Source organism: Cryptomeria japonica, chromosome 7 (assembly GCF_030272615.1).
Source record: "Cryptomeria japonica chromosome 7, Sugi_1.0, whole genome shotgun sequence".
Classification (NCBI taxonomy): Eukaryota; Viridiplantae; Streptophyta; class Pinopsida; order Cupressales; family Cupressaceae; genus Cryptomeria; species Cryptomeria japonica.
In genome coordinates this window covers 835,592,374-835,736,552 of record NC_081411.1, presented here as the reverse complement: position 1 = coordinate 835,736,552, position 144,179 = coordinate 835,592,374, and the positions used below count along the sequence as shown (strand labels likewise).

Below are 144,179 nucleotides of genomic sequence, written 5' to 3'. Positions count from 1 at the left end.
AGATATCTACAAACATTGGGGGAGAAGATGTGAAGCGAAGAGATATCTTTGTATATTGCCATCAATGCCAAAGGGGGAGATTGTTGCCATTATGTGAACTGGTATGAGGACATGATGACATTGTATGTTATCATTGATGTCAATATGCTGAAGAGAGAATGGGTATATGTGAGAACCGGTATAACATTGTGAAGCGGTATGTTTGTTCAAGGTGAACCGGCATGTGGATATGGGAACTGGTACATGGAAGCTTTGTATGATTACTGGTTGGTAGCCTCAACTTCAGGGTTTCCGATTGAAGTGCTTCAAGCCTGTGTGACTCAACAGGTGACTTTGTGTGATGAGTTAGCATTTTAACAAAGAACGGATCGTGTTGCCAAATTAGCCTCGTGCAGGTGAAGGATCTTGCATGAAGGAGATTGTTCCTTTCTACCTCAAGAATGTGCGAAGTCTATAAATGGAAAAAATGCATGATGAGTTATCAGCCACCATGAAAGAGATGGAAAACGAATGATGGAGAACGTCTTGAGATCGATTCAAGACTATTGCATTTGATGCAATGTGCTCAACAGTCAGGATTGAACCGTTTGATTTGCTTAACCTAATAGGTTTAGGGTTTAGGGTTTATGCTACCGACCTATCTGTTTCCTATAAGGTTGATGTTGTGTTTCTTTTAGAGGTTGTTGGAAAAAGTTGTGTGTGTGTATCCAAGTGAAGAGATATGTGATTCTTGCTAGACCAGAGGAGAGAAGTGATACCTACAGAGTGTAAGTGCAGAAGGTGAAGAGGAGCTAAAGTGGATCTGCATTGGCATTGAGTGTTGTTACCAGATCTTTGTAATACCTGTTGATCTCTAACCACTTCAACAGTTGGGAAATCCCTTAACAGGGTAGCTTTAACCAGCTTATTATAAATCCTTTAACAGGGTCACTCAAAACCATTAAGTTCTTGAAATCCTCTAACAAGGTAACCTTTAACAGGGTTTAACCCTTAACCGAGTATTCTAGCCATCCCTTAACTAGGTGATCCCTAACAAGATTGGTTCCTAATAGAACCTATTGTATACATCTTTAACCAGATAAGGCTCCTAACAGAGTAGACTTCTAAAGAGTTCAAAAATAGCTTGTGGGTATTCATCCCCACCGTGGTTTTTCCCAGTTGGGTTTCCACGTGAAAAATATGTGCGTCATGTGTGGTGTTATTCATGTGATGGTTTAAGTGATTTGTGTCTGAAGGTAAATCATGTTGATCTAGGTGTTTATATATATATATGATGATAGATTACCCGTTCATGCACAAGGGTGAAATGGAAATGAAGTATTAGATTGTATGAAAAGAAAAGTGTCAACCGGTTTATGCTTGTCTCAGTTATTCTGGGTTTTGTTGGTTGTGCTCTGTTTAAGACTAGTGTTACTGTTTGTCTGCCAAAGCACAGTGTTTGCTGACAAACCGGTTTTAGGAATGTGTTTTTGTTTGTACTGATTCACCTCCCCCCCCTCTTAGTACCGGTTTGGTACTATTTGTTCATCATTGAGTTATCATTTTCTATCCCTCCTTTGGGTAGAATTACCTTGATGGTCCTCATGGGACCCAAGGCTTCTTCTTGTATATTTGTGCTAATTCCTGAATCAGATCTTGATGCAGGAGCATCCCTGGTTCATGGCAATCTTGCATCAACCAAAAATGTTTTCTTTCAGTTTTGTTTCTTGTTTTGGTAGTTTTAGCATTTCTTTATGTAGTTCTTTGCATTTGTTCATTGGATCTTGAAGAGCTAAATTTTGTTTTTGGACATGTTCATCTACCTTATCCTGAGTTTGTGAGACGTTTGGATCTTTTTCCGTCAAGCTATCACTTCCGGAATCTGAGACAGTTTTCTAGCTTAGAACACCGAAACCACTTGGACCTATATGCTATTGGCAAATCTTGCAGATCATTTTCATAGCTTATGGAGCTTCAGTTCATTTTTTCCAACATTCCTTGGCATGTGGATGACCTTCCCTTGGGTCTGCACTTAATTTTATGGATTTTATAAAAGGATCTCTTGGCGGAGGATGACCTTGTTGTTTTCACGTTACATCTTGTTCATCGGCATTTGTTTCAGCTTGGCCCGATGAAGATAATTCTTGATCATATAAATCAATCTAATTAAGCATGTAGAAGTCAGTTAGGAGAATATAGAAGAAGAATCATATGATTAGGAGGTCCGAAGTTGGCTCGCATTCTTGCTTGAGCCCATATATTGTAATTGATCATGCATGTAATCAAGTATGTGTGCCAAATCTTGTGAGACCGCATGTTAGCGACAGATTGTAATAGATTTTCATGATATAATACAATATTCTCTACATTTCCTCCATCACATTGTGTTGCTTCTATTGTGTTAACTCTTGTTGCACGGTCTAGTCTGTTCTCTTTGAGGACCCTCCCTGTCATGACTACACTAGATCTATTTCGGGTTAAACTAGGCATTCCTTGGGTGATTCCTATGGATGCGGTCCTTTCAGTGATTCATAAATGTCTTAAGTTTCCTCATGAGGGTTCAATGCATGTCATCCAGGATATTGGATATCGACCCCTGGTAACCCATGGGGATTTTTCACTAGATCATTTTTGGCCTGCTCTGGTGGGGCCCATGCTTCCCTATGGCAACCTGATGTATCATGCATATTATCAGTACAAGACAGGGGAGTTGGCCCTAAATCAGCTCAGCTTAGTTATTCATTGCCTCTTCCTGCATCGACTTCGACTCCATTTATTCTTGTGTTGGAGTGGGTAGTGCCTCATGTCCCCTCATCATCAGGGGTTGAGGTTAAGATTGTTTCTCTGAATAGACCATCCCATCGACCTAGGACTGCACAACCTCCAGTGGTGTCCTCCATTCTTGTGACTACATAGGTAATGCAGACAAGGAAAGGTACCTGTGCTATAAAATTTTGTGGCCCGCCCTCCCTTCGAGCTCCCGATCATGACCGAATTCCTTGACCCTCTCACTATGAGAAAGGGAGGGGTTCTTCTCATGTTTGTTAATCATTGCTTGCTCCTATTTCGCAACCTATGTCGACACCCTTTATTCCTCCCATTGCTCCTCGTGGAAGTGTAGTAGAGCATTGGTTGCTATGAATGCAGTGCTTATCTTGGATGCACCTCATGTTCCATTTCTTGGGATTTCTCCTATCCCTAACAAGGTTTCAGAGACCTTTCCCATGGAGCACGATGCTCCTGAGCCCTCTCAGGCTTCAGTTAGTGGCCCTCATCTCCATTGTAATCAACATTTGTGTGATCTTAAGTGCTAACGACAAGCCATGGCTTGAGAACATGATGTTGCTCTACAATCTACTTGTGCATCTACAACTCCTAGTGCTATCGCACTAGCTTCTGTTTCATCAGGTGCTCCTATTTCTGCATCGTCTTTGATTATACTCCCAGCTACTTTAGGGCCCATCGATGAACCTCCCCCTAAGTGGGTGTAGGTTTTCAATGCTCCTTCTTTAGATCCACCCCTCATCACCTCCTTGCTAGACATACCTCTATTGTCTCAACCAGTTTATATGTTGCATACGGAGGTGGTGTCTAGTGCAACTCTGTTTGCTCCCCCTATTTCCTAGTCATTCTTGCATCAGAGTTTTCTTGGTGTCCTTCACCCTGCTACAATTGATCACAGATCTATTGTTCCTACTAAACCCAAATGCAAGTTTGAGCAGGGCCTTGTCCCAGAGTTTTGGCGAAAAAATCCTCATAGGTATGTTCTTCATCCTTTTCTCTACATATTTTAGTGCCTACTATTTTTCTTATTTTTGTGTGTGTAGTTGAGAAGGCCTTGCCTTCTCCTAAGTTTGTCATTTCCCCTCTTTTGGAGGTTAATAGCCCTATTTATGTTTCATCATCTCTGAGTGAGTCACCTGCTTCCTCTATAGAGGCTTGCATGTTCGACTCCTTAGAGGACATCCTCACACAGTCTACGATCTTTTCATGATCATCGACCCTTACCTCCTTCGAGCTTGTGGACGTAGACATTGTTGATACTTAGTCCCTTGCCCTCATTGTTGGTGAGGTGCCTGGTGCTGCTCTTGTCATTGTCCTACTTCGATCTTGTCCCCCTTCCCCATATGATATAGATTGGGAGGAAGATGACCTGATCATTGAACACCTCTCGGGCCCTACTTTTCTTTATCTTGTAGCATAGCATGTGTCCATGATTGTGTTCCCCTATTCTTACTTTATATGTTTGTTCCCTCCTGGAGGACCTAGGTCACTCTATAGGTGCTTGGATATGGGAGGTTGATTCTATTTATCTATTATGCTCTCCTGGAGGACTCGAGTTACTCTGTAGGTGCTCAAATATGAGATATTTTTCTATTGTACATCTTATATTTGTCTCTCTACTTATATCTGTCATATCTTTCTTTTCAATGTTTAGGAACAATGTAAAGCATTGGGGGCATTTGTGGCCTTCTTCCGTGTTGACCTGAATCTTAGTTTTATCCTTGTATTTATGTACTCTTCTTCAAATCTAAGAACTTTGGCTCTATGATGATATACCCATCTCACAACTATGCTGCATATTTTTCTCACTACTATGGGTTCTAAAGTCAAACTATCAGATCCCCCTGTCCTCTTGAATTCATCATTGATGTTCTGGACATTTATGTGTCACCACCTAATGGTAAAATTCCACAAAAACATCTTTCTATGTTGACGTGCCACAACTGCTCTTCTCCTTAGAATAACATGTGTTCCATGCATATCATTCTAAGGAGGGGCCATCATATCTACATTTATGCATAGTCTGCATTTGTTTAGCCTCTTACATTTATGTTTCTCATTGATCACTTTTTCATGCTTGCCTAGGTGGGGGCCAAACCACTTGATCTTTTTCTTTATCATATTTTGCTTAGGTGGGAGCCAAACAACTTGTTCTTTTTCTTTATTGTGTTTGTCTAGGTGGGGCCCAAACCACTTGATCTTTTTTCCACCTAGAAGGGGGCCCAATCATTTGATTTATCTCCTTTTTTCATCTTTGTAGGAACCAATATACTACTTATCAAATCTATTTGTGATTGCCCAATCGCATGGCTATCTGGTGTATCGCTGCCCATGTCGGCAAAATCTCACCCTATTGTATGGTTATCCATACTGGCATACATCATTGCCCTATCCTATGGCTATCTATTATAACACACTAATTTGTTATCCATATTGACACATCTCATATCACGATGACTACTTATCTCTTATCTTTTTTGTAATAAAGGGCTTTCCTCTAAAGCGAGGTTCATTTCTGTATGTGGAGAAATTGGCCGACAAAAATGTAAAAGTCGAATTCAAAAGATCCACACACCAATGAGACTCTTGGTGCAAGTATAGGAACTATTTGAAATAGTTCAACTTCCCAAGGGGTGTCCCATTGTTCTCTATCTCACAAGATCCCTAAAGTCAATGTTTTTCTCTCAGATCACTAAGCAAAGTGACTTAGGAATGACAACTCCAAGAACAAGTGATGTTTGATTTATATGCATGAATGCATTCTAAGATGTATGATATTGAATCTATGATGATTAAGCTAGCATAAAGATGATGCTATGATAAAGTATTAGCAAATTATCATAGCAATGATATACTCGTCTAGCATGGATATTCTATGATATATTAAAATGCTTCTAAATGCTATTATGATGATGATTTCTCAAAGAGGCTAAAAATGCTTAGTAATTAGACTATAATGTAGATGCATGAAATATTATTGATTTTTGAAAATGAAGAAAGCGAGCTCTATTTATAGGGAAAATAGGGCAATGGATGGTCAAGATTGAATAATCTTAACAAGGGTCAGGATTGAAAGTTAATCAATCCATGTTCACAATTCTCACCAATGAAATGGTGACAATTGTCAATAAGAGGTTGCTTGAGAGGAGATGAAAGAAGCATTTAATGCTTGAGAACATATGAATGAAGGTTACCTTAGGAGGTAAGGTTATGGTTATGTTAGGTTTATCAAATGGATAAAGCTTTTACCCAAGGGGTAAACTCTTGTGCAAGTGTTAAAGGGATAACCAAGGTTAAAGCCATGAATGCTTGATGAAACCCTTGGGTTAGATGAGGGTTGAGTTAGAGAGAAAGTATCTAATCATTCAAGAAGGTTGAGTTAACCATTAATGGTTATGTAAGAGCCTTAAATGGTTTGGAAGACTTTGGAGGCTTTGAGAAGTGACTTCTCTTTGCTTAGGAATGTGACAATAATTAGGAGATGAATTAGGCTAAGTTGGAAGTGATTAGAAGAATCTAGAAGGGGTTTAGGAGGCAAATGGGAGATGTAGGAAAATGCAAGTGGAGGGAAAAGGATTTTAATTAAAATAAAATTACTTTATTTTAACAAAATAGGTGCAACTTGCATAAATACAAGTGGGGGATTTAAATAAATAAATTAGATTTATTTATTTGTAAGGATTAATTTAATTAAATGTAAATTTAATTAAAAAGGGAGAAAGGGGAATTAATTAAATAGAGTGATTTATTTAATTAAAGGCTATAAAATGTTTAGGTGAACTTAATTAAATAAATTGAGTAATCCATTTAATCAAATAGATGAATATGAAGAAATTAATTAAATAGAATTTAATTAATAGGAGGAATAGGGTTAAAATAAATATTAAATATTTGTTTAGGAAAGTGGATAGATTTATACTACATTTTGCCCCTCTTTGAAGTGACATGTGTGCACATGTTGATTCAAAGAAAATTTGCCAGAGATGTCAAAATTTGATCGATATGCCACAGATTTGGTGAACGATATTGATAATGCCCCCTCAGGAGATGAATCAAGGATTTAGTGAAAAATTGTCAAGTCGATGAGCGTATTTGAATAAATTTCAATATGAGAATATTGATTGCGTTGAATGCACATTATTGATTCATCTACCGAAAATGATGTTGATAAGGTTAAAAAAGAAAAAGTGAGAAAAATACATGCCCACTTATTAACCTTTCTTATTTTACCCTATTAAAAGGTAAAAAGTGATTTGGTAAAATCATTTTCATACTTGTCTCTTTGTCATTGTGACATTTGGAGCTCTGATGATGATGTCAATTCTATACTCCTCACATCGATTTGAGCATGTTAGGCGACACCAGAGACCCATCGTCTATGACCCACCAGTAAGTGGTCAAAATCCCTCTGTGTTTTTTATTGATTTTATTTATTTTGATCACATTTTTCAAATTTGGGTCGGATTTTGTCAGGTTAGTGTGTTAGGTAATTTTCCTAGCGCATACGATAGGAGTGTTAGCACGTAGCAAAAACCTAGGTGTTTTAGCGTCTGGGGACCACATTGTAGCACGGTTAGGGGGTAGATTAGTGTGTGGGATAGGTTTAGCATGTAGGGTTTTATTGCTAGCGCATTGATGAAAAAGGCTATCACATAGGTGGCAACGTAGCGCTTAGGAGCCCTGGTTTAGCACGTAGGGTCCAAAGTTGATGAAAAAGTGATTGTGAAGAATGTGTCATGAATTGAATAGATTAGATAGATGGCGTAGATGTTGATATGTGTATAGTGATTGTTCTATTATGGTTCCTGATCCAATGTGAGTCCTACTTTGTGATGATGTCCGATTTTGATATGATGGTGTAGGATGATCTAAGTCTAATGCGGTCGGTATGAATTGCTTTTGATATGGAGTGCCAAGTTAATTGATTTTTTATGTGGATACTGATTTTGATTTTGATATGGATCTTGATGTTACTTTTTGATATGAGTCTAATTTGATATCCGATATGAGTTCTAATTTGATTTCCGATATGAATTCTGATTTGATGCTTGCGATATGGATTTTGATGTTGCTTGTGATATGGATCTTTGATTGATTTCTCGAAATAGATCTTTGATGTTGCTTGTGATATGGATCTGTGATTGATTTATTGATATGGGTCAGTGATTCTCAATATGGGTCTTTGATTCTTGATATGGGTATTTGCTTGATTTCTCGATATGGATCTCTGATGTTGCTTGCGATATGGGTCTTTGCTTGATTTCTCAGATTGATGTGAATATGTTTATGATGTGTTCTTGAGATGCTTCATTGTTTCAAGTTGATTTTGCTTTGATTTGATATATTGGATGGATTTGGGAACTGATGATGGATACTTGTTGTTTTGCAGGTAGAGATTAGTGTGCTCCAGTCTCGAGAGCGATTTTTGAGGCCATGGACATTGATTCCATGTTTGTCACAGGATGATAGAGATATTATTGAGAGATGTGGATTGTTCTCCTTACTAGACATGCCTCGGTATATCATTAAATAGGGTTTATTGACAACATTGGCAGAGAGGTGGCACAGTGATATGAAAACCTTTCACTTGGCTACAGGCGAGATGACAGTTACACCAGAGGACTATTATCGAATTCTATGGATTCCTATAGTTGGGGCTCTGTTACCTTATGAGAAGACTAAAGAGAGTGGGATAGAGGTTCTCCACCGCATCTTCTAGGATGATCAGATTAGTGGGTATAAGATTTTGTGACAGGAGTTTTTGGATTTTGGTTACGCTCTGTTGCCATCAGTATTAGCAGGTTTCGTTGGTGGGTTTTTGTGTCCCGACCGTAGGTCGAAGGGACTAGTCGTTGGATGGGGATTGGCGTTGGAGGACATGGTGACGTAGGGACACAGGTTTGCATGTGGGTCCTGTATGTTAACCCATCTATACAAAGAGCTTCACTAGGTGGTATATCTAGGATATACTAGTTTATCTGCTAGGGTGACATTGTTATAGGTGCAGGCCTGGGAGCATATTCCCATGTTGAGACTAATTACAAATAGGGATAGGCCAGTTGGTCAGACTTATGCTTATGGGTATATAGGTGTGGTTGTCCAGCATAAGCTAGGCAAACTATAGCATTGGTGGAGGGCACTAGATGACATTGATACAGTCATTAGGAGACCGTATATGGATTGCGAGGTGTGGGTAGAGGATGGGCTAGAGATGCCCTATGTATATATGTCGAGGTATCTGATTGGGTGGACACCCTTTATTATTGACCGATTCTTGCATAGTCGTGTTTAGCGGCAATATGGTAGACAACAAGGGATGTCATAGGGAGCCTGTTTATATGCTCGTCGATGACAGGATGTGCTGAAGTGGGGACCTACTTTAGATAGCGTAGAGGTAGTTGAGGAGTATATGTCATTGGCAGGATAGATTTGGGATTATGGGGTTGGGGTTATGGATGCTGGGATGACAGAGGATTTTTTAGCCTACTTCGTGGCACATGTAGTGGCACATATATTTGATCTAGCAGAGCTTTTACCCTCTTTTGATGATGATGAGGATGAGCAGCCATAGAGGCGAGGGGGAGCCAAACGGAGAGATGAGGAGGGAGAGGAGGTAGGAGATGATGGAGGAGGTGGTGGAGGAGGAGGGAGAGGTGTTTTTGATAGAGGGAGATGGGGTGTAGATAGAGGAAGAGGAGTTGGAGATAGGGGAAGAGGAGGTGGAGGAGAAAGAGGAGGGAGGCTCATTCTTGGTGCTAGTGGGGTTGGTAGGGTAGGCACGGTGCTAGCGGTAGTGGGTGGTATAGAGGATGATAGGTGACCTTCCCAGAGGAGGAGATCTGATGTTCTACCTCCACCGGTGCCTCAGACAGGGACAAGTGTGGGTGGGACCATGACATAGGTACCTATATAGATTAGGGTGCCCACCCATCAACAAGATTCATAGATTAGAGTGCTACAAGTCTTGGTGCAGGAGTTGTAGGTATAGGTGCTAGCGTAGCAGAGTCAAATTATGTAGGTTATTGCAGAGTGGGATACAACGATAGAGCGTTGGGGTCGAGCAGAGGCCCTTGCTGACAGGTTGGAGAGAGCGACGGTTGGTGCCCCAGTTCGGGACATGCTAAGAGAGATACAATACTTAGCCAAGGAGGTTACGTATTACAAGCGTCTATATGAGGAGGTGGTCCCTCAAGATCACGAAGATCCTAGCTATGATGCAGTGGCATCTAGTCGATCTAGCCACACTCATACGAGGACAGAGAGAAGAGGCGTTACAGGGCGTGCTCGACATGATCCACCTGGTGGAGATCCAGGAGCTGGGACATCTATTGTTAGACCATTAGCCTTAGGAGATAGTCATACCTAAGAGAACTATCTCTATTGTTTTTTATCACTTTATTGTATTTTGATAGACATGATATCCCTTGTACATTTTGACCATTTTTTGAGATATATATATATATATATGGCACTGATTTCCACTGATCCATATGTGATGTGTTTATTGATGATGATAGATTTATGATATGCATTATGTTTTGATATGAGATTGATGTTTAGATAATAATGCTCTTGATTTTGATGATGATGTGAATGTCTGATTCAATATGAGTTAGAATGTGATGATGTATTGCAAATGATTACTTTGATTTATGAGATGTATCTTGAAAATGAGATGTATAATAATGATAATGATGTGAGATGTATCTTGAAAATGAGATATATAATAATGATAATGATGTGATACTAATGCAATATTAAGATGATATGCAACTAAATGCAATATTTAAGAATGATATGTAGCTAAATGCAAGATTTAAGAATGATATGTAGCTAAATGCAAGATTTAAGAATGATATGCAGCTAAATGCAAGCTTAAAATAATTTAATTTTGTCATTGTCTTCCTGTTTAATCAATTGTTTGTGCTTTGTTTTGTTTGTCATAGTTGAGATTTGATATGTTGAAAGTTAATACAAGCATCATGGTATAATTGAACCATAATGACCTGAGTATAACTTACATGGATTTTGATATTGCAAGGCGGCCCAAGCATCGAGGTATAATTGAACTAAGACAACCTGAGTGTTGCTTGTGTAAAATAGACAAGAGTTAACCATTTGCATGTGCAAAGTGGAAAATGTCTTCAATGATATGTTTCCAATCATGTCTCGAGACAAATTTGCATTGTATGAATGATACCTCATAGACAAAAAACCAAAGAAAAATATCAAATTCCTTCATCGCTTCTCTAGCTCAATGCATCCTTGAGTAGCTCAGGATTTCCAATGATTCAGAAATTAAGATGCAAAATAGTCACAACTTCATGCTAAAAATGTAATCAATTCATAATTCAAAAAATCATCCATCATGTGTGTGCTAAAGTTATAGTTGGATAATGGTCTTGTTTTCTATCCCGATGAGTAGTTTTTTACATTGTTTCCTTAGTATGTTGCGATCTTGGTTTGTTTTCCAAATGCTAAAGTGGGAGGAATATTGCCCCTAGTCATAGATATTTATCGATGTGGATATACACATTGATTACCAAGCCATGGTGGGATATGATTTAGATAAGTGTTTGTATATAATCAAGGACAATGACTACACTAAGTATGTCCAGGATAATGTTGCTTGAACAAGTGTGTTGGTGATGGCTTTTAGGTGGGACTAGATAGATCAAAGATATGAGTATTGATAGATAGAGGAGCTTCTCTCTCACAAATAGCACATGTTGCTAGGTTTTCACTACTTGTTTTTATTGTACTTTTTTTTTTTTTTTTGTATTTTTCTAATTTTTTTGAATTTTGTTTTTGCTTTTTCTAAGCATTGGACGACTCAAGTGTAGAATTTCTTCTGATGTATATTGTTGGTTGGTTCATCGAGCATGTCCCCTTCTGAAGTTGACAACTGATATGTGCCCGATTTGTAGGCTCATATGATGACAAAGGGACCCAACCAGTTAGGCTCAAACTTCCCCTTCTTTTCTTGATCTTGCTGATTTCTAGGATTTTCCTTTAGTACAAGATCATTGACTTTGAAAGCCCTTGGGATGACTTTGTGATTATATCTTATGCATATTCACTGCTGATATGCTTTGAGATGGTCATAGGCATGTTGTCATTTTTCATGAAGAAGCTCTAGTTCATGCAACCTGTTTACTCGATATTCCTCATCTGGTATGAGGCCCTTCAAAGATACTCGGAGAGATAGGATTTCTACCTCAAGAGGTAGAATTTCTTTTGAACCATACACCAATGAATATGGTGTAGCCCCTGTAGGTGTTCGAATACTAGTCCTGTATGCCCAAGGTGTCGGATTTAGTTGTACATGGTAATCCTTGCCCGCATCATTTATTGTTTTCTTGAGGATTTTCAGGATTATTTTATTCGATGCTTCTGCTTTACCATTCCCCTGTGGGTAGTATGATGTGGAGAAGCGATGTTGGATTTTAAATCATTCACATAGCTCTTGCACATCTTGATTCTTGAAAGGATGCCCATTGTTTGTGATGATGGAACTAGGAATATCATATATGCAAATGAGATAATTGAGAATGAATGAGGAGATCTGTTTTCCAGTTATAGTGGTCATCGGGACTGCTTCAATCTACTTGGTGATATACTTTGTTGCAGTGATAATGAACTTATGTCCATTTGAAGAAGGATGAATTTTCCCTACTAAATCAAGTCCCCATTGACAGAAAGGCCAAGATGTGGTGAATGACTGCAACTCCTGTGTTGGTGCATGGATAAGATTGTCGTGAATTTGACATTTAGGACATTTCTTTGCAAATTGACAGGACTCTCTCTCCATTGTCGGCCAGTAATATCCCATTCTTAGAAGTTTCTTGGCGAGAGAAGGACCACTTGGATGCGTACCATAGATACCCTCATGAACCTCATGTAAGGAAGAGTTAGATTCATTACGATCAAGGCATCGAAGAAGAGTACCATCTAGACCTCAACGGTAAATTGTGTCAGCGGTTAAGGTATAGCGAGCGGCTTGCCAAATGAAGCTATTTTTTTGGTTGTGAGATAGGTCGGGTGGAAGAGTATTGTTTTTGAGATAATTATAGATTTTCCCATATAGAGGTGAATCTAAACCGGTTAGGGAATAGATGACTTGGGATACGGGATTGTCATATGCTGGGGAAAACAATTGCTCTACCAGGAACTTGTAACAATTATGTTTATCTAGAATTTGCAGCAGTGAAGCGATAGTGGCCATTGCATCGGCAACTCTGTTGTCCAATCTTGGTATTTTCTCAAAGGTGATGTGTACAAAGTATTGTTTGAAATCATCTACCATTCTCTTATAAGGCATTAGCTTATCATCCTTTGTCTGATAGTCATTGTTGATATGATTGATAAATAATTCAAAATCCCCATAGAGTCTTAATTCTGTGATTCTCCATTCCATAATCATTTTGATTCCTGTTACCAGAGCTTCATATTCGATGATGTTGTTGGTGCATGGAAATATTAGTCTATAAGATCGTGGAATTGTGTGTCCTTCTGGAGTGATGAAAAGGATGTCAATACTCGATCCATGTTGTGTATAGGATCCATCAAAGTATAGGGTTCATTGCTTGGGTGTGATAGTGAGTACATCCATGTCTGGAAATTCCACCTGCAGTGGTTGTTGGTCTGGTAGTGGTGCTTCTGCCAGTTGATCTGCAATTACTTGTCCTTTGATAGCCCAACATTCTGTGTATTGGATATCAAACTCACTGAGAATCATGACCCACTTTGCCAATCGTCCTATAAGAGATGCTTTGCTGAGTAAATACTTGAGAGGATCAATTTTTGCTACCAGTTTGATTGTGTGGGCTAGCATATAATGGCGGAACTTTTGAGAGGCGAACACCATTGCTAAGAAATCCTTCTCAATGAATGTATAATTTCGCTCATATTCATTTAAAGTCCTGTTGATGTAATAAATAGATCGTTCTTTACATTCCAGATCTTCTTTCCTAGCAGTTCCCCCAATGATACTTATGTTGTTGATATATAGAGAATGAGTGGTTTGCCTGCTATCGGTGGTACCAAAACTGGCAGATTCATTAGATATTGTTTGAGCTGGTGAAATGATTCAGCACACTTGTCTTCTCATCTGAAAGGTATATTCTTATGAAGTAGATGATTGAATGGTAGACATTTATCTGCTAGTTGAGTTATGAATCGCCTGATGGATTGCAGTCATCCCTGCAGAGATCTGAGTTGGCTAATGTTTCTGGGAGGTGGTATTTCCATGATAGCCTGTACCTTTTCTAGATCTCCTTCGATGCCCTTTTCTGATATAATGTAGCCTAATAGTTTGCCTGATGTAACCCCGAAGACACACTTCTTAGGGTTTAGTCTAACCTTGAATTGCTCCAATCTTTGCAAGATTTTATCTAATATGTCTAGATTTTATGCTCGGGTGAATGGTTTAGCCAGTAAATCATCCATATAGTCCTCCATGAAGGTATGCATCATATCATGGAAGATTATCATCATGACTCTTTGATAAGTTGCCCCAGCATTTTTCAAGTCGAAAGGCATGACGTTCCAACCATACATTCCCCATGGAAAGGTGAACACAATTTTATCTTGATCCTCTAGAGCTATCTTGATTTGATTATAGCCAAAGAAACCATCCATTAATGATAAAATTGTGTGGCCTACTATTAGATCTACAATTACGTCATGCTTGGTAAAGGAAAGTCATCTTTTGGATATGCCTTGTTGACATATCTAAACTCTGTGCATATTCTGATGCTTCTATCAGATTTTGAAACTGGTACAATGCTTGAGATCCATTTAGCATAGTCTATAGGTCGGATGAATCTGACGTCTAATAACTTCTTTAGTTCTACTTTGACCAATAATGCCACATGCATATTCATCTTTCTTAATTTCTACTTGATCGACTTAGCTCCTGGAGTGATGGATAAGTGATGCATGATCAGGTTTGGATCTATTACGGGCATATCAGCATATGACCAAGCAAAATTGCTTTTCCTTGAAGAATTTGATAAAATCTGGTTGTTCCTCTTCTGTCAGTGATTCTGCTAGGTGTATGGTTTTGATTGCTACTTCAATACCGATGTTTATTGATCGAGTTGGATCAATCAATATGGGTGACCTTTCTTGATAATGTTCAGGAAGAGTGTCAAGTCTCCCATCTTTAGGTCCCTCAAAAAGGTTTTCACTTGCAGATGCATCCTTTATTTTTACTTTTTTGTGATCTAATACCGCCATTGACTGGCTTTCACTATTAGTTCCTTTGTTTATTTCATTTTTGCAACTAAGAGACTTGGCACTCCCTTGATTGCAGATATCATCATTTTGTTCACTGGTAGAGAATGTTTTTGGGTTGACTGAACATAGATACTGGACAATGGATTCATCATCTCGGAATATTGGTATATCATGGTGTTCGGGTTCTTCCTAGTCTATGAGATTAGGATATATGAGTGGTAAGGAGTCATTTGGTGGGTTGAGATCAGTCGTTGTAAGTGTCATGATAGTGGCAAGGTCTTTGATGGTATTATCATTGATGTAGCCTTGTTCGTATTGTCGCTGCTCATTCTCACTAGCCTTGTAGATATGTCATGGTCCAAATTCAAGTGGTCAAGATTTTGAGCCTTGTCCCTTTGAGAAAGGGATGTGTATGAGTGGATGGTATCTACCTCAATGTCTTCAATAACATCTAAACAACTACCCCGCTCATATTCATTATAATCGGTTTCAGAATTATTGTCCCAGATTATCTAGCTGCTTCTAACAGGTATGCTGTATGGTGAGAAAAGATCTCTGACAATTGATACCAATTTTGTAGCTTTTTTTAATTCAGAATTGGAGCCTGCTTGTACTCTTTGCATTTGTTCATACATTTTTTCTCTTCGATGAGTAGTAATTTCTTTGGGCGATGGATCTATCTCAGTTTGATCAGGTTCTTGCACACGATGCACTTTCTTATAAGAGGCTTCTTCCCTTTGAATGGCCAGTTCTTCTTGTCATTTCTCATTTTCTTGATGTTCTTTCTCTTTCCTTGTCATTTTTGTTGCTTGGTGTAGTTCTTCTTGCCATGAGTTTTCATTATATTTTTTCTTTGCTCTCCACTGAGGTTTTTGATGGTTATTTTGTTTGTACCTAGGTAGTATATGTTGTCCATACCCCAGTCTTGTTTTGTCTCTTGCAAATTGTGAAGGAGGTTGTAAGGTTCTATTATGCCTTCTTGGCACTTGCCAATAGGTCCTCTGGCATTGTATCCCATTTGTTGCATGATCTGGAACTCTTTTCCATATTGTTGTGTTGGTATTTCTACTTCTATGGCAAATGCTCTAACTTCTTCTTTGTCCTTATATAGCCAACTAAGGATGTCTTTCTCTTCTAATTCATTAGTCAGTGTGCTCAGATGGATAAATTTGCCATCAAACTTGGTGATGGGCTGTGTTGCTTGATGTGTTGACGCAAAAGGTTGTCCAGAAGATTTTGGTGACATAGGCAATTTTGATAGACATAGGGGTTCAAAAGAGTATTCCCCCATGCCTTGGTCCTTTATTTTCATCTTTTGCTTGAAGTCTATGGATAGAGACTTGAGTTCTTCTTGATGATGATTGGATGTTGAAGAAGCTTGGGCCTCCCTGTTATGTGGAACCAAGCTATCTTGAGTTGTCCCCATAGCATTGCAATGTTGAAAAGGGTTATTATCTATAGATATGGAAATTTCCTATCCATTGTATGGGAACTTGATACATTGATGGTATGTGGAAGGTATTGCTTGCATTTCATGGATCCATGGATGACCCAATAGTATATTGTATGTCAAGTCTATGCCCAAGACTTGACACATGGTGTCCTTTTGTATCGGACCTACCTGAATAGGCAGTATTACCATTCCTTTGGATGACCTCTCTTCATCATCATAGGCTTTGATGGTGATCTTCTTATTTGGATCAATAGACTGCTCAGAGAAGCCCAATGAACGGATAATCTTTAAAGTACAAATATTGAGACCATCTCCTCCATCTATTAATACTCTTTTTACCAGATGTTTATAGATTAAGATTTCGATATGGAGCAAGGTGTTATGCGGATGATTCAAGGAGACATCATCATGTTCGAAAAAGGATATGTTATGCGGCTCTGTAATATGAGCCACCATGGCTTGGAATTGATTAATGTCCAGATCATTTGGAATGTTTGTTTCGATAAGTGCTTGTTCCAAGATATCTTTGTTTTTTGGAAAGAGTTTGAGTAACTCAAGTATGGATATCTGAGTGGGAGTTCTCCGTAGTTGATCAACTAAATTATATTGAGGCTTGGGGAGAGTTGTGGATGTTGATGTGTTCCCTTTCAAGACATTTCTGCGCTCTGGTTGTCACATTTATCGATGCATGTTCTTGTTTGTCCTTGATTTTTATGACATTTACTTGATTGTCATATTTTGATATGTGATTGATGGTGTTCTCGTATATGTGATTTATATGAGCTCCTCTAGTATCGTTTAATGTTGAAGCTCCTCCCTTGTTGTAATTTGGAAGAGGATTTTTTAAGGATTCATAGTCACCATTCATTTTGTGACCATCAACTGTTAAATTGCCTCTATCGATCATGTATTGAACGATGTTTTTTAGCCATATACAATCATTAGTGTTATGTCCTTTGTTTCGATGAAAATAATAGAAGTACGAGTCATTCTACCAAGGTAGTTTGATCTTGGGTTCAAAGTTGTTTGTGCCTAGCAATGTGATGATCTTATTCGCCAAGAGTTCTCGAAACGTTGATTCTAAGATTTGTCCTAATGGTGTATAGATGCATCGATGTGGGAAAGTATTGGTCTTGCCTCTCTGGTTTGTGTTATTCCCTTGGTTAATGCTGTTGCCTTGGTTAATATTGTTGCCTTGGTTAATGTTGTTTCCTTGGTTAATGTTGTTGCCTTGATGATTTTTGTTGATGTTTGATGTTGAAGTTCCTTGATTAGTATTTTGCAAATAAGTGTTAGTGCCTTGATTAACACTTTTTTTATCTTTATTGGATGGTGGGTTACCTGATAAAGCCAATACTGGTTGTTTAGACTTCACATTGTTGGCATCAACTACCCTATCATTAACAATGTTTTTGTTCCTTGTCCAAAATCTAGATTTATCTAAAGTGTTGTTATTGTTTTGATTGTTAAAGGGGTTAGTGCTTGATGAATTAACACCTTCTTTGAAGAACTTCAATGTTCCTTTCTTGATGCAAGCTTCCTCCACTTGGATTCTATTTTCTATCAATTTGGCAAAAGACAATATGCATTGGAGTTTGAGTTGATAACTCATCTTACTATTTAGATTATTGATGAAGATTTCCATCTTTTCCTTCTCAGACACATCTCGAGGATATCTTGAAACCATGCATCTCAACAACTGAAGAAACACCATGAAGGTTTCATTGCCCTTTTTTTTTTGTGTTACACACATCCAACATGGTGATCGTGTATTGAATGTTTTAGGAGTATTGTGTTATGAATTTGTTTACCAACTCATCAAATGATTGGATGGGAGGTGTAAGTTTAGACAACCACTCCATTGTTTTCCCTCCCAAACTTCTTGGGAATAATCTCATTAAGTGTCATCATGAGAAAACTCTAAGCTTCTAGTACAAAATTCCTGAACGTGATCATGGGGATTACTTTTACCATCGTACTTGTCATACTTTGGTATATCTAAATTTGGGGGAAAAGGTACCATGTTCAATCTCCTATCAAAAGGATAAGGACAAATTTCATCCAAGGAGTATCATATTGTAGTTCCTTATTGCATGTCCTGCATTTGCCTTTGTAGTGTTTGGAGTTGTTGTGCAAGAGCAACTATGGGCACATTTTTCCTCTGAGGGAGAATTTCCCCCCATTCATTAAGATTTTCCTAATTGCGTGCATGGTCTTGCTCGTGGGTGTTGTCTTGTTCGTGAGTGTGATCTAGGTTGCGTATGTTTTCTAGATCATGTGTCTCTTCTTCTCTTCGTTGTTCTTGATAGGCATAATTTCTTGACCTTGTTCTTGAAATTCTCTCATCTACTTTCCTTAAGTTTTATGTATCAAAATATTTAGGAATATTGACACCTTTTCTAGTTAGCATGAGTAGATATTTTTCTTTGTCTGCTTTGATAAGTCTTTCCATGAGTTTCTGGAAAGATGAGTTTTCTTGACATTCTTGGAGAAGTTCTTTGGTGATTTTTGTTTCACCCATATTTGCATACTCATCAAAAGGATTGGACAATCTATGACCCATAGTTGATTCCGGTTGTGATTCCTTTTGTTTGTTTCTCTGGGATCGAGTGATAACGGGCATTAATATATTTCTACTATGATGAATTCTTCTTCTTCTATGGGAGTTCTTGGCGGAGTTGGTGGCTCAGGTCGAGCTTTGTTATAAGTGATAGGGAACTTTGGGAGCAAAGCGGGGTTAATCCTTCCTCCACAATTTAGGCATTGGTTGAATGTCGCTTTCTGAATGTAAGCCCTACTTCTCAAAGGCTCTTTGTAAAACTCGTTTGTTTTTCCTTCAATATACAATCACATGTGACATAAGAATGCACGATGTGATGCAAAGATTTGACAATTGATATAGAGAAATTTATTCCTTTTACCAAGTGTCTTAGAACTAGGTTGTCTCTTCTTCAACTTAGTTTTGTGATGAAGACTTGTTCTTCTCAAAATATGAGGAGTGGTCATACACGAATGATCAAAGGTTGATGTTGATGTTGATGTTGGATACTTTGTTTGAAAACTCAAGTTTTCTTTATCAAGTAGAGGTTTAAATTGATTCGCCTCCACGACAATGTGTGTCAAGTGATATGGATAAAGTTTCCCGATTTGGAAACTTGATTTGATAACTTAAGGATTAAATGAGGTATTTGTTTTGATAGGATCCACTAGATGGTGAAAATTTGATCACTGTTTTTGATACTCCCTAATTTTGTTGGATAAAGTCTGATCTCAAACTAGTTTAGTGATTTGAAAAACTCGTTCTAACAGTGCCTTGTTGATTTTGGAAATTTTCTCACTAATGATTGGATTTGAAGTTTTTATGCTGAGTTTACTAAAGGACCTAAAAGGGTATTTGAAGTTGTTGATAAAATTTTCTCAAAATGCCAGATTTTCTCTTTGTTTTTCCCTAATATTGATCATGCACTAAAATAGAGACCCGATGCACTAAAGATAGTTCCCAAAGCGCTACAAAATATTCACAATGCACTATGTTGCCTCTCTCATGCACTACTTAAGACTGTTTGATGATGAATTGGTTGGATGGGTTATGTGCTAATATGTCCTGATTACGCACTAATGTTTAATCTGAAAGCGCTATAATATACTTTGAATGCGCTAGGTTGATGTTTGTGTATACACATAAAAATGGCTATGAGAAATTAAATAAATATTTTATATTTATTTAATAATTATTCTTCTATTAAATAGTTAATTTGAAAAGATTAATTTATTTAATTCATTTTCAAGTCTTTCTATTAATTAATATTTTATTAATTAATTCATCTATCCTATTCCTCTAAAATAATTAAATATCTAATATTTAATTATCCTTTTAACCAAGTCAATTAAATATCTAATATTTAATTATCTTCTTCAAACAATTAAATATCTAATATTTAATAGTTATTCTCCTATCTTATAGTTTCAAATATTAAATTATTATTAAATTATTTAATCCCTTTTCCAACTCACCCTCCATATCCACTTCATCTTCCCTTTGCCAACTCATCAAACATGTGGCTAAGGAAATTAATATTTCTTAAATATTAATTTATCATTTATCTTCAACTTCCAAATTAATGAACATTGTGTACGTACACATATTTCATAACCATTTCCTATATTCTCTCCAACACCCCTACATCTTAGGAAGCACTTGATTCCACTTGTCCTATCATGCCTAAATCTTCTCCAACCATCCCTAGATTCCCTCAATCAGCAACCCAGTCAAGGTGAGATGAGTGACACTTGTCTTCTCCTTCCCCCTTTCTCTCAACCTTCACCTTTTCTCATAGCCATTCAAATCTATAGATCTAATCAAGACCATTGATCTAAGCCACATCATCTAATCCTCTCAAGGTCTATAAAATCAAGAGCTTCAATTGAGAGAGAGTTAGTCTTCAAATCAATCATATGCATCTGTGAGTTTTTGAAGCAAATAGAAAATAGTAATAGCAATAGCAAACATCATATAGCATCATAGCATAATCATTTTTAGCATAATCATGTAGTAATGCATATCATAATATTAGTTAACTACAAGTTATCAGTCAATTCTTCATATGTCATCTTGGAAGCTAACAGTGCATTGTCTGAGAGCACATCATCTGCAACCAGGAACAGTGGAGTTAGCACACAATGAGACATAAAGCATGAAGGTAATATTAATATTTTTATTTAATATATATTTCATGTGGTTTCATTGGTTGAATTTGGATTTCCTGTAGTATTTCCATTTGTATTTTGTGAAACTAACTTATTGCAGGTAACATTTCTAAGGATGAAATTCAAGTCGACACATTTTGGCGCTCACCGTGGGGCTCATAGACCTCGCATATACTTTTAAAAATCTTGCAAATAGTAAAATTAACGCATTTGTAATGCAGATTCACACATGTGTGAATTCTGATAGCGCTTTTGTTCCACAAGTTAGTGCATTTGCATCCTAGGTTAGTGCATTTGCCTTCTAGGTTAGCGCATTTGCACCATAGGTTAGCACATGAGCATTTTAGGTTAGCACTTTTGTCTTAAAGTCTGCGCATTTACATTACAGGTTCGTAGATTTGTGTCCTAGGTTAGCGCATTTGTCAAAGAAATCATGCTTTTGTATCCACAGAGCAGTGCTTTTGCAGCCTAAGTTAGCACTTTTGACCTACAGGTTAGCGCTTTTGAGCAAAAAGATAGCACGTGTTAAATTAGCACTTTTGTTTACAAACTAACAAAATTCCTTGCAGGTCTGAATGTCCAAGAACTCATATTTTTTAGACTACTAACATGCATGTGTAGGATGGTGTTTAAGGCAAATTTTATGCATTTCCTCATCTAATTAATTAAAATTCTTATTTTGGAAAGTAATATATCATATTTTGTTCATTTAATCTAACTAGGAGGGCAAATTGATAGCATGCAACTTGCATTTTAATATTTTCTCTAAAATAGTTGCACATAGAATTTTAAGAGGGCTAAAATAAACACCATGCTTGTTGGAGCAACATCTCCAAATAGGACTTAGCCAACAATTGCTTTGAAAAGGTTAAAAAAAAACACTCGTATTCTATGTCTCGAAAGTGGTAGGTATATGCTCTCCCCTTAATTGGGTGACCAAAAAGCCAAACCCACTCTTTTACGCTTTCTTTACTTTCAAGCATTTAAAATTATTTAAAGGGCTTGCCTTCCCAAGCTACCTTGAGGGGGCCAATGAGAGGGGAATGACCTAAAGTGGAAACGGGCTAATACCGAGTCATTCCATTCCACTATAAATAAATCGTGTTTGTGATGAAAGTCCCAAACAACATGTGTTGATAAGTTCATACCGACACTATGTTTCCCCATAAACCCTATGGAGCGTAACCTCTACAGGCTGGGAACCTTCTGTATTTATAGAGCTGAAAGTGTCGCATGTATAGCCACATGACTAGAAGCCTTTACTAAAAACCACTTGTACTAGTTGCCAAAATCCTTCTAGTTGTTGGTGCAAGAGGTCGAACCTCTAAAGCAGCTCACATACATACAATTCCTAGTAGAGATATAAAGTTTGGCATGGGGAGTTTTCATGGAAACTGGTGCTTGGATGCCCTGAAGAAGTGAGTGATGAGGGTGGAGCCAGTGGGGTCAAGCATCTAAATATCCACTTTGAATAGCGTAGCCTCGGGGGAAAACCCACGTGAGATTCAACAATTATTGTCTCGGCCTGCCATAGGAATTGTACTTGCTTGTGCATTTTGTTTATTAGATATTGTGTCTTCTATGTCTGTAACATGTAACGGCTGAAGTAAAAAATAGAAGGAGACATTTCCCTTATAGATTTGAAAAAATGTGGACTATACACCCGGATCTAGAAAGTAAGATTAAGGACTGGTGGTAGGTCAGTATTGAAGGCAATGCCATGTATAAAGTGGTCAAAAAGCTGAAGAATGTTAAAGATAATGTCAAGAAGTGGAATAAGGACTGCTTTGGGAACATCTTTACCTCAAAAGCATCGACCCTCTTAGAACTCAAGGAAATCCAGGATGAGATACCGCACAATGGTTATACCTATATGTCTAGAAACACTAAAGATGCTATTCTGATGAGATATCATGAAATAATAGCTAAAGAGGAAACCTACTGGAAATAAAGATCGAGAAATGTCTAGTTAAAGGAGGGGGATAGGAACACTAAATACTTCCATATGTCCACACTTAGACATAAGGCCATAAATAGAATTGTATAGATTAAAGTGAATGGCAGATGTGTTGAAGATAATGACTCCATGAGCAAGGCTGCAATTGATTTTTTCTCTAATCTACTTGCTAAGGATCAGAATCTGAATAAACAGGCCCAAAGGGAACTTTTGGACAGTATCCCTACCATTCTGGGGGAAGATCACAATGACCGTTTAACTGCCATTCCCTCCCATGATGAAATTTTGACAGCTGTTAAGTCCTTTGAGGGCAGCAAATCCCCAGGTCCGGATGGATTTCCCATGTTCTTCTTCCAAATGTACTGGCATATTATTGGAGATGATGTTACCAGAGCTGTGAAAGAGTTTTTTGGTGCTAGAAAACTTTTGAAAGAAGTTAATGGTACTTTTATAGCTCTTATACCCAAAAAGATGGGGGCTGATTCAATGGATCTTTTCAGACCTATAAGCTTATGCAACTCTCTCTACAAGATTATCTCTAAGGTCCTCACCTCTAGAATTCTCAAATTGCTTCCTTCCATTATATCACCTCAGCAAAGTGGTTTTGTCCCGGGAAGGCAAATTTTGGACTCTATCATCTTTGTTCATGAAAACATCCATTCTCTAGCCTTTTCTAAAAAAGAAGGTTTTTTTCTGAAACTTGACCTTTTTAAAGCCTATGATAGAGTGGATTGGGATTTTATGATGGATGTTCTTTCATCTTTTGGTTTTAATCCTAGGAGTGTTGGTCTTATCAGGCAACTTGTTTCTTCAGCTACTTTCTCTGTGTTAATGAATGGCTCCCCCTCTCCTTTCTTTAAAGCCTCAAGAGGTCTTAGGCAAGGGGACCCCCTATCCCCAATGATCTTTATCATCATGGTAGAATGTTTAGGGAGATGTATTGGAAAACTAGTTGAGAAAAGGGAGTTTTGTGATTTGAAACCTTCTTCGGCAGATCAAATATGCTCTCATCAGCAGTTTGTTGATGACTCTATAATAATGGGAAAAGCCACTGTGAAGGATGCTAGAAGACTAAAAAAGGCTTTGGATATCTGTGGAGAGGCTACTGGTCAACTTATAAACTGGTCTAAAAGCTTTGTTTATTTTATCAATACCCTGGAGAGAAGGAGGATTAAAATTAGTAACATTCTGGGTCGCCAAATTAGTAGCAGCCTGCCTCCTATTTGGAGCTCCCTTTAGGTCAAGATCCTCCGGACACCTTTTGGGGAGCCTTGGTGGATAAATTCCATAAAAAGTTGTCTGGATGGAAGGGAGCTCTACTTAGTCAAGAAGGTAAGGTTCAAATGCTAAAAACCAATCTTCAAAGTATCCCTCTCTATGCCATCAGTCTGTTCAGGATTCCTACTAAGTATGTTGAGGCCATTGAAAAAATACAGAGATCCTTTTTATGGATAGGGGTTGAGGAGAAGAAGAGAATGAACTTAATTGCTTGGGAGAAGGTCTGTAAGCCTATGAATAAAGGTAGTCTGGGCCTTAGAAGAATAAGAGACATAAATGAATCAAGGAGAGTGGAAAAAAATATGGGACAACAAATATAAAAGCCAATGTCCAAATCTTCAAAGTTTCCTCAAAGTGGAGATTATCTCAATTGGATCCAATATTTGGAAAAATATCTCTAGGACTAGAGACTTAATTATCAAAGGTACAAAATGGAAGTTAGGGAAAGGGAATCTTATTCAGTTCTGGGAGGATCCTTGGCTTATAGAGATCCCTTTAAATGAAAACCCTGAGTGGAACAGATATTAGAACCAATGCAAGGAAAGATTTGGAACCAAGGTGGAGGATTATTGGAAAGATGGATAGTGGATAGACTTATCTCAAGTGGATCAGTCTTTGGGTAGTTTGAACAAAGTCATGAACTCAATGGTGAGGATTGAAGAAGAAGACCAGTTAATTTGGAAACTCACTACTAGTGGTACTTTTACTGTGGCATCTCTTTATCATCAACAGTACAATAACATGGAAAGTCCTTGCTGGGCTAAAGCATGGGTGAAAGGCCTTACCCCCAAGATCAACATTTTCTTTTGGATAGCCCTCCAAGACAAAATTCTTACTACAAAGAATATAAGAAAAAGAGGTATCACCATACCAAGTTTCTATACACTCTGTAAGCAGAATTAGGAGACAATAAATCATATGCTCTTTCATTGGCCCTTTTCAGCTGATGTTTGGGGAAGTTGTCTGGATCAATTCAATATCAGTTGGAGCTTCCCCAACTCAATTCAGGAGATTTTCAAGTCATGGCATCATCCTTCAAAAACTAGAACCCCTACCTTGCTATGGAGAATTGCTTTACCACACATGTGCTGGGGTATATGGAAAGAGAGAAATGATAGGATTTTCAGAGAAAAGAATACCAAGGCTAACATTGTGTTTGAAAAAATAAGAAGAAGCATAGTGGAAAATATGAATATTATAGGTGGTATTGATAATCCTAATAGTAAGGAGGATCAATTTGTCTATAAAAAATGGAGATTAAAAGCTCAAGAGAGTATCCAGAGTAACCCTAGAGAGGGAGTGATATGGACAAGCCCACCTTGGGGATGGATGAAAATCAATTTTGATGGGGCCTCTAAGGGAAACCCGGGGGTTGTAGGATGTGGAGTGGTCCTAAGGGATGAATGGGGAATATGTAAAATCATAAAATGTATTCCTATAGGAAAATAGACCAACCATGTTGCTGAAGCCATGGCGGCTTATCATGGGATTATCCTTGCCAAAGAAGCCAAATGCACTAAAGTTCAGTGTGAAGGAGACTCCTTAAACATTATCAATTGTTTAAATATGAAATTCCCACCATCATGGTTGATTAGTAATGCCATTAAAGAAACAAGGAAAATCAGCAAAGAGTTTGAAATGTGTGTTTTTACACATATTTATAGGGAATCCAACTCTTGTGCCGAGTGGGCAGCCAACCTGGCTTGCCAATCGGGAGACATCATCACTAGTTATGGTGAAATGGAGATTGCAAGTGAAATGAAATCCTTGCTCAATCAGGACCGAAGCTATACAAGGTAACGTGATAATTTTAATCATTATTTCTAATGACCTTTCTGCCTTTTTCGATGCAGGGCTTGCTTGAAGATAATGAGCTATTAAATAGGTGTCATATCATCATTATTTGGCAAGGATTATGGGCGCTCTTACAAAATAACCACAGAAACCAGAGGAAAAGTTATCAAAACAAGAGAAGGCATTGCAAGGAAGGTACTAGAAAAATGGGAGGAAATAAGAAGAGATTTGAACCTGCATCCTTCTCTGAATGGAGAAAGAACGAAGAAGTCTAGAGTATCCTTCAGCAGGGGGGTCTCAATGTTTTCATGGAATGACTGAATGGGAAGGACCCCACAATTACCAGCTACTTCATCAAGAACTAGAAAAATGGAAAAGTTCCGATTGGATCACATATGAATGTAGATGAAGAGGTTATTGCTGAGGCCACAGGGATGACTACCGAGGGTATGAAATTTTACAGGGACAAAGGGATATCAGATAAAGTTGCAGACAAGTTTCCTGTTACGAATGGTGAGAGAAGAAAGATGATCAAAATTGACAACTCCTACCACTCCCCGAAGAGAATTTGTAGGCCATGGAGGTTTGTCTTATTTGCTTCTATTGAATATATTACCTTAGATGGTAGGTTTACCAGGGCTTATGGGCATCACTTCGCCCTTCTTAACCATTTCCGTCATGGTGAAAGGGTTAGCCTTCCCTATTACCTAGATTGTTTAATGGATCATACTATAAAGGAGATCCAGAAGGACCCTAAAGGCGAACATGCCCTCCACCAGGGGCTTATGGTCCTGGTTTATAAAATGCTAAAGGGGAAGTGCATTGAAAAGCCTATTAAAGGTAAAAATGCCAGAGATGAGACTACGGAAAGTAAGGATAGTGGTTTCAACTTTGATTCTGAGACCGAGGGAGAGTCGAAAGAAACTAGCAAAAAAGGGAGGATTAGGGCTAAGAAGAGGAGGATTATTGTGGAATCTGAAATGTCAGACTCTGAAACTGATTCCCTTGAGGAAAAACCTATTAAAAAGAGGAAAGGGAAAGCCTCTGGAAAGAAGGCTCAGAAAAAGAACACTAAAAAGGATAGCAATTCTGATCTCAATTATGTTCTGGTTGAGTCTAAGGAGGAGAATGATGATAATAAGAGGATTGATAGTCAGGACAAAGAAGGGGAGGGTAACCCGGTTAAGGATAATTTGGAAACCATGGAGACCATGAAAACCACTAGACTGTATAACAAGGAAAAAGGGGGTCAAAGTGACAGTGGTGACAAAGATACCATTAAGGCTTTCTATGAGACCATAACTACTTTGGTGAAGGATATTAATAGTTTTAAAACAAATACATAGGCCATGGCAAGAATTACAATTGGTGACAAGCCCTTGGCTGAGCATGTTAAAGAGTTAGTGGTCATTTTGCATAATGCGCAAGCTATTGAATGTATGATTGGAAAAATCTTAGCCACAGAGAAAAAGGTCAATGAGATGGGAGATAGAAAGGAAATGGACAACAAATTGAAAGATTTTGGTAGTAGAATTGACAAGCTGGAGCACAATGTCAAGCAACTTGCTGATCAAAATTTCCAAATCCTTAAATCTTTGGTGGACAACATGAACATCTTTATCAACAGGTATGAGAACAATGCAAAGAAGGATGGTGATAAAGAGCAGGTGAACAAGAAGGGTCATGAAAGGAGGACCAAAGCCAACACAAAGAATAAGGTCGACATCAAAGGTCGTGAGCAGGAGGATATGAAGACCTCAGCGAACAACATGAAACAAATGGTTGTTCACACTGAGGAGATCCTGAATAGTATTTAGTTCCAATTGTTGTCCTTGGTTCTATCTCTTAGCTGTCTTTTTCTTTCCTTTTGTTGTCTGTTATGAGTTTTATGTAATTATGTATTGATGTTTTAAGTTGTGCCCTTCCGGTGGGTTCATTTTGACTTTTTGAAGTGATCAGGCACTTTTTTATGCTTTTTTGTTCTTCTGGCTTGTAAATGGTTCGGGTACCTTTCAAATACCTATTTTTACTTAATCAAAACATGTTCCAAATGGTCAAAAATTGAAGAAAATTATCATCTACAAGAGACCAAAAATCCAACAAATTACTTAAAAAGTGTGATCAAAAGGGTAATACGAAAGCTTTCTAACACTTGAAACATTGGATCAAAAGCAAAGTGTCAAAAACATCGATATCAAAATAATTCTTGAAGTAGGTTTGTCTCTAAACCATCATGTATTTTCAAACTAGCTCAAACAACTAGGTCACTAATCCAACAGGTTATTCCCAAAAGGTTCTATAAACATCAACATTCAACAAGCTATTGATTCAAACATCTTAAGTGCAAAAAAATCAACATCCTTGTCAAGTTTCTCATCAAGATAATCAAATCCTCTATCACGAAGCTTGATCAATCTATACTAGGTTCCTAATCTTGGATATATCTTTCCTATTTTGAACCTAGGTTATATCAGAACTAGAATCACACCAACATTGGAATCAAACAAACTTGTGAATTGCCAAATGCTTATATGACTTTTAAGTATCACCCTAAGAAAAGAAAACCCAGTTATAAAGCTACTCAAAAAAGGATAAGATTCTTGTATATCAATCACAAGATCTTATTAAAACATAGGACATTCCTACACTATTTTCGTCACTACTTACATGGCTGCGATATAGAATTTAACGGTGAAATTTTGCAAAGATGTGCTTTTCAACAAAGAGACGCTTTATCACAACGAACAAACAATAGCGGTAAAATCAATAAAGCATATCTTCCTAAACCAATAATCACTTATTGACTTTGTCCATTGGAAATTTCAACAACTTGGAAATAAACACATGCCAGTTTGGACTAGAGCCCAACACGAACAACTTAGAAAACAACAACAAATGGAGGAAGAAGATACTCTTGTATTCCAAACTTTTGGATTTACCGTTGTTGATGAAGAAGCAGTCAATAGCACCATTAGAGACCTTGAGCAAGATTTCAAATTTGATAGGCTAATGGAAAAATTGTTGGCAAAAGAAAAAGAAAAATATCTCTTGATGTTGGCAAAATCTGGAGCTAAACTACTACAAGACTTTAACATAGAAAGCTTGAAACAAGATGTGGAGGCAAGTAACACCCAAAACACAGATGAGCCAAATAATGAAGATGTGAACAAAGAAAGCAATGAAGAAACAAGGAAAGAAAGGGATGACAAAAGAAAATAGCGTAGTGATAAGAGAACTCATGAAGAAACAAGGAAATACTATGTGGATAATCCATTGTCAAACCTTACTCAACAAATACAAACTCTACAACAACAGTTACAAGACATGCAAAATGGGACAAGCTCTAAGAAGTATTCATTAGAAGATATATGCCCATATCCTTTTGATAAAAATCTGAATATGATACCATTTCCACAACATTGCGAGATTCCTAAATATGACAAATACGATGCAAGATCTGATCCTCAAGATCACATTAGGGAGTTTTGTACTATGAGCATAGAATTTGTTCACGATGAAACTTACCTTATGTGTCTTTCTCCTAGGAGTTTAAATGGACAATCAATGGAGTGGTTTTCAAGATTACCATCTGAAATCAAATCCTTTGAAGAACTTGTGAATAGGTTTATTTCACAATACTCCTACAATATAAGGAATGAATAACAATGCTGGATCTCCGCAATGTTAAACAAAAGAATAGTGAATCCTTTATGATTTTCTTATAACGATGGAAATGCATGTTTAATAGGTATCCCTAAGATGTACCTGATCAAGAAAAAATGGACATATTCATTGATAATCTTATCAGTGAAATGAGTTATCGACTAAGGATGCAATGTCCTCCCTCTTTTGCCAAAATGATTGAGAATGATCTAAAAATAGAGAACGCAATGGTAAAGAAAGGAGAACTAAAACTTTACAATAATTCATACAACAACAACAACAATGACAAACCCAAGTTCTAGTCAAAGAATAGGAATGTCAACAATGAAGGGAATGACGATAATAACACTACAAGACAACAACAACCAATTTTTAATCTATCAAGTCAAAACCCAAGCAATAACAATCCAGAAAACAATAAAGCCAAGTCCTTTTTCTCCAATCCTCGGAGGAAATTCACAAACATTGGAGAATATTTAGAATCATCTCTAAAAACTCTGCTTGCCAACAAATTAATTATTTTACCAGAAGCAAGAAGTTATGAACCACTAGCCAAGCCAAATTGGTGGAATGACGATCATTTTTGCAATTACCATCGGAATAAAGGATACCTAACAAATGATTGCCAGAGATTGAAACACCTTATCCAAGATCTAATTGATAAAGGAACCATCACAGTGGATAGCCATAAGACAAATGAATCACACTTAGCTTTCAAATCTCCACTTCTGAACTATGATAAAGGTGAATCGTCCCAATTAAAAGATGACAAAGGAAAAGCCAAGGTAAATTACACTTATACATACAATGATGTGGTAAATGTGATAATTGTTAACGAAAATTCATCTTCAAAACCAATCAATGTTATCACGAGAAGCAAAGAAAAGGTTACCTTTCCAGGCATAGCAAAAGACCCAACACCCAATCCACAACAATACAATTTATTAGAGCAATTACAAATAATACATGCTCAAATATCAATTCTAGAACTTCTCAAGGTTTCACCTATACATAAAGAAATTTTGGACAAAGCTTTAGTGGAAACAACAGTTTCAAAAGATTTGGATGTAGATTAGTTCCAAAACATGGTAGGACACCTTATAGCTCCTCATTGCTTATCATTTTCTGAAAATGATGACGCATCCTTATAACATCCTCACAACGCTCCCTTACATGTTGAAGTCTCCATTAATAAAACTTGTGTTAAACGTGTACTCATAGATGGAGGAGTTGGCTTAAACATTTGTGCATTAAGTTTGATAAAAGCTTTGGATATTCAGAGAATGCAATAAACCCGAAAAAGAAAAAGGAACTGTTGTACTACCAATAAAAATAGGACCTGTGGAAAAGGATACATTATGTCAGGTTTTAGATTTGAACCTCTCTTACAACATTCTTCTAGGAAGACCATGGATTCACAAGATGCAAGCAGTTCCTTCTACATATCATCAATGTGTGAAATTTCCTCATGAAGGAAAAGAGATCACTATAATTGCAGATTCCAGTCAATATTGCAATAATTGGAAGCTCGCACAAGATACAAGAGTTCCACATAACATGGAATCAATATATCCTACCAAAGAAATTCAAGCAAAGTTATGGGAAACTTTTGAAGAAAATCTCAAGTTAAATGATGAAGGAATGGGAAAGTATTCTTTGGATAATTTTCCACTTTCCCCTAAATCATATGGTAAGCCTATAGATATTCAATCAAAGCCATCAAAAAGATCAAAACATATGTTTAAAGGAACATTTGTTAGCACTGGAACTCTTGAAGAAGAAAATGAAGACAAAGACATTCTTGGTTGGTTGTACAAGGATGAAGACAAAACTATAGCAATAGCAGCAAAAGTCAATATTCCCATAAAACAATATGACAAAGGATACGAAATCATGCAAAAGATGGAATATGGAGGGAAAGGACCAATTGGTAAGCAACATCAAGGTATTTCAGAACCTATTTGTCTGCACTCATAATCCACAGAAGATAATCCGAGCTGGGATATCTAAAGTCTAATCAAAAGCAACATAATCATCCACAGCAAAAGTGGAAAAAGAAATCAGTTTCTAAAGAAGAAAATTGGCAAGAGAAGCTACATCAAGCGGCCAAAACAATAACCAATAAACAAAAGAAGCAAGAAAAACATGAAAAGAAAGAAGAGGAGATTACCATCCAAGGTGAAGAAAAATCTTGTCAACAAGTTCTGAAAATAAAAACAAATGCAAAATCTGAACAAGATATTTTAAAAGCAGTAAAAATAGAGATGGCAAAAATCAGAGAACTTTTCGTACCATATGACATTCCAGTATGGTATAGTGGAGTAATCTTAGATCGGGATTCAGAGACAGATTCCAATGAGTATGAATGGGGTCCAGATGTCTTATTTGTTAGGAAACTCACAGATACTGAGAGGGGGGGGTGAATCAATATCTAACCGGTAATTAGAATTTCTCAACTTAAAACATGCAGAACATATTATAACAGTGTACTGGTATGCAAGAAATAATGAAATAAACAGAATTAAAAACATCCACATGAAAAGCACACCATGACACAAGGATTTAACGAGGAAACCGGGTGTGGGAAAAACCTCAGTGGGATTTGTGACCCATAATATCCACTTATTGGCCAATAAGAGAATATTGCTTACAAAAGGGGCCTACACATGCAGGAAGGCCAATTGCCTAGAGCTCACTGCTCAATGGGAAGTCTCACTGACTTACAATGTGGATTATACAAATCCAATATCTTGTACTGCTTTACAATAGCATCTATAATTCCTTATCCAGTACCAATTTCTGCTTTGTTCTTTACATAAAACCTTTAACCTATATTTTGCATAATAGGTCTACCTAATATCTTCCTTTTTCGCTTACATACCTTTCTTACTTACAAAAATGTCTACAATGATCTCTTTTATATATAAGAGTCATTTTACAACTTGCCAAGTCGGCTTACAAGGTTTTTACAATAATAAATAAAATGTAATATAACAAAAATCTTGTCGGCCTCTGTGCTGGTATGCTTCCTTTCTCTGTGTCGGTGTAGAGTGTGATCTGTTGATGCCGGTGAACTATCTTGCCGATGTAATGCCTTGTCAGTGCCATAGGATTGTAAGGTTGCCATCAATGACAAAACCTTCAATCACATACAATGTCTCATTGGAGTGTGCATATGCCAACAATCTCCCCCTTTGGCATTGATGGCAACACTCATGAGAAATTTCATAAGTGTATCCAAAAATGTGAAGTCCAAAATGTTACCAAAAATGTGTGCTCCCCCTGAGCATGTGATTCCTGTGATATTGAATTTTCTCATACCACTACTCCCCCTTTGGCATCAATGACAAAGGTTGTCAGGATGTCAATAGAGTTTGTAGTTTCAACCTTGTAACTAGGTAGTTACAATTTGAAATAGATCCGCCAAAATCAAGTTTATACTCTCCATAAACTTTTTACTGTCTCTTATTGTTGTCTCTGTTCTTTTAACTATACCAGTGAGGTGCTGCGAATGCTCTGCCGATGTTTTCTGTCCCTATATCAGTGCCTCAGATATTTCCTTCCGCAATGATGCTAGATAGTCCAATCTTGGACTCAATTTTAATCTCAGATGCTTTGCCTTATTCACTATTCTCTCCTTTTCTCTTTCTAATTTAAGTAACTCTTCCTTAAAATTTGTTATCCTTTTCTCAAAAGCTGATAATGTATCGGGTGAGTTAACAAAATTATCAACAAGTTTATTGATTTCATCTTGTATCTTGCTTATTTTCTTATCTATGTCTACTGTCAAAAAGTTTATCTTACAGGTGTCTTTGTATAGAGTTTTGTATTCCTTTAATAAGTTACACAGTTCTGGCAGAAGTGTGTCAAAATCCCTAGTATACTTCTTTATCTGATCTTAAAGAATTTTTGCTTTTCAATTTCTACTTTGTCCTTCAATGTTTCTTCCTTTATTTTCTCAATGTTCTTTGTGATATATTTACACAAAGTATCAAGTTGTCCTACAGAATATTTATTGTCTATATTACAGTTAGGAGCAATTACCTTCAAAATTGGGATTGTGTCATCTGTAGCTTTGTAAGCCTGTGAACTACAATCTGTTATCCTTTTGATTGAATCCAAAAGTACTTCAGTTATAATTGTTGGTTTGTGGCCTGCTGAGGAGGAACCAACATTCTGAATTCCATTGGTGGAAGAAGTAACCAAGCTTGTTGTGACCTCTCGTAGGTCTATTTGTGTTTGCATTTCTTTAAGCAATGGTTTGTATACTTCTCCAGTTGTCGGTGGCACTGTTTCCTCATGAACCTATTCTTGTTTCTGTTTTGGAGCCTGTTCATGTTGCTATTGCTTTTCTTGTTGCACTGTCTCAGTCTGAGCTTCTGCCTATTGGTCTTTGTTATCTATCGATTTCTCCTGTGTTTTAACAATTTGCTCAGTTATTGGTGGCTCACTAGCCATTTCAGTCTTACCAGTTGTATCTTTATCTACCACAATGTTGATCTTTTGTGTATCAACATCTACTGTGTATAAGACTTCAGGATTAGGATTGACATCCTCTACATCCATACTTTCAACTGTTGGTTGATATTTTGTAGTTGCTGTTACTGGTGATGTAAAAGAAGGTGGGGGTAAGTTGTCTTTTACCTTAATACTCAGAGGTCCACCAACCTTTCCTTTTCCTTTGTCTCTTTCTTTCTGATATACCTTTATTGGTTTGGGGTTCTGGTATTCTTCCTGTTTTTCTTTTTCAACTAGGAATATATCCCATGCATTTTCTATTTCTTCAGTAAACTCATTGACTCTTCCAACCATTAATGCAATGTGTCGGTGTGCAGTAGAGAATACTGACCGGTTGGCTTCAGCAATTAGATCATCAATTTCTTTAGGTGAGTTCACTGGGTACACAGCAAGTAGCTTTTCTATCTTGATTTTCTTGTCAAGTTCTATTACTGCTCGTCTCCTTGCTTCCAGTCTTTTGAATAGTTCATCTGGTACTTCATCTACAACTTCCATCAAAAATTTCTTATACATGTCCATATGCAATATAACACTATTTTCTACTTGTTCTTTTTCATCTGTTGTTAGAGTGTCATACAATTTCTCTATATTCTTCAATTTCCCTTCCTCTATAATTTCATCCAATAGTATATCAAGAGGAGCCAGGTTTTGTTTTTTTCTCTTCTTCTTCTTGGGTGTCAGTTTCTTCTTTGGTGTAGTCTTCTTAATGGGTGATCTTACTTCTTATTGCTTCTGTCTTATCCTCCTAGGTGAGGGTGTGGTTGCCGGTGAGGGATCTCTTTTCCTTACAACTCTTTTGAAAGTTGCAGGCATGTCACTCTCCGAAGAAGTGCCTACCGATGATAGATGAGTCTCAGGATGTAGAGTTCCTAGCTCATCCTCAATGATACCGGTTTGTTTTAACACATCTTCTTTAATAGCTTTTGCCTATCTAGAGCCTCTTCTCACAACTGCCTCAACCTTTTTCACTCTTTTCTTAGATTGTATTTGTTTTTCTATAGTCTTAGCACTACCAAATACTTCTTCTTTTGGTTTGTTTGGTGCTTCCAGAAGTGCTTTAGCATAAGTCTCAATTATGTGCTCATCTGTCTCATAGCCCATCTCTGTTACCCAGATTGTTCTTGGGATGACTGCTTCCATCCAGATTTCATCCTTTTTTATTACAAAACATATTTCATCCTTATATTTGTCAACAATCTTTTGTGATAATCTGATTCTCTTCTTCATTTTGGCCTTAAGTGCTTGAAAGAAATCATGGATATTGTTTTCCTTATCTTCTCCCATATTGTTGAATAATTTTGTTAGTTGTTTACCTACCGGTATATCAAATCCAAGTTCTTTGTAACCTATACCAGGAACTTGTTTGGTTATATGTAGCATCAAACATACTAGCAGATTCCCAAACCTAAAAGTTCCTTTCTTATCCTTCTTAATCTTGCCTAGGTTGTCAATTAACTCATCCTTCAACCACTCACATATATCAATTTTTGCATTATCTGTGATCATGTCATAAGCACTTTTAATGCATAAACTTGAAACTGAATTGAGTCTATTTGCATGAGTTGCCTTATACCCTAATATCATGTTGATAAACCTTACATTGATGTCAGTTACATCATTGACTCTTAGGGACCTTTTATCAGATGTAGCACCAGTTAGCTTAGTAACTAGGTCATTGGAGACCTTCTTAGTTTTGTCTGGCCTTTTACCGGTGGTCGGTAACCCTGTGACAACTTTCACAGCTTCCTTGGTGATTTTGTGAATTGCATCTAACCAGAAAAATTCACCATGTACCCTGCTTAAGACTATCCTAATCACATCCTTGGGAAATTTAGGAATGCAGAGGATTTCTGTAAATCCTAGGGTTTCAATGATTTTATGTTCCAATTTCACATTTCCAGAATTATCACATATGACAGTTTTATACATAGTTTTGATCTCTTCATCTCCAAATTCCTCTATGTTGTAGTGAATGTAAATTTTGGGGTCTTCAGCATAAACAACTCCTTTTGGTGTTTGTGAGAAAGCGCCTATATTGTCATCTTTCTTTGCTACTTTGGGAACTAGTTGAAATATGAGCCTAGGGCATTTTATGACCTCGACTACAGTAGGGTTTGCTATATATTTAAGTTCAGAGGTGGATGCCATGATGATAAATACCTTTTTCTATCTTGGATGGATTGATTGCTTAAAGTGCTTCGCCTCTTTGCTTGAAATTCCTTATCTCTACAAATTTCACGCTCTACGAATGTTTGAAATCACGGTGAAATGAAATGGAGCCAAAACCACAAATTTATAGTGCTAATTTGTCATCTACCACATTAAATGCATGCCGGTTAAGTATTCACTTAACATTGTCTACCGGTAATGAAGTAGTTTCCAACTTCTCATCTCTAACCAAGGGAATAATAGCACATGTGTCATTAGATCACCAAACCCTCAAGGAAACTTTCTTCAATTTGATGAAGAACTTCCTACCGGTGGAGCATCACTTTGTCCTGCCGGTGAAGCATCACTTTGTCCTGTCGGTGAATCATTGACTGGTTCTACCGGTGGAGGAGTATTCCCAATATTTAGATCAGCTTTTCTAATCCATTGTTTTGAGAATTCTTGCTTAACCTCTTCAACTTTTTCTTTACCTTTCAAGCTAGAACTTTTGTTGTCTACCGATGATCCTTTACTTCTACAAAATTTTGCAATATGCCCAATCTTGTTACATGCATAACAAGTCACATTAATCTTCTAAATAGATTTCCCATAACCTATGCTAGTTTGTGTTCTACATTTATTAGATAAATGTCCAAATCTTCCACAAACATAACATCTCACATTCATTCTGCAATTTTTAGAATTGTGACCAACTTTGTTGCATTTTGAACATTGACCGGTGGGTGTGTTGATATTCTGATAATTTCTAGATCTACATTCATTTTCTCTATGACCATACTTATTACAGTTAAAGCATTTTCCATTGAATTTATAAGCATTAGGTTGCCTTACCAGTTTGTTGTGATCCTGTGTGTTTACAGCACTAGAGCTTTCACCAACTTCAAAGCCAATTCCAGAAGTGTCACCTTTAGGTTTTTGATTCTTCAGAAAGTTACCAAGTTCCTCTGAGCTTTTCTTGAATTTTTCTTTATGCTAATTTGCAATTTCTAGTTCTCTTTCTAAGACTTCTTTCTATCTCATCAATTCATTGGAGTCATTCTAAGTGTGCATCAAATATGTCTTTAATAAATCATTTTCATAGCTAAGTCTTGTATTCTCATTTGTTGCATCACTTAGTCTTCTGGTCAATTCTTCTTCATTCTTCTTCCTATCTTCAATCTCTTTACAAAATCTCATAGTCATATCCTGCATCTCATTCTTTGTAGTTATGTTCTCCAGTTTTAGCTTACTTAACATACCATTGAGTGATTCCTTTTCATCATTCTCATTTTGCTTCTTTTCACAAAGTTCTCTTCTCTTATTTCTTGCAATAGTAAGATTCTCTTGAAGTCCCTGAATGATATCTTGAGGTGCTTTTAGATCATCTTCTAGTTTGATATTTTTTAATTTTTCTATGTCATAGTCTAAGAGAGCTACTTCAAGTTGCTTCATCAGATTTTCCATCTTTACCGATGTCAAGATCTTCCTCAAGTTGTCAGGCTTCTAAAAATAGAGGACCAAGCTCTATTACCAATTGTTAGGAAACTCATAGATACTGAGAGGGGGGGGGTGAATCAGTATCTAACCGATAATTAGAATTTCTCAACTTAAAACATGCAAAACATATTATAACAGTGTACCGGTATGCAAGAAATAATGAAATAAATAGAATTAAAAACATCCACATGAAAAGCACACCATGACACAAGGATTTAACGAGGAAACCTGGTGTGGGAAAAACCTCAGTGGGATTTCTGGCCCACAATATCCACTTACTGGTCAATAAGAGAATATTACTTACAAAAGGGGCCTACACATGTAGGAAGGCCAATTGCCTAGAGCTCACTACTCAATGGGAAGTCTCACTGACTTACAATGTGGATTATACAAATCCAATATCTTGTACTGCTTTACAATAGCATCTATAATGCCTTATCTAGTACCGGTTTCTGCTCTGCTCTTTACATAAAACCTTTAACCTATATTTCGCATAATAGGTCTACCTAATATCTTCCTTTTTCGCTTACATACCTTGCTTACTTACAAAAATGCCCACAATGATCTCTTTCATATATAAGAGTCATTTTACAACTTGCCAAGTCGGCTTACAAGGTTTTTACAATAATAAACAAAATGTAATATAACAAAAATCATGTTGGCCTCTATGTCGGTATGCTTCCTTTCTCTGTGCCGGTGTAGAGTGTGATCTGTTGATGCCGGTGAACTATCTTGCCGATGTAATGCATTGTCGGTGTAATGCCTTGCCAGTGCCATAGGATTGTAAGGTTGCCATCAATGACAAAACCTTCAATCACATACAATGTCTCATTGGAGTGTGCATATGCCAACATTATTTACTACTTCAAGTAAAGAACACAATGAAGACCAAGCAACTATCACGAAAGAAGATTTGTCTATTGCAAAACAAAAGATAAAGTTAGAAAGAAGACAAGAGAAACTCAGAATTCAGAGAAAAGAGGTGTATGCAAAAAGAAAAGGGAATGACAAAGACAGAGAAGTAATGCCACAAGAAGCACAAACAAAGATCAGATATGGCAGAACCATAGAAGAATTAAGAGATAGTCAAGTTGGATTGACTATTAGTCCAGAAGAAGTTGAGTTTGAAAGGAGACAAAATCTATTAGAAGAATCATCTTTATCATGTGCACAAGTATGTCAACTTCTAAATGCAAATGAGGGCAATCAAGAAGGAATTTGTAGTATTAAAGATGTGTGTATTGATATAATCCATTCATTTAAGGGACAAATGTCAGTTGAAGAACCACTTGAGTGTGAACTACACAATGCTAATATTGATTTTGTCTTTGGAAATGCTTGAGACGGACCATTCTCAAAAACATTTAATCTATGACAATACCTATTCTATGCCAAGCTATGAGCATTATGTCATGAATGTTGAAACACCTAATGATAACAATGATTATGATTTACCCCTTCTTCATCCCGAACTAATTGTGTAGATAGAAATTTGGAAATCATCAAAGCAAATAGCAAATTAGACTAGCTCAATCACGAAAACTCAATTGCAATGATAAGAAAACCTACAAACATTCAATAGAGATATGAAAATAAAACATTCAATTCAAACACAAACCATCACAAATGCGAATGTCTCCTCCATAATTCTCCATTGTCCTTCTTTCTCCTTCAAATTGTTTGTTTGTGGATCTCACCTACAAGTGCATAAGCATGAGATGAAAGCAAGATTGACAAGACAACATAAGGATACTAGAAGCGTGATTGATTGATCGGTCAGGGGAATGATTGAAGAAATTCATCCAATTTATAGATAAATTGGAGAAAAGACAAGATTAGCATGAAATTGATTCGAATGGAAATTCAAATCAAGAATAGCAAAATTATGACAAGTGTATGACAAATTGCTATGCAAGGATTATGACAATTTATGACAATTTATGGCAAATTGCTATGCAAGGATTATGACAAGAATTTGAAATAGAAATAGACATTTAGGAATTTAAGAGAAATTAGAAAATTAGGTTAGAAATGATGACTTGGAAATTAGGAAATTGATGAAAATTAGGTAAATTAATTAATAATTTTTCATTCATTAATTAATTTACAAAAAGAGGAGGAATTAATTAGCCAATTAAATAAATATTTAATTGTGACAAGAAGACTTAGGATAAATAAATAAATTATTAATCCTAGAGGGAAAATGACAAACAAGATTAAATGAATAAAACCCTAAAAGATGAATTAGAAATGCAAGGACGATAATTAGGTCTTGACAAAAGATAATTGATATCGATTTGATTTGATCATGATTCTGACTAACAAAGGACCAATGCTAATAAATGATTTGATTGATAAATGTGCCAATTGATGAGGAACAATAACTAATTGATCCAAATTGACATGATTGAGAAGGACGACGATTGATGACAAATCGATCGCAAAATGACAAGATTGAAAATGACAACAATCGATGACAAATTGATCGCAAAATGACAAGATTGAAAATGACAACGATTGATGACAAATCGATCGCAAAATGACAAGATTGAAAATGACAACGATTGATGAGAAATCGATCACAAAATGACAAGATTGATGACAACGATCGATGAGAAATTGATCGTAAAATGACAAGATTGATGACAAATGGATCGCAAAATGACAAGATTGACCAGAGGACAAAACCCTAATTCTATCATCGATTAGGATTGACGATGTCCAAAATGAAATCGAATTGACAATGTCAAAATATGCTAAATGAGCATGCACATTGATGCGATAGGATAAGATTGACCAAAATCATGACTGAAGATTGCTATCGACAAGACCAAATTCGAAAGTGAGACAAATGAAGAATGCAAAAGAAGGACTCGATGCTCGCAAATGATAAAGACCAAGTGCGCAACATAGGAGAAATGTTAATGCGATGCAAAAAACCCTAAAATAAGGCAATGCGCAAATGTTAAAGTATGACTTCGCAAGCGTTGACCATTTTTAGACGTCTACATTTTGCCCCTCTTTGAGACAATGCGATTCTAAGCGTTGTTTCAAAGAACAATAATGAAAAATGCCCCAAACAATAACGATGACATATGCATGCCCCCTCAAGGAATTGGCCGGAAACATCCAAAAAAGAGGCCAAGTGATCGATAAGAATGACAGAAGATGATAGGTTCGAATGGATCAAACAGACTGCCAAGACTGATAGAAGAAATGTTAGTAAGAAGAAATTAGACAGAGGACAGTTAGAGATGAAGGAAAACTTGCTTTCACAAATGCACATAAGTAGGTGAGAACCTTTATTTATTGTAGCAAAGCGGATGAAGAGAATCATGGCATTGAAGGCCAAAGTTGAAACGCAACCCCTTTTGCAAAATACAGACACATTGCACACAAGGAATGAGTGAAGCATCCTAGGGTGCATACATCAAGGGTCAAGGTATGTGCAGCATTCACAAAGCGAACGTACTTATCACAGACACCCAATGATATAGTTGCCCCAGTTTGTGACAAACATTCCATAAACAGCAAACACAACAAAGAAAAGAAAAAGGACCATGAACCATCTCGGTCACTCTAAATCACTCAGTGACATCATCGAGCAACATAGGAACATGATCAAATATAAATCAATAAATGATAAGACTCGCTAATTCCAACAAGTCAAACAAACATCTTGATCTTCATGGTCAAAAGTTGAAAGTGTTGATAGGACGATCATGCTATCTGGTTTCAGGACAAGCGGCACCCCGTCTAAGATAGGACACAATCTAGTTTCGAGCATACCACACCCTATATAAGACAAATGATATTGATGTTGATTGATTGATATGACAATTTTAATCAATTTGAATGTCTGGTTTGATTGAAAAGTTCATCTGTTAACACATGATCTCAGTAAAGCGCAGTGTGTGATTGCGTGTCATTGGAGGTATGCTCAGCGATCTGTCTATGCACAAAGGGGATATTTTTGTTTTGTTTTTCGAGTTTTTACAATTTTTTTTGTTCATTTTTTCAGGACTTTATTTGATTTTTAGGGATTTTTTCAGGACATTATTTGATTTTTTTGGGATTTTTTTAAGGACATTTTTCAATTTTTATTATTTTTTCAGGACATTTTTCAATTTTTATTATTTTTTTCAGGACATTGTTCAATTTTTATGATTTTTCCCCTAGTGTCTAGCAAGGCAAGGAATATGATAGGTGAATAAATAGGCTTTCTGAAATGATGGTGGATAGAGGGAAGACAAAGGCCTTTTATTATGGAGACAATACGGATGCAATTTTCAAGGGCTATGGCGTGATGGGACAAGAGACTGGATATGACAATGTAAAGCAGTGACATGGCATGAGGGACATGTCAAGAGGTTTTTGAAACCATGTTTAAATTTTGCATCCTTATGTCAGATCAAGATCAAGGAATGAAACAGAGTGTATGGATAGTGATAAGATATGGATAGGATAAGCAAGACCAAGAATGGATAAGGGACATGGACAGAAGGTCAAGGTAGGCTAAGGGATAGTGGCAGAAAGTTGCAATAAGACAGGGAATATGGATGAAAGGTTACAATAAGCAAATGGATAAAGACCAAAAGCTATGATGGACTAAAAGCTGCAAACAAGATACATGATGCTCATGAAGATCCTCAGCCTTGTCAAGATCAAAGGTGGAAAGAGGAAATGGACATGAGGGACAATAGGATAATGGAGGAGTATGACATGGTATGATAGGATAATGAAGGGCAATAGGATATGAAGGAGGAAACCTACCCCCAAGTGTGGTGTGCAAGAAGTTCATAAATTATGCATGACGCCTGTTTGCCAGGTTTTCATCACAGTACTTTCCCAAGGCACTTGTTTGCCAGGTTTTCACCAGTGGACGAATTATTTTTGCTTTACTTTTTTCTTTTGTCTTTTTTTTTTTCACTTTTTGTATTATTTTGACTTTTTCAATAGAAGATGGACACATGATAGGGGATGGAAGAAGGACTCAAACATCTTTTTGTTTGGATAGTAGCCTTGAAAAAAATGGACCATGACCTTTAAAAGTATGCTCAAAGACGTTGGTAGGATAAGGACATGGAAAATAAGATGAAACTAAGGCAAGGATTTATGCAAAGGATGGGATCAAAGGGATCGAAGGATGGAAAATATGCATTGGATAATGGATAGGGTATTGGAAGAATTGGGCTTCAGTGGATGGAAATGTAGGCAAGATCAACATTGGCACACACCTTGAGGGGTGATGGACTGGTGGAGGAAGAGTGGGTTTTGGATATGGAGATTTTGATGAAGGAATAGCTATGGATTTTGGGACATAAGGGCCCAAAATGGATGAAGAAGGTGATGGAGGAACAGACTTAGAAAGTTTGGATGGAAGAATAGCAATTTTAGATGCCAATTTTGATGTTTCTTTAGACTTTTGTGCTTCAAGGAGCCGCTTAGGGGTCCACATGGTTTTTGATTTTTCATGCTTTTGTGGTTCCTTGGAGTGCATTGCTTGCATAAGGGATTTAGGAACCCATATATATTTTGACTTTTGTTTTTGAGCAATGGGCCTTTGTGGCCTTTTGGATATATTTTTTTCTTTATAGATCATATTGTTCTTTGTTTTGACATGTCGATTCTATTGGACATGTTGTTCCTTGAATACATGTTGATTGCTAGACTTATGACGTTTATACTTGGCATCCAAATTGCTTGGAGGGGGAAAGGAATGCATGGATGGATATGAATGAAATGGACTTCTTTTGGATTGATGAAATTTACTCAAGGATGTGTACCTTTGCTGACCTTGCGTAGAGGACGAAGGGATATAAGGACCTAAGATGGATGGAAGGTATGAAGGGGAAGGGATATGTTTGGATTTTGAAGGGATGTTGGATTTAGTAGGGGTACCAACTTCTTGAGAGTGAGTTGTGTAGGCATGACCCTTAAGATCTTCTTTGATATGGAGGGGTTCTTGCTTATGGAGATCTACTCCTTTGCCTTTATGAATATCTTGACTTGTAGGATACTCTTTTCTTTGGGAAGAAGACACGAGTCCATTATGAGGTGGATATGATATGAGAGAAATAATGAGATCTTGAAGTGGATCGGATTGCACCAAAGTGGAAGAACCCATTATGCATGTCGAGGGTTCATGAACATCTTGCACTGACACGTTAGAATCATGAGGGGGATTAGGATCATGAGGGGGGCTAGGATTGTGTCGTGGACATGGTTCAATGATAGGCTCTTCAAGAGATGGAATGGGAGAAATAATGGGATCATCAAAAGAAATGTGATCTTGGAGTGTATATGGAGCATTAAGACAAGGAGATGGAGGAACAAAAGGATCTTGTGGAGGATTTAAAGGAATAATTTGATCTTGACAAGGAGGAAGATCATTGGAATCCTCTTTAAAGTTGCTTTGCTCTTGACTTTCAATGGGACCATCGGAAAGGATGGAAGGGATATCTTGATCTTGCTTGGGAGGTGGAATGTCAATGGGATTTGAAAGGACATTTTTTTCATGAAATGGAATGGGATCGTTTGGGATTGGATGAACTGGGATATCTTGATCTTGCTCGGGGAATGGAGTGTCAATAGGGCTTTGGATAGGATGGACAAGAATATGGGAATCATCATGAGTGTCTGGGAATATGGGGTCCTGGTCAACAATTGGATGGGATGATAAGGTTTCGAGATCTTGATCTTGATCTGTTTTAAGACACGTTTCTTCATGCTCTAAATTATCCTCTTGACATGGGGTTGGACTTTGGATATGCATGGGGGATTCTGACAAGGGATCAATGTTTTGACATGAAGGAAATGCACTTTGAACATTTGTAAGATCAGACATTCCAGTCATAAATCTTTCTTGCATCTTAGATTTGGATCCACTTTTAGGTATTTGAGGAATCACTTCTTGTTGAGGGACACCTGTCATCAACATTTGTGTGGCCATCATTTGATCTAGTGTTAAAGGTGTTGCATTAAACAATGGATTGTTTATTGTTTCGAATGTTGACTTTTGAGGAATAGTCACTGTCAACATTTTTGAAGCACGTTTACTCATCAAGGTGTGTCGAGTTTTTTGTTGCACATTTTCTTCATTTGGATGTGGAGAGAAACTTAACAGCTCACCGCCTTGTTGTTTTTGCACATTGATTTGCTCACTTGAGGAGACCACATTACTCATCATGTCAAGATATTTTTGTGGGAACATCTTAAAGACCTTGTTCAAGAATTTATCCATCTTTTTCGTCAACTTTGGATCTTTAAGGAACATATCAACATCATCGAAAGCATCGGAATCTGATGAAGAATCTGGTAAAATACTTGGATTTGTTTCTTGTTGAATGCCTTGATCTGAACCAAATCCTTGTGAAAGATTTTGTTCCTCATATAATGTTTGAGTTTGAATGTCATGTTGCAGGTTCGGTTGATTCCAATCAAAAGGTGCATTTCCTCTTGGTGTTGGTGGAACACTTCCATGTCCTGGTTTCATGGGTACAAACACTGGTTCATATAATGGAGGTAGTCCAAGTTGAACCATTCCATAGGGCAGTAATGATGTGCTTGACGAACCTTCAATTTGTACTGTTTGACTAGTTTGAAACTATGAGTTTGATATGTTGTCAATAGGTTGATACGTTGGTTCGCCCATCTTCTTAGATTTTGACCTTATTTCAATAGGCATGTCACTTATGCAAATGCAATATTTTTGGAATTTTTCAAGGATAATGTATGATATGCAACTAAATGCAAACTAAATAGATGAAAATGCAATCTATGGCAAGAGTGCAACCTATGCTTTTGTTCTTTTTTCAAGATTTTGACAAACTCATGAATGCAATTCTAAAAATGAGACCCTTAGGAAATTGAAATGATGTCTAGACCTCAAAGGAAAAAAGGACCAAGTGACAAAAGGACAAAATGACAATGTCTCCCCTATATGCTTGGATACTAAGCTAGGTTTGACCAAATGACATTGATGACAAAAAGACAAAAGTTTGATAAGGTCCAGACTTCCTAACAATGACTTCGGGTTTATCAAAGATTTGCATTACTCAAGTATGACAAAACCTAGTTTGGACACTATATGCAAAGGGACAATTACTATGCAAATGACCCTAATATGATATGATAATGACCTAAGCTTAATGAAGAGACCTAGGGTATGCAAATGTGACCTAATGTTATGAGGACAAGGATGCAAATGCAAATGTATGACAATGTCAACCTAAGACAAAACCTAAGGTTGAATTATGAAATGGTATTACTCTAATGCAAGAGGACACATGCAAATGGATGACCCTTATTGATATGCAAAGGAGTATGACCTAGGTGAAACCTAACCTTGGTACTTGATAATGAATTTGCAAAATGAAAACCTAGGATGAACCTAATGTTGGACATGCAATATGACACCTAAGTGAGGACCTAATAATGACATGCAAGGGAACACCTAAATGAGAACCTAATAAGGACATGCAAATGGACACCTAAATGAAATGGACCAAGTGGAATGCAAGAATGATGCTCTAAGCCTTAAGTATGGACAATGGAGGACCTAAATCTAAGTGACATGAATGTTGAGACAAGATTTTGAAAAATGTTTGACAACCATGTTTGAAGGTGTTCTGAACTTTGTTGAATGAAATACTCTTGTGTTTAACCTTGTTTTGAATCAATTTGTCTTGTTTTTGAAATGAGACACAACTCAACTTTTGACAAGCAAAGAAGACAAGATATTTTAACTTAGACTCAAGACAATCATGCTCATTCACACATTTCTTATGGTAGGTAAGGATAGTAGGTACTTGAGAGGTAGACTCGTTATGAGATTCAAGGAGAATACATAGATGCTTGACCCCATGGGCTCCCCTCCACGACACTCACTTCTCAGGGCAACCAAGCATCAGTCCCCATGGAAATCTCCCCATGGCAAACTTAGTATCTCTTCCAAGTATCCAAACTCCTTCTCAAGCAACTAGAAGGATTTTTGGCCTCTAAATACAAGGTGTTTAATAAGGATTTCTGTTAAGCGTTACTCCTTGGTGTCACACAAGCGTGATTGAGACATAAGCCCACCAATATACCAAACAAATGTAGTCATGCAAGCATGATTTAGACCGTGAGGCCCTACTTAGATGCTAATATGAGAAAGAGTCCAAGGGTCATCACTTCCCAAGTAACTACAACTCCCATGTAACCCTTCCTTCAAAGCTTTCGCCCATCAAGTATTTATTTATAGTGAGTTAGAATGCCAAGGTACTCTAGTTGTGCTCACTTTGGGTCATTCCCCTCTCACGATTGTCACTTGCTTGCAAAAGAAAGCAAATGGTCGAGAAGGCAGGCCCTCTAAAGGTAACAAACAATCCAAGACATGAGAATGGTATCGAAGATCTGGATTTTTGATCACCCTAAGAAGGATGAGAGCATACTCTCCTACTCTAATGCCAAACTTGACAAGCAAAGTGAACACATATTCATTCCATCCTACTTAGAAAACATACTAGGTGCCTAATTATGAATCACAAACACAAAGTTTGGTTGGAATATAAGGCAACCTGCAAAATCACTAAGTTAGAAATGTGATTTGTTTGGTCTTTGACTAGCGAACCTGCATAAGATTTGTTAGTAGTTTCATTTTTGTCTTCGCCATGCGTAATGCCAAGGTGTTGCACAGAGAATTAGTACCAAGGAAAAACCAGAATACAAGAACAGAATGCAAAGAAAAGTAATTTGCAAGTAAAAACACTGATTTTCACCTCTGTTTTTGGCCTTACACAAGTGCAGAATGTCTTGACACAGGCGCAGAATGCATTGACATAGGCGCAAATCCCTTTGACATAGGCGCAAAATGCATTGACACAGGTGCAAATCCCTTTGACATAGGCACAGAATGCATTGACACAGGCGCAGATCCCTTTGACACAAGTGCAGATCCCTCCTACACAGGCGCAAAAGTGCCTAGAAAGCCCTGAATTGCCCTATTTCTTGGGTTTTTCAACTGCACATAAGCTCAAAAGGCACTCAAAACATGGTTAAATGGTTAGTTTCACGTCGGGTTCACCAATTAATGTAGATAGGAATTTGGAAACCATCAAAGCAAATAGCAAATTAGACTAGCTTAATCACGAAAACTCAATTGCAATGATAAGAAAACCTACAAACATTCAATAGAGATATGAAAATAAAACATTCAATTCAAACACAAACCATCACAAATGCGAATGTCTCCTCCATAATTCTCCATTGTCCTTCTTTCTCCTTCAAATTGTTTGTTTGTGGATCTCACCTACAAGTGCATAAGCATGAGATGAAAGCAAGATTGACAAGACAACATAAGGATACTAGAAGCGTGAATGATTGATTGGTTAGGGGAATGATTGAAGAAATTCATCCAATTTATAGATAAATTGGAGAAAAGACAAGATTAGCATGAAATTGATTCGAATGGAAATTCAAATCAAGAATAGCAAAATTATGACAAGTGTATGACAAATTGCTATGCAAGGATTATGACAATTTATGACAATTTATGACAAATTGCTATGCAAGGATTATGACAAGAATTTGAAATAGAAATAGGCATTTAGGAATTTAAGAGAAATTAGAAAATTAGGTTAGAAATGATGACTTGGAAATTAGGAAATTGATGAAAATTAGGTAAATTAATTAATAATTTTTCATTCATTAATTAATTTACAAAAAGAGGAGGAATTAATTAGCCAATTAAATAAATATTTAATTGTGACAAGAAGACTTAGGATAAATAAATAAATTATTAATCCTAGAGGGAAAATGACAAACAAGATTAAATGAATAAAACCCTAAAAGATGAATTAGAAATGCAAGGACGACAATTAGGTCTTGACAAAAGATAATTGATATCGATTTGATTTGATCATGATTCTGACTGACAAAGGACCAATGCTGATAAATGATTTGATTGATAAGTGTGCCAATTGACGAGGAACAATAACTAATTGATCCAAATTGACATGATTGAGAAGGACGACGATCGATGACAAATCGATCGCAAAATGACAAGATTGAAAATGACAACAATCGATGACAAATCGATCGCAAAATGACAAGATTGAAAATGACAATGATCGATGACAAATCAATCGCAAAATGACAAGATTGAAAATGATCGATGAGAAATCGATTGCAAAATGACAAGATTGATGACAACGATCGATGAGAAATCGATCGCAAAATGACAAGATTGATGACAAATTGATCGCAAAATGACAAGATTGACCAGAGGACAAAACCCTAATTCTATCATCGATTAGGATTGACAATGTCCAAAATGAAATCGAATTGACGATGTCAAAATATGCTAAATGAGCATGCACATTGATGCGACAAGATAAGATCGACCAAAATCATGACTGAAGATTGCTATCAACAAGACCAAATTCGAAAGCAAGACAAATAAGAATGCAGAAGAAGGACTCGATGCTCGCAAATGATAAAGACCAAGTGCGCAACATAGGAGAAATGTTAATGCGACGCAAAAAACCCTAAAATAAGGCAATGCGCAAATTTAAAAGTATGACTCCGCAAGCGTTGACCATTTTTAGACGTCTATAAATTGATTGGGATAATTTATACAACCCCGAACAGAATGTCTTTTCTAATGATCATGACTTAGGCATGTACCTTAACGTTATTAAACCCATCCATCCTAAGATATCTTCCATTGTAGAATCAAGTGATGTTTCTCACAGTCAGGAAAATGCCAAACTTTCTAGTCGCAAAAGCGAAATAAAACAAGGAAAGAAACCTATTGTTGAAAACCATTTCATGGCAACATTAGATCAATCAAAAGAGAAAAAAAGGACGTATCTGATGGTGAAAACCTCTTTGAGGTGCTAGAAGATGGAAATTTTGACATTCTTGTTGCATATTTTCAAGAGAGATCTACTATCCTGATAGAACCAACAAAAGTAGTAAACATTGGTACATCAAAGGATCCTAAAATTCTTCATTTTGCTGCCTCATTGTCAGAAAAAGAAAGGAAAGAATACATGGAATTCTTTAAGCAAAGGCAAATGAATTTTGCTTGGTCTTATGCAGATATGCTAGGACTTAATCCATATCTTATTATGCATCATCTTAATGTGGATTTAAAAGCAAAACCCGTCAAATAGAAGCTAAGAAAGATGCATCCACACATTGCTCTTCTTGTAAAAACCAAGCTAAAGAAACTATTAGAAGTGGGTTTTATAAGACCTGTTGCTTATCCAGAATGAGTTTCAATTATTGTACTAGTATCAAAACTAGATAAAAGCATAAGGGTTTGTACAAATTTCAGAGATCTAAATAAAGCATGTCCAAAAGATGACTTCCTGCTACCAAACATTGATATAATAGTGGACTTATCAATAGGACATGAGGTGTTTTCATTAATGGATGGCTTCTCGAGATATAATCAAATAAGAATTGCACCTGAAGATCAAGAGAAGACAACTTTTACCTGTGCATGGGGAACATATTGCTAGAATGTTAAGCCATTTGGGCTTAAGAATGCAAGAGCGACTTATCAAAGGGCTATGACGATAATTTTCCATGATATGATGCATACATTTATGGAAGATTATGTCGATGACATACTTGCAAAATCTCACACAAGAAAAGAACATTTGAACATTTTAAGAAAGATTTTTGATAGGTTGGAAAGATATCAATTGAGATTAAATCCAAAGAAATGTGCATTTGGGGTAACCTCTAGAAATCTCCTTGGGTACATTATATTAGCTCGTGGCATTGAAGTAGATCCTAAAAAAGTCAAAGCTATCATTGAGATGGAGTCACCTAAGAACATAAGTCAATTGCGATCTTTACAAGGAAGATTGCAATCAATTAGGAGATTTGTTTCTCAGTTGGCTGATAGATGTCTTCCATTTACCCATCTTCTACATAAAAATGTTCCATTCAAATGGGATCTAAAATGTGAAGAAGCTTTCTTTCAAATAAAAGAATATCTTATGAGTCCTCTAGTACTGATATCACCAACCAAAGGGAAACCATTGTTACTCTATGTCTCCGCAACAAGTGTATCATTAGGTGCTCTCCTAGCTCAACATGATGATGAAGGAAAAGAAAGAGCAGTTTATTATATCAGTAGAACACTTGTTGGCTATGAGTTAAATTATTCCTCAATCGAAAAGATATGTCTAGCAGTTGTATTTGCAACTCAAAAGATGCGACATTATATGTTGATTCATTCTATAAAACTAATAGCAAAGATAGATCCTCTCAAATATCTGTTGAGCAAGTCAACATTGACAGGGAGACTAGCCAAATGGGTCATGATACTGAGTGAATTTGACATAGAATATATTGACTGGAAAGCTATCAAGGGACAAGTCATCGCTGGTCAATTGGCTAATGCACCTTTACAAAATGACATGCCTTTGTACATTGAATTTCCTGATGCAGATATCTTGACAGTAAGTACAAACTTTTGGGAATTGTACTTTGATGGTTCTTATACCCAATATGGATTAGGCGCAAGAATCTTTTTCATCACACCTCAAGGACACACAATTCCAAAATCATATAGACTGTGGTTTCCATGCACCAATAATATTGCAGAGTATGAAGCATTCGCTATAAGGCTTAAAATGGCCATTGAGTGGAATGTCAAAGAACTCCATGTCTATGGTGATTCACAACTTATCATTAATCAAATAAATGATGAATATCAAACAAAGGATGATAAGCTTATGCCATACAAACTGCTAGTGGAGGAGTTTAAAGGACACTTTAAAGAAATCACATTCACCCAGATTCCCAGAAATGAGAATAAAGCAGCAGATGCAATGGCTACAATAGCATCTCTCTTGCAAAATAAGGAGAATCAACAGCGTTAAGAATTTCTCTTGGAAGATATCTTAACCCCTACCATTTAATCCCATCATACCTATCGAATTTTCCATATATCAGGAACCAGTCAATCCTTATACGGTCAAACCTACCAATGTTTGAAAGATCATATCCTTCCTCTCAAATTATCTCGTAATCAAAGATGAAATTTTATTCGTTAGTCCTCTCGCTATACTATTATTGTTGATATCCTATATAGGCGTGGTCTAGATGGTACTTTGTTGAGATGTCTTGAAAAAGACGAATTTGAGAGAGTTCTTAATGACATTCATGCAGGTATTTGTGGGACACACTCAAGTGGTTTAACATTGGCTAAGAAACTTCTTCGTATGGGTTACTTTTGGCCTACTATAGAAAGAGATTCATTCACGTATGCTAGAAAATGTAAACAATGTCAGATCCATGGAAATCTCATTCATGCGCCAACACAAGAGTTATATCCTATGATAGGATCATGGCCATTTTCACAATGGGGCCTTGATTTGGTAGGAAATATCAATCCCTCATCTTCTAATGGACATAAGTTTATTCTGATTGTTACTGAATATTTTACTAAGTGGATTGAAGTAGTGTCTTTAACAACAGTGATGGGAAAGCAAATATCATCATTCATTTTGAATTATATAATCTGTCGCTATGGAGTTCCTATGACCATTATCACTGATAATGGAAGACCATTCAAAAATCAAGATGTGAAACAACTATGTGAATAGTTTCATATCCAACATAGGTTCTCTACTCCATATTATCCATAAGGTAATGGTCAAGCTAAGGCATCAAACAAAACTATCTTGAAATATTGAAGAAAACAGTCAATGAAGCTGGAAAGGACTGGCACATTCAGCTAAATCCTACTCTTTGGGCATACTGAACTAGCATCCGCACTCCAACAGGGGCAACTCCATATTGTTTGGTCTATGGATCAGAAGCTATATGACCTATAGAAGTAGAGATACCTTCTCTACAAGTATCCTTGCATGGTCTTATACCAGAAGAAGAACAACAAGTCTCTCGACTCCAGGAACTAGAACTGATTCAGGAACATCGCCACAATGCAACAGAACATTTGAAAGTATACCAACAAAGAATGGAAAGAAGCTATAACCATAGAGTCAAGCCACGTATTTTCCAGATTGGAGATATAGTTCTAAGGGAGAATCCAGGAAATCAACAAGACTGGGAAAAGAAAGGAAAATTTGAACCAAATTGGCTAGGACCTTTTGTCATAGTAGCAACATATGGATCAGGAGCATACAAGTTATCTACTCCTGAAGGTGATTGGTTTGATGAACCTATCAATTCTATCCATCTCAAGAAATTATATGCTTGAGATATAAAGTCCTGAAAAAAATCAACAAAAAGGGTATAAAGTCTTGAAAAAATAATCAATAAAAAGCATATAAAATCCAAAAAATGCAATAAATTTAGATGGTGAAAACCTGGTAAACAGGCACTATCTAAAAAGTAAGTTCCTCCATCTATGAGATTGCTTTGTGCACCTATTCTACTCCATCTTATCACATCTATCACTTCCATCATATCCTAGCTTATCCATTCCATCTTTTGCATCCATTGCTCTGAACCATTTAGCAAGAAATATGCAGCTTACCAACAATTATCACTCTTTGACATACTTGTCATAGTCACTATCTTAAAAATCAATCAGTCTACATTTGTATCTCGCCATGGTTTGGATCTTGATCAATTCATACATTCATAATAATTTTTGTTTCCGCTGGGGGCAAAATCCTAATTCCTTTTGCTAAGGTGATCTTTTGAATATTTGAACATCCCAAAACATTCGGAAAACTTAGAAAAAAAACCAAAAACACCTAGGATTTTGAAACAGATAACGAGCAACAAAGCAATGAAGATCAAGACATTTCATCAACAACTAAATCATGAAACTCAAAAACCGAAGAATCAATCAGTAAGTAATAAAGGATTATCAAAGATCATTCATCAAGATGATAATATCAGTTAATGACCATAAGAACATGCGAATGACATACAAGATTCAGTGTTTATATCTTGATTTTATTGCTAATCATGTACTCTATGCAACTCAAGGATGTCCATGACTAGAGAAGCTATGATGGGGCATGATTATTTTCTTTGATTGTTGTCTGTGGTTTATCTCTTACTATGGTATGTACTTGTCTTAGGATATGATCAGCAAAAGATCAAGGAGGATGTTCCAAGACATACATGAAAGGAGATAATCCTTGTCTATTTTGCAAGCAATACTCAGGTTAGCTTGATCCATTATATCAAGTTGCTTGTATTAACTTGCTATATCAAAATCCATGTAAGGAATACTCAGGTCATCTTGAATCATTATGTCAAGTTGCTTGTATTTTCTTACAACATTTAAAGCTCAATGATGAAATCAAGCATTGTTACAAGAACGCATATGAAGAATGGCAGTACAATTTTTAGTTAGTTCATTATTCAGTTGCATTATAAGCATTCATTTGTCAGTTGCATTATAAGCATATCATTTCATTAACAGATCAATGGTCATAAATAAAGATTGAGTATACTTGGACAAACAAAAACAATTTGCATTTAATCATTATAGGTGCATTCATTTTAGAATCATTTTAATCATCATCCATTTTCATTTAGTTGTATATAAAACATTTGCATTAGTTTGCATTAGTTTGCATTCAATTCAGTGCATTGCATTAATCATGTAGTATCAATATTGTTTGCATTATCATTTCATTTAAGATCATTTAGTTGCATCTTTGCACTTAGATTCATAATCATTATAAACATTACATATAGAAATACAAAAACATTTCATATAGATCATTTGCATCGTCATCAAAAGCAAATCAATCAATCATTTGCATTCCATATAGATCATTACATTTGCATCGTTTAAGATAGTAATCATTTTCATTTGCATCCAAGATCATCAAAATCAAAAATCAAAACAAAAACATATAATCATTTCATCCATATCATCATCACATAGAATAACATCATAAAGAAACATCATCCATATAATCACTACATCCATATAGTTAAAGAATCATCATCAAATAAAAGTATCATCCATATAAATCATCATCATCATATAGAATCCATGTCTGCATATAGATCATCATAAAAACAATAAAAGTCCAAGTATAAAATGATATCAAATAAATAATACAAGTGCCTCAAATCAAGTCATGGCTATCCTGTAACACTACCACCTGACTCTGTTTGTCTTTGTGGTTGTGGGTGCGAAGATCCTCTAGATGCCTGTCTCCAATGATCACCACTCCTCTGAGGAGGTCCCATGACCCCACCACTGCTAGTGTCCATCAGCACAATAGTATGATAACTACCTGCTCTTTGGCTCTTTGTAACTGCCTCCTCATATCGTCATCGCCAGTGGGAAGTCTCCTTCTCGACCCGAACTAATGCTCTAACAGTGTCAGCCGAGAGAGTTCCTGATCCAACCTACTGAATGTGATCAAGAAGGCTCTAAGTATCATGTTGTCTCCTAATAGCTCTATCCCTCTCATTCATAAGAGTCTGCACCTGTGCTCAAAGCTGATCAATCTGTGCTCTTAGACTGTCAATGGTATCCTGCTCTGGCACATCATGCTCTGGTGCATCCTTCTCTGGTATATCACGCACTGGTGCATCCTGCTCTGGCAAATCCTATTGTGGTGCATGAACCCCAATCCTCTCCTCACCAACAACATGTCCAACTGCTGGAATCTCAGTCCGAGTAACTCTCTGAACCCGTCGTCTAATAAGAGGAACATGATCCTTAGGATCCTCATCATCTCCACCGTGAGCTGCAATAACCCTAGGGTCTGGCTGAATCTGTCCAAAATCAATGCCTCTCCTGCAACCCCCATCCAGTCCAGTTACCCTACCTCCTCCTGTCAATGGCAACCCTCTCGGTGATCTCATACCTGCCCTGCCATGCTCTCTCCCAATCCATCCACTATACCTCCCACCCATAGGACGTGGTCTCCCAATCGTGCCAATCGGTCCAAACGGTCCTCCACAAACTCTCAGTCGGCCTCTCCTCCGTCCAGGTCTCCTACCACCACCACCTCCATCCCCACCCTCATCTCCACCTCCCCTAGCCTCATGAGAAGCTCTGAGCTCTCATCTCCGTCTCCGTCTCCTAGAAACTGGATCATCTGAGTCATCATCCTCATCTCCTAAGATGGGAGGAGGATCTACTGGATCAGTAATGCGAGGAAATGGATGAGCTAATATGTACTGAGCATAATCTGCAGTAACCTCAGGATCAAGAATGTGCAATCTCATATCATAAGCCACTCTCGGAGTAGCAAGAAACTCTGCACGAGCAATCTCAAATGATAAAGAAGGTCCCCAATCTCGCCTATCTTTGTACCACCGAGCATATATCGTCACACCAGGAGGCATAGGTTGGATGATACCAAACTGTCTCAAAATGTGACCAATCAACTGTCGCTCAACAATATAAGGTGTCCGACCAATGAGATATCTACTCTGCATGATAAATGGTAATGTTTGTGCATCATCCATCCATGGCTCACAATCAACATATGGTCTCCAAGTAATGCTATTCAATGAATCAAGCACCCAATGCCAATACTCCATCTTACCCAGCTTATGCTGAGTAAGGATACATGCATAGAAATACACATATGGCTGCCTCTCTCCACGAACTCTGTGATGGATGGGCTGAGTAATAGCAATGTACTCCCAACACCAGATCTGCAATAAAGTGCATCCTGTAGACAAACTAGCACTCTCATCATACACTACCTAATGAAGATCATGATATAAATGTGTCAGCATGCAAACACCCCAAGCATATCGAGTACGATGTTGCATCCTACTCAGGAGAATCTCACCCCATCCAACCGAAAAACCTCATGATCACCTATCAGGACATATAAATCCTCCAATCAGACCAACAAGAATAATGGGAAGAGCCTCGTAATACATCACCATATCAACCCATCGAATCTCTCCTCTATCAATGCTATCATCAGCAAACACGATTATGCAAGCCTCTGTACCAACACAATCCTGAAAATCATACTGCACTATCTTGCCAATCACTAGGATGTGCGGAATCCTATAGACATCCTCAAGAGTCACACTAATCTCACTCGTAGGTAGGTGGAAAGTGTTATGCTTGATGTGTCATCTCTCGGCTAACGCCGTCAACAATCCTCTATTATGCGTAATCTCAGGCATATACAACAAATGGCGTAAACCACATGCATCTATATGTCTAATCTCAGCCTGTGTCAACTCTGGCACTAAATGACGTATTGCTGGTAATTTCTCCTGACACTAGAGAACATCAAGTTTCTCCTATTTATCAAGAGAAATCAATCAATCATCAAATCATCATCTATCTATCAAATCAAATTGAAGAAATCTATGCTATCTATCTATCAAATCAAACTGAAGCAATCTATGTTATCTATCTATCAAATCAAACTAAAGCAATCTATGCTATCTATCTATCAAATCAAATTTAAGTAACTTACACTGTCAAATTATTTTAAAACCTGTCAATCATGGTTTTTAATCAATCACTGAGTTCACTCAAAACTCTGCTACGCTCTTACATCAGAAACTAAATTGGTTTCTTAGAGCTACTCACACAATCAAGCTAATCAAAGCAATCCATCAATCACGCAATCAAAACAATCCTATCAATCAATCCAGCAATCAAAGCTATCTATCAATCTATCAATCACGTAATCACTCAATCAAGTCCCTATTTCATCATCAATGCATATCAAACATGTTAAATCTAATCATCAAAATGATTTTTAGCCTTTGCACTTATCAAAAAATATCAAATTTGAGCAAAAGCGCTATCCTATTAAGCATTTGCACTCTAAATCTAAATGCATTTGTGCTAAACTAGTGCATATGCGTTATCTTTTTGAACAAATGCGCTAAATCTATAGGCATATGCACAAGCCCATGCAAAAGTGCTACCTTATTGAGCAAAAGCACTAACAAACTAATCATTTGTGTAATCCTATGCAAAAGCACTAACATCCTTAACATATGCGCTAACAAAAAGACCATTTGTGCTAAAACATGCAAATGCGTTAATCCTAATTGCATATGCACTAAAACAAATTACAAATGCGCTAACCTAACGCCGAAAAAATTCAAAAAAAAATTCAAAATTCAAAAACGCGCTAAAAATATGAAAATTTGCACAAAAAGTTGAAAATAAAGCTTGGGATAAGATACATACCGGATACCCATGCTCAATAGGTTGGTGATATCGCCGAACACGCTCAAAACGATGGTTCTCCACGAGAATCACCATTTCGCCACCTCAGCAAGAATATTTTCTCCACAAGTTGACAAGGATAACAATGGATTACAATTAGCCTTGGTTAATTTTATATTTACTATTTGAAGAGTAATTAATTTCAATGGGGCAATTTAATTTTTTTTTTACAAATGAATTTAATTGACTAAATTTTTTATCAAATATCATGAGATCAATCGTTCAAACCAATTTTTTCAACAATTTCATGATTAATCTCCTGAGGGAGCACATAATCAGGGTTTTCATCTTCATCGGGCGCATTATCAAGACTTGATTTAATCTTTGAAACAATGTTGTCTCGACATCATTTCAAAGAGGGGCAAAATGTATACACATAAAAATGGCCATGAGCAATTAAATAAATATTTTATATTTATTTAATAATTATTCTTCTATTAAATAGTTAATTTGAAAAGATTAATTTATTTAATTCATTTTCATGTCTTTCTATTAATTAATATTTTATTAATTAATTCATCTATCCTATTCCTCTAAAATAATTAAATATCTAATATTTATTTATCCTTTTAACCAAGTTAATTAAATATCTAATATTTAATTATCTTCTCCAAACAATTAAATATCTAATATTTAATAGTTATTCTCCTATCCTATAGTTTCAAATATTAAATTATTATTAAATTATTTAATCCCTTTTCCAACTCACCCTCCATCTCCACTTCATCTTCCCTTTGCCAACTCATCAAACATGTGGCTAAGGAAATTAATATTTCTTAAATATTAATTTATCATTTATCTTCAACTTCCAAATTAATGAATATTGTGTACGTACACATATTTCATAACCATTTCCTATATTCTCTCCAACACCCCTACATCTTAGGAAGGACTTGAGTCCACTTGTCCTATCATGCCTAAATCTTCTCCAACCATCCCTAGATTCCCTGAGTCAGCAACCTAGTCAAGGTGAGATTAGTGACACTTGTCTTCTCCTTCCCCCTTTCTCTCAACCTTCACCTTTTCTCACAACCATTCAAATCTGCAGATCTGATCAGGACCGTTGATCTAAGCCACGTCATCTAATTCTCTCAAGGTCTATAAAATCAAAAGCTTAAATTGAGAGAGAGTTAGTCTTCAAATCAATCATATGCATCTGTGAGTTTTTGAAGCAAATAGCAAATAGCAAATAGTAATAGCAATAGAAATTATCATATAGCATCATAGCATAATCATGTAGTATTGCATATCATAATATCAGTTAACTACAAGTTATCTGTCCATTCTTCATATGCCATCTTGGAAGCTAACAGTGCATTGTCTGAGAGCACACCATCTGCAACCAGGAACAATGGAGTTAAGACACAATGAGACATAAATCATGAAGGTAATATTAATGTTTTTATTTCATATATATTTCATGTGGTTTCATTGGTTGAATTTGGATTTCCTGTAGTATTTCCATTTGTATTTTGTGAAACTAACTTATTGCAGGTAATATTTTTGAGGATGAAATTCAAGTCGACACAGTTTGAATGCATTATAATGATGCTGATAAGCACTACCATAAATTTCACCAGTATGATACTGATTGTGTGCTAAGTTTAGTGATGAAATCATTATGTTTTAGTGCAAATGAGCTATTGAATGTTTGCTACGCCCTAGGATGTTGCTCCTATGCGCTAATTGTTTTGATTTCTTTGTTTTGCTATGTTGAAAAATAACACTTGTGATTTTGATGGATGATTTTCTGAAACTGACTTGAAAACATGACATATAGAAGAAATAACAATTTTATCTATGCTAAACAAGTAGTGTATGTTCTTTTGAGGATGTGTTCAAATCCCCAATGTTTTCGCCGGTTTGGATAACAATAAGATAGACCAAGCAAACTCTTTATTCAAGGGTCATCAACAATATCATAACCCACTGGTCTCGATACTCCGTTAGCTCAAACGGTCTTGTCACCTCCTAGGGGGCGCCCATTTTTTTGCCTTTTACCAGAAATTAACTCAAAGTGAATTGCTTCACAATTGAGTAGTTATCTTGGGAGATATATGGTGAATGATCTTGGGGGCAGATTCTTCCCCACCCTTGCACTATGATATTGCCAATGTTTGGCAGCTGACTCAGCTCAAAGTTTCTAATGCTAAGGTTCTTAATCAGGCTTATGTTCGGTCTTTAGTGATAAAATCCCTTGGGAGGCTTCCCAACCTTTGGAACAAAGGATTTACGTATCTTAAAGATACTGGGGGAAGACTAATCACTGAGGAAAACCGTTGAAGGGGACTTTCGTCAACCTCCACTTTTGATTATAGTGGGTTGGAACACTTGGAGATAAAGTTGTTTCCCACTTAGGTCATTCCCCTCTCATCGACCATTAATGGCGCCCTAAGGGCAACTCGAGAGGGCAAGCCTTGTAAAGGTTTTAAGTGCTTAAAGTAAAATAAAGCATAAGAGTGGTTTGGCTTTTTGGTCACCCAATTAAGGGGAGAGCATATACCTTCCACTTTCGAGAGTGTTTTGGCTTTTTGGTCACCCAATTAAGGGGAGAGCATATACCTTCCACTTTCGAGACAAGGCAAACAATATTATTTTTAGCCTTCAAGACAATGATTTGCTAAAGTCTATTTGGAGATGTTGCTCCAACAAGCATGGTGTTCTTTTTAGCTTTTCATAGCAAAATGTGTGTTTCAAAACCTTGAAAAACAAACTTGGTCAACAAAGTAAATCATGAATTTGGTCAACAAAATGAAAATCGTGCAATCAATCCTCAATGAAGCTCCTTTTGCCTTGTACAAAAACAATGAAAGTGAGATTCTTTTTAACCTTGCCAAATAAAGGTTTGTTTGTAGTTCTTTTTAACCTTTTTACAAAAAATGAAAGTGAGGTTTTGTTTTAAGGACCAAAGGAGTGATGAGGTTCTTTTTAACTTAACACCAAAAGAGAATGGGATCCTTTTTAACTTTGCAAAAAAAGTTTGTTTGTAGTTCTTTTTAACCTTTTTGCAAAAATGAAAGTGAGGTTTTGTTTTAAGCACCAAAGGAGTAATGAAGTTCTTTTTAACCAACAGGAAATGAACTCTTTTTAAACTAACTTGGAAAAGCTAGAAATAAAAATAATCAAATGCCTAAATATAACTCCTCCCATCAACAATCAATGATTAGTAACCTGCAACAAATAAAGGTTAGTGAAAAATTAAGGCCCTAGGTGAGCTTATACAAGCCTAACTTTCACTTATGTTACAAATTATTCCTTCTTTTTGCCAAAGTCACGTGCTGGAATTCTGCACAGATTCGCTACAGAAAGGTACAAATGCGCTAAGGAATGACTCCTACGTGCTACACTGATTATTGAATGCGCTACACTGATATCCTGATGCGCAAGAAATAAATTGAAAGTGTTATGCACTAACAGTAAGCTCCAAAGCGCTAAAAAAGGTTCCTATACGCTAAATAGTGCGATGAACGCACTACTGTTTACCACAGATGCGCTAAAGAAAGTTCTCGATGCACTAAAACAGTATTCCAGTGTGCTTGTAATCTTTGTCCTACACCAAAAATGATGTGATTTGTGGGGATGAGCCCCACAGTGGGCGCCAGAAATGTATGTGGGGAAATTGGGTGACAAAAATGTAAAAGTCAGATTCAAAAGACCCACACACCAATGAGACTCTTGGTGAAAATATAGGAACTATCTGAAATAGTTCAACTTCCCAAGGGGTGTCCCATTGTTCTCTATCTCACATGATCCCTAAAGTCAATGTTTTGCTCTCAGATCACTGAGCAAAGTGACTTAGGAATGATAACTCCAAGAACGAGTGATGTTTGATTTATATGCATGAATGCATTCTAAGATGTATGATATTGAATCTATGATGATTAAGCTAACATAAAGATGATGATATGATAAAGGATTAGCAAATTATCTTAGCAATGATATACTAGTCTAGCATGGATATTCTATGATATATTAAAATGCTTCTAAATGCTATTATGATGTTTTTTCAAAGAGAGGCTAAAAATGCTTAGTAGTTAGACTATAATGTAGATGCATGAAAGATTATTGTTTTTTGAAAATGAAGAAAGAGAGCTCTATTTATAGGGAAAACAGGGCAATGGATGGTCAAGATTGAATAATCTTAACAAGGGCTAGGTTAATCAATCCATGTTCACAATTCTCACCAATAAAATGGTGACAATTGTCAACAAGAGGTTGCTTGAGAGGAGATGAAAGAAGTATTTAATGCTTGAGAAGACATGAAGGTTACCTTAGGAGGTAAGGTTATGGTTAGGTCAGGTTTATCCAGTGGATAAAGCTTTTACCCAAGGGGTAAACTCTTGTGCAAGGGTTAAAGGGATAACCAAGGTTAAAGCCATGAATGCTTGATGAGACCCTTGGGTAGATGAGAAATGAGTTAGAGAGAAAGTCTCTAATCATGCAAGAAGGTTGAGTTAACCATTAATGGTTATATAAGAGCCTTAAATGGTTTGGAAGACTTTGGAGGCTTTGAGAAGTGACTTCTCTTTGATTAGGAATGTGACAATAATTAGGAGATGAATTAGGCTAAGTTGGAAGTGATTAGAAGAATCTAGAAGGGGTTTAGGAGGCAAGTGGGAGATGTAGGAAAATGCAAGTGGAGGGAAAAGGATTTTAATTAAAATAAAATTACTTTATTTCAACAAAATAAGTGCAACTTGCATAAGTACAAGTGGGGGATTTAAATAAATAAATTAGATTTATTTATTTGTAAGGATCAATTTAATTAAATGTAAATTTAATTAAAAAGGGAGAAAGGAGAATTAATTAAATAGAGTGATTTATTTAATTAAAGGCTAGAAAAGGTTTAGGCGAACTTAATTAAATAAATTGAGTAATTCATTTAATCAAATAGATGAATATGAAGAAATTAATTAAATAGAATTTAATTAATAGGAGGAATAGGGTTAAAATAAATATTAAATATTTATTTAGGAAAGTGATCAGATTTATACATCTACAGTTTCTATTATGCTATCTTATCTATTATCCATATTGATCTATCCTTTATATCTTTTCATCTGACATGTTAGTCTATAGCTAGCATGTTTGCGATGTATCGATTAGCAATATCTATTTCAAGCTTCAACTTCATCTCGCTAGGGGCAACCTCGTCTGATCAACAAAATTTTGCCTCCTTGTCAAGGCTCTTTTCTTTATCTTCCTCTACTTTAGCTTCGCATCTCTCAGCAAAGACATGCTCGCTACAGTGGGGGTAGAATGTAATATCAAAAATCACACCTTGTACAATTCAACGCAACAAGTGACACCTTCCTCCACGTCATCGGAGGTCATGTGTTGTCGTTTTTGTCTTCTTATCCACCTGGATCGCTTTGTCAACTCTAGATTCAAATATTACCAACTGCCGACTTTTCATCCTCATGACCCTAGCACGACGCAGAGATGTCCACGCAATGCACTAGCGTCCCACAAATCTGACAATTCACAAGTGGTTGTTTGAGCGTTACGCTTGTGCCTAGAAGGAATCGTAACGCCCCTGCATGTGCCCACTGACCTCGGTTTTCCTTCCAGAGCCTATATCTCTCCCATTTGGAGGCATTTTGGGGGATTCTTGGCATTTTTGATCATTTTCTTGTAGGTTGAAGCTTTTGGGTGATTTTCTTGTGTAGTATTCACAAGTTTTCTATTCAATTCCTGCCATTACTGCCACCTTTGGAGAGCTCTTGGAATTCAACTTCATTCGTTTGAGTGAAGGTTCTTTGAGTGTTGAAGGGGAGTTCATCTTTATCCCTTTTTATTTCAACATCTATAGTTTCCATCTAGTTTCTCAATTTCTAATCTATTTTGTTTCCATCCTTATCATTTTATCTTTCCATCGTTGCTATTATATGGGTTGTCCATGGTGGTGGAAACACCAAAATGGGGGTCTGACAAAGGTAGACTCCAAAACACAACCCCCACATTTTCCCTTTCTCATTTGTGTGTAGGTTTGTAGTGGTGAGAAAGATATCATCTTGCAAGAGGCTTCAATTGTGGACTGGTTGTGAGTTTCCATTATAATTTATTACTTAGTGCTATCATTTCATATTCTGTGCCACTAGATTAGTTTTGTCATTTTCTGAACTTATTATTCAATAATATAGTGGCATTTATGACTTTTTGTACAATCTTTGTACCTCGTCCATACAGGATGACAATGCGTTGCACTAGTGTCCTAGATCTGTGTGTTCGTCCTCGAGACAAAGACTTAACAAAGTCGTCTGTGAGTTTCATTTGCAATCTGTTAGTTTAGTTTCACATTTTTCATCCCCTGGCTCACCCTTAGCGCCATTTTAAGTGAGGTAGCGGCGAATAGGTTTGTTATCTAGGATTTATCATCTTAGAGGTAACAAATTTCCTCCTCTACAATTGATTTAGTAGGATAAGGTTAAGGTTAATTAAAAGGTGATGGATAAAGGTGAAGGTTAAATTTAATTAAATAAATATAAATTTCTTTAATTAAGGGTGAGGGATAAAGATAAAGGATTAATTAAAATAAATAAATATTTATTTAATTGATTAGAATGGGATAAAAGGTCAAGTGTGGTTGAGAATGGACAGATTTAGGTGTCTATAGAAAGAAACAATCATTCATCCATTGTGCAATCTTTGATTTTGTCCAAATCTATTAATTTTTTATAATTGTATTACTTGCTTTTTGATATACTGAAGCTGGTCTATGACATTGACAATCATCTTCGATAAATATTGTAGTTGCGAGAAAAGAAAAACAATTTGTAAAAAGATGTTAGAGTAATAAAGCCAAAGAATTATAGTTACCTAATAACAGTTGTTAGAGAACACAATAGAGCATCTAGTTATCCAAATATGACTTTAAATGACTTGTCTTACTGAGTCAACAATCACATTATTATGCAAATCAAGACCCAAAATAGCTTTTTTCTGATTTAGCTCATGGTAAAAAACAACACAAATTTTTAAGGACTGACTCAAAAACTACACAGTTGAACCTTGATCGCAATATCATAGTTTGACTTGCTGTGGAAAATACCTCATACTTAACCCATTATTTGTTTACAAATGGGCAATCCCAAAATATATGCTTTATGTTTTCCACAATTAAGGACATCTCATTGATTGAATCATGATACACTTCCACCTATCCTCAATGAAATACATAATATATACACAAACTTAAACAAACAAAAACATATATACACAAAATTAATTATTTTAAGATTTTTAAGTGTCCTATTGTCCACACAGTCATGGAGTGTAAGTTACATATTCATTCCATAAGCTTCGAGTGCATCCACACCTCCCTTACAACAATTATTTTTAAGTATCCCATTTTATATAAGACAAAATAAATAAATAAATACATCCTTATCCTATTGGAGCATAGCTGATTATATGCACATAAATAAATTTTAGTGGAATTTGACAGCCACCCCTACCTGTCATATGATTTTTTTTTACGGTTGATCATTTCAATGTCTTTCATTTGACGTTTTAAGAAAAATAATTGTCCAAAAGAATTAATTTGAGAATAATTTAATACAAATTCTTTTATAATAAATATCAAAATCTTAAATTTGATCTATTCTGACAAGTTTCTAAATTCACATTTAAGACATTCTTATTAAAAATATTAAAAAAATAAATTGACTAAGTTTCTAAATTCATATAAGAAAATATAAACTACTCTAAATATTCATATTAAAATATTTAAAAAATTAAAAACAATTATATCATATATTTTAAGACAAGTTTCTAAATTCAAGACAATCTTATTAATATACTTATAAAAATAAAATTGACTAAATTTCTAAATTCATATAAGAATAGATAGTATTCTAAAAATTCATCTTTATTTTATATTTTTAAACTTAGAAACAACTATATTAGACCATTTCAAAATATTCTAAATAAATTTATATTTTTTAATAAACAATCTAAAATAATATATATCAATATTATGAATTATAATACTATATAATATATTACCTATTATAAATTTTTTCAATTTATTAATAATTTAAAATGTTGACTTTAAAAAAAACATGTCAAAACTGTCATATAGACTATCAAATTCCATGCCTGATTCCATGTATTTATAGATTACCTCCATCTTATAAGATACAAAAGGTCTTTTCGTCTATCAAATTTCATGCTTGATTCCATGTATTTATAGATTACCTCCATCTTATAAGATACAAAAGGTCTTTTCGTCTATCAAATTCCATACCTGATTCCATGTATTTATAGATTACCTCCATCTTATAGGGTACAAAAGATCTTTTCGTTTAAATTTTAAAAACTCTGAAATTTAAATAAAAATTCCACTAGTACAGTCTTACATATATAAACAGAATTTAATAAGTTTTGAGTGAGCTCGGTCAAACTGTTCAGGTAAGTGAGAAAGACTACATTAATTTTTATTTATTAATCAAAATTTAAAATAATAATATTGCAAAGAAAATAAATAACAGCCCAAAAAGAACGGCGAAGGAAAGGAATTAGATTTTGGAATTTTATGTTATTATTATTATATTCTCGATGGCTCATCAATTGAGAACTGGCGCCCAAAGCTTAAGGTGTCCTCATTCAAGACTGGTATTATACAACTAGATTCTAATTTTTGTTTTATTGATCAATAATATTATTATACAGAAAATAAATAACAGTCCTAAAAGGACTGCAAAGGAAAGGAACTGGATTCTGGAATTTTATATTATTATTATATTCCCTGATGGCTCATCAACTGGGAACTGGCGCCCAAGGCTTAAGATGTCTCCAGCCAAAACTTGTAATACATAGGTGCAGCTATTTAATCAGGAAATTTAGTGGGAATTCCACATATTTCAGTTGGTCACTATTAGAAAACTAGAGAGAGGCTCAGTCAAGTTATGGGGGCCTCTCAAGTGGGTTGCTCTCCAAGCGGAAGACGGGAAACATGCTCTGTAAAACCTGAGAATTTCATGACTTTTGCTAGGTTTTCGATTCCCATGTTCTCCCCACAGGACCAGATTGTACATGATATAATAGTTTCAGCTCTCACAGCTTCGATAGTCCTGGTTTGCCTCAGGTTCTGGGATGAAATGGCCAAACGAAATGTTTTTGATCAGGTATTGATGCATATCCCTTTGAAATCATTGTATTATTTCCCGTCCTTGTTTTTGTTTTTGTGGGTACATGGGAATCACATCTGTTATCTTCTATCAGCAAAGGCAATCTTATGAGCTCTACACTGGTCAGACCTGAGCACTATACAAAACGGAATGTCAATTGGGATTGTCTTTTTAGTATTTCACACTTTCAATGAATGAAGACAAATTTGGGTGTCCACAGGGGATAATGTGTAAAGGTCTGATTTCCTTTTCTTGTTGGCGAGCACTGTTAATACGTTTTTAATTGATCCTTCACATCACACCATGAAAGACCTTAAGCGAACTGTCCTTCAAATGTGAGCTCTTCGTTACTGATGCTGAAAGGAAGCATGGACTGTCATGTCATGCTTGAAGGTGCTCAACCTGCTTAGAAAAAGGCTCAGGATTATCTCAATGCAAGAAATCACTATAAATACAAACCAAGCGTTTGAAATCTGTTATCAAATGTAAGGAAAACAGCATAATTAGATTAGAGGGGTAACCTTTTGAATAAGCTTTTGTCATGGATATAATATGACAAAACGTATCCTCACACCATCATTTGTGTTCTCTCTCTCATCCTCCATGCTTTACCCTATTCTAAAGTAACAATATAAATAATTCTATTGGCCATATTATATTACACTTGATTCTGCTTATCGAGCTTAAAGGTTATTTCTTATTGGTTAGTCTTGTTAGTTTAGCTTTGGAATCACTTGAAATCAGAAAATAGCAAATATGCCTAACTTAACATTAGCATCTAAGTTCAAACAACATGGTGGGTAAATGACCACACCGACACCTGCCCTATCTGATTTGGTTTGAACTGTAAGTACATCGTCTAAGCTTGAATAGTCTTGTGTTATTAAGGGGTGTTGTAATAACTTACAAGTTCTGAAGCTACGTATTAGCGAACCCATCAATTATTGAAGGGACCTCCTTCCTACGCTCAATTTGATTTGAGATTTGAGAGCATTGATGAAGCTTGTATGGTCTGTGTTAGGAATGAGCATTTTTAGAACTCTATAGGTTTTTAAACTGTGGTGAATAGGCACATTAATTATCAAGTAATGAACTTCTTTCCAATGGTCAAATATTTGTTAGCTGGAAAGCTCAATAAATCTTCCAGCTTTGAACCAGGGTCATTGTGGTGATAGATGCTCTGCCTCACCAGTAGATCACAGCTCGTTAGATATCAACCATATGTTTGTTAAATGATGAATCTATTTGACGTAGTATATCAGATGAAAACCTTTGCCTTCATAATTTCTATATGTAATGTTAGGTCATGGGTAGCCCACCTGGTGATTGTTTATTTAGAGGTTGGGAATGGGGTAAGGGTTTGAAAATAATATCATATACAAAACCCTACTATTTCAGCCACCCATAAATCCTACACTAATAGCTTTTGCATATGCTTCTCTGCATAAATCCTTGTAGTACGATGAACTTTATGATCACCTCCCATCCGCCGATTGCTACCTCATTGTTTTTTTCATAAACCTCCAAGCAAAGCTAACTATATTGGAACTCATCATTACTCATTTTCTTCTCCAAGAGCTTTTTACTTCCTCTCTTGGAGAAGCTGCAAATTTAACATGTGTGACATCATGGCTGCTTGATTTATATTCCTTGAAAATCATACCAACTTGGCTGGTTTAAAAGATCTTTGTCTCTCTTAATCTATATTTTCTTGTTGCTAATTTGTGCCTTAGAAACCATTTTCGTTGCAAAATGCCTTATCTGTCTAATCTTGTGGTTTGAGAAATTTTTCAATTTTCATTGAATTTCATTTTTTTTTAGTGAATCATTATGAGTCATAACAAGTTGTTTGTTTATGAGTCATCATGAGGATCTGTGGGGCTGCGTTTTGGGAGCTGGATAAGACTGGATTTATAGCGTGGCTCTCTATACTTCTTATTGATGTCGTTCATTGTCTTTGGTTGGCCTCTGTCTGTTGCTCCTGGAGGGAGCATGTCATCCGCTTTGAGACTTACTAGGCTGTTTGTTTGCTTAGATGTGTTTTATCAAGACCTGGTAGATTCTCTTGGTAGATTGTGTTAGCTCTTGTTTTCTTCTTAGTCAGCTGGTTATGTCTCTGCTGCTGGTTGGATTTTCTGGACTGGTAATCCTCTGTTGATGTTCCGGTTTGCTTCAGTGCAGGGGGGTCCTCACTGATTTTTTATGTTTCATCTTTGTTGTTTCTTGTTTGTTTGGGATCAGGGCTCTCTCCCTGCTTATCTAATACAAACAAATTGTTTGTATCATGTGGCGCTTAGTTTATTTTTTGCTAGTAAACCTGGGTGAGACACCCGATGGCTGCAAAAATGGCACCAAATTAGAGGATTCTCATAACAGTGAGTTCACCCAATAAAAATAAATAAATCAACTTAACCATCCAGCTATTATAATCCAAAATGATCCATTTGTTTACTTACAGCTACTATTAATGGTGCACAATCTACACACACCCAGATCAGATTTACTGGTTTAAAGGGCAAGGGCAAATTACATGGGCCCCTTCCAAAAATTAGATAACAATTAACATCAGGCAAAGAGGGGGCTGGTGAAAGTTACAAAGGCTCCGTTGTAGCCACATCAACCTTCTTGCATTTCATACATTTTTTTGCTTTTGGTATGGACAGCACTTCTACTAGTTCTTCACATCAAACAAAAATATCAATGTGTGCATTCATGCTTCAATAGGCTCGACACTAGGGAACCAAGTTTCCTAAAATGGGCATACTCAGACATTATCAGGTACACAGGCCAAAATGAGTGCTAAATCTAGCATGAAATTGTGAGCGACAACAATTTACAACCTACAAGATCAATGCTTAGGGTTTTCCTGATTAAACCTTCAATCATTTTCAGGCACTTGCCAGAATAATATTCAAAGGGTAGGTTGTAAAGTCTTACCATATCCAGCCCTCTGTAGACTTGGTTTGTGTTGGATGAAAGTTCAGTATCCACTTCTATAGATATAGATTAGAGTTGCTAAACATCCACATTTCTTCCTTCAGAATGTCAAGTCTTTCTCTGCTTTTGATTCTAACATGTAACAACAAAGAAACTTTTGGTCCGAAGGAAATTTACCATCAGATCTCCTACCTAATGATCCCTGATCCATTTGTTGATTGTCTGCCTCGACAAACCGTTTTTACCAATTCCATGACATCTTTGTGAGTGATAGCAGACACATATATTACTTCTTCCTGGACGTTTTCGCCACTTTCACCTTGATCTCCCTCTTTACTCTAATTTTGTTGTTTGTTTTAAGAGATAAGAAACGTATTAAATTAGATTATACATAATAAAAATCAATTTTTAAAATAAAAAAATCTCTATCATAACTCTAATTGATACAATTTCAAATTATTTAACATAAATTTTAATATCATACAACAGATATATACTTATGAATAAAAATATATAAATATAAATAAACCACAGTACATTTTTTTTCCAATATTGAACAAAGCAATTTTACAAATAATATATGCTACTAAAAGGTAGCAGGAAAAAGCATAGACAATCTAATCAAAATTACATAGAAGTCATTAGAAGGTTCAAAGAAGACTATTCATCCACTGTAACGATCTTTGATTTTGTCCAAATCCATTAATTCTTTGAAATTGTATTACTTGCTTTTTGATTAGCTGAAGGTGGTTTATAGAATTGATATCCATCTTTGATGAAGACTGCAATTGCAAGAGAAGAAAAGCAATTTGTAAAAAGATGTCAGAATAATAAAGCTCAAAAATCACAGTTACCTGATAACAGTTGTTAGAGAACACAATAGAGCATCTAGTCATCCAAATATGCCTTAAAATTACTTGTCTTACTGAACCAACACATTATCATACAAATCAAGACCCAAAAATAACAGGAAAGTTTCCCAAGACATCGGTCCATTGTTTTCCACATCTGGACAAAAAGGACATCTCACTAACTGAAACCATGATACGCTTGAATCTATCCCCAACATAATACAAAATATACACACAAACTTAACCTAACAAAAACAAATATACGCAAACTTATTTTTAATTTTAAAATTTAATTATTTTTATTTGTCCCAGCGTCCACATAATCACGGTGTGTAAGTCACCATATTCATTCCACAAGCTTCGAGTGCATCCACACCGTCCCGTACAACAATTATTTTTAAGTTTATTCCATTTTATATGAGACAAAAAAAGCATCAATCCTTATCTACATAAATAAACAACAAAATTTTAGTTTTAACTTTGATTTAATGCATTCCACGTATCTATAGATAACCTCCATCTTATAGGGGACATAAGGTCTTTCCGTTTAAATGAGATTTTTTTTAAAACTCTCTATGAAATTCAAATTCTGACGGAAAAATTCCATTAGTACAGTCAATACATATATAAACAGGATTTAAGAAGTTTTGAGTGAGCTCGGATAAAATGATTCTCGAATTTTGTATTATTATATTCCTGATGGCTAATTAACTGGGAACTGGCATCCAAGGCTTAAGGTGTCTCCAGCCAAAACTTGTAATACATAGGTATAGCTATTTAATCAGGAAATTTAGTAGGAATTCCACATATTTCAGTGGGTTACTACTAGAAAACTAGAGAGAGGCTCAATCTAGTTATGGGGCCCTCTCAAGTGGGTTGCTCTCAAAGCAGAGGGGGACGGGAAACATGCTCTGTAAAACCTGAGAATTACATGACTTTTGCTAGGTTTTCCATTCCCATGTTCTCCCCACAGGACCAGATTGTACATGATATAATAGTTTCAGCTCTTACAGCTTCTATAGTCCTGGTTTGCCTCAGGTTCTGGGATGAAATGGCCAAACGAAATGTTTTTGATCAGGTATTGATGCATATCCCTTTGAAATCATTATATTTCGTGCCGTCCTTGTTTTTGTTTTTGTGGGTAAATGGGAATCACATCTGTTATTTTCTATTAGCAAAGGCCATCGTATGAGCTCTACACTGGTCAGACCTGAACACTATTCTAAACAGAATGTCAATTGGGATTGTCTTTTTAGTATTTCACTGTTTAAAAGAACGAAGACAAATTTGGGTGTCCACAGGGGATACCGTGTAAAGGTATGATTTCTTTTTTCTGTTGGCTAGCACTGTTAATACGTTTTTAATTGATCCTTCATATCACACAATGAAAGACCTTAATCGAACTGTCCTTCAAATGTGAACTCTTCGTTACCGCTATTGAAAGGAAGCATGGACTGTCACGTCATGCTTGAAGGTGCTCAACCTGCTTAGAAAAAGGCTTAGGATTATATTTGATGCAAGAAATCACTATAAATACAAACCAAGAGTTTGAAATTTGTACTCAAATGTAGGAAAACAGTATAATTAGATTACAGGGGTAACCTCTTGAATAAGCTCTTGTCATGGATATAATTATTATAATATGATAAAATGTATCCTCACACCATCATTTGCGCTCTCTCTCACATCCTCCATGCTTTACCCTATTCTAAACTAACGATAGAAATCATTCTATTGGCCATATTATATTAACACTTGATTCTGATTAGCAAAGCTTAAAAGTTATTTCTTATTGGTTGGTCTTGTTAGTTTAGCTTTGTAATTACTCGAAATCCGAAAATAGCAAATATGCCTAAATTAACATTAGTACCCAAGTTCAAACAACATGGTAGGTAAATGACTCTACAAGTTCTGAAATCACGGATTAGCAAACCCATCAATTATAGAAGGGACCTCCTTCCTACGCTCAATTTGATTTGAGATTTGAGTTTATTGATGAAGCTTGAGTGGTCTGTGTTAGGAATGAGCATTTTTAGAACTCTACAGGTTTTTAAGCTGTGGTGAATAGGCACATTAATTATCAAGTAATTAACTTCTTTCAAATGGTTTGATATTTGTTAGCTGGAATGCTAAATAAATCTTCCAGCTTTGAACCAGGATTGTTGTGGTGATAGATGCCCTGCCTCACCAGTAGATCACAGCTCGTTAGATATCAACCATTTATTTGTGGAATCTATTTGACGTAGTATAACTGTATATTGGATGAAAAACTCTGCCTTCATCAATTTATATGTAATGGTAGGTCATCAGTAGCCCACCTGCTGATTGTTCCCTCTTTTAGAGGTTGAGAATGGGGTAAGGGTTTGAAAAGAATATCATGTACAAAATCCTACTATTCCATCTTACACCCATAAATCCTACACTAATAGCTTTTGCATATGCTTCTCTTCATAAATCCTTGTAGTACGATGAACTTAACGATCATCTCCCACCTGCTGATTGCTACCTCATATTTTTTTTTCGTAAACCTCCAAGCAAAGCTAACTCTATTTGAACTCATAATTACTCATTTTCTTCTCCAAGAGCTTTTTACTTCCTCTCTTGGACAAGTTGCAAATTTAACATGTGTGACGTCATGGCTGCTTGATTTATGTTCCTCTAAAATCATTCCAACTTCGCACCTAGACCTCAAGAAAACTCAATTATGATGCTTGACTTCAAATTTTTTTGGCAACTTTTGTTACAACCCCTTTTCATTTACAGATCTATTGACTAGTTTGCAACTACGTTTGAGATTCTAGAACTATTGGTAAGCAGCAAAGAGTATATATGGAAATTAAATTTGAAAATGCTAGAATTTGTAATTTTTAACAAGTATACTGAACTAATCTGTAACTTAGTCTAGGATTTTGGCAAATCTGGTAACTAAAAAGAAGTCTAGATTTGAGTTAAACTTGTAAAGTCTATAATATGTGATCTTCGTCTGGATAAATTGCTAAGGTTGAATTGATTGTGAATATATATTCTCCGCTGGTGTGGTTATTTCAAAATTCACTTCCGCTCACTAGCAATGGTTGCAGCAACAGTTCGATGCACAAAACCTAAAATTACTGGAAATGCGTTTTTTAACATTTGGTATCATTATTACCAAAGTACAGTCACTGGATGGGTTGGATATCTTTTCAAATTAGCTTGTGGAAAATATAGAGTTTGGCATAAGTGGTTGTTTTAACTTTTAGACAATGGTACATACAATACTTTGTCCGTCAACCTAACATTTGGACTTCTATTTAAGACCTTCCTTGTGACTTGTCTAGTTCCATCTATATTGTGGGTACACATATTACATGAATTCTGTTTTGTAGGTGTACTGGGTCAGTTAAATTTGCTAAGTTCCATATCTGATAAAAGAGCAGGTCACTTAATGGATTTCAATTTAGAATGTGCCCTTATTTTATTTGGTTTGAGGTCCACTGCCTCCAATATTGATAAGTTCTGTCTGATAAAACTTAAAAGGTAAGGTCAAGGTCACCCAATAGCTTTCATGTTTAGAATGCACCCTTGTTATATTTGTTTCAGGGCTACCACCTCCATCTTTGATTCTACTCTTTTCTAAAAAAATTCTTGACGTGATAAATTCACCAATTACTGTTAAATGATTATGCACTTATTCCAGTCATAGTTCTTGCTTTCTCATTATCCTAAGCTGCCGATTTGGGTATCGGAACTGAAACCGGTATGGACAACAGTGATACTCATAATTGCCAAAAAATAGAATATCGATATTTAATATTCATATTCTTCTTCATCAGAAGCATCAAGGTCAACATCAACATTTGGTTTAATTTCATTTGAACCATAATCAATTGGATTGCCACTCCCACTAGCTGTGTCAAGTGCAGAAGTTCGTTCAATTTCATTTTTTCAAACATTTGACAAAATGCCAAATCATTAACAATACAAGGAAAGTGATTTTACAGAAGTTAAAACATAAACAAACAGCTGCTATATATGCATAATGTAAATTAACTGAAATCAATCTCATCAATGTTGATATAAAGCTTACTAACCCTGTGTTCACAGGTACAGCTCACAAATAAAATTGAAATGATATTTAATTGCTTGCTTGCTGGCATATTGTGATACAAAATACTGTCACAAAGTTATGAAGAATGAAACTTCATGTATGAAACTATGCTTGGGTGCAGCCCTTGGTACTTCCTGAGTCCTCGGGTTCGCTGTGGGTCCCTCACAACCCACAGCGAACCCAGGCACCCAGGAAGAACCCAAGCCGTACCTAGGGCTGTACCCATACCAGGACCCAGGCTTTACCAGCAGTACCTGGTACCACAGTCATTATCCCACAACCTTCTTTCTCTAGTGTTTCTGGAATTAGCAGTAGACTATTTTATATCTTTCAATGCTAATATGGATTCTTTGTGAATACTAGATTGCCAAAGCTAGTTTAAAAGATCTTTGTATTGTCTTTCTTAATCTACCTTTCTTGTTGCTATATTGTGCCTTAGAACCATTTTCGTTGCAAAATGCCTTATCTGTCTAATCTTGTGGTTTGAGATATTTTTCAATTTCATTTAATTTTTCATATTTTTTAGTGACTCATTATGAGTCATAACAAGTTGTTTGGATCACGTGGGGCTTAGTTTATTTTTGCTAGTAAACCTGGGTGAGACACCCGATGGCTGCAAAAATGGCACCAAATTACAGTATTCTTATAACAGTGAGTTCAACAATTAAAAATAAATAAATCAACTTAACCGTCTAGCTATTATAATCCAAAATGATCAATTTGTTTACTTATAGTTACTATTAATGGTGCACAATCTACACATACCCAGATCAGATTTACTGGTTTCAAGGGCAAGGACAAATTACTTGAGCCCCTCCTAAAAGTTAGATAACAATTAACATCGGGCAAAGAGGGGGCTTGGGAAAATTATGAAGGCTCCGTTGTAGCCACATCAACATTCTTGTATTTCATACATCGTTTTGCTTTAGCCATGGGCAGCACTTCTACTAGTTCTTCACATGAAACAAAAATATCATTGTGTGCATTCAAAGAGAGATTGACATGTACAATGGCTATTTCTTTGATCCCGTGATGGCTTTTGGCCTGGTCCTCTTTGATGATGTGAAAGTGCTCAAGATAATTGTTGAAATAAATCTCTCTGTGATCAAATAATAGCTTAAAGACTAGGTGGCGTCCAAGACATTCTTTCTTCCTCTAGATTGGCCTAGGTCCAAAAGAAGCTGAGTCATGGTTTCATGTATACTGACACAAGACATACATCCATCTCCATAGCAAGCTCCTACATTCTCATCACCCAAATACATAATTCTGAGTTGGAGATCTTATCTAGAAAAGCTGCAAAATACCTTGCAACCTTGGCTGTATCAATTCGTGTGTCATCTATAATGTCCCTGTTTTCAAACTAGCATCATGAAGAAGACCTGTAGCCTATTCCCATTTCCCATAGGCTAAAGGATTGTGCAAGGGAAATGAATATTAATATTATTTTAAGTTAGGCACAATCACTTTTATCATTGGGGCAACCTAAATAATATTATTTTAATGAATTAAAAATTGTATTAAACACTTAACTGTTTAAAAGTATTTTAAAATACTTGGAGGGGATTTTGTCCAAGGGCCCAGAATGAAAAAGTGTAAAAAAGGCACCTAGCTCATTTGATCATTAAGATTTCATAAGGCATTTTTTATTGTGAGTTTGGTATTCAAATTTTGCATCCTAAGGACAAAAACCCTTGGCCGTATCTCTACAGTCCAAGAGAATGAACACTCTCATGCTCGTCTCAAGAGGTTAGGACGAAAACCCTTGCCTCTTGCATTGGCAATTCCATATCAGGGGTTGCATGGTGGACTGAATGGGGTTTATTGTGCATGATTTCAGAATCGGTGATAAAGCATTTGCAAGAAAATTTCAATTCAGTAATTTTTAGAGTAGTTATCAATATTGAGCTCCATTTTTGGAGTGAGCTACTTCATTGTAGATTGTGTGGGGCATTGGCACATCATACTAATTTTGGAGGCAAACAAGGCAAATTTCAGGTGATTTAGGTAACATCTGATCTAAATTTATTATTCACTGTGTGATTTTAAGGGTTTTCCATATAATATTCTCTGTGTCAGCATTACAGCTAGTTTCAGTTGGTTGTTTCATGTTCATAAAAATACAAATAAATTCATTAAAAGAAATCTACATTATGTACATTTCACTATCTTTCAAATCATTGGCTTCAACGATCAAAGCCCCACTCTTCGCACCTCCCCTTGCCCTTCCCAAAGCCCATGGTCGACATCATAGAAGACTGTCTACACTCTTTGTAAGCTTCGATCAAAAGAATGCAGGCTACAGTCCCACAACACAAACTGCCCAAGGGGCTAGACATTCCTATTTCAAGTAAATAACTTTCTACTAATCCACAGGCACAGGCGAAGATTCATTGTGAATGCACATATACAGCCATCATGTCTGTACATGCCAGACACCTTAACTAAATGCTGCACCCTATAATCATAAATGTGAAGGATCTACACTCCACCACCAAGGATACCTCATGGCATACTCATCATTAAACTTTAATCCTTCTTCAATACACACTGCCATTAGAAAAGCTAATGTAAATCCTAGTAATGCTAGCTGCCCTTACCAGTTTTGTGCCCTTTAGCAGGTTGGGGCTTAATTTTTACTTTATTCACATTAAAACTTGGGTAATTCCTGGCATGGCTAAATTTCAAGTCTCTATGGCATCCTTTAGTTACAATATACTCAATATTACAAAATCTGCAACATAGGCTTGGTGGTTGTTTAGGGATGGTTCATTCTCACATATCTCACAAAGAACAAGAACAAGAATGGTTATAACTTGTATAAGATGTATAAGATTGTCACGAAGATACATCTACTGAAGCATTAGGTTATCTAGAGGTGTTCAACATTTCCTTACTAATTTCCATAAGCAGAAGCATCCTTGTGGAACAAGTTATATATCCAATCAAATTTTCCGTCTTCCCTGCTTGAATCACCAATGCCATGTGGTCTCAGGACAATTGGCTTCGTCAACCAGTCCATATGGTGATAATTTTCACGTATCCAAGTGACAACTCAATTCAGAAACCTTCTGTGCACAGCTGATCTCAACCATGCCATCTTCTATGTTGTGCCATAGCCCTGCCACATCATGATATATGCTTATCACTTTTGGATGAAGCACTTGTTTGATTGCTCATTGGATTCTTAAAACAAGTTGGTTTGTCTTCTCTTACAGGACTCTTCCTGTGGAATTGAGGGATTTTTGTACCATGAATTTTTTCTGCATTATGGTGTAACTATTTGAGTTGTATTCAGCTTTTCCCACAGCACTCTTCTTATGGCAGGGCAGAGTAGGCTTTCAGCCTACTACCTGGTGGCATAGCCTTTGTGTATGCAGCTCACTCTTGTGTATATGGAGTCCACGCATATTCCTTGAGGTACACTTATGGATTGGAATACCAGGGACACATGCACATCCCTTGGTGCCCATAGAGTTTTGTGTTGCATATTGACTCAATGCTCATCTCAGGTATCAAACAGTTGTTTACATGAAACTGTAATATAATGTAGTCATCTCATAGACAAGCTATATGTTAGTACACACTCACAATTACACTACCTTACCTTTTTTTGTGTACCATTTTCCAATATTCTTCCCTCAATTCATTGAGTGGCCATTTTTCAGTTACCTTTGTACTCCAATTGTTACTATGATTTTTCCAATTATTAGTATTACGCATCTAATCACATTAATTTGAAGTTTTGTCCTCTAATTAACTCCTGAAATCCAAATCATTCATATATAACTCCACCCTTTGTCATTCAATTATTGGTACAAGAGGTACTTTAGAAGTCCCTAGCAGGTAGGTCATCACTCTATCATCTAGGTGCACAATTCTGCAGATACATTTGACAGTTGTGGAAATTATTTGGCTGTTAAATGCACTCATCACAACTTCTCACCTTTAAGTAACATCAGTACTGAGGCCAGTGATAATATATATTTGCCTCATCCAACAAATTTGTCAGAGCAGTCAGCAGTGGGATGGATCTCTCCACCTTAGTTGCCAGAAATGCGACGGTCTACAGTCGTTTCGCATTTCAACGTGAGAAACGGGTTTCTGGTTTCTAACGGCCGTTTCCTGCAGGTGTTTTGTATTGTTTTCGATTCCCTCTTTCACTTTATGAAGTACCATTTATTATAAGTGTAGTAAAATAATTATTATTAACAGATTTGACAATAAAGTAATTGTTTTTAACAGATTTGACAGTAAAGTAATTGTTTTTTTATTCATTTAACATTGACAGATTGATTTTTTTTGGCATGTGAAATCGCATGTTTCATGGCTTAACTTTGGATTAACCAGTAGATGTAAATTATAGTTTTCTAAGTCATGTTAGTTACATTAAATATATAATTTTAACTAACATTAATTGTTTATCTTCCACTAGTTTTTCAGAATATCAAAGTAAATTTGATTATATTTAGTTTTTATCATTAATTTAGATTTGATTATATATATAACTTGCATGTTTATATATATATATATATATATTTTTATACGCAACCTTAAATATTCCGTTTCTTGTCATGTTGCCGTTGCGGTTGCGTTTCTCGTTTCTCGTTTCTGGTAACTTAGCTCTCCACATCATCCAACACAGCTATAACAGGGCTTCATACACTCCATAGGTCACCCTTTGAGGTCTGTTAATCCATATTAATTTTTGCTGCCCTTTTAGACCCATAGAAGTAAAAGGGGCAGGACAATGCTACATACAGGTTTTGTAGAGCTCTCGGTACAGGTGTATACCAAAGTCGAGGATGGTGCACATCAGACTTGGGCAAAATATACAGTTCTACATGACAGTCATGCAGTCCAATCTCGCTACTAGTGAGTCTTGCTATGTTTGTGTCAACAGAGGTTCAAGAACCTCGTAAACTAAAGCCTATTAGTTATGACCCATTTAAAGATATCAACAGAGGTTCAAGAACCTCATAAACTAAAGCCTATTAGTTATGACCCATTCAAAGGCCTATTGGCCATTAGTCCAAACATGTTGTGCTTAGAACTTTTTTGTTCAATTTAGCAATCATTTTATGTTAAACACCAACAACTTCAAATTATACAAACCACTGCAATTAGAAGAAGAGTTACTGGTAATCCATCCTCAAAATGCACTTCTGAATGTCCAAACTCCCTTCTTAGAAGACACACAACTTGATACCACTATTAGGGCCATATGTGACAGTCTACAACATTAATGTACCAGAAAAACTAGCTTTCTTTCGCAAACTAAATGGATCTCCCAAGACATCTTTGAGAAGTAGTTTCTACAGCTATAACAAAAAGTGCACACAATTCCTTCTAAAAAGAGAGAAAACGATGAACAAATCAATGTTCTTTCATGCTCATCGTGGATTGCAGATCATGTAGTACTTTAGTGCCTAGGTAATATGTAACTGCCACTTCGACGCTATGACTGTTGTAACTACTATATCAGATTCCTTTCAGTGATGAAATGGAGAAGATAAATAGAAGAGGACATAGCATTATAAAGAAGCTCAGCTCCTCTCTTGTATGATATTTTGGGCTGGATAGTTTCATTTTCTAATTATTTTGCCTGGTTGTTGCATCTTACTTTTTCTTATTTCAAGTTTCAACATTTCATGTTATAGTTTGGTGTCAATAGAATTGTATTTTCATTCCCCCTTCTTTACACTGAAAAATGTATGATTAAAGCATATAACATGTCAATAACAACGATAACCCTGGAACATAGATTTTAGCAGGAAGACATCCATTGCTCCTTAGAAAAGCTTTTATGTGGGTAATCTAGAAGACCTCTGGTAAACAGATGTTAAGAAAACAGGGCAGATAGAAGAACATAAAACACCTGTTACAAATAAACACAACACACAGAATTCCATATAAACACAACGAATTACATGGTTCACCAAAAAAAATGGTTGAATCAACAGGAAAAGTAGAGTATTAATCTATTTATTGATTGCAGCAATTATAGAGAAGCTTTTCATCCTTAGATAAATGTTTCAAGCCCCAAATTTATGCAAAAACTCGTCAGTGCAGACGAAGAGACCAAAACAAGGAAGATGAAAAGTTTTAATGACTTGATATTGGGCTGTCTGCTGGAAGTTGAAAGGATCAGGCTTCACAACTGAACAATCTCCCACATGAAGTCCAATCCATGCTGTGAATAGTCATTCTAAGAGATGTCACCCACTTTTCTAGGCTTATTGTCACATGTTTATTAAATTAAGAGAAGCTTTGCAGAATTCTAGATTCACTTTTGAAACAACCTAAGTAAATGCATCTGCAAAATTCAGGCTAGTATGGATTTTCTCCAACTTTAGCTTACTCTGTTCAAGGACACTTTGAATAAAGTGATATCAAAGCTCTGTGTTTTTTTTGTGAATGAAAAGTTGGACTTTTTGCCAAATGAATTGCACTTTTGCTGTTATCATACAAAATGAAGTCTTGTTGTCTACTACCTGTTGATGTGTATTTTGTACACGACCAAACATAGAATAAAATACCTAGAGGTATTTTATCCTCTCTTGAATAAAGTCTTTGAATGCTGAAGATGTCGCGAAAGGATCAATTGGGATGACTTCAAGGTTCTTTTTGTAGGATCTCTACGTGTGGATAAGCACCAGTGGTCGTTGTATATGCTGTTTCTTTAAGGGGCCTTACGTACTTTCAGAGAAAGCTTGTCCGTGTTTCTTTCCAAATGCAGGAACAGGATTTTTCTAACACCAACAGATTTTCAAAAAATGTCAAAAGATAAGGGTTTCAAAGAAGGAATACTAATCCTAAGAATGACTCAATGAGGACTAGACTTGATAAGATTTTACCAATTTCAGTTTCGCCAAGAAATTACAACTTTACTGGAATTGATGCGATTTTCTAAGGGGATTCAATATCTTTCAAATCATCAAGGATATAGATACTATCATAGAGATACACATCAATACTTCCAAGAATGATTGAATTCTTAATCACTATCAATGTTTCCAATTGATCACACAAGGCGTCCTTACAATCAGTAAGAAGCTAGTGGTTTGGAATATGAATCTTATCAAAGGTCAAGCACAACAATTCGCCCTTCAAACTTAAAATCTAAATGCTATTTCGACTGAGAGTGATTCAAGAAGATAAACAATCATGAAGATAACCACAAGTATTGCAATAAAACACCATAACTTCAATATTTTATTGATCTCATAGCCAAATGGACAACAATTGTTCAAAATTCTTTCTTCACTACTCGACCTTGCTACAACAATAACTTTCTAACTTTCTTCTCTCTAAGCTCTCTCTTTTTCAAACTTTTCTAACCCTTTAAAATGAAATGAGTGAGGGCATTGTTGTGACGTTTTCACACATCGCCCCATTGCAAATGGGGACCCATGTTTTTTTGCTCATTTTGTTCGTTTTCGCTTTGCTTTTTCTAGGGTTTTGTTAGTTTGTTAGTTGTCTGGATTTAGGGTCAAGCCTTAGGGTTTTAATTACCGTCTTTTCGGACCAGAATCCAGTCGGTTTTGAGAGCTTTTTGAGTTTCCTTTTCTAGAATGCAAATTTTGAATGAAATGAATTCGCCAGAATGGTCTAATTTTCAATTGGAATGTTGAGGCAGAGCTTAAATTTGTCTAAGTGTTGAAGATGAAATGTGAATTTTTGTCCAATTGAATATTTTTGACCAAATTTTGACTTTTTTGAATTTTGATCCTAGGCATTTCAAATGATTTGTTTTCGCCTTGTGAAGTGATAAAATGTGTAAAATCATGATATTTTGGCCTGTAGGAGCAAAATCGCTCCTGTCCCTCAGTGAAGGACAGGAGCTCAATCTCAAATATCTCATCATTCTTGCAGAGTCCAGACAAATTTTACGTTTGAAGTGATGGAGAACGGCGAGATCTTTCCATTGAATATAAATTGAAGATTTTCATGAGCACAGAAATGCCTCCAGGAGGAAAATCGCTCCTGTCCCTCAGTGAAGGACCGGAGCTACAATTCAAATTTCGTCTTGTCCTTGCAAGATTTTGAAAGTTTAATGATTTGAGGACGTCCGAAGGAAGATACTTTGCCAAATGAATATAATTTGATATGCAAAAACGAAGGAGAATGACCTATATTGACCATATCGCTCCTGTCCCTCTCCAAGGGACCAGGGCGAGGTACCTTGTAGCTCTCGTCCCTCTCCCAGGGACCAGAGCGATTTCCTTCATTATGCAAAATCCAGACAAAGGTCAAGGCAAGTTTACGTTCAAAAACAAGGAAAAACATGAGATAAATGCGTTGAATATAAATTGAAGATTTTTGGGACGTCCATAACAGTGCTAATTGCCTAAATCGCTCCTGTCCCTCAGTGAAGGACCGGAGCTACAAATCCAATTTTGCTTTGTCCTTGCAAGATTTTAACATCTTGACGATGTGAGAAGGTCCAAAGAGGTACATTTTATCAAATGAATATAACTTGAAGTGCTGTCGGGGAGATCAACAGGGTAGCAAATCCGGCTTGAGTGAGGTCCTGATCCTGAAATTTGGCTAAGTCTGGAATGCCCTGATCCTGAATTTGACTAAGTCTGGAAACTGAAAAAAACCTCCAAAAACTAGATTTTGCAATATAACTCCTGGAGGTCTGAAACCACTCTCAAACATCCTGAAAGTATATATGGAATATAACTTAAAGTATAAGAAAGAAGAAACATAGAAGGAAATGTCACTTATACTTAAATGTTATATTCCATTAAAATTGTCCTGATCGAGAGTGCGAAAAGTCAAATTTCGCTCGTGTCCTTCTCCAAGGGTCCAGAGCGAAATGCGCTCCTGTCCCTCTCCAAGGGACCAAGGCGAATCGCTCGTGTCCCTCACCAAGGGACCAGAGCGAAAATGCTTAGTTGAGCCATTCCTGACCTTGTTTGGACGAATCGAGACATCAAAGGCATGGTGAAGGACGAAATGAGCATGATAGAGCATCCAGACTTGATCAAAAAACAATGAAATGATGAAGTTTTGCCTAGAGGGTCAAATTCGCTCCTGTCCCTCACTGAAGGACCAGAGCGAAGTTCTTCATAAGGTACGATCTGGGCAAAGATCAAGCAAATTTTATGTTCGAAGGCAAGAAAGGAGGTCAATCGAACCCGTTGAAGACAAATTGAAGATTATCAAACGTCAACAAAGGACCAAAATGCTTAAGTTCGCTCCTGTCCCTCAGGAAGGGACCAGAGCGAGTTTTGTTGTAGATGATTTTCTCGCCAAATTTCAACCGATCTCAAGGCATGAATGAATGAAAGGAGGCATTGCGAATCCGTTGAATGTAATTTTCGAAGGTGATGAAGTGAAATGAGGCCCACAAGAGCAAAATCGCTCCTGTCCCTCAGTCAGGGACCAGGGCGATGAGGTACGTATCTTCCCACTTTTTCATTTTTGGGCGCTAAACAAACATTTTTTAAATTTATTTAAATGCTGGAAAAAAAATCGATATTTAATTAAAAGCATTTAAATAGCGCATGGTATGTATTTATTAATTATTTTTTGCCTTTGTAAAAATCGAAATTTATTAATTAAAAATAAAGGCATTTAATAATTAATTATTAATTTAATAAAAATCAAAAGGGAGCGCTTGGGTTTATTTTGTCAAGGTCGGCCTTTATTATTTATTTAAAAAATCGTTTTAATTGCTATATTTTGCAAAAAGTCGGCCTAAGGTCAATATGAAGGTGAGCGCCTATAAAGGAAGGTGTTTATTTCATTTTCACATCATCATTTATCATCTCTCATATGCAACTTGGAGAAGGCAAAAGAGGAGCGAATTCAATCAAAGGTGGTGCGAAACTACTATCCAAAGGAGAGGCGAACTTGAAGTTTCCATTTGAGCGAAGTTGCCTAGGACGTCAAAGACATATCAAAGATGGCGAAATTGCTAACTTGAAGAGGAAATCACGTCCAAGACTTGAAGGGTGGCGAAGTTGATAAGAGGAACGTTCTTTTGAAGATCACATCAAGACTATCGAATTTCAAATTTTGCCTAGGCGAATTCCTTTATTTTGCATTCTAGAGTTAAGCTCTCAAAGAGGTATGACGATATGGATTTATTGTTTTAATTTCGAACGTTGATCGTCATTTCCTTAATTTTGGATTTTGAAATTTTGTTTTTCCTTAGCTCAGTCTTTTTTAGGAAATGATTAATAAAGGACTTATCATTAAGTTTCCTAAAAAATTGCTCTCTAATTTATGTTATGTATTGCAAAATCATGTTACTAATTTTGAAATGTTGTGTAGGCGTCAAATGGAGGTCTCTTCAAGGAAAATCAAGCCGGATCAAGGACGGTCTTCGCCAGGGCGGTCTTCGCCAGGACGATCAAGCCAAGACAAGGGCGACCTCTTCCAATCCAGCGTTCCAAGGCGAGGTACATCATCTTCCTGCACATCAAGGACGCAAGGAGTTAGAACAAGGGCTCGTTGAAGAAGCAAAATAGATCCAGAGGAATTAATTAAAGCAAGTTTCTCAACAATATCAAGATGAATATCCACCAAGTTCCAAGTGTCAAATGAGGTGGCGTCCTAGTCATCATTTCTCCAATCAGTGAAGTCCATCTCAGCATGTCCAGATTCAATGTACTTAACTCATGGAAGGTGGCACAAACTCCGATGTACCTACCCCGGCTATCCATTGGTCGATTTTTCTAAAAGGGACATGTGTCCAAGCAATACAATTTTATCATTGGTCAAGCATTAAATGTTATGTAATGGTTGTAACAAACCCTAATTAGGGTTTTCATTGTAAAATCTTGGCCATTGATCTTGAATTGATCTAAGCCATCAAATTGTATTGTGGGCACTATATAAGCCCAGGCATTTCATTTTGTAAAGAGGAATTTTAGATAAGATGATTAGAGAGAGTTGTAAATAGTTGGAAGAGTTAGAATATAGTTGATAGAATAGCAATTAGAGTAGAATAGGAGGACAAGGCAAGAAATTGTTGCCATTGATTGTAAACAAACTCCATTTTCATTGAAGTAATGGTGAAATATGTCGTTTTCTTGCAATTTGCATGGTTTCTTGTTGAGTCTTCAATCTTAGATGGTAGATGATTAGATGAATGGAGGAAATGTGATTGATTAATGGTGGAATTCGTACATCCATACTACTAGCAGTTTGTTGATTGCAGACTTGCCTTGCGTAGTCAACTGGATCATTCAGCCTAAGCTCAATTTCAATTTGTTGCCTCTTCATTGATATGCATCAACTTGGATGGTATCTATGCCTGCGGTGATGATTTGAACATCATAAAGCTTCCCTAGAAGATCGCACTAGCCTTGCGTAGATGTTCCATTGATGTCAAAACAAGACCTAGTTAGAATTTCATCAAAAATCAAATCATTGCTCCTACATTCTTAGTATTAGGATTAGATCCTCTTTTCGCCCTTATCCTTTTTCCATTTTTTTTAATCTAAGTTAGTAAGAGCCTGTGTCCAGCAAAGCAGATCGGAAGTTCAATGTAAGTCCCCTTGTGATTCCAGCAAATCACATCATACCACTGGAGCTTGTCCACACGTGGAGACCCCACTAAAAGAACCTTGGAGTCTACCTAACTGATCCTTTACGCGAATCTTCAGCAGTTAGAGACTATTTTCTCAAGAGAGGATAAGATGCCTTTAGGTATTTTATTCTGTGTATGATTGTGTACAAAATACACGTCAACAGGCATATATAGCATCCTCAGATACAATGAACGACTTGGATCAATTCAAGATCAATGGCCAAGATTTCACAATGAAACCCTAATTAGGGTTTGTTACAACAAACTTAATTCCGACCAATGAAATAATTGCATTATTTGGACACATGTCTTCTTTGGAATATTCAACCAATGGATAGCCGGGGTAGGTACATTGAAGTTAGTGCCATCTTTGATGAGTCAGGTACATTGAATCTGGACATGTTGAGGTGGACCAACCAGAATGGAGGAGTGATGATCGGGATGCCACCTTGTCCAACACTTGGTTGATGCTCAATTTGGTGATGCCTTCCTTCAAATGCTGGATTGGAAGATAGATGGAGAAGGTTGTCCTTAATGATGTTGGACTGGAGAAGGCCGTCTTTGATTACTTGATCTTCTTTGACGAGGGTCTGCCAAGTAGTTGATCCTCCGGCTTTGGGGGTTGCCATTTGATGTCTACACAAAAGATTACAATTAGTCTTTGAGCATCATACCTTAAAGCATAGAATTTAAGACCTTTCAAGGGAATAATTCAAAACATCAATTTGAAAATGACATGATAAATCAAGAATTCTAAATTTTCAAATTAATTATGAATGGAAATTAGATTTTCAAGACTTAGACTTTAAAAAATTTCTATGAAGATCAAAACAAGTCTTGAATAAGAACTTCAAACAAGATTCTTCATACCTTCCTCTTGAATGCTTAACCATGAACCTTGGAAAATGGAAGAAAGAAGATCAGATTTTGCTAGACAAAAATTGAATTTCTAGCCCTCCTTGGATGAATTATGTCTTGATTAACCTTCAAAAGAACTTCACCTTCACTAACCTCCAACACTTAGCAAAAATTCGCCTCCAATCTGCTAGAATTCGCTCCTCTAATCTGCTCCTCAAATTCGCATAAGAAGGAATGAATGAATGATTTGAATCCACCACAAAGCATCTCCCTTAAATAGGGCGCTCACCCTAATCCTCATGAGGCCGACTTAGGTTTTTAGTAATAAAATAAGGTAAAATCCCACGTAAAAGGAGGCCGACTTGCTTGTAAAAGCAAATAAATGTATTTTAAGCGCTCTCCTTTTATTTTTTAAATTTCAAAATTAATTTCAAGGCCCCCAAGGTGGATTTTATATTTGCTTTAAGGCCTTAAAAATTAATTAATTCAATTATAAAGGCCTCAAATTATGTGAACTTAATTTAACCTCCCAAATGTCTTGAATTTGGCAAATTTGGTGAAAATTTAGGAATATGGAGGTTTGATTGAGGCTTAATGAAATTTCCTTCCTCCTTAAGTTTTGAAATATTCCAAGTGATGAAGGTCTAGATTCACTTCAAGACTTGTTTGAACCCCTTATCCACGCTTGTTCTCTTGATGAAATTGAAATTTTCTCAATCTATATTTGCAAATTTCCATGTCTTTGTCTATACAATCTCTAAACTTAATCAATCAAGGTTGAATGATAGGTTTTTTGATGATTTCGCCCTGGACCCTCTGGAAGGGTCAGGAGCGATTTTTCCAATTAGGTCCTGAATATCTCATTTCTTGATTCCAAAATCTCTTGGAAGTTGAGCTCATGTTTTCTTTGACCTAATCAAAGTCTTGCATTTCGAATTTTTATCATTTTTCATGATGAAATTAGGTGAAAATGTGAATTTCGCCCTGGACCCTCTCGAAGGGTCAAGAGCGATTTTTACATTTTAGGCCAAAATTCACCTTAGTTTGATCATTAAACTCCTCCAAGGCAATCTCCAGGGTTCATTTCTCTCCATCACTGGGTTAGCTCATCAAAACTTTGAAGGAAATATTGCATTTTTGGGAATTTCGCTCTGGACCCTCTAGAAGGGTCAGGTGCGAAATTCTCTCCTGAGCTCAAAATTCTCATTTTTGAAGGTCCAAAACCTCTTCAAGGCATTCCAAATAGGTTCTTTCATTGTAGTCCAGGCTTAGTCTCACTCAAATTTGGAAGAAAAAGGTGACTTTTAGTGTTTTTCGCCCTGAACCCTCTGGAAGGGTTAGGAGCGATTTTTCTTCTCTGACCTAGAATCATCAAATTTTGAAACAAACATCTACTCACCAGTGGTCTCAAAGGCCTTTTCTACCTTGTTCTAGTCTTGCCTTAGCACAAACTTGAAAGGAACATGTTGGTTTTAGGATTTTTGCCGTGGACCCTTTGGAAGGGTCAGGAGCGATTTTTAGGTTTTAGGACAATTCCTTCGTCCTTTCAACTTCAAATCATTTCCAAGGCATAGAACATCATGCCTTACTCCTCTTTGAGTCCTAAAAACCAAAGTCTTATCTTGAACTGCAAGGAAAATAGGAGGATTTGGAAATTTCGCCCTGGACCCTCTGGAAGGGTCAGGAGCGAATTTCCCTCTTGGCTTCAAAATTTGCATTCTTAGCATTCCAATTCTACTTCAAGGCATTCTTAGGATGATTTCCTGCAACCTCAATTCACTCCCAGGGGTAACTCTTTCTATGTTTGACCTTATCCCATACTTGGCTTAGCAAAATTTGATATCAAAAGGTGATTTTGAGGAAATTTGCTCTGGACCCTCTGGAAGGGTCAGGAGCGAAAATTACAATCTTGACCAAAAATCTTCATTTTTTCACCTTAAAACTTCTTTGCCAAGTGGGATTTCATGTTTCATCATGCTAGGATTAAGGTTTCATATTGAAGAAAGGCTAAAAATGTGTTTATGAGGAATTTCGCTCTGGACCCTTTGGAAGGGTCAGGAGCAAAATTGGAAGGGTCAGGAGCGATTTTTAGGTTTTAGGCCTATTCCATCATCAGTTCAAGTTGAATTCACCTCTCAAAGGAATAAAACACTACTCCTCTCTCATCCAAACCATAAAAACCAAAGAGTGACTTGATTTTGCAAGAAAAATAGGTGATTGAGGAATTTTCGCCCTGGACCCTCTGGAAGGGTCAGGAGCGAAAATTCTCCTTTTGGGCAAAATCCTTCACTTTCCAAGTTAAAACATCTTCAGGAGACAAAAGCAAGTTATTCTCGTTTCATTCATGCCCAAAACTTGACCTTCTTCACTGCATAATAAGAGCTTTTGGGAATTTCGCTCTAGACCCTTTGGAAGGGTCAGGAGCGAAATCTCCATTCCAGGCCAAATTGCTCAGTCTTTAAGTTTCAAACCACCCCACAATGCAAAGTTAGATCATTTTCTAGGCTAGGAACAGGATTGCAAGTCTATCCAAGGCAAAAAATAGTGTTTAGGATGAAATTCGCTCTGGACCCTTTGGAAGGGTCATGAGCGAAAATCCTCTTTCAGGCATTATCTTGCTCTTCAAAAAACAATCAAATCCCTCTCCAGGCAAGAACATATCAATTCACCTCCAAACATGCCCTAGAAAGCATCATTCAGTCAAAAATGAGAAGAAAAGGAGGTCTATAAGGATTTTCGCCCTGGACCCTCTGGAAGGGTTAGGAGTGATTTTGACATTTCTAGGCTAGATGTAACCTTGATTCGCTTCATCCTCCATCAAACTTAATCAAACCACCTCCTTTTCTTCACTGGCTCTGCTCAACTGACTTAGACAAGGAAACAAACAGGATCCTGACAAGAAAAACCCTCTTTCAATCTAGACCTGACCTGAGACCTATTCTCTCTGCTCCTTGATCTAACCAACTTGACTCTCCTGAAAGGCATGCTTCATTCTGGCAATCTTGAGGCTTCAGGAAGACGACTAACAACCTCCCTAAACAAGACCCTAAAACGAGCTTCCAAGGTTTAGCCCTAATCTAGCCAGCCTAGGCAGACCACTCACTCACTCAAAACCCTAAAAGCAGAGAGAAAAAACAAGCAAAGAGAAAGCAAAACCTAAGGCAAAAAGAGGGGGTCCCCATTCTCTTGGGGCGATGTGTGAAATGGTCACAACACTACCCAATTCAGATTATAACCACCATAACCATAACATCTCCTTAATTGCTTCTATGATTGCAATATATTCTGCTTCTATAGAGGGAAGAGCTAACACCTACAACCTAGAAATCCAGCTTATCGCTGCCCCTACAAATGTGAACACATACCTTTTAGTAGATTGTCTTTTATCCAAGTCAACAAGCATGTCTAAGTCAACAGGTCCTTGTAGTTGTGCTTCTTCTCCTTTAAACCTCAATACATGTTTTGATGTATTCTTTAGGTATCTCAATATCCATTTTATAGTCTACCAATGAGTTTGTCCTAGATTACTCGCAAAACTATTGACTACACCCATTTCCCGAGCAATGTCAAATCTTCTGCAGTCCATTGCATATAAAGGCTCCCAACAACAAAGGAGTAAGGCACCCGTTCCATGTATTCTTTTCCTTCTTGTGTCTTACGACACATACCAAAAGATAATTTGAATTGATCAGCTAGAGGTGTGCTCAACCTTAGAATCCTTCATGCTAAACCTATTCATTACCTTTTCAATATATTTCTGTTGTGACAATTTTATTTCCTTCTTCATAATTTTCTTTGCAGCAGCCAAATCCTTCATTGAAAACTTCTTTTGTTTGTCATATATGTAGTGATCGAATAACTCCAAATCCACCAATTTCTAACCTAGAAGCTAATTCTTCTTGTGCAAGATCTCATGACCTTTCTTGTTCATGTGACCAAGCCTTTTATGCCAAAGTTTTGTTACATCATTTGCAACTACCATTGTGTTGATGTGTCTTTTGTACACAACCAGACATAGAATAAAATACCTAAAGGTACCTTATCCTCTCTTGAACAAAGTTTCCTGACTGCTAAAGATATCGCCGAAGGATCAGTCGGAGTAACTCCAAGGTTCTAATATGTAGGTTCTCTACGTGTGGATAAGCTCTTTGAGGTACGATGTGATTTTGCTGGAATCACAAGGGGACTGACATTCGACTGCCTAAACGTCTGATTTGTTGGAACTTGAATCCTATCTGCTAGCTGGAAGATAAAGAAATGGCAAAAGATACAGGGTTTGGAGAATTTAATCTAAGACCTAGAATGCAAGAAGATGGATGAATGACTAGGTGGAGTTCTACTGGGTTGGGTCTCACCATCAGGTTGAACAATTCAACACCAACTCAATGCGATCTTCTAAGGGATATTTCAAATATGTCCAAGTCATACACCATTAGATACTGATCACCATTCAAAATAATGCGTTGTTAGGGTTTCAAGCAGATCTGAAGCAAATATGAACTAACAATTATATGCAGATTTAAATACAAAAGATAAAGAAATAAAACAAGACACAAATAACACAAAGATTTAACGTGGTTCACCGAGAATGGGTTATGTCCACCATACACAACCGTCCAATCTTTCTTATTATCCAGCAAAAATAGTACATCAACCTTACAATGCCTTAAGCATCCCAGCCGCTTATAACATGCGTTTTTAGAGCAACAAACAAAGTTGGCCTTTTTAGGGTTTTATTACAATGTTGGTTTTCATCAACAAAAAAAAACGGCAAATTTTTTTTTCAGTCGCCACATATCAACATGTGTGAACAACAAAGGTGTTATAACTTGGGATTAAGCTCGTTCTATGCCAGTTGACCACACAAGGCGCTCTTACAATCAACAAGATGCTAGTGGTTTGGACTAGGTGGACTCCACGCGAGTGCATTCAACAATTTTTCTCCATTCAATCTAATTATCTACCATCTAAAATTGAAGATTCAACAAGAAACCATGCAAATTGCAAGAAATAACACATTTCACCTTAACTCCAATGAAAATGGAGTTCATTTACAATTTAGGCAACATTTTCTTGCCTTCTCCTCCTAATCTACTCTATTTGCTATTAATCATTAGCTATTCTAACCTCTATGAACTAACTATTAACCTTTACAAATGATGAGCCAAGGCTTTATATAGGGAGCCTTTTACAAACAGACGACTTTGATTGATTTAGAATCAATGACTAGGATTACAAGATAAAAACCCTAATTAAGGTTTGTTACAACAAACTTCCTCTAGCCAATGAGAAAATTACATTCCAGGAGTGAGGACCAATAAGAAGCAAGGGTAGGTGCCTCGAAGTTTGTGTCGCCTTCAGTAAATTAGGTACATTGAATCTGGTCATGCTGAGGTGGACCAATCCGATTGGAGGAGTGATGAATGGGATGCCACCTTGTCTAACACTTGTAACTTGGTTGATGTTGAATTTGATGACTATCTGCTTCTTCAACGGGCCCTTGCACTGACCTTATTTGATTCTCCTCTGTCTTTAACGTGATGGATGGGTGGTGTACCTTTCCTTGAAATGCTGGCAACGCCTTTCATTGTCATCTTGTGGTTCCTTAGTGTGGCGAAGTGAAGGTTCTAGAGGTAGCTGGCAATTCCTTGAACACCTTGAGTCTTCCCTTTTGCCTGTGGAACGTCCTTGACGAAGATGGACTGGAATTGGTCGTCCTTGATGATGCTGGACTGGAAGAGGTCGTCCTTGTCCTGGCCTAGTTTCCTCCATTTGCAAAATAAACCAAAAGGTGATTAAGTACATATGACATGTTCATTTCAACAAAGCATTTCCACCTTAAATCATCAACAAGAAGACTATTAAAATGAAGCTTGCTCAAGATTGTCCCCAGGGACAGGCCCTATAAGAATTTCGCCTTGGACCCTTTAGAAGGGTCAGGAGTGAAATTTGCGTTTTAGGACAAATTCCATCATGTCTTTACTTCAAAATGCCTTCCAAGGCAAGCATACGCTATCCTTCTCCTCACAAATTTTGGAGAAAAGGATGGTTTTAGGGTTTTTCGCTCTGGACCCTTTGGAAGGGTCAGGAGCGAAAAATCTTGTTTTGAGCTTATTCCTCCATCTTTTTCAACTTGAATCAACCTCAAAAGGCAAGAAAACACTCATCCAAGCTATAAAAACACAAAGTGTGACTTGTCTTGCAAGAAAAGTAGATGATTTTAGAAATTTCGCTTTGGACTCTTTGGAAGGGTCAGGAGCGAAAATCTTGGTTTTGCTCAATTCTTTCAAATTCATGGATCAGTAGCAACTTGAAGTCATTCCTAAGGACCCCTCCCATTTCAATTCACTTTAATTTGCAATTGCCTTGGCATAAAATTGGGAAAAAAGATGGTCTTAGTGAAATCTTGCCCTTGACCCTTTGGAAGGGTCAGGAGCGAATTTCCATTTCTAGGACAAAATCTCCACCTTTCATCACTTTCAAACATTCCCAAAGGCAAAAACATGTCCATTCTTCCTTTCAACATGCCTTGGATATTAAAATTTGATCAATCAAGGAAGAAAATGAGGGCTAGGTGGATTTTCGCTCTGGACCCTTTGGAAGGGTCAGGAGCGAAAATCATGTTCTAGGCTTGATTGCTCATTTTTCCAACTTCAATCTTCTCTGGGAGGCAAATATAGATCATTCTCCACCTAACGAACAAGGTTTGAAGCCTAAACAAGGGAGCAAATGAGGTTTATAATGAATTTCGCTCTAGACCCTTTGGAAGGGTCAGGAGCGAAAATCTCACTCTGGGCAAAATCTTCATCTTTCAAAGCGTCCAACTCCCTCTCAAGGCAAGAACATACCAATTCATCCTCCAACATGCCAACGCCTAGCCAAAACAAGGAAGAAAATAAGAGCTACAAGGCTTTTCGCTCTGGACCCTTTGGAAGGGTCAGGAGAGAAAATCATGTTTTGAGCTTGATTCTTGATTTTTCCAACTCCAATCCTCTTTGGGAGGCAAACATAGATCATTCTTCTTGCATCTCCACCAAGATCCAGACTTTGGTTAAGGGAAAAATGAGTGTTCTCAAGAATTTCGCTCTAGACCCTTTGAAAGGGTCAGGAGCGAAATTCAATTTTTAGGCTAAAATCCTCCATTTCCTCCACCTCTAATCATTCCCTTAGGCAAAAAACATGTCAAACACTTCCATACATGCCTTGGAGACCAACACTTAGCCAAAATTAGGAAGGAAATGAGGGTTATGAGGATTTTCGCTCTGGACCCTTTGGAAGGGTCAGGAGCGAAAATCTTGATTTATCCAATTCTCTCTCAAACTTGATCAATTTCAAGATCCTTTCAAACTGCATTCATCATTTTAGGCAAGATAGAAGGTCAAATGGAAGATTTCACTCTCGACCCTTTGGAAGGGTTAGGAGCGAAATTTCCATTCTAGGTTGATTTTCACCATTTTGTAGTCTTAAACCTTCTCTCCAAGGCAAACATGCAAACATGCATCCAAGTCTCCTCAACTATGTCTTAGAAGTTACAAATTTGGTCATGCTAAAGAGCAAAATAGAGGAAATATGAATTTCGCTTTGGACCCTTTGGAAGGGTCAGGAGCGAAATTCTCATTTTAGGCTCATTTCTTGATTCCCTTCTCCTTTCCTTGGTTTGGACATAACTTGTTAGGCCTCCTTTGATCTCTATCAAGCTCACCTTGGCATCCATTTGGAGACTTTGTGAAGAAAAATAGGGTTTATATGAATTTTGCTTTGGACCCTTTGTAAGGGTCAGGAGCGAAATTCACCTTAGGCTATGATCCTGACTTCATTTTTTCACATTTCTTCATTCAAACAAGTGTTTTTACCTTCATTCAAGCCTAGGAATGGGTTAGCTCATAGTTTGGGTCAAGGTGGAGTGTCTTGTAGAGGAATTCGCTTTGGACCCTTTGGAAGGGTCAAGAGCGAAATTCCTATTTTAGGCTCAATTCACCTCCAAACTGACTTGACTTTGTCTTAGACTTGATCCTAGATTCATTTCCTTCTACATCCTTGCAAATTTGCTTGACCATTCAATGATTTAGGTGAGGAATTTAGGTCCTTTGTGGAATTTCGCTCTGGACCCTTTGGAAGGGTCAGGAGCGAAATTTGACATTTTGGCCTCTCTGTTAGGATTATTTTATGGAATATCCATATATACTGTCAGGATGTTTGAGAGTGGTTTCGGACCTCTAGGAGTTATAATGCAAAATCTAGTTTTTGGAGGATTCTTCAGTTTTCCAAACAGTCAAATTTCAAGATTAGGATGACATTCCAGAGTTAGCCAAATTTCAGGGTATTTGAAGATTAGGATGACATTCCAGACTTCTTCACTCACCAATTTGACCTAACTTAGACCTTCAAGGATGATACTCACTCACCAAGCAAGACACAATTAGCAACAAGAGCAAAATCAATCCCTAATGAAGACTCTCAAAGAAACCCTAATTTTGGGGGCCGTGGACTCACCCTGGCTCAAGCAGAGCCTGCCATCCTAGTGATCCCTTTGGCAACACTCAAAATGCAAAGGCTAACAGACAAACCCTAAAAACCTAGAAAGCAAACCCCAGAAAGCAAAAAAGTAGGGGTCTGTTGTGACCATTTCACACATCGCCCCATTTGAAATGGGGACCCCCTCTTTTTTGCTCGTTTTTGCTCGCCTTTTGCTTTGCTTTTTAGGGTTTTGGTAGTTTGTCAGTTGTCTGGATTTAGGGTCAAGCCTTAGGGTTTCTGTTACTGTCTTTTCAGGCCAGAGTCCAGTCAGTCTTGAGAGCTTTTTTAAGCTTCCTTTTGTAGGATGCAATTTTGAATGGAATGAATTCGCCAGAATGGTCTATTTTCAATTGGAATTTTGAGTGCAGAGTCTTAATTTGTCTAAGTATTGATGATGAAAATGTGAATTTTATTCAATTGAGTAATTTTGACCTAAATTTTGAGTTTTTTGATATTTGATCCTGGGCATGGGGAATGATTTGTTTTTGCCTTGTGAAGTGATTAAACTTGTGAAATCATGATATTTTGGCCTGTAGGAGCAAAATCGCTCCTGTCCCTCAGTGAAGGACCAGAGCTCGTTTTCAAAAATCTTACTATCTCTGCAGGATCAAGATGATTTTTCAAATGGAAGTAATAAAGAAAGGCGTGATCTTTCCGTTGAATATAAATTGAAGAATTTCACGAACACAGAAATGCCTCAGGAAGCAAAATCGCTCCTGTCCCTCAGTGAAGGACCGGAGCTTAAAATCAAACATCACCTCGTCCTTGCAGGATTTTAACAACTTGATGATTTGAAGAGGCCCAAGGAGATGTGTTTTATCAAATGAATATAACTTGAAGTGCCGTCATGAAGGAGAATGAACCAAAAGGAAAAAAATCGCTCCTGTCCCTCAGTCAGGGACCAGGGCGAAATCCATTGTAGCTCCCGTCCCTCTCCCAGGGACCAGAGCGAAATTCTTCATAAGGCATGTTTTAGGCAAAGATCAAGCAAGTCTTAAGTTTGAAGGCAAGAAAGGAGGTGAATTGAACTCGTTGAAGACAAATTGAAGATTACCAAACATCTACAAGGGACCCAAATGCCTAAGTTCGCTCCTGTCCCTCAGTCAGGGACCAGAGCGATTTTTACCTTAGACAAATTTCTTGCCAAGTAAGAGCAAATTCCAAGGCATGGATGAATGAAACGGAGCACTACAAGACCATTGAAGATAATTTTTGAAGTTAGCAAAGTGAGATGAAGCCTACAAGAGCAAGATCGCTCCTGTCCCTCAGTCAGGGACCAGGGCGATATGATGGTTATATTGCCTTTCCTCCAAGTTCAAGACACTCCAAGACGAAGTACAAGGTGGTGAGGACGTTTTAAGGCATCTCAATGAAGAACGAAGTATCCAAAGTCGCCAATGTTGAAGGAATTACACCAAGACACCCAGTTCGCTCCTGTCCCTCAGGCAGGGACCAGAGCGAAATTTTCATAAAGGCCTAGATTTTGAAAGTTTAACAAGTATTAAGCGACCAAGAAGGATCAAAGGACTTCATTTTACACGATGAAAGTAATGGCAAGTTGTTAAAAGCAAGCATGAGCTCAAAACCTTGAAGTTCGCTCCTGTCCCTTAGTCAGGGACCAGGGCGATATCCACCATATTTGCCAATTCATTCAAAATTCATGCCAAGTCAAGATTGTACATGGTTGCACAGGGTCTAAGGCGTCTTAAGATGATGATATGCAAAGGTTCCAAACGTCAAAAGACTATCAATTGAGCCAAGGAAGCTATATCGCTCCTGTCCTTCAGTCAAGGACCAGGGCGATTTTCATTAAAACACTCATGTTCCTTCAAAAATCATGACAATGCAAGGGTACACAGGATCGAGGACGCCATTTGGAAGGCGATGAACAAGAAGCAAAGATTAAAAGTTAGCAAATTTGAGCCAGGACATAAGGATCGCTCCTGTCCCTCACCAAGGGACCAGGGCGATAATCCTTCAAAAATCGAATATGCCTTATAGAAGTCAAGTGAAACAAGCGTGGAGTAAAGAGACAATGTTATTATTCGCCTTATGATAGAGGATTGGTGATTAAAGAAGCGAGGTCAAGGAGAGAAACACCAGGATCGCTCCTGTCCCTCACCAAGGGACCAAGGCGATATTTGCTAAAATACTTGTTATCCTTCGAAGATCCTGTCAAAACAAAGTTGCAAAGGGTTTAAAACGTCGTTTGGAAGGCAATGAACGAGGAGTTAAAATCAAGAACGAAGAATTTCAAGTAAGAACATATAGATCGCTCCTGTCCCTCTCCAAGGGACCAAGGCGATATCACCTCAAAAGGGCACTCATTTGCAGGGTCAAGTCACCCAAGTCTGAAAATCCTAGCAAAAATGCCAACATCAACGTAAGGATGAAGATTTTGAGCGTCAAAAAGCAAGAATCAAGACCAAGTTGATAGATCGCTCCTGTCCCTCAGTCAGGGACCAGGGCGATGAGGTTTGTATTTTTTTCACCTTCCAATTTTGGCGCCAAAACAAACAATTGAATTTATTTTAAATGCTAAATTCGATAGGTTTTGAAAATTCAATTAAATGGCATTTAAAATATATCGCAAAATATTAATTAATTATTTTTGCCTTATAAAAAAAATCGAATTTATTAATTAATAAACGATGTCATTTAATAATTAATTATTAACTTAGTTAAAAATCAAATGAAGCGCTTGGGTTTATTTTATCAAAGTTGGCTTTATTATTTATTTAAAAAATCGTTTTAATTGCCTCATTTTATAAAAGTCGGCCTAGAGGTGAATAGGAGGTAAGCGCTTATAAAGGGAGGGTGAAAATTGTTGTTTTCACATCATCATTTAATCATCTTTACATGCGATTTGAGGAAGACAAAGGAGAAGTGCGAATTGTATTTAAGGAGTGCGAATTTCATTTCAAGCAAGGTGGTGCGAAGTATCATCAAAGGAGAGTACGTGCGAACCTTAATTTCCATTTGAGCGAACTTGCCAAGGACATTGAAGAACACATTAAAGACTTGAAGGGTGGCGAATTGATAAAGAGGATGTTCCTTATCCTTGAGGATCACGTTGAAGGCTTCTAACGTTAATTTTGCCTAGGCGAATTCCTCTATTTTGCATTCTAGAGTTAGCTCTCAAGAGAGGTACGGCGATATGGTTTTATTGTTTTGATTTTAAGCATTGATCGTCATAGCCTAAATTTTGAATTTTGAAATTTTGAATTCCAGTAGCTCGATCGTTTTTTAGGAAATGATAACTCTAGGACTTATCATGAGGTTTCCTAAGATTTATTCTCTAATCTATGTTATTCATTGCAAAATCTAGTTTCTAATTATGAAATGTTGTGTAGGTATGGCGACCCCGAAGGCGGGAGCATCCACCAGTCGTCCAGCTCTCATGAAGGAAGATCAAAAGACCGAAGAAGTGGAGACCAAGATCGTGTCTAAATGGAGCAACATTGGAGATACTAACTTGGGCAACTTCAGCACGAAGAAGTTTCGAGATGTCCCTTACATTGGCAAGCCATCACCTGTCGCCTGGAGGATAATTGAAAGTGGCATCATTAAAGCGGCCGGCTTCCCTCCAGCAGTACAGTGTCATGAGTTGATGATCGAGTGCGCTCGTCATTATGATCCTCAGTCCAAAACGATCGTGTCCAATGAAGGAAACACTTTGGCGTACCTTTCAGAGGAAGCTATAAGTGAAGCTTTCCATCTTCCAGAGCACAAAGACATGATATACAAGAGCATAGAAGGAGCCAGGTCAATGTACGAAGATGATCCAGATGCTTGCCTAAGCATCATCAACAAGAACTGGTTACTCAAGAGTCGTCCTCGCCTGAGCAAGATCCCGAACACACCACACAGGATTGATTTCCAGGAGGAGTACAGAGATTTGATCACAATGCTCAACCGAGTTACAGGAGCCCCTCACGCCTTCTATTTTGAGAAGTGGATGTTCTACTTCATCCAGGTGATCGTTCAAGGGAAAGGAACAATACATTGGGCTAGAATGATTAGCCATTGCTTGGACGTACAGTTGAGGAGACTCAAGGCCACCAAGTCCTTCCACATGAGTTCATACGTCATCTATGCCTTGATTAGGAGTTTTGAGTACGCAGGACTACCTCACAGAAGAGTGATTGGAAGAGGACCCGGCGAGGTCAGGGTTTGTGATTCCTATGTCCACTTGCATCATCCGCCAGGAAGCAACTACAAGCTAGTTAATGATACCTTCACAATGAACATCACAAAGACGTTGCAAGGTGGGATTCACAACAGATTATCTCAGGATGCACAGAAATTAATAAAGAGGTATGGTGCTTGGTTTATTCAATTTCCGAAGTTTACTTATATCAGAGTACATGGATGTCCTTTACCTCCATACATGTTGCCGAGATATCCGACAGACAGAATTGTGTTACTTGAAGTAACAAGACAATTGGCAGCTTATGCGAAGGCATTCAGACACAGACATGGGAATGGAGTTCCGGTACCTATCATTTTGGACAATTCAGTTGAGGTATGTCCTAATGCTTTAGCCATGGATGACGCAAAGAAGGAGTTAGCCTTGTATTCTTTTTCATCCTTTTCTTTGAGAGAAAGCTTTGATCCACATGGACATTTAGAGGAGACAGTCGGTAGGAAGTTTAAGCATGAGTACCAAATTGAAGATTTTATGATGAATCTCTTAGATGATTTTGAAGTGAAACGAAAAATGCATTCTAGATTGCCTTTGGATTTCATCAGGAAATGCAGGATTTACAGAGTGGCCGACCAAGCTCAGGACAGTGGCAGACATCTCCAGTCATCCTATGACCGAGAAAGCAAATCAATAAGGTTAGATTGGAATGAGCCCGAGGTCGTGGATCTAGATGCTTTGATGGCTCCAGTCTTGTCTTGTACTCGCAGATGGGTTGACGTACAGCATCAGAAGTTGAGAGAGCAAGGCATAGCTATGACTTTCACTTTGGAAGAGAAACCAGCCGAAGGTGGAGCTAGTGTGAGCGAAGGTAATCCTAATCCCAGAAATACAAATGAAGGTAACCTTCGAAGTGCAAGTGAAGGCGATCTCCATCCAAGAGGCTCGAAGAGGAAAGAGAGACCTGAAAAGAGAGAATCTTGCAAGAAGAAGCAAGAGGCCAACCGAGATCGTTCATCCGATACTTCTTCTAGACCAGAGAAGAGAACACTTCAAGTGGAAGAATCCATGGAGTCGATGGTACAGAACGATAGGTAGGAAGAAGGACAGGCACCGCAAAGGTCACCAGGTGGATCTCTTCAGGATTATGAGCTAGATGAAGATAAAGAAGATAACGAAGTAACATCTCCTTCCAGAGAAGAAGAAGTAGTGCATAAGGAAATTCAGGTTCAGGAGACAAGATCGGCCATCCCAGATTGGTTGAAGGAAAGATTAACAAAGGTGATTGTGATCGAGGACGAAGACAATGTGATTGATTTAGAGAGCCTTGTTGGACATTCCCAGGAAGTGACAGAGAAGAGAAAGGCTACCAAGATGTCCAAGATGATTAGAGATGAGATTGGATCCAGAAAATTACAGATAGCTACACCGGCAGTAGACAAGTACGAAGGTGAGATCCTAGCAGAGGAATATGATGTAGAGACATTTGAGCTAGGTCCATCCACAGCTGAGCAGACACTAGATGATGCCACAGATTCCTTTGAGGCATTGAAGGACAAGCCTAGAGAAGAAATGGAGAAGAGTAGAAAGCTTGAGAGAGAGGTCGGTGCATGGAGGACATATTTCAGTCATCTCAATGAACCTTTGGGACGTCAGGATCCAGCTAGATCACCAGTGCAGGCACTTCCCCTTCAATCAATTAATGAGGCAGAAAGATTCATGAATATGGTCCAGCGTACGAGTACTTGGATGGATAAATCTCATACAGTTGCCGTAGAATTTGTAACAAGGATGATGAAGACTATTCATCAAGCTATCCAGGTTCTTGAGATAATCCACAATTTGATAATAACAGTAGCCGCATTTGCTCATACCAAAGATGTTATCATTCCTGTCTTGAAAGTAATTAGACACACATCGAGGAAGGTCTTAGCGCAAGAAAAGATCATGGATGGAGGATCTCACAGTTTGCTTCAGTGGTCCACCTTACTCCAGATGAAGGAAGTTCTCTTCGAGGACATTAGTACTAGATGCAGTCATGTTGAGGAGGTGATCAACCCGATCCAGGACAGAGTATTTGAGGTACTACATACCATTCTTGGCAGGAGGATCGAAGTTGAGACAGATGTGGATATGCAGGAATTAGAGGATAGAATCAAGGTCATCTTTTGTAAGGACACTAATATCACAGACGAGCAATATGATCAGATGTTTGCCACCATGCTCCTGATTGAAAGAACAAAGGAACTTGAATCTACTTGGGATGCAGCTCTTCTAGATGCATTTGATCAGGTCATCCACTTGGAAGAAAGTATGAAGAATCTTCCCGAGATTCCAATTGCTGAGATTGAAGGAATCGTATCAAGATTCATTGCATATGCTAAAAAGGAACATTAGAAAGGGAATAAGATTCTAGATGAGAGGTTGTTATAGATGACATGGCATCTTAATTGTCATTGGTTTATGTCTCCTAGGTTTTTGTGCCGAATTTAATATTTGGCTATGCATTTAATATTGTTCAGTAAAAAGGAGGCCATTTGTAACAAACCCTAATTAGGGTTTAAGTGTCATAATCTTGACCGTTGATCTGCTTTCAATCTGGACCATTCATTGTAATTGAGGATGCTATTTATATCCTCATTTTCATTTCATTTGAGAATTAGAAAATAGAGATAGTTAAGAGATTAGAGAGAGAGTTTGATGTATTAGAGAGATTAGAGTTTAGAAGCAATTTATTTTTGTAGCAAGATTGAGTTTGAGGAAAGGAATTCAAGCAATTGTTGTACATGATGACTTTGGAATCAATGAAATATTGAAGTTATGGTGTTTTGTTGCAACTTTCTTGGTTATCTTCATGGTTGTTCAATTCATTTGAATCATGCTCAATCAAAGTAGTGTGTTAATTTGAAGGACATAGTGTGAGACTTGATCTTAGGTAGGATTCGTAATCCAAACCACTAGCTTCTTGCTGATTGTAGGAACGCCTTGCGTGGTCGACTGGAGATATTTGAATCACTTAACCTTCAATCATTATTGTATCTTGGATATGTACCTTCGTGGTAGTGTCTTTGATCTTTGATGCGTTGAAAATCTTTTGTTACCTTAGAAGATCGCATCAATTTCAATTGAGTTGTTATTTTATGGCGAAATTGAAGTTGGTAGAATCTTGCCAAGTCTTGTCCACATGAAGTCATTCTTAGGGTTAGATTAGATTAGACCTCTTGCAAACCCTATCCTTTTGTTATTTTTTGAAAAGCTTCTTTAGTTTAGCAAGACTTTCGGAGTGTAAGGCCCCTTAAGGACACAGCAAATCACATCATACCGCTGGAGCTTATCCACACGTAGAGACCCTACTAACCAGAACATTGGAGTCATCCTAACTGATCCTTCATGCGAATCTTCAGCAGTTAGAGACTTTATTCAAGAGAGGATAAGATGCCTTTAGGTATTTTATTCTGTGTATGATGGTGTACAAAATACACGTCAACAGGGTCCCCATTTGCAATGGGGCGATGTGTGAATACGTCACAACACATTGCAACTCCCACTTTTGTCTAACCCTCTAGCACATATAATGTACTAGTTATGCTTCCTGTAGCAATTACCAATGCTCCTTCCACACACTTTACTAAAATGTAATATTGTATTTGTGAGCATCCAATTGCCTAGTTGGAACAAATTTCTTGAGTCGAGGAACATGTCTAACATCCTTTAGCAATTAGTTGTTGCCATTTTTCAATTTCAGTAGAACATCTCCCTTACTGATGATATTGCAAGGCTCATCATCACCGAGGTAAACATTACCAAAATTACCAGCTTGATAATTTTTAAAATAATCATTACATGATGTAGCATGAAATGATGCTTATAAGTACGCAAACATTTATAGTGACGACTCCTGTAAAAGAAAAAGAGCGCTGGCGTCTTCTCGTAAGTTTTATTTGCCTCGTTTTCTTTTTACTGATTTTCAGCCTTTTTAAATGATCAATGATTTTTCATGTGGCCTTCCTTTCCACAATATCAACAATTGAATTTTTTGCCTCTAGATTTTGATCTTCTGTTGGAATTTGGCATTTCCTTGTGGTTATTCTTCTCTCATCTCTGTGATCTCCCTCTTTTGCGAATTACCAAAGCGTCTACCAATGAGATATCTTGGTTTTTTTGAAATAATCCTTTCTAGACACCTCTGTTATCTTTACCATACAATATTCATTTCTGAACTTTTCCTAACTTCCAATGCTGTTGAGTTTTGGTTTTAGTTACAAATTTTGCTATGCTTTGCTGTTTAATGCTTCAGGTGAATTTGACAATGATAATATTAACAGAGAATATAAATACAGAGGATAAATTCTGAGAACAATATGAACTCTGACCTTTATTTTAAAATCGATAGGAGAAAATCAATATCCAGCGTTGGAAGTCGCTGATATTGGATAACTGATAGTCTTTGAATGTAGTCCTTATTTCTTCGGCTGCAATAAACTTGAACCTCTGTTACACCTCTAACCAGAAAACTTACTGTGTTCAATCCTCAATGATAAATCTAATAATCCTTTTCCCACCAAAAGGGCAGGACACCATTGATAGTGATTCAATGCTGAGCCGATAATGAAGACCCAACTACAACATCAAACCAATGCTTTCCAGCCGTACCTGTTATAGCTCACAGCTCAGAAAGAAGACTCCCGCTATGCACCAGAATGAGAATTTCCCCACGCCAGAAAGAATGACTGCTGTGTCTGCTAGCCACGATATCATTCAGAGGTCTTGCAACATGTTAAGCTTGCTCCCCATTGCCTGAAAATGGAATCCTCTTAAATCCGGAAATGGAAAACCCGCTTCAGGGAATACTCACGCAAGAACATATCTCAGCGCCGACAATATTCCAAACTTTAGAACAAACTATAAAATTGAAGATCGGACCCTACCAAGAAATATTTCTCCAATACCCGTTAATCGTCAGTCTTCGCTTAATTGAATCGGCTTTTTACTTAGCCCTGAGAAATATTAATCAAGCACAATTTTATAAAAAAGTTTTTTCAATACTTAGAAAGGAGAGCAGAAATATGTAGATGGAGATACAAAGGGAGATAGGAATATAGGAATATGTAGATGCAGGAAAGGACATATAAAGAAGGAAAGTAGACACATGTAGATGGAGATAGAGATAAATATAAAAAGAGATAAATAAGAGTGAGACAAGAAATACATGTATATTCCATGTTAACATTTACATATATTATCTCGTGCTTCTATCATATGTCTTATTAATGCATGCACACAATTCTTATCTAGCATTTATGGTTATTCTTTTCTTCTTATTTTTTTTTGGCCAATTTGGTTACATTTGATTGTAATTCATGTTTACAAATGCTAAGAATGTTGAGTTAGTTCTAGACTATCAACAAAATGGGATAACTTTAAAAAAAATGTTGTTCATATTTTAATGTCAGAGAAAAATAGTAAATATAGTAATATTTTATATTTATTTATTATTTTTCATATATCTATTTTATTGTACAAATTATATTATGATTATCAAATATTATAATTTTTTTTTTTTTTTTTGTATTGAAAATTGAGAGTAACAGTGTTTACAAAAAATTACAAAGAGGCAATGCCTAAACCACCAAAGTCATCGAGGAAGATATCACCAAGACATAGAAAATCCTATCTATCTATGGAGACTATACAAGTAGAGTCGTTATACAAAAAAAATAAGAAAACAGTGATCTAGTGCAAAATGTCATCGAAGGAGTCCACCCAGGTGGTCCATCCTTGGGCCCCTTCCATCCAGATCACCTACTTTTGGTCCTGAATTGGAGCAAGCATGGCAGTGTGATCAACATCAGGTATCATGTTGTTGCAAATCTCGGTGTGCAGCTTCTTCGAAGGAAGATAGGTTGTTCGCGAGCCGCCTCCATTCATAGCCATTCTTCATCTCATATACAAACGTGGTGGCGTGCCCATCTTTGAGAAATCGAAGGAGCTTATGTTTTTCCACGTTCATAAGAAAACAGACCTGAGAAGCAATTTTAAAGAAGGTGAGTCTACGAAAAGACTCAGTAAGACATCTGGTGTCAACATTGTACCTATCTTCATTTCTAATTTTCCATATAAACTAGAGGATATAAGAGGATAAACTAAACCAAAACAGATTAGCATCTTTTTTTAACCCAGCAATATGACCAGAAAATAATGTAAAAAACATTCACATGAATAGGAGTAGCAAAACCAAACATTAACCAAACCTCCCTGGCGAAAGAACAGTCAAAGAATATGTGCTTGCAAGTGTCAGGAAGTCTGCAAATGGAACACATGTTAGTATTAAACGTATCTTTTCTCAAGGGAAGTCTATCAATAATAAGCTGCCACTTAAAGCACTGTATTTTAGGAGGGATTGGATTTTTCCAGATCTGAAGAAAGCATTTTTGCCAAAGATTAACAGACAGATCCAAGTACCACATTACATGAGTATGTTCAATAATAGAATCATCCTTAGAAATCAAATCATAAATACTACGGGTCTTGACCTTGGGTAGGGGGGAGCCATCTTTCCACTTGAAGGTCAGAAATCTATGGGAATCCAGGTTAGTAGTGGAGGGCAGAGCAAGGGTTTCTCGGGCTCTTTTAACCATGAGGTAGGTTCTTTTCTAGGTAGGTGGGAGGTTAAAGGAGGAGCTTAATTCTTCCCAGTTGATCAGAGTATCATTTTCAAACAAATCCGTGAAGTAATTAATACCAATTCTAGCCCATAGTTTGGTCGAGCAACCTTGGGTAAGGGCAAGAGGTTTATCAGCATGGTAGAGATTCCACCATATGGATCTTTCCCCATGAAGAACACCATTACTGCTAACACCAGGGTTGTCAACAAGACATCTAACATGTTCTTAGGCTTTCCAGATGGATCTAAAAACACACGAGCCTTGCACGGAGATAGGAAACCTGCCCGCGACAAGATCAACAAGAGGGAGGGATTTCCAAGATTTAGCATTTTTAGGAACACCCCTTTCAATGTTATTTCTAATCAAGACCTTCCAAGGTTCCATCCCATCCAACGCATGGAAGATATATTATTAATTTAATATAACACTCTAGAATTTTATGTTTAGATTATATATTTAATTATATAATTTTTTATACTTCAAAATTTCTATAATAATTATTTTTTAATATTTATTTTATGTTTTATATAATATTTTTATAAAAATATATTATGATTATCTAATATAATATATTATTTTATCATAATATAAAATTTAAATATATTGTTAATAGGGGCTTCGGCCCTAGCTCGCCCGGTCGTCGATCACAACTTAAGGTGTGGGTATGCTCCCCATGGGATTAGTCTCGCTTCAGTAAGGACACCTCCAGATTCCAATAGTGAATATTAAAAAAAAATATTGTTAATTTAATATAGCAATCTAAAATTGTATATTTGTTATTGTTTATTTTATATTCTATATAATATTTTTATAAATCTATTTTATTATAAAAATATATATTACAATTATCTAACATTATATTTTATTCTAACATAATATAAAAATTTAAATATATCATCAATTTAATATAACTTTATAGAATTATGTATTTAAGTTATATATTCAATTATATATTTCAAAATTTCTATAATATAATAATTGTTAATTATTTATTTTTCATCATTTTGTATACCAAAAACATTAATAAATTTACTAGTTTTAATGAGCCTAAAAATATAAAAATCTCAAAAGAAAATACCCTCCCATCTTCTTGTTGTAACCACAAATTGAGAGCACCACACTGAAAGAAATATCTACAATCATTAGAACTGCAAATGGAAATCACCTACATTTGCTTTTATAGTTAGGTTTGTTGTATAAATATATATGTATAAGTATTGAAATTAATTCAAAAATTTTAATTTTTAATTTTGTATATTGATTGGTTAAATTAATTAAAAAATTAAATTTAATGGATGCAAAGATATTCTTCATATAGTCTTTATGTTCATTTTGAAGTATAGAGGTCAACATAATCAAGACCTCGAACAACAAAATATATGAAGCTGACTTTAGACAATATAAATTTCTCACTTCAAATATTCATAAATATAATAAAATAGTTTTAAAACTATCTCAAAACTTTATAAATTTGTCTTTAATGGAGACTTCACAAATTTGGCATAGCTTGACCTCAGTCCCCAATCCACTCCTAGGAAGAGTCAAGTTTTCGTCTCCATAAATCATTAAAGTTTATCAAATTCAAACATGCCTTACTTCCTCCCCTCTAGTCACCTTATAAAGAACTCCAAAAAGCTTCTAGAATATTAGAAGCATCACATTTGAAAAACTTTATTAAGTAGTAATATTTTATTAATTTATTATTATTTAAGTAAATTAATTAATATTAAATCATTATTTGAATTTTTTTTTGATAATTTAATAAAAATCAATTTAATTAATTGTCATTTAAAAATAGAAAATATTTTTTTATTTTTTTTAATTCTGTGGTATCTGGGCGTCCCAGCCCAGCGCTCAACAGTCCATATCTTAGATATAAGAGGCGAGCTGAGGTGAGACTAATCCACTGGAAGTGACAACCACCCTCACAACAATGAGAAAACAAACAACCCACCCAAACCAACCACACTACTGTTCAAAACTTAAAAATTATTTTTCCTTTTTAACCAGATCCTAAGTTTCTAACAGCCATAAGGATAACAACTCCTTCCCAGCCATTAGGTGAAGAACACAACAACCAGATAGCCTTGGTCTTATAATGCAATTCGATGCTATTAGATGGAGAACACAACAACCAGATATCTTTGATCTGATTATGCAATTGGACGCTGATTGAAATTAATTGACTGATCAAGATGTCGAATTCATTTTAAGTGATTTGTGATGTTATCGCCTTCGTTTTTAAATTGTATAATTTCATCACCAGAAATGCATTATTCAATGTACGGCCATTGCATACATGTTTGATAAATGATGTCATAAACTTTTTGTTGTCTTTTCTGATGAGACATTAAACAAAACATTGGATAAATAGAGGATGATTGTAGCTACTGCCTACTGATCCAGCTTGTCCCAATCTTCATCTGACATTCCAGTGGGTTTTTCCAATTTTCCTTCTAATATGTTGAAAGGTTGGAAAGGTCTTTTGGAGTAACAGAGCTTCGAGCTGAAGCTTCTGCATCCTAAAATTTTGTCCTGAGAATTTCTCACTTCTCCATTTGTCTGTCTCCTCCATTTCTTTGACTTACTATAGTCTAAACTGCCATTTGAACATGAAACCTGCTGCCTTCCTCAGCACTTTGATACCAATTGTTAAGAAAACAGGACAGATAGAATAACATAAAATGATAAAACACCCGCAACAAATAGACAGAATAGAAAATTGCACAGAGACAACAAATTACGTGGTTCACAAAAAATATGATGGTTGCATCCATGGAAAAACAGAGTATTTATGATTGCAGCAATTACAGAGAAGTTTTTCATCCTCAGACAAATGTTTTAATCCCCAAATTTATGCAAAATTCGTCTATGCAGATGAAGAGACCAAACTAAGGAAAATGAAAAGGTTTATTGACTTGATATTGGACCATCTGGTGGAAGTTGAAAGGATCGGGCTTCACAACCGAACAACAATAATTCTCCATTTTGTCTCCATAGGATACAAAAATCTAAGTGGTGCTATCAGTGTTCAAGATTTATCTGTTTCCCTTTCTATTCTCAACATTTTAGGATTAAACTTTAAATCCAATAATATCTTTTTATGAAACCAACAGTTCTCCTTTTTCCCACTTTTATACCACAAGAATCTCATTCCATGTTCCTGCCATAGTATTAATGCTATAATGAATAAAGAAACTAGCTGTACCATAAATTAGTTGATGGAAAAATGACGTGGGCACTAATAGATAAAGAATGAGGTGAAAGTAGAGTTTATATGATCAAAATCTCTCACCAGAATCTCCCATCTAAGTTCACAATTTAAAGATTTTCTCTTTTAACTAGTGATTCTTCTGTGGTAGTGCTCACATCAGGTTGAATAGTGTTTTCTATACAATTATGAATACAAAAACTGATTAAATTCAATTCAGCTGTCTCTACTTCCTATGATTTCTTGAGGGCACATATATACATTCAATTCAGGAACACTTATTTTCATATTGATTTAATTGTTGTATGAAAATCATCCTAGTTTTTAAGACAATAACATTTCAATTTCCTAACTTGCGCTTTCTCCTTGTAGAAACTGAACCGCAAGTTTGTGCATATAAACATAGGACTTGTGTTCATGCTCTGTTGGCCTCTTTTCAGGTATGCCATTTTCTCTTATTGAATTTAACATTATCACATGCGTAGAGTGTTTGTTTCTCCAATATAGCTAGTCATTTTAATATATATTATAGTCAAACCTGAAAGGCAGCTACTCTTACTCTAGTTGTGATACCTTTTCTTGCATTGAAGAGACTACCGTTTCATCTTGTTGTAGAATGTTTAAGTAAACTTAAATTACTGTCTTTCAGTAATGGTCCTCAGGCACCGTACTTGGCAGCATTAGCTCCTGGAGTCAATATATTCCGGATGATTGGATTGGGATTCGGAATATTAAAAAATGAAGCAATGGTTAAATCCATGAGCAGATATGGTGATGCCAGGTTAGATTCATGAAATCATGAAAATATTTTTATTGTGAACTATGTGAGCTGCTGATTCATGTAACAAAATAAAACACAGTAGTTATGCTCAACTAGTGGCACTATTATTAGATTTCCATAGAGCAGCATAAAACTTGTTGAGTTTGTAGTTGTACTATACATTAAGGTTTAAGTTGGCAAGTTTACTTTCTCAACAGCTAAATTGGTTCATCTCCCAGGGAGCTTTTAAAAGGACCGCTGTACTATGCATGCAGTCTAACATTCATTACTATTCTATTCTGGCGGACATCTCCCACTGCACCTGTAGCAATGGCCACCTTATGTGCTGGAGATGGTATACATTATATCTGTTGCAGTTTTTGCTCTTCTTCTTATATGGTTGAGATTAGAGGCTGAGGTGGTCATTATCTTTCAGAGGATTGAATTTCTTTGCACACAGGCGTTGCAGATATAGCTGGAAGAAGGCTAGGCACCATAAAACTTCCTTACAATAGGAACAAATCATTTGCTGGCAGCTTTGCAATGCTTATCATGGGATTTACTGTTTCTGTAGGGTGGGTATTTATTTGACAAATAAGTTATTCAGAGAACTTCAAATCACTCATTATTTTGTATTATTTTATCCCTCAAAATCTCATGGTAGTTGTGCTTTTCGTGCAGGTATTTGTTTTACTTTGCATCTTTTGGATATTATGAAGTTAGCCTACAGATGATCATGTTAACTCTCTTTATCTCCATCGCAGCAACTATCATAGAGTCTTTACCCATCAGTACCGACATCGATGACAATCTTACTGTTTCATTAATATCTGCTTTAGTTGGCTTTTTGGTTTTCTAATTTTGTTAGTTCAAAACAATAGAAAAAACAAAAGTGCTGGCCAGTGAGAGGTTGAAGAGTGCACCATTTTGCAATAATTTTGTACATGGCCAGTAAAAACAGTGAAACACTATAATTTGTTGTCCTAGTGTCGCATTGCACATACAGTTGGGGATTTGAGAATCCAAAACTAAAAAACGCTTGGCTAGATATTTGTAGTACATATTGGTTATGTTTGTAGTACATATTGGTTATGTTTCATTACATTCTGATAAATTTTCACAGCCATCGAATGTAAACCATAAAGGCTAATAATGTTGACCGTTAAAAGAATTTATGATCTACGTTCAAAATCTTCTGCAAAAGATGGCTAGAGCAAAACTCTCGCCAAGAAATTTAAAAATAAATTAAAACTTGTGATAACAAACTCAAACAAATTAGGAGCCACCACATAATTTTTTTATCCCTAACAAAACATTGAACAAAGCATAACCAAGTTATAGAATTGATAAACGTGGTATCCTTTAAAAATTGTGTTTTAAACAAAGCACAACCGAGTAATAGAATTGATAAACAAGGTATCTTTTAAAGCTTTGTTTTGCTCTCACTGTCAAAGCTTCATATATTGAGTGTGGGGGTAACCTTGCAATTTTAACTTTGAAGGGAGATTTTGAAATACTTTTGTAATTAGTATCATTAATAGTTGATCTAGTCTTCTTTATTGTCAATATAGTATTAGATTGTCATTTATCAAGTATGCGTAATCTTGTTGGATTTTAGAATTAACCCTCAAAGGTTTTAAGTTGTTGGATTTTAGAGTTAATCATAAACCTCTACCCAAGACCTTTGACAAACAAACTAATTATTATTAAAATTATCTTTTTGGAAAAAAAAATTGACAACACAAGTAAATAGAAATTGGCATTCTCACTATCTTCTCATTTCTTTAATATTTGAAAGAAGATACATTTATTTACAGCCTTAGGAGTGGTCATAGTAAGAAGTGTGTAAGTGTAGGTGCACTAACTTTATAGAAGAAAACAACTATTTCAACTAGTAAAAGTAGTAGTGGGTAGAGGTGGCATGTAATTGTCTTTAATTATGAATGATGAGGCAAAGATGGCACCTAATTGCTTTCAATCAAGGAAGCAAACATGCATACTAGCAAATTAAGAATTGAAAATATTTACTCAAAAGTAAATTAAAAAAAGGATGTGTACAATCACTTTCCTTTAAGTGCAACTTAGGAATGAAAAATAATAGGCCTCAATAAGTAGTGCCATGCTAGGAATTTATATACAAAATGGAGCTTCGTCAAAAGAAAGAAAAATACTTATCTCACTCTCTTCCCCAAACAAAAATTCTATGATGTTGCAAAACATAAATAATTTCAAAGCAAATAGTTTCATAATGAATTTCTAAAGATCTCTCCATCCAAGAATGCATCTCCTCTCTAGAAGTAAGAACCTTCGAGGTTGTATATTTATTGAATTCCCACTCCAATTGAAGTGTGAAAAAATAAAGATCCTATAGAAAATTTTCAATTTCCCCTTTCCTATGCTAAAATGTGAGTGGAGCTTATACCAAATTCTTTGCTTTTGTTAAATTTTAACAAAACTTAAATCACATGGAACATAACATGTTAGTTTGTTTGTTGTGGCTTATTTAAACATTTACTCTAATACTTCAGTTAATTTGTTGTGGCTTCTTTAAACATTTACTCTAATACTTTAGTTTATTTGTTGTGACATATTTTAAACATTTGATTTATTACCTCCTTGTCTTTTCTTGGTGTTATTTGAGAAGTGAGGGGCAAGTTAACTAAAAGTGGAAGTATATTTTAGGTTGGTATGCTAGTTATTTTGATCCACTGAATTTCACTATCTGGTTAATAGTTGAGGTTTCCTATCTTTTTGAAAATTTATACATATAGGTTTCTCATGTGCCACCTACATGAATCGGGAGACCGGGCCTATTACATATGAAATGTCAGGTTTTGTGTGATTCAAGTATACGAGACTACCAATAAGCTATTGATACAAAGTGTCACTAACCAAGGGTGAAGAACACGTTGCCGCAAATTTGACCCAAGACAAAAATGGAGTAGGTGTAGGCTTACAATCAACTATGCAAAATTTGGAGAGCATATCAAGTGCATACTTGGGCTATGCCAAAAAGATACTTGAGGAAGATTGAGTGATCTCAATCCCCAATAAGTAATATAATAGGCCCAAGTTAGACATCAAGAATTGATCATGAAAGGGCAATTTTCACCACTTGAATAGTGGACAAGTGACTCATTGTGATCAACAAATCGTCAGCATAGAAAGTGTGAGTATCATCCTCCTGTTAAATATAGATATTCAGTTCAAAATACAATCTAGTGAACCCAATTGTCATAAGGAAGGAGTCTATAGGGAGACATCTTGAGATTACAAATAAGTGAAGATCTTGTATGAATCCTTGTGGCTTCTCCATATATATCTCCTCTTGAAGGTCACCACATGAAGATAGACACTCTTCACATCCATCTGATGAACTTCCAATCTATTGAGCTACATCAATAGTAAGGACAAGGCAAATGGAACTTGTTTTGGCAATTGGTGCAAAATTCTTAGAGTAGTCTTGATCTTAGGGACTTGGGAGAATCCTTTTGCATCCAAGCCTTATGCTTATCAACTGAACCATCCGCGCCATATTTTTTGATAGGTCCACTTGTATTGAACAAGTTTACTTCCCTTGGGAAGGAGGACAAGATCTCATATGTGGTTCCTCTCCAAGGAACTAAACTCCTCTTGTATAACAACATTTCTCTTGCGGGTACCAAAGCTTCCTGAAAAGACTAGAATCAAAAGTCGAAGCAATAAAGAGATGTGGAGCTTCCTAAAACTATGATCTTGTTTTTCTAGTATATGAAGGGTCCCCAATCTAATCCCCTGTTGACTCTAATATTTGTCATGCTTGAAGAGGTCCTTAATTAAGAGAATGGGGAGAATTTGGAGGAGAATGTAAATGACGACTAAGTGAAGAATGTGCATCATCATCGTCACTATTTGAAGAAAACTCCTCAGCAAGATCATGATGATCAAAATCCTTAGAAGAACTATCATTCTTTTGTAATGACTCCAAAGTAGTTACTAGTGGAGAAGTGAAAGAAGATTTATCAAGACTTTCCTTGAAACGAACATTCCTCTTAATGAACAAATCGTGTGGTAGGATGAAGAGGCTTGTATCCCTTGACACTATCTACATATCCAACAAATATACAAGTCTTTCTTTGTGGATCCATAGCCTTATATTTTTTCTATTGGAATATGGACCCATGTAGGGGATCTAAACACTTGAAAGTGTTATACCAATGGTTTTTTATTAGTCCATGCTTGGAAAGGAGTGACCCCCTTCACAACTTTGTGAGAAACCAGATTTTAAATATAATACACATAGTTGATATATTCTGCATAATATGGTGGTGCCAAGAATCTAGAGTGTATCACACAATTGGGTAAGTGCACCAAGATGGTGAACAAAAAGGGGGGTATAAGTGGCCACTTTTTTTTCTTTTTTTTCTTTTTTCTTCTGAAAGCAGGTAAACCTAAACTTCAAAGAGCTATTTGAAGGTCATACACTCAAAACTAGGAGTTGAAAAAAGAATAAGAATTGTAGTACTCTAAATCTAGTTTCTAAACTACTATTTAAAAAAAAAATTGGATAAGATTAAGAGGGTCAAACCTTTCACGCACGAAAAACTGTTCCTGATTTTTTCAGAAAAATATAACATAGCTGTTTTCGTGCGCTGCACAAAATATATAGTTAGATTTAGTATTTTGTAAAACCCTTTGGTAGGATGATAGGTAAGAGTGAGATCTAGAAGTTGTGTATTTTTTTTATAATTTTTCGTTGAGTATTTTATTTTTTATGATTTTTGGAAGTGACCACATCCTAAAAATTTGGTACATGTTTGTGTGCTAGGCATAACTTGCATCAAAATAATCAAAAATGCAATTTTTTTTCTTTTTAAAGTGTATAGAATCTAGTGTAGAACAATAATATATAATTTATTTTGAATTTGGTCAAGTATATCAAAAGTTATTAAAAAAATGGTAGACATATGAATGTGAGAACTGTTAAGGCATTGATAAAGAAAATTAAAGTTTACTATGCTAATGTTGTCCAAAAATTAAAAAAATTACATGGCCAGAAAACTAAGAAGATGTGTGAGATTATGGTGGTAATTTTAGAGATACGGGCACTTCATCATTTGTAAACCTGATGACGATGAAGTCAAGAAATCATGGTGGAGGATGAAAAAATGTGTAAAAGAACAAAAAAGGGGGGGAAATGGGCTTGCAAGCCTTATGGTCATTTTCCAACCCTCTTACCAAGCCAAAACCCGCACGGGTTTTGAAGAACCAAAAGTACTATTCGCAGTTCTAAATAACCCGTACGGGTTATGAAGACATAATAATGTATGCTTGTAAACTTAGCATTTACTACACATATTTTAGACATACCTAGATAATATTTGTTTATGTATGTATATATGCATATCTATAGTTATATATACATATATTTATATAGATATATGTATATATGTTTGTATACATGCATGTACCTCTCCTTTTCCTCTCTCTCGTCTTACTTCCCCCATCATTGTCTTTGTCCATTCTGAGCCCTAATTATCTTCCTTGAGTTCTATCTCATCTCTCTCCCCCTCACACTTCTTTATTTTTTTAATCTCTCACCCTTTTCTCCTTCTTGTTCTCTCTCTACCTCATGTCTCTCACCCTCTCCTCCTCCTCCTCTCTCTCTCTCTCACACACACACACACACACACACACACATTATCCTATCCTATTCTCACCCTCTCCCCCTTCTCTCTCTTTCTCCCCCTCCCTCTCCCTCTCCCCCCTCTCCCTCCCCCTTTCGTTATCTTAAATCTCTCTCTCTCTCTCTCTCTCTCTCTCTCTCTCTCTCTCTCTCTCTCTCTCTCTCTCTCTCTCCCTCTCTTTATCCTATTCTCCCGATCTCTGCCCTCCCTCTCCCTTCCTCTCTCTCTCTCCCCCTCTCCTTTTCCCAATCTCCCTCTCTCTCCCTCTCCCCCTCTCCTTTTCCTAATATCCCTCTCTCTCCCTCTCCCTTCCTCTCTCCCTCTCCCATTCTCCTTTTCCCAATCTCCCTCTCTCTCCCTCTCCCCCTCTCCTTTCCCCAATCTCCCTCTCTCCCTCCCCCTCTCCTTCTCTCCCTCTCTCCCTCTCCTTTTCCCAATCTCCCTCTCTTTCCCTCTCTCTTTGTCTCCCCCTCTCCTTTTCCCAATCTCCCTCTCTCTCCCCTCCCTCCCTCTCTCCCTCTCTCTCTCTCTCTCTCTCTCTCTCCATCTCCTTTTCCCAATCTCCCTCTCTCTCTCCCTCTCCCCCTCTCCTTTCCCCAATCTCCCTCTCTCCCTCCCCCTCTCCTTCTCTCCCTCTCTCCCTCTCCTTTTCCCAATCTCCCTCTCTCTCCCTCTCCCCCTCTCCTTTCCCTAGTCTCCCTCCCCCTCTCCTTCTCTCCCTCTCTCCCTCTCTCCCTCTCCTTTTCCCAATCTCTCTCTCTCTCTCTCTCTCTCTCTCTCTCTCTCTCTCTCTCTCTCTCTCTCTCTCTCTCTCTCTCTCTCTCTCCTTTCCCAAATCTCTCTTTTTCCCAATGTCCCTCTCTCTCCCTCTCCCTCCCCCTCTCCTTTTCCCAATCTCGCTCTCTCCCTCTCCCTCTCTCCCTCCCCCTCTCCTTCTCTCCCTCTCTCCCTCTCCCCCTCTCCTTTTCCCAATCTCCCTCTCTCTCCTCTCCCCCTCTCCTTTCCTCAATCTCCCTCTCTCCCTCCCCCTCTCCTTCTCTCCCTCTCTCCCTCTCCTTTTCCCAATCTCTCTCTCTCTCTCTCTCTCTCTCTCTCTCTCTCTCTCTCTCTCTCTCTCTCTCTCTCTCTCTCTCTCTCTCTCTCCCTCTCCCTCTCCCTTCCTCTCTCCCTCCCCCTCTCCTTCTCTCCCTCCCTCTCCCTCTCTCTCTTTATCCCCCCCTCTCCTTTTCCCAATCTCGCTTTCTCTCCCTCTCCCCCTCTCCCCCTCTCCTTTCCTTAATCTCCCTCTCTCTCCCTCTCCCTCTCCCCCTCTCCTTTCCCCAATCTCCCTCTCTCCCTCCCCTGTTAAGTTCTGATGCCAATAGCTAACAAGATGAGAGGGGGGGGTGAATCATACAAACTTAATAATCCATAAAGTCAGCAGATTCAACCTCGGTAACTTATACTTCAACAATATAACCAAAAACTGCTAAACATGCAAACTCATAAACACATAATCATCATAACACATATAACACTAGATTTAACGTGGAAACCCAAATAGGGAAAAACCATTGTGGGATTTCGGACCCACTAAGAAATATACTCTTCTAGAGTATGCTGGGTTAAAAGCAAATCCTGTTAAAGATTACAAACACATTGCTAGATGTGACCCGGTTAAGGGATTTCCCTCAGATCTATTAGGATCTCCACTTTGTTATGACCTTGTTAAAGGATTTCAAACACTCATTTAGAATGTTACCTTGCTAGAGGGTTTACAAATAAGACTATTAAGTCCACTCAGTTAAGATATTTTCTGTCACTTACAAAATAACAGTAATAAAAATATATCTGCAAATTCACATCTAAAATGCTAAAGCAGATTCTTATTTGCTCAAAACAATCTTGTCATAGGACTTATCTTGTCCCTTTGCTGGGATCTCTACTCTGTTATTCAAGCTTCTGTGCTCGGTAATCACTATGTAGCATCCCTGTGCTTACACTTGCCCGCATACATTGTTCATCAATAACTTCTTATTTATAAACAATTTGCTAACCGCTTAATCTCCTTGATCACATTTCCCATGATCAATCTTAGCCATTAGATCTTTAAAATTGACTAGGTTCAATGCATCCTTTGATCTGAAAACGTTTTACCTTGCCTAGGGACTTGCATTCCTTTCTTGGAACTTGCACAAGGTTATTGTGGTTCAATCTGCACTGTAGATCTTCATGTCGATCTTCCATTGCCATAGATCCTTAACAAACTTCATGCACGACATACCAATCATTTATACATCTCCAGCTAATCATTGTCCTTCATTAAATAATGCTTGGATTCATCCAATGTGCTCTATCATAAATCGGTTGCAACTCAGTAAATACTAAACTTTACTTGGTAGACATTCCACCTTCATTAACCGATATCGATAACCTTAGGGTTTACCAACTAGGTTCCTTAGGGTTTACCAACTAGGTTCCTTGCTCGGTGACATAGTATAGTATTAACCTTACAATAAACAACATATGTAGGATATCAAAACAATCTAAACATCATGATCTCATCATTGTCTAACTCAGTAATAGTTGCCCATTGAATAACTTATTCCTCCTCTTTCTTATCACATTCTTTCTGAGTCTTTTACCGACCACTTAATTCTCTTCAAATCAATCTTCTTAAGATATGGCAACATCATATTGAATCAGAAAATCAATTTCTTGACATCAATGACAAAATAATGTTATAAAGATAGTTATCATCCTTTTTCAGTTATATCAATAATCTTCAACAACCTTCTCAATATCCTTAATGAGTATCAACAATCTTTCTTTCTATTGAAATGCCAACAATCTCCCCCTTTGGCATTGATGGCAAAACCAACTGGTAAATGGTAATACCAACAAGATATTCAAATTGATTCGGATTCAGATTGCTATTAGACTTCTCCTGTTATCTTTGAGCCGTTAAAATCTCCTGAAGTCTTCTCCTTTTTGTAGTCTTCTCCCCTTGTCATTAGTCTTCTGTTATCTTTTGTTGTCTTCTGTAATCTTCTTCATTTAGGGCTTTACCATTCAGTCAACCATTTAGTCTTCTCCCCCTTTGACAACAATACCAAAAAGTAAAAGAACTAAATCATGATTTCTTCCTTTGTGAAGTGATTTGCCTTGCTGTGTATCATCTCAGTCTCGGTCAAAGCAACTTGTCTCTATTCACTATTTCTTGCACACCTTTAGAAAACCTTATAAAGTGCATAAATCAACATCAATCCACACATAATATTTTGTAGATTCATCGAATTGATGCTTTCACTAAACGCTGTCAGTGAGTAGAAGATAGGGGTAGGACCCCTAACTTGCTTCTGAGATACTCAAAAGTGTCCCTTGGTAGTGGCTTTGTGAAAATATTTGTCAATTGCTCCTTGGAATTGATATATTCTAGCACAACTTTCTTCTCTTGAACTTCTTCTCTGAGATAATGATACTTTATAGATATATGCTTTGTCTTAGAGTGCATTACAGGATTCTTTGAAATGTTAATGGCACTCATATTATCACAAAATATAGTTACTAGCTCAGTAACTTTCTCATTTATACCTTCCAATAGTTGTTTGATCCATGCTATATTGGTACAATTCAATACTGCAACAACATATTCAGCTTCAGCTATTGACTGTGAAATACATCCTTGTTTCTTGCTAAGCCAACTTACTAGTCTTTCTCCCAAAAAGAAAGCTCCACCACTTGTGCTTTTCCTGTCATCAATGTTGCCTTCCCAATCAACATCAGTATAAAATTTTAAATCAAAATCATTTCTCTTATCATATACTAAGCCATAATCTTCAGTGCCTCTCAGGTATCTGAAAATTCTCTTGATTGCTATCATATGGGTTTCCTTGGGATCTGCGGAAAATCTTGCAACAATACCTACTGCATGTGCTATATCCGGTCTACTATGCACAACATATTGCAACTTTCTAATCATAGATCAGTAAAGTGTCTCATCAACAGATGCAGATTCATCATTCTTTGATAGTTTACAGTTAGTAGTCATAGGAGTACTTACTGGTTTAGAATCCTCCATTCCAAATTTCTTCAAGATTTCCTTTATGTGCTTGGATTGAGTAATGAAAACCTCATCTTTCATTTGCAGTATCTATAAACCTATAAAATACTTTATCTCGTTGATTAATGACATCTCAAATTCTTTGCACATTTTATTTCCAAAGTTCTTGCATAAGGAGTCATTACCACAAAAAATAATATCATCAACAAATATGGCTGAGATCAGTATTCCATTGTCCTCATTATTCTTCATGTACATATTGTTGCTTTCACTTGTCCTTACAAAACCAATCTTGATCAAATAAGAGTGCAGTCTCTCATACCATGCTCTAGGTGCTTGTTTCAGACCATATAAAGCTTTGTTCAATTTACATACTTGATCTTTACTCTTGTCTTCAACAAATCCTTCTAGTTGTTCAATGTAAACTTCTTCTTCTAGTATACCATTCAAAAATGCAGATTTAACATCCATTTGATATACCTTGAAATTTTTGAAAGCAGCATATGCCAACAATGTTCTTACTCCCTCAAGTCTAGCCACAGGTGCAAAAGTCTCACCATAACCTATTCCTTCTTCTTGAGCATAACCTTTGCAAACTAGTCTTGCTTTGTTCCGAATGACCTCACCTTTTTCATTTAGCTTGTTTATGAAAATCCACTTAATATCGATTACATTTTTGTCCTTCGATCTTGGGATTGGTGTCCATGTGTCATTCTTCTTGATTTGATCAATCTCTTCTGTCATAGCATTTACCCAATCTTCACTGTTAAATGCCTCTTTTACTATTCTCGGTTCAAATTCAGATATCAGACATGTGTTTTGTCTCAGTTTGTTCCTTGTCATCACTGGATCATCCTTATCTCCTATAATCTGACTTGATGCATTATGTCTTCTAACATATTTGGCTAATATAGGCTCGGTAGACTCTGTATGATCTTCTTCATCACTCGGTAATTGGATATTATCTTCATTTTCTTCAGTAGCTTTCTCGGCAGGACTTCTCGGTTGAACATAAACAAATTCTTCATAATCTTCTGGTTCTTTGGAATTTCCTTCATCATTTTTTTTTGCAAATTCATCAATTTTCACATTTGCACTTTCTAGTATTTTGTTAGATGATTTGATCAGACATTTAAATGCCTTACTTCTAGAAGAATAACCAAGAAATGTTCCTTCTTCACTTTTTTGATCAAACTTTCCATTTCTGTCATCTTTCTGAACATAGCATCTACTTCCAAAGATTTTAAAATTACTTACATTAGGTTTCTTGTCATACCAGATCTCATATGGTGTCTTCATAGTTCCTTTCTTCAGTTGAACTCGGTTCAGGGTGTAAACTATAGTGCTGATTGCTTCTCTCCAAAATGTTTGAGGTACCCTCTTTTCTATCATCAGGGTTCTGCCACAATCCACAATTGATCTGTTTCTTCTCTCGGCTATCCCATTTTGCTGAGGTGTTCTCGGTGCAAATACTTGTCTTTTTATACCATGATCATTGCAGAATAAGTTAAATTCATCAGAAGTGAATTCCACTCCCCTGTCAGATCTAAGACATTTCAGTTGTCTTCCTGTTTCATTTTCAACTCTTGCCTTGTACCATTTAAACATTTGAAAAGCTTCTGATTTTTCTTTTAAAACATAACTGACATCATCCTTGAGTAATCATCCACAAATAATATGAAATATTTATCACCATAATAACTTTGAACTTTCATAGGACCACAAAGACCAATATGTACTAGATCTAAAATTCCTTTAGAAGTGTAGGACTTACTTGTAAAGCTTGATCTTATCATCTTACCCATCTGGCATCCTCGACATATAGCATTCTCAGGTTTTTCAAGACTCGGTAGACCTCTTACTCGATGCTTCTTGCTCATTTTGATCAGATTATCAAAATTTACATGACAAAACCTTTTATGCCATAACCAGGTATCATCTATCTTTACATAAAGACACTTGTTCTGAGTTGAGTCAAGATGAAATGTATTACCTTTTGTTTGTGTCCCGGTAGTAGCTAACTTTCCATGCTTGTCATGAACTTTGACAATTCTTTTCTGAAATTCTATTCGGTATCCTGTATTGTTTAGCTGTACTACACTCAACAAATTGTATTTCAATCCTTCAACCCAGTATACATCATCACATTTAGCTTTGTCAAGAAGTTTTATAGATCCTTTACCTTTCACCGAACATGGTGTATCATTACCAAATCTTACATAGCCTCCATCATAGTCTTCTAGTTTAACAAACTTGTGTTTATTACCTGTCATGTGATGTGAGCATCCACTATCTATGATCCAAGAATCATTATTGTTTATGTGAGATATTAGAGCTTTTTCTTCATACCTTTCTTCATCAGATCCATCTTTAATAGCCACATAAACAACTTCCTCAGTATCAGTTTCATCAGATTTATCATCGTTGGATTCCTCATCAACTACTAGGCATGTCTTTTTGTCTCTCCTTCTAAAGTCTCGGTGTCCTCTGTATTGGTTGTCTTTCTGCCTGTTATCTCGATATTCTCTCTTTTCACTACATTCTTTGTCAGGGAAGTTAGAAGCCATATGTCCTATTTTATCACAATTGAAACATTTTAAAGGTAGCTTTCCTTTATACTTACCTTTTCCTCTCGGTAACCTTCTGGCCAATAGTGCTTCAAACTCTTCTTGCTTCTTGATTTCCTCATACAGTTTGTGTACTTCTTCCATGTTCTTGCGAAATCTTTCACTTGCTCCACTGTGATTCCCTTCAGAATACTTACTCATTCTATCATTGTAATCATCAGATTCACCAATATGAAAAAGAACTGAATGTAGATTCTACTTTATTTACCGAAGACCCACTGTTATCAAAATTACTTAACTCAAATGCATGTAGCTTACCAATAGTAGCATCCAAAGAAACTGACATGTTTGGTATAGACCTTAGTTCGTTGATTGCAGAGACTCGAATGGCATAAGCAGGCAGAAGGGTTCTCAACAACTTACTTGTTATATCCTTTTCTTCAATAGTTCCTCTTGCTCCTTTAATTTGATTGACAATCTCCTTTAGCCTTGTACTGTATTGGGTTATGTTCTCACCTTCATTCATTCTCATGGATTCAAGTTGTCCTCTTAGACTATCTACTTTTGCTCTTTGAACATGTTCATTACCACCATACACAGATATGAGCTTAGTCCACATTGCCTTTGCATCATTACAACCTTCTAGGTCATTAAACTCCGAGTTGGTCAATGCTAATGTTATTTCAATCATAGCTTGGATATGTTTTTGCTTTTCCTTTATCTCTTCCAAGGTCATTGGATTGGTGCTCGATGGAATGTAATCATTCTCCAAATAATGTGTTGCATATTCTCCAATTCTTGATAAGTGCAGCTTCATCCTTTTCTATCATGTGGAGAAACTTGACTTGTTCAGTTTTGGTGCATCCCTTTTATACATCTTCGGATCTTTGCCTCAAGTACCATTAAACTTTTTCTTTCGAAGTCCAAAGCTCTGATACCAATTGTTAAGTTCTGATACTAAATGTAAAGTTCTGATGCCAATAGCTAATAAAATGAGAGGGGGGGTGAATCATACAAACTTAATAATCCATAAAGTCAACAGATTCAACCTTGGTAACTTATACTTCAGCAATATAACCAAAAACTGCTAAACATGTAAACTTATAAACACATAATCATCATAACACATATAACACCAGATTTAACGTGGAAACCCAAATAGGGAAAAACCATTGTGGGATTTCAGACCCACTAAGAAATATACTCTTCTAGAGTATGCTCGATTAAAAGAAAATCCTGTTAAAGATTACAAACACATTGCTAGATGTGACCCGGTTAAGGGATTTCCCTCAGATCTGTTGGGATCTTCACTTTGTTAGAAGTGACCTTGTTAAAGGATTTCAAACACTCATTTAGAATGTTACCTTGCTAGAGGGTTTACAAATAAGACTATTAAGTCCACTCGGTTAAGAGATTCTCTGTCACTTACAAAATAACAACAATAAAAATATATCTGCAACTTCACATCTAAAATGCTAAAGCAGATTCTTATTTGCTCAAAACAGTCTTGTCATAGGACTTATCTTGTCCCTCTGTTGGGCTCTCTACTCTGTTATTCAAACAGGTTTTCAAGCTTCCGTGCTCTGTAATCACTATGTAGCATCCTTGTGCTTACACTTGCCCGCATACATTGTTCATTAGTAATTTCTTATTTATAAACAATTTGCTAACCGCTTAATCTCCTTGATCACATTTCCCATGATCAATCTTAGCCATCAGATCTTTAAACTTGACTAGGTTCAATGCATCGTTCGATCTGAAAATGTTTTACCTTGCCTAGGGAATTGCATTCCTTTCTTGGAACTTGCACAAGGTTATTGTGGTTCAATCTGCAATGTAGATCTTCATGCCGATCTTCCATTGCCATAGATCCTTAACAAACTTCATGCACGACATACTGATCTTCCATTGCCATAGACCATTTGAAAATGATTCGGTGATGCACATGTTAATGAAATTGAAGAAGATTTACCATTTGAATTTGATGTGATCAATGCACATAATGCACCTAATGAAAACGAAGAGCATGCACCAATCTTAACACCTCTTAGAATAATTCGTAGAAAACCAAAGTTCTTAATAGATATTGATGAAAATATTGTGAAGCCAATGCATGATAAAATTTCTGAAAGAAATTGTAGAAGAATGTTTAGAAGAATTTGGAATAACTATTTTGAAAACTTAAATCAAAGTGGAAGATGCCAATTAGTTGTTGAAAAGATTAAAAATCTGAAATTTAGAGAGACAATGAAAATTTTGGGGTTAAGAACATCCGAAAATAATAGTGAAAGAACCATTGTGAGAAATATTTTTGATGCATACCAAGCCATTGGTTCAAAATCACGCACTAAAGATGCTAATGTTAATTGTCGTGTCCTCACATCAACCATAATGGGAAAGGAAATGAAAAAATCTCGTTTAATATGCAAAACAAGCAAGTCATTAAGGATAAGTAGAACCACATTACTGTAGCGTCCTAAAATTGTGACACTTGCAATTTCAACCGCATTTGGGTCTTCACGATGGCGACGCAACACTAAACCTGAATGGAGACCCCGAAACTTGTTCATGACATCAAAAACTGCATTTTTCCAGCACCCTGCCTGATCCCTCCTTGCACCCTGCTGTCCCGGGAGGTGGGACCAGAGCGCCCAGTGCCCTGGTCCCCCAAGACCATGGCGCCCAGTGCCCTGGTCCTTCAGGACTAGGGCGCCCAACGCCCTAGTCCCCCAGGACCATGGCGCCCAGCGCCCTGGTCCCTGGCCCTATTTTGGGCCCGGTCTCCTATGGGACTTCGGGCCTTTTTGTTTGCAATTTGGAAAATAACATTTCCTGGTCGGCCTAAGGTCGGGAAAATCAGTCTATCAACCCTAATTGGCAAGTATATAAACTACATTTTCCTCTCTCATTGGGGGGGAGGCGAAAAAGGTGGAAACGATACTCAAACATTCAAGCATTCAAGCATTCAAGCATTCAAACATTCCTTCAAGCAATTGATCATTCTAAGTCTCCATTCAAGGCTAAGTGTTGCATTCAAGACAAGGATTCAACCATTGAAGAGGAGATCACATACTACAACATACAACATACAACAAACAAAAACATCTATACCTTCGCATATAAGGATACAAACATCCTTACAACAAGGTACTACTACTTGTTTTACATTACAGTCATTTACATTTACAACATTTCTCATTTCTTGGTTAATTCCAAAACCGAGGTTTGACCTAAGGGCAAACCCCTAATCCCTAACCCCCCAATTGTCTTCGCTTTTCTGTGTGTAGGTTGCAGGTACGCGACTGAAATTGAAGATCTGGAATCCTTGTGCAGAGACGAACAGATCCCCCTTCGTTTCGCGGATTTTTCGGAGGACCGTGTGCACGCCGGGCGCCATCGTCCCGTCAACTTTTGCTCAAATTTGCAGGACAGCACCGTCTTGACATTTTACTGCTAATTCCAGGTCCGCAACTTCATATCATACCCCTATCTCTGTTTATAAGCGAATATTTCCCACTTTACATGCATTCCTAGTTCAATCTTTCTATCTACATTTCTTTACAAAAGAGGGTATCCTTGCTATCACAACCCTTGAAACTCATATAGAATCCAATCTTGCATTGCGTGGGATTGGATCTTGTGGGTTTCAACCCCTCTTTTGAATGTAAAGTCTCTCCTAAGTGAAAACCATCAACCCTAGTGACTCTCCCTTTTCTCTCCTCGGAGTTGGGGAGGGGAGGATGACTAGGGTTCGATTTTTCCGCTTTACAATTACACTATGCCTTAGAGAGGTGAGAGAAAATCGAGGATCCTAACAATATTTCTCTTTGGGCATTCTTCGGTAGACTCCCACACAAGGACAAGGTTGTTGTTGATGCACTAAGAATGTTAATTGAGAGATTTTGGCATGACAACACAAGGGTTTCACCCAACCAAAGAGATGTTTTTAGAAGGTGAATTGGAATTAGTAATCGTGAGCCACATCCAAAACACTATTTAGATACAACTCAAACACAATTTTATGAAAGGTTTCTTCAAGGCTTTCCTCAGATTAAAATTAGTCAAAGATTTTTTGAGATGACAAAACCATTTTATGTTAAGATTAATCATGCACGTACTACATGTTGTAGGGGCCATGTTGAATTTTCCATGCATTATGATATTTATCGCTATATCTGTTGTACTTCGCACACAAATGATGTTTTGCAAGAATGTGGTCTACAAGCACCTCCTAAGTCACTGAGAGAATTTATTTCAAGTGTACTATGTAGAAGAGATGATAGGTGAATTTATTATAAGATGATGTGTTTGAGAGGATTTTGTCCTACATGTGGCGGTTTGCAACAGTTGCATAGATGTCTACACCTGGATAGCACACATGAAATTGGTAAGGAACTAGTTTCTATTGGAAAATATAAGTCAGTAACATATGGTGTTAAAGATGGAAAAGAATTAAAGAGGTGTGAGTTAGTGAAAAGGGATATATGCGTAGCTGATTTTATGAAGATGTTTCAAGAGAAACTAGTATATGAGTACATAGGTCACACACATAGAGCTAGATGGTTAGATGAGCAATTCAAGTTGTGTAAGGACACTTTCCCCCTCAGCACTATTGTCTCTGTTGTTGATTTTGCGGAGAATTATACACTAAAGCCACAAAATGAAGTACAATCTATGTATTACCACTCTACACAAGTTACAATTTTTGTACACATAGCATTCATGCATGCACATGATAGCACCAAGAAGGACAAAAAGGTTATAAGAGAATAACACTTCTATATCAGCGATGATCATACACATTCCTCAGAGTTTGTGCAAGGATACTTTACAGTCTTCTATGATAGTTTAAGGGAAAGAGATATAAGATACAACCAACACTTAATATGGTCTGACAATTGCACCGCACAATTCTAGAATGCAAGGATGTTCTACTAGTTGACTAGGATGCATGTGACAAGTGGTGTGCAACATTTTTGGAATTTCATTGAGGTTGGGCATGGAAAGGGAGAGCATGATGGTGCAGGAGCATGTGTGAAAAGAGCTCTTACCAGAGAGGAATTGAAGTACGAAGGTGGTGCAATGTTAATAGATGCAAAAACAATTGTTCAATGGTGTCGCTCTATGATGCGACCAGGTAATGCAAATAAGTCTATGGTTTCTAGATATTTTTGGTTAATAAGTGAATCTAACATTGAAAACTATCTAGATTGTTGTACACTTACTAGATCAAGTGACATGCATTCATTTAGAAGTTCAAATGCAACATCACTAGTTATTTATACTAGACATATTGCATGCTTTTGCTCTTCGTGTATGCATTTTTTGTGGGATGAATGTGAATCAAAAGAGTGGGTTGACCAATGGTCTTGTAGACCTTTGCAAACCCTAGATACATATCAACTTCCTAGAGCACTACAAATGAACCGGATTGAAGCATCAATGGATTTTGACCATGTATTAGACATGGTAAAGGGTTACAATTTGCTACAATTTTAAGCTTAATTTATTAGTATTAACTTATGTTAATTTTGGTATTAACTTATATCCTTCTATTAAATGCAGGTCATGTATATGTAGTTATTGTGGATGAGAACAACGAAGAAGGAACATATTAATTTTTGTATCGTTGTATTGAGGCCAAAAATAAATTGACTTCTACGGTGGTTGATGGAGAGGGTATTGAGTACCCAATAGTATCTGTTGTTGTGACAGGGACATGGCTTAGAAGGTACCACATTGTTGTGTTGAGTTGTATTGAGACCTCTTAAACTCATTTATTTAGCAGTCGTTGTATTGATTTTGGCATTATTCTTCTATAAAATGCAAGTACCCTATCAAAAATTCTAATGTTTGGTTGTTTGAGGACTTTGAGACACATAGACATATTCTTCACTACTCAAACCTTCTTGTTGCAACAAATATTCATTTGATTAAATATCATGGTAGACCTCTTAACAAGGATTTGTGGAAAGTTCGTGAATCATACCACGAGGCAATACTTGAGACACTAAGGGTTAGAGCTGATCTAGAAGGTTCACTTGATTGATTTTGGGCCATCTAGAAGAATAATTCTACAATATGGTAGAATAATTTTGACAATTTTGTATATATCTTTTGCGAAATGTTGTAACTTCGCTTTTTTGGATGTGCTCTACATGCATATGAGCTGTAATATGCATATGAGCTATAATGTGCATATGTAGATGCCAAATTTTGTATATAAAAACATCAATGAGTTATAATGTGCATATCTAGATGCTAAATTTTGTATAAAAAAACAACAATGAGTTGTAATGTGCATATCTAGATGCTAAGTTTTGTATAAAAAAACAACAACGAGTTGTAATTTGCATATTTAGATGCAAAATTTTGTAAATATAAACAATAATGAGCTTGATCATTTATATAAGATGCCAAATTTTATATATGAAAGTGTCCATGGGGCTGATTTGCAAATTTTGAATATGAATATGCAATTTTGTTTCCAAGTGTTTTGGGAAAGTTTTGAGTTATTATTGAATTACCCGATTTGAAGGGCTAGTAGGAATAGTCCGAATCCGAGATAGGATTTTGGTAGGAAGTGACAACATGACCCCATAGGTTCAAACGGATCATCCATAAGTGCCATGGTCTCTGAGTTAGGCTACGTCAAAGTTTGACCATTTTTTCCACTTTGAGCACTCAAGGGAAAACGTCACTACGAGGTGGCTCGTAATGATCAGACACCTTGGGGAGTGAGACAAGGGAACACCTAGCATAAACTCAGCCACCCGGATGCGCTCGCGCTGACGGTTTGTTCCCATGACAAGCAGAATGAAAGATGCACTATTTTGGCACCTCTCACTGACAGTTTTTGACGGTTTTTTATGCGACAGAAAAAATCTCACCACAAGGAATCGAGTTGCCTGAATCTGAGATAGAATTTTTTAGGCAACAATAACATGACCCCATAGGTTCAAACGTATTGTCCTTAAGTGCCACGGTCTCCGAGTTAGGCTACGTCAAAGTTTGACCCTTTTTTTCCACTTTGAGTGCTCAAGGGAAAACGTCGCTACGAGGTGGATCATAACAATCAAATGCCTTGGGGAGTGAGACAAGGGAACAACTAGTGTAAACCCAGCCACCCAGACACGCTCGCGCTGACAGTTCAGTCCCACGATAAGAAAAACGAAAGATACACTATTTTGCCACCTCTCACTAACAAGTTTTGACGGTTTTTGATGCGACAAAAAAAATCTCACCACAAGAAAATGGAATCGAGTTGCCCAAATCAGAGATAGTATTTTGTAGGCAGCGATAACATGACCTCATAGGTTCAAACAGATCATCCATAAGTTCCACGGTCTCCGAGTTAGGCTACGTCAAAGTTTGATCATTTTTTTCGCTTTGAGCGCTCAAGGGAAAACGTCGCTAAAAGGTGGCTCGTAACGATCGGAAGCCTTGGGGAGTGAGACAAGGGAACACCTACCATAAAAATGGCCACCCGAATGTACTCACGCTAATGGTTCATTCCCACAATAAGAAGAATGAAGGATGCACTATTTGCCACCTCTCATTGACAACTTTTGACGGTTTTTGATGCGATAGAAAAAATCTCACCACAAGAAAATGGAATCGAGTTGCCCGAATCTGAGATAAAATTTTGTAGGCAGAAATAACACAACCCCATAGGTTCAAACAGATCATCCTTATGTGCCACGGTCTCCGAGTTAGGCTACATCAAAGTTTGACCATTTTTTTCCACTTTGAGCGCTCAAGGGAAAATGTTGCTACGAGGTGGCTCATAATGATCAGATGCCTTGGGGAGAAAGAAAAGGGAACACCTAGCGTAAAACCATCCACCTAGAGGCACTCATGTTGACGGTTCATTCCCACGACAAGTAGAATGAAAGATGCACTATTTTGCCACCTCTCACTGACAGCTTTTGACGGTTTTTGATGCGACAGAAAAAATCTCACCACAAGAAAACGAAATCGAGTTGCCCGAATCTAAGATAGGTTTTTTTAGGTAGTGATAACATGACCCCATAGGTTCAAATAGATCATCCATAAGTGCCATGGTCTCCGAGTTAGGCTACGTCAAAATTTGACCATTTTTTTCCACTTTGAGCGCTTAAGGGAAAAAGTCGCTATGAGGTGGCTCATAATGATTGAACACCTTGAGGAGAAAGAAAAGGGAACACCTACCATAAAACCAACCACCCCGATGTGTTCACGCTGATGGTTCATTCCCACGACAAGCAGAACGAAAGATGCACTATTTTACCACCTCTCACTGACAACTTTTGACACTTTTTGATGCGACAGAAAAAATCTCACCACAAGAAAACAAAATTGAGTTGCTCAAAACCGAGATAGGATTTTGTAGGCAGCGACAACATGACTCCATAGGTTTAAGTAGATTGTCCATAAGTGCCATGGTCTCCGAGTTAGGCTACATCAAAGTTTGACCATTTTTCTGCTTTGAGTGCTCAAGGGAAAACGTCGCTATGAGGTGTCTCGTAACGATCATACACCTTGGGGAGAAAGACAAGGGCACACCTACCGTAAACCTGGCCACCCAGACGCACTCACGCTAACGATTCTTTCCCATGACAAGAAGAACAAAAGATGCACTATTTGCCACCTCTCACTGACAGCTTTTGATGGTTTTTGATGCGACAAAAAAAATCTCATCACAAGAAAACAAAATCAAGTTGCCTGAAACCGAGATAGAATTTTTTAGGTAGCAAAAACATGACCCCATAGGTTCAAACAAATTGTCCATAAGTGCTTCAACTCTTCTTTTATAGGTGATGAAATGATGAACTTCACTCCATAAGCATGAAATGATGAACTTAAGCATGAAATGTCTTAATTGGTTCTTGAAATGATGAACTTCACTCCATAAGCATGAGTTTATGAAATAATAACTTCACACCAATCTCTTCATGCATGAAGGACTCAAAGCAAATTCACTCAATCAAAATACAAAATATCAACATTACCGGTATCAGTACTTGGGTATACACAATATGAGCAATAGATAGTTTAAAAGTATATGCCATATGAGTTACAAGTAATGAATAAATTGGATCACATTTCAAGACATATACACAACTAACAAATTTGATCACATTTCAATAGCAAATAACTAAGTTTCAAGAATATCATGTTTCATATATATCAATGAACAAATTGGATTGAATATCAAGTTTCATATATATCAAAATGAACAATAATCGTGTACATATATCAAAAAATGGCATAGATGCCAAATCAATAATAGTTACAAAAATGTGGCATGTGCCATGTCTGTCAAAGTCGATATATACATATACAAATGTCAAATATATAAAAAATTGGCCCTTCAATGACCACAACTATAACTATATGTCTCTATCGGTATCTATGACTGTGGCGGATCATCAAAATCAAGCCTCTTCGGAGCAGTACGTGGCTTTGCAGGTGGCTACACAAGGACAATTCAAATGTCTAATCAGATATATTTTCTCAATATAACATCAAAATAACTAAATACTGAACTCTAAATTGTTTGAAGTTGAAATGTTGATTACCTCATCTTTTTCTTCTGCAATTTGGTGAGGCTGAGGATCCGTGGGGTGTCCTGCAGGAGGCTGTAACTGGTAAAATAACATTAATACATGTCAATGACATATATTTCAAATAACACATAATAACTAAAAATGAATAGACTAAAAAACTAAAGCATACTAGAGCCTCAGATGGATGTGTTGTGGTCGTAGAAGGCAAAGTCACAGATGAATCAATTACGACCATTTCCTATATCCATGGTAAGTGATCCAAAAGGAGTTAACTAGACGGTTTCAACTCCGTTGTGCACTTAGTGAAAAGGAGTTGATCTAAGACAACCACACCTTTTTCCTTAGTCGTGTTGGATCCCATAATATACATGTAGGACTTCTACTGAAATGGAATGGTAGAATAACAGTAGGAAGTTTGGAAGGGGCCTGTAATAGTTTAAAGACAATCATACAAGTTAATAACCCAAAGTTGTTGACAAACTAGATAAAACAAATATTTTTAACATATGTAGAAAAAATGCACACCGAAGCCTCGTATAGTTCTCCTGTAACCTTAGGATGCCTAGTCGAATCTGATGCAGCTATTACCATTTCCTGTATGAAAAATGATAACATATGATATAGACATAAAAGGATTTAGTTATTTCGAACAAGCAAGAATGCAATCCAAAGTGAATATGAAGATATCTCCTCTTCCCTCTGCTGAACCTCATCAACATCAGGTGCATTCATTAATTCTGTGAACCCCATATGTTTCTATATATAGAACAAATAAATTAAGTGCATTTATCAATATCTACATATACATGTTTAATCGTAATACATTTCAATAATTGAATTTAAATTGTAGTGAATTACCTTGTGTCATTTGGGTGTCCGAGAGGATATGTTTTTCTGCCTCGAAGTGCTAGAGAATGGCTTTCTCACAAGAGATGTCCTCGAGGTAGGTGGGGTAAACTAATGGAAAAAAATTAACATAAGGGAAAAGAGCATGTATTTAATATATCACTTAAGTAAAAAATATAAATGGTACTGCATAGCTATCTTAGCCAAAGTCAATGGTTGAAAGCGCGATATCATCAATTTGGGACATCTCAGCCACTGATAAGCCCTACAAAATATCAAGTAATGATACATATAATTAACAAAATATATTTTGAATCCAATGTATTATTATATTTTTAATAAATTTATAAATCTTTACCTCTGGTGGTGAAACTACTCGTGACCGTGGAGTCGACTGAACAGTATGTGGTGTACTCCCACCACCTATTGCACCCTACAATGCATTTTATTTATATGTCACTTTAAATTGTTCTAAAAATAAAAATTAATTTCTTTTTATAAGATTTAGTCACTTAATTGATAACATGTCCTAAACAGAATTAAACGCACCTGTGTCTAATAGAGAGGGTACAACATATTGAGCAGTTCATCGGTGAGGGCCACATCCTCTGCAATGGAAGCATGACATATACTCCCACAACATGTACATGAATGAGATGTCCCACCATCCTCATCTGCGTCAGTGTCTACACCAAAACATACACCCTGGCAAGTGGGGCACATATGCTGAATAGGCTGGCTCGTGCCAAATGATGCATGAGGTGCTGCTGATGAGGGAGGTGCTGGTACATCCTCTGCTCCAACCAGCTGTGTGCCATGCTGAACAATGACATCAGTTAATGATGCAGCTTCCTGAAGAGTCTGTAATTCCATAGACTCCTTCAAGGATATAGGGATAGTGACATGAACCATGGGTTTAGGAGCTATACGCCTTCTATGTTGTGGATCTACCACCCTATGGGCCCCAGGTTTATCCTGCGCATAGCCTCTCCCTCTACCCTGAAATTGTCGAATGCCAAAGTAATTCAGCTTCTTGTCGAGGATAAACTCACAATACAACTTTCTCAAAAAATATAGAGGCACCTCCCAATTATTACAAGGTGGTTGGTCAAAGACAATATACCACCTATCCCAAAAAGCATCTTTCAACCTAGCATGAACACACAAATGTATGGGAAACTGAGTCGTATTTAGTTCTAGGTTGTTACTGGTAACATGATCGGTGAAAAGAGCACATATGTTAGCTTTAACTATGCCCTTTTTCTTCACTTGATCATATGACAACCCATCCGCATAAAATGCTCGATATCTATCCCTCCATGAACCCCATTTTGTAACCTCCCTAGATACCTCATTTGCACTATTAGCCATTGTTTCTAATGTTCTGGCAATGGTTGAGTGGTGCTCAAGCTTAGAGGTCCTCAACCTATTCACCAATATAGAAATTTGGGCACTATGTTGTGTAAGGCGATTGATGAGATCCTCTTGTGTGGCATCTACACGATCTAATGGAGGACGTGGAGGGTTTTAGGGTGGTGATAGTTGTTGAGGAGCAGCATTTTTAGGATTTTGAGGGTTTTCTTGTTCTCTTGTGCAATGTTAACAGGGTTTTCTTGTGTTGCTTGTGCAAGAGGTCTTTGTTGTCTATTTCGTTTTTGGGGATTGCTTGAAGAATCTAACATCAAATTAGTAAAAACAAAACTTAAATCAATTAAAAAACCCTAATTTAATTAAAATGCAAAGAAAAATAATCAAACAAATCAAATCTTACCTGTTAGACAGGGTGCCATTGTTGAAAATTGCTTTCGATGATGGGAAAATAAAAAATTGTTGCAAACCTGTGCGGGTTCAATGCTTTTTTTGGCTTCTCCTTGTTGTTGTTCCACGGGTTTTGGTGTTGAAAATGGCCAAAACCTGTGGCCTAAACAAAAGAAATATGTTTCTCAAAACCCGTACGAGTTTTGAGAAAATTTAAATTTTTTTATTTAAAAAAAGTGTTCCTTAAAACCCATACAGGTTTTGAGGAACTTTTGGTTTTTATAATTGTTTTTTCTCTAGGCTTGGTGTTACCAAGCCTAGCATGTTTTTTAAATTTTATAACCCGCACGGGTTATGAATTTTTTTTTTTTTTTTTGGCATGTGGCCACTTTTCTGTTCACCATCTTGGTGCATTTACCCAATTAGCCATCTCTTTCGAGGATTTATTTTTTCATTCTACAACTCCATTTTGTTGTGGACAATAGGGAACTATATGTAAGTCAATGCCTTTTGAATCACATTACTGCTCAAACCCGTGGTTGACATACTCCCCCTATCATTCGTACATAGAACTTTGATAGAATTCCTAGTTTGTTTAATTTCTTTGCAAATGATTTGAAGAATAATTGATCAATAATTTCAAACTCATATTTGAGAAAATAAATATAGACCTATACCTGGAAATATCACCAATGAAGTTTAAAACATATTAGACTCTACTAAATGATGGATGTGCAAATAGACTATTCAAGTCAATATGCACTAACTCCAAAATTTGTGAGGATCTCCAAGCTTTACCTTTGTCAAATTTTTCTTCTAGATGTTTGCCAAGAATGCAACCATGATAAATACCATTAGAAAAACTAACAGTAGGAAATCCAAGAACCATGTCATGTTGATTGAGTTGTTGTAAGTAGTGGTAGTTCAAGTGGCCAAACTATAGATCACACAAGTTGCTCACTTCATTTGAATGAGTGAGCAAATATGTTGAAGGAGAATCAAGATCAAAGTGAGATAAGTGATAGAGCCTTGATTGATTATATGCTTTCCCCACAACAACTACAAATCTATCATGTAGTTCATTGATTTTATCTATATCTTGAGTGAATTGAACTCTCTTTCCTGAGATTGTATGGGTCTTTTGGTACACTGATGGGAGATTAGTTGACAAAGTAGGCACACATGGAACATCATGGAATGTCCCTTCACCAACATCAACAAACCCTCTCCCAAGGATCTCTTCTAATAAATGATTACCCATGAGAATATATGGAATTGGACATGGCTTTAAGGATGTGAAACTTTCATTTGAGTTGACTATGTGGTGAGAAGCCCCTGAATCAATTACCCAAGAATATGGCCGTGAAACTACTACACCAAGAGCCTTTCATTTTCCTTTCTCCTTACTTTAGTTAGTTGTCTTTGAAGATTCACCTAAGTCTTTCTTGCTAAATTTGACACTTTGATGTTCTCCTTCTCAAGGAGATGTGTGAGATGAGCTTCTTGATTCTTCAAACACTTATGCTCATTTTTTTACAAAGGACACACTTAACCTTCTCCTTGTTAGGCTTGTCTTTTTAAGAATAGGTTTTAGTATTTTAGACAACATGTTTATGATCTTGTTTCTTCTCTCCTTGATTCCTTTGTTTCTTATTCTATTTGTCATTGCCTTTCCAATCTTTATTGCCTTGATTTGCAGTTAAGGATGTTGGCATTATGTGAACCAGTATGTGGACATAATGACATTGTATGTTGTCATTGATGTCAATATGTTGAAGAGGTGTGAACCAACAAATGTGAGAATTGGTATAACACTGTGAACCGACATTTGTGCCAAAGTGAAGCGATGTGCTTGTTCAAGGTGAACCGGCATATGGTTATGGGAACCAGCACATGGAAGTGTTGTATGACTACCGGTTGGTAGTCTCAACTTTAGGGTTTCCAGTTGATGTGCTTCAAGCCTGTATGGCTCAACATGTGACATTGTGTGATGAGTTATCATTGTAATGAAGAACAGATCATGTTGCCATGTTAGCCTTGTGCACATGAAGGATCTTGCATAAAGGAGATTGTTCCTATCTACCTCGGGAATGTGCGAAGTCTGTAAAATAGTGATAATGTGTGATGGGTTATCAACCGCCATGAAATCGATGAAAATGGATGATGGAGAATGTCTTGAGATTGGATCAAAACTGTTGCAATTAATGGAATGTTCCCAACGGTTAGGATTGAACCGTTTGAGTTCCTTAACCTAACAGGTTTAGGGTTTAGGGTTTATGCTACCGACCTATCTATTTTCCTATAAGGTCGATGTTGTGTTTCTTTCTTAAGTTGTTGGCAAAAGTTGTGTGTGTATCCAAGAGAAGGGATACGTGATTCTTGCCAGACCAAAAGGAGAGAAGTGATACTTGTAGAGTGTAAGTGCAGAAGGTGAAGAGGAGCTTAAGAGGATCTACATTGGCATTGAGTGTTGTTACCAAATCATTGTAATACCTGTTGATCTCTAACCACCTCAATAGTTGGAAAATCCCTTAACAGGGTAGCCTTAACCGGCTTGCTGAAAATCCTTTAATAGGGTAACTCGAAGCTACTAAGTTAGTAAAATCCTTTAGCTATTGAGTTCTTGAAATCCTCTAACAAGGTAACCTCTAACAAGGTTTAACCCTTAATCGAGTATTGTAGCCATCCCTTAACCAGGTGATCTCTAACAGGATCGGTTCGTAGCAGAACCTTTTTGTAATGTCTCTAATCGGACAAGGCTCCTAATAGAGCGGACTTCTAAAGAGTTCAAAAACAGCTTGTGGGTATTCATCCCCATCGTGGTTTTTCCCAGTTGGGTTTCCACGTGAAAAATATGTGTGTCATGTGTGATGCTTTGCTATTATCTGCCAAGCATATGATGGTTCTGTGTTTTATGCCTGTCTATAAAACATGTTGAACTAGTTGTTATTATGATCAGATGATAGATTATCTGTGTATGCATAAGGGTGAAATGATAGTGTAGTCTCAAGTTGAGTGAAAGGCTAAGTGAGTAACCGGTTAATGCTTGTCTCAGACATTCTTATCTTTACCGGTTGCACTTTGTTTCAAACCAGTATCTCTGTCTACCAGTCTTTTAAAGTGTTTGCTATCAAACCGGTCTTGGACTGTATTTTTGTCTGTACTGATTCACCCCCCCTCAGTACCAGTTTGGTACTACTTGCTCATCATTAAGTTATCAAAGGAATGCAACTTAGAAGACTTAATTGTGCCTTTTTAACCAACTTATCTTGCTCTTTTACAAGCTCATTTGCAAACACATCAAGATAAGGCATTGCATAAGAAGCTACTAATGCACTTTTAGTAGCATAGAATGTAGAAACAAACACTAGATATTTTGGACCAAGTTTTGAAAGAATACTTAAGATCAATTTCTTATCATCCTTCTCAATTCCACACCATTTCAACTACAATCTTATGGTCTTAAGCTTGGTGAAGAAATTTTGTATAGTATCCAAACTTGAAGGACTTCTGTTGGCATATGTGCGGTGTATGTTGACATGATAATATTGTGTGTTGTCATTGATGTCAATATGATGAAGAGTGAACCGGTATGATGAAATGTGAACTGGCATATGTGAAAAAGTGAAGTGGTATGTCTGTCCAAGTGAACTGGTATGTTGGAATGTGAACCGATATATGAAATGTTTTGTATCAAAGTTTCATATGGTATGACTGCCGGTTGGTAGTCTTAGCTTCAGGGTTTCCGGTTGAAGTCGTCTACACCTTTGTGATTCAACCGATGACATTGTGCGATGTGTTAGCATTAGAATGAAGAACAAATTGTGTTTCCACGTCAACCTTGTGCGCATGAAGGATCTTGCATGAAGGAGATTGATCCTATCTACCTCGAGAATGTGTGAAGTCTCTATAAACAGTGGAGAACGCGTGATGGGTTATCAACCTCTAAGAAGCGGTGAACAATGAACAATGGAGAACGTCTTGAGATCTGTTCAAGACCATTGTATTCAAAGAAAAGTGTTCAATGGTCAGGATTGAACCAACTAAATTGCTCAACCTAAATGTTTAGGGTTTAGGGTTTATGCTACTGACCTATCTGTTTCCTATAAGGTAGATGTTGTGTTTCATGTTGAGGTGGTTGGCAAATGTTGTGAGTGTATCTAAGTGCAGAGAAACATGATTCTTGCTAGACTAGATATGAGAATAGATACCTGCAGAGTGTGAGTGTAGAAGAAGTGAACAAAAGTGGATTTGCATTGGCATTGAGTGCTATTACCAAATCATTGTATACCTGTTGATCTCTAACCACTTCAACAGTTGGAAAATCCCTTAATAGGGAATCTTTAACCAACTTGCTGTAAATCCTTTAACAGGGTGACTCAAAATCATTGAGTTCTAAAATCCTCTAACAAGGTAACCTTTAACAGGGTTTCACCCTTAATCGGGTATTCTAGCCATCCCTTAACCGGGTGATCCCTAGCAGGATCGGTTCCTAATAGAACCTGTTGTAACAATCTTTAACTGGACTAGGCTCCTAACAAAGTAGACTTAAAAAGAGTTCAAGAACAACTTGTGGGTATTCATCCCCACCGTGGTTTTTCCTAGTTGGGTTTCCACGTGAAAAATATGTGTGTTATGTGTGATGCTTTTTTATTCTCTGTTAAGCGGTAAAGCATGTTGAACTAGTAAGTCTTTACATTTCTGTTATAGTATTACTAGTGTATACATATGGGTGAAGTGGAAATAAGATGTTGGACTGTGTGGAAAGCTGAGTTATCGGTTTATATCTTTCACTGTCCTTAACCGGTAGTACTCTGGTTTAGACTGGTGTTATTGCTTGCCAGTCAAAGTGCAGGGTTCTCAGTCAAACTGGTTCAAGGAAAAGTGTTTTTATCAGCACTGATTCACCCCCCCTCTCAGTACCGGTTTGATACTAACTATTCATCATTGATTCATCAACTTCAACCTATTAGCTCATTCTCCAATTGACGACCCCTCAATTCATCTTGCCTACTGGAAGGTTTTTCCAAATTTATCCAAACTTCATTTGGTGTAGATGTAGATTCAACATGAAAGAGAAAATCAAGAGATATATACATACACACATAAGGTTCCAAAAAATTCATCACACTTATTATTAAACCATTTAGAATTATTTCTATTAATTGTTGGTTCAATTTCTAGCCCTATTGTTACCTTATACAATCCTTACTTTTTCAAGGAGATTATTATTTTATTTTTCAAATCAAGATAGTTGTAAGGTGGCAGTATTGGAATCATTTGTTGATGCATTTTTAAGCAAAACGAAGATTTTTTGTGAGTGCATGAAAAGAGAAAGAAAAAGTGAAAAGAGAGACATCATGAAACACCCCTTTCCACTACTCTATATCAAAATTTTGGCACTCTATCATTAGTGCATTTATGAGGCTTGTACTACATTTCAAGGCTCGATAGGTCCACAATGGCCAATATTACAACTTTTGATACAAAATGAACCAATGACAAATTTTAAAAATTAACCTTGTAGTTGTATAGTTCTCTTCAAGACCTTTCCAATGCCTATTTATTTTCAAAAAATGGAGCTCTTGGATGAAAGTTGTGGCCTTTTGAAGTAAAAAACAAGTATCATATTCAACTTGCAATATCTAGCAAAAAAAATGGAAAAATTTGCAAAAAAACCACCTTCTCTATAGTGAAGCTCATCGAATCAAATTTTTGACGATATCTTGTTTGCTAAAAATTGATAATTTGAAAAAAAGTTATAGTGATTTGAAAAAAGTAACTTTAATTGCTAAAAATTGAATATTTTTAGCCCCTAGGGCTCGACCTCTTCGGTTAGCCTCTTAATAGAGTGAGCACCAAATTGATGGCTTGGCACCCATCACACTTGGTGTAGGGGATTGAGGATGGTCAATGGTCGACTGTAGGCATCAACATTTTAGTGTGGAAGCTATCATGATTAAAACATTATTGTCACCATTGGAGGGGTCGCACTAGTAGTTTGGATTGGCAGTTGCAAAAAACAAGCTTACTATTGCTATTAACTGTAAGTGAGCATGTGACTACATAATCAATGCTTAACACTTGGTGCTCAAATGCAACACTTAAAGTGCTATAGTATAAAGTGCTTAGTGCCTATTTAAATTAACAATGCTAAACACTAGTGCAATTTTTTAATAAAATTCAACTTTTCTAGATTATGGGCAAATTTATAGTGAAAATTCATCTCTTCAACCTCTTCAATGCGATGGCAGGGTTATTTTTGACCAAAAATACCCTAGTAAAATGTTGTTCACTATATCTAAGTTAGTGTCATATGATGGTCAAATTGAGTGAAACAAAGCCAAAATTGACTTTCTCAAGCCTCTTGGATGCATGCTGCCACTATAGCCAGAATAGTTACAATCACTAGATCTCAAAAAAACACATGTGAATATGAGATTAAAGTATCTTTGTAAACCCTTTCTAATTCTCAAGTTTTCTTGGAAACACAAAAGAAGAGCATATGAGTGTTCACAAGATAAGGCAAAAGAATCCAATCTCTTAATTAGGAATCCAAGTACTCAAACTCTCAAAACCAAAGCTCTAATACCATGTTAGAAATATGAAATAGATACATAACCAAGATCTTTCTATAAGAGAAATTAGCTATAACACTAAAAATGAGACAAAGCAATTACAGACCCATGATTTCAAGAGATAAGAAAATGTCAAGATAACAAGATTACATCAGGATCTTAAAGAGATTCTACAGAAGAATGTCTGCATGAGTCAAAGAACATGAATGCCAACCTATGCAAGAGCATCACAATGTGTCCAAAATAATGAAAACACAAGCTAGGTAGTTGTTTTCTATAAAACTAAGGATAGGATGAAGGTGGAAAATCCAACCAATAAGGTGTGACCACCAAGTAATCTAAAAATAGAAAAAGATCCACCCCTTAAGGATTATGACACCACCTTTTATGGAAGGGGAGACCTCAACATCATATCCTAGTCAACTCACTTTATGAACCTAAGAAAGCTTAATAAAAGTGTAGGAAAACCTAGGACTATGGGAAAAATAAATAACACACTAGAAAAATAAAAACCTATACTAACAAGTGAAAGTTAGTTAAACTAGCCTTTATCGTACTCAATAATCACTTCTTGATTATTTTTTTCTACTGGAAGCATGATGAGCCAAATTTAGCTACATTTTTTTCATTTTCATATTTAAGAAAATGGTTGAATGTTGAAATTAGAGCTAACTGATCATTGATTTTTGGTTCATTTCTTTTCCTTTATAACCTCCTAACCCCATGCATCCTCATAACTTTTTTCTTTGCAAGTGTTAATTTAGTTTTTTAATTTAGATAGGAACCAACCTTTTCAAAGATTGCCTCCGTGTTTAAGACTATGGATGCAGGCATTTGAAATTGCATGCCCCTAAAGTCAACATTTTTCGATCTTTACTCTATGAGCATCATTTTCTTTATATTACTAATTTTTTACACATTTGGCGTGCTTTCATTCCTTTTTTTTTTTTAAAAAGAGGTGTAAAAATTTATTGAGCAAAAAGAGAAAGGCCAAATGCCCACCAAAGAACATCAACCAATCAACAACAAGAACCATCTACACCGTCTTTTCCTTTAGAACTAACTTTTCCAAAGTTTAAAGATACTCTAGGGGCAAGAATCCTCAATCTCCAACATTCCACCTCTCTAAATGCTCCAAAGCCTATTTAGCGAGGCAATCTGCCACTCTAATCCACCTCCTAGGAATACGATAAAAGGAAACAAATTCTAAGGAGCAACTCAAACTCAAGATCTATTTAATCCACAAGGCCAATTGCCAAATATCACAATATAGACTTTCCTCATTCAACATATCCACAATAATCTAAGAATCATATTCACAAATAATCCTCTCCCATCCAAGGGAACAACCTCTTTCAACTGCATGTAAGATGGCGAGAGCCTCCATAAGGTTATAGTATGTTGTTTAAAAAAATAAAAATTAAACATCTCCAACACTATCCTTGCCAATGCCACCAATCCTTACATGACCCAGATTCCTCGAGATGAGCCATCAATATTTACCTTCAGAACCTACTGAGGAGGAGGGATCCATTAGCCTTCACATTGAATCTAATTTTTGGTCTGTTGAGGTCATCTACCAACTAAGGATCCCAAATCATTATCAACAAAATTCAAATTCCTAATAATAGCCATATTATTAGGATCCAAAGTAATTGAAAGACCACATTTTGCAACAATAGTCTCCTACAACCTGTTGATGATCTTTCTCTATAGATGAACCACCATCAGTTTCTTATCCTGGAAGATCCTTTGATTTTTTTCCAACCAAAGATGCCAAATAGTGAAGGTAGGACCAATAACCCAAGCAACCATAAGAAAAGGGGTCTTAGTTGGAGGCTGACCCAAACTTTCCCAGAATTTAAGAAAAGTGGCATGAACATAAGTTCGATTCCAAGCTCTCCACCAGAGGTCCAAATCTCCTGAGAGAAAGAACACCAAAATAAAGATGGGAAGTACATTATTCATTTCTCTAGTAGAGAACATAGAAACAAGGTCCTTGAAAACCTCCCTTAATTTTTCCCAAGTAAGGCACCTATTCTAGACCATTAGCCATAAGAAGAAATTATATTTGGGCCAAGAAAAAATGTTCCACACTTGGTTTCACAATAAAACACCAACTCCCCATACAACTACCTATCCAATTTAAAGTATCTCAGAGGCAACTGGGATTTTTCCTTTCGAATCAAGACCCCAAGATAGAGTATCCCTCCCTCTAAGGGAGCAACACATTCTATGAGATAAAATTCCATGGATCTCTTATCGAGCTCCTCAATA

The 144,179-nt window shown here is 36.7% G+C and overlaps 1 protein-coding gene across 4 annotated transcripts; it reads left to right on the top strand.

Moving 5' to 3' along the window:
* The first annotated feature begins 66,954 nt into the window (after positions 1-66,954).
* LOC131074278 (probable phytol kinase 2, chloroplastic) lies at positions 66,955-111,978 on the top strand. Of its 4 annotated transcripts, none has more exons than XM_058010864.1 (7): positions 72,060-72,185; positions 72,288-72,424; positions 110,510-110,577; positions 110,787-110,918; positions 111,137-111,252; positions 111,358-111,472; positions 111,579-111,978. In XM_058010864.1, exons 2-7 carry the CDS (start codon positions 72,296-72,298, stop codon positions 111,754-111,756), a joined length of 738 nt encoding a protein of 245 aa, XP_057866847.1. In that variant the 5' UTR covers positions 72,060-72,185; positions 72,288-72,295; the 3' UTR covers positions 111,757-111,978. The 4 variants fall into 4 exon arrangements, with proteins under 4 accessions (XP_057866845.1, XP_057866844.1, XP_057866847.1 ...); XM_058010863.1 differs by having other exon boundaries at positions 72,283-72,424; XM_058010862.2 differs by lacking the exons at positions 72,060-72,185; positions 72,288-72,424 and adding an exon at positions 66,955-67,316.
* Positions 111,979-144,179: the final 32,201 nt, after the last annotated feature.

Bases quoted from the DNA above. Each gene is read 5' to 3' on its own strand.
- LOC131074278 (XM_058010861.2), top strand. From the start codon at position 71,964: ATGGGGCCCTCTCAAGTGGGTTGCTCTCAAAGCAGAGGGGGACGGGAA. The intron at 111,253-111,357 runs GTATACATTATA...CTTTGCACACAG, and splicing joins CACCTTATGTGCTGGAGATG to GCGTTGCAGATATAGCTGGA. The intron at 111,473-111,578 runs GTGGGTATTTAT...CTTTTCGTGCAG, and splicing joins GGATTTACTGTTTCTGTAGG to GTATTTGTTTTACTTTGCAT.